Source organism: Magnolia sinica, chromosome 1, assembly GCF_029962835.1.
Source record: "Magnolia sinica isolate HGM2019 chromosome 1, MsV1, whole genome shotgun sequence".
Classification (NCBI taxonomy): domain Eukaryota; kingdom Viridiplantae; phylum Streptophyta; class Magnoliopsida; order Magnoliales; family Magnoliaceae; genus Magnolia; species Magnolia sinica.
Window position 1 is genome coordinate 129,600,598 of NC_080573.1, and position 144,179 is coordinate 129,744,776.

The window sequence follows — 144,179 nt, forward strand, 5'->3', positions numbered from 1 at the left end:
GGATGTAGGGTCTTATATGATGAGAGAATTTTAGCGTAGAGTCTAGTGAGAGAAATAAGTGATGGAGGCTTTAACTCTCTTTTCTCGGTGTCTTCTAGTCTTTCGATATCTTCTCTTCTATTTCAATTTCAAAATCAAAGTTTGTATTCTCAATGTATCCTTCTTTCAATTTGTATATTCCAACCCCACTTTTTTGAACACTTGAGGTAGTAGGATCTGCTCTAACATTGCCTCTCTTGAAGATTTTCTATATCGAAATATGTGACTTTGATGAACCGAAAACTTTGTGTTCCTTTTCTTTTCCGTACATCTATTGAAAAATCTTTTTTTCTACTGTTCCCATTTCATTTTTAGTTTATCTTTTTTATTGTAAACATCTAAATCTCAGTATTTTAGTGGAAGTTTCTTGAATCCCATTTGAAAATGTACATCCTGACAAAGTTGATATCGTGTTTCACACAAACAGTAAAAAAGTGTCTAACCTCTTCCTTTTCTGTAATGATGCCCTTACTCGGAACCCATGGCATGGATCAAATCAGGAGTCACTCGAGTAAGAGATTCTTTGATTTTCTCGATCTCAAAGCAACTATACAAAGTCTAGCCAATTGTAGATTATAGAGCCTTTATTTTAGCTAGTAATGACTCTAAAAAAATGCTGAGTTGAGTCATTCTATCAATCTTGTGAAAAGATAGTGTACAATCCAAAACCAAACTAGGTTATTACAGACCAAGTGCATAACCCCTTCGGCTCATTGCCTGAAGATACGAGCATATTGCATGAGGAGTTACGAGCGGTATAAGTATAACTATTAGGTTCTATTTTCAATCCTTCCATGAGGTTTAGGTTTGAAGGTCTTAGCTATGGGTTCTACTGGATATGAATATATTTTGGATATGAGCCTTCATGTGCTACTATCAGTATCAACCAATTACCTAAAATCACTAACCTTTCTTCTCATCCTTTTAGCGAGGTTCAGGTATGGAGGTCTTAGCTATGGGTTTCATCGGATCTGAACAAACTTCGGATCTGGGCCTTCACATGCCATTGCGCATATCAATTGATCATACAATATTCTAGTAATGGGAACATCACGCACACATGCACGACCCCATACGCACGTACGCAAGGAGGAAAAGGGCCCCACCATCGATCTGAATCGATGACGACGTCCATGGAGGGCTTCCTAGTTAGAGGACTGTGTTTTAGTTCCTTGGAGTGAACCCGATCGTCATATGAATCCCACCATGGGTTCTCATGATCGCGTCTCACTATTCCAAACGATCTAATACTTTGAGTTTTGGTTATTATTGTTATTAGGAATATCGTGGACAATTTAGATTACTTTGATTAGTTGTTATTTGTGGCTATTCCGTCTCTAAGTAATATGTTGCGCATATGACACGAGTTTTGGAGTATATGATTTTATTATAAATAGGCACCTCTTGTAGTCTTTTTTCTCATTGATGATTGGAATAAAATTTTTACGTTTTCCTGCTCCTCTTTGAGTTATAAAAACCTAATTGGGTGCGAAACCCTCCCTTCTTTGAAGGGCTACTACCGTGGTGCAAAGCCACACCCATCCTAATTCGCCCCCACCTTTTACCATTTATATTCCTCTTCTCCTACAATCATTTCACCTGCAAATCCATCGTTATTTTACAGTCGTTCATTCTCTACAACAGATTTCTATAATCTGACCCTGCAGGAGGGTTAAAATTTCGGCGGAGCACCACGCACGAACTGTACATCGGATCGAGCTAAAACTTGAGGGCAGCCCTTAGCGCACGTGAGTCAGGCGTGGCCTGTTGCCCACACGCACGAGCGGGCTTCAGGTTCACTCTCTCCTCTCTTACCTGATTTCTCTAATCCTAACCCTATATTATCTTAAACTCCCAATTTCTTTGCCCTTTTTTCAACCCTAGGGTTTCTTGAATTGAAACTTGTTAATCCCTTGGATTGGAGAAAATATTCTTGTGCATGTGTGACTGAATCTACTATTCTTTGAGCATTGTTTGGTCTATAATTTTAATTAATTCAACCCTAGCATGTGTAGACCTAGACCCGCATAGATTCCACTTATTGAGTGCTTGACTTTATGTGGGATGTGAAATTTTATATGATTGTTTCTGAACTAGTATGATGTAAAGCCTAGAATCTTGCATAACATGTTTAAATTTTCATGTCCTGCATCATCTAGCTAGGCTTACGAAATATGCATGCTCTGTAACTTGTTAGGTATCCAGATCATATCACATCAAAAATTCGAGTAAATTCTAATTTTATATTTATCACTTATATCTATCACCACACAGACACATATTAGATGATTTGACTCAAACACCTAATGGGAAGCCTAGGGGAAAGTTTCCCTGTGCGTTCATAATATTAAGATCATAATACACAAGAAAATGAAAAATTCATTTCTACCCCTGATATTGGGATGGCGGATTAATATGCAGGGACATGTGGGGACTTTTGACGAAGGCATATTGATAGGATGTAGATTGCCTATTGACATTGATAGTGGTAAGGTGGTTATTGGTCAATGCTCTACGAGCCCCACAAAGAGTGTTTTATGCACGACATCTATCCATTTTCCATGTCCTTTTAGGGCATGATCCAACAAATAAGGTAAATCCAAATTTTAGGTGGACCATACCACAAGAAGACACAGGTGATTGAACACCCGCTATTAAAAACTTCTTAAGGTGCATTTACTGCCCAACCTGTTGATTAGGTCACACAAACTTGATCAACATCATTAAGTTTTTAATGGTGGTGTTCAATCATCACTATTTTCTCTGATGTGGTCCACCACATGAGACTTGTATCTACCTGATTTTTTGACTCATGCCCTAAAATGAATTGGAAAAATGGAGTGAATAAAACATATACATCATGGTGGAGACCACTGAGCACCATTCAATAGCAACTAGCAATCTGCATCCATATTGGTAGGGCTGCTAATATGTTGGACCTAAGTTTGGCTTCAACATGAATTTTGAATTGTTTAGGCTAGGCTTATTTAAAATTTTGATTTTTCCAGGGCTTGGCCTGTCCATTAATGGCCATATATATTTAGGAGCTAAAATATAATTTCCACCTCACTAATATTTAGGCTAGGGTATGCCGATTCCAATGAGATGGATACCCTGGTGGCTAAAATCCTTGTGAGAACTAGGCCCTTTATATCTGACTGAAGTAAATGACCTAGGCACCTTTGTGGTAGGGTGGACTATCTATGGGTATGTATTAGAGTTGTACATAAATTGAGTTAGCTTGGTTAGCTCGCTCGACTCGACTCGAAAAAGCTCGATTCGACTTGGTTTGAAACTGAGTTTGAGCCGAGTCGAGCTGATTTATTGAGCTCAAAAAATTTTTGAGCCGAGTTCGAGCTTGCTCGAGCTCGAGCTCAACTCGACTCGGATCGAACCTCAACTCAAATTGAACTTGGATCAAACTAATTCGGTGACTCGATTATTTTGATATTGATGTTGCTCATCAAGTGTTTGATGAAATGACTCAATGAAGTGTCGGCTGGTAGCGAGGCAGGTATGCATATAAAACAAATACCCTTGTATCTTGATTTTTATGTTGCCTACTAAGTGTTTGATTAAATACCTATAAACCCATGCTGCTGCTTTATACTTTGTGAGAAATTGAAGGTGCACTCCATGTGTTTGAGAAAATGTCACGGAGGCTCGATCTTGGCTCGAACTCGGCTCGAACTGGCCGAGTTGCTGACCGAACCGAGCTAAGCTGGCCAATCAGGCTTGAGGACCGAGCCGAGCCAAGTTCGAGCTGGGGTCAACTAGTGCTCAAGCTAGTCTGAGCTTTACCAAGCTCGACTCAGTTCAACTCATGTACACCTCTAGAATGTATCATCCATTTAGTGTGATTTGCCAACTCATAAATGCGTGTACACTGGTGAATCCCAATGCAATTAAGTGCATGGAAAGGTTTACGTTCACTCATCCCACTGGATCATGGACGTGGTTTGGTTAGTGACCCAACACCAGCTAGTGAGCTGGTGTCAAAGCTCTATGGGCCTGCCATGATGTATGCGTTTTATATCCATGCCGTGTATCCATTTTTCCAGATTGTTTTAGGACTACTGACTGAATGTCCAACATTAAAAACTTCGTCCAACATTAAAAACTTCTCAGGGCGCATTGTAATGTTTATTTGCCATCCAACCTGCTGATATGGTCATAAAATCCTAGATGCAGGGAAAACAAAAATATTTCAATCCAAAACTTCCGTGGCCCTGAGAAAGTTTTCAATGGCAAGTGTTAGTCCTCACTGTTTAGTTTGGTGTGGGCCACCTGAGATTTGGATCCCCCTCATTTTGGGATCAAGCCATAAGCCCTAAAATAAACTGACAAACAGATGTACAGCCTGTATAAAACAGACACATCGTGATGGGGCCCACATAGCTTTGACACGAGCTAGCTAGTGTTGGGGTCATTGGCCAAACTACGTCCTTCATCATTTATCTTCCGTAAACTCCTTTTACTCAACAATCTCAATCTTTATATCCGACTTTTTTGAAAGTAGGCACGTAGGTTTCCCACTTATTGGAATAAAGGCCAAATATTTACCTACAGATTAATAGAAACGATCAAATACTGCGTTTGTATTGTAATAACTAATTTTTTATCTCCCAATATTTCTAATGCATAGAGTATCCAATCCGTTCAAATTTTGGGCCACACCGTAGTTAACCTGATATACAAATCGGGTGGATAACCTTCGATTGTGAGACAACATCACAGTCAATAGATGGCTAATGTATGGTTTATTGTACTGGCGTGGCCTACTCAATGAATGGATTAGGCTGATTTTTATACCAGATCATAATCATGGTGAGGCCCACCTTTTTTATGGATCAGATATCATAAAAATATAAAATTTTGGTGAAACAAAAGTGGCTGTTTGATAATTGATGATACACAGCGGCTGTAACTGGTCATTTTTCATTATTTAAGTGCCACGAGCTTCCTGCCTAGGGGGGCTTCTTCTGTGGGAATCACCTCCTGATCCATTTTTCACGCCTGTCCACTGAGAGAGATGGACGGTTGAGGGTGTTCTTTCATGCACACATGAAAAAAATGCCGCACGCGTGCTTAAGAATCGGGCCACTTGTCATAAAGGACCCGCTGTGACCCTGCGGACGGTCGGGAACTGCGGTGATTGAATACTCACCACTAAGAACTTCCTGGCGGCCGTTGGAATGTTTTTTTTTTTTTTTCATCCAAACTGTTGATAAGGTTAAAAAGACTTCGATGAAGGGATCACACAAATATCAGCTTGGTCTAAAACTTTCGTGGCCCACAGCAAGTTTTTAATGGTCAATCAGCACTGTTTCCTATGGTGTGGAACACTTCAAAATTTTATCGGCTTTATCTTTTGTTTCATGCCCCTAAAAAACGGATTGACGGTATGGATGTTTATCCAAATCCCAGCACAGGAAATACGCATGCATACAGTCGGAGTTTTGTATCCACCTGATTTTTAATTTCATGTCCTAAATTGATTTGGATTTCTAATAAACATGACAATGACCCAATTCTAACATCCCAGCACACAGGAAATACGCATGGATAGAGTCTGAGGGGGTTCCGGTCTTTACCGCTATAGGATTGGTAAATGCATGTATCTTACACCCATATCCATAGCTCAAGTGGCAGGCTGAGTGAAAGACACCTGGTTTCAACACTGGGGTCTCTGTATCGATTCCCTGGAGGGGGTGGCTAACAGTGAAGTGTGAACTGACAATAGGTGTACTAACAAGCTAACAAAAAAAAAATGCGTGTATCTTGATAAGTGGACCAGGCTAAACTTTTGAAGTGTATGTTCCAGGTGGCCCCCACCTAATTAAGGGCCCGTCACTCGTTCGTGTGTCAATAAACACGTAAGGCAGGTATGGTGATTGCCTTTGGCAGGAACTTCTAAGTGTGCCAACCTTGATGCTGGTGAGAAATCCATCTTGTTCATTGATTTTATTAGATTGTGTTAGCACGTGAGCCAAAGAGTGAAATAACCCAAAACTTGGGAGACAATATGCGAAAAAATTAGCACTGTAGATGAGTCCGTACAACGCCTTTTTTTTTCCTCCACTCGGAAACTTATTTGACTAAAGGCGATTTTTAAGGTACCGATATTGGTTTTTTGACGAAAATACTTCTACCTGTTATGGTAAGCAATGGAAAAAAATAAAGGCATTTTCGTCTTTCTAAGTTTGTTCATACGAATAATAGTATACTTTGATAATTAAGATTTTTTACGGGTCGCATAAAATAACGTGGGTAGTCCATCAGGGCTATCCTAAAAACGTACCCGACCATATGCTGAAAAATGTCCACCCTTAAATCTCTTGGATCTTTTTTTATGTTTATGTTCCATTCATAATGATGTGTACGTGCCATCCATTGGGCCCATCAACCATTCTTATTGAAATGAATGGAAGACAAAAAATATTAGCCTATGCAAAACTTTTCTAGCTCCATGGATGTTTCAACAGTGAAGGTTTAATCATTAATGTTTCTTATCCGGCAGCTAGGGGTGTACATTGAGTCGAACCGAGTTTAGCCGGCCTCAACTCGACTCAACTCAGCCACTAGTTGACCTCAGCTCGAACTCGGCTCGATCCTCAAGCTTGACTGGCCAACTCGGCTCAGTCCTCGAGCCTGATTAGCCAACTCAGCTCGATTCTATCAGCAGCTCGGGCCAGTTCGAGCCGAGTTCGCATGTGCAGCATTTTCACAAACACCTGGACTACACCTTCAAAATCTCACTGTATTTAAGATAACAACAATGGTTTTATAGGTATTTTATCAAACACCTTCTAAACAACATAAAAATTAAGAAAAAATGTTATTAGTTTCATATACATACGCTCCTTGTTACCAACCACACTTCGTTGGGTTATTTCATCAAACACTTGGCGAGCAACATCAATATCAAAGTAACCAAGTCACCGAACTAATTTGATTCGAGTTCGATTCGAGTTGGGTTCGATCCGAGTTGAGTCGAGATGGGGCAGCTTGAACTCATTTTCAAGCTCAAAAAATCAGCTCAACTCGGCTCGAACTCAGCTTCAAACCGAGTCGAATCAAGCTTTTTCGAGTTGAGTTGAGCGAGCTAACAAAAATAGATTGGTTTGTGTACACCTCTACCTGCGGCCCAATAGAGTTTTGAATTTATATTTTTGGGCTCATATTTATACATGATCATGTAAAACAATTAAACTAAATGGATTTCTCATAAGCATCGCGTAGAGCGTCACCTAGTTTAAAGTGAGATTTTGAAGCAGGTGGACGTAGATTAACTAGTGACAGGTTGAGGAGCGAAACTGGGTCCTTACTATTGCCTGGGTGGTAGACTCTCAGGAGTTTCAACTCCCAGTCAATGGTTCGAGTACCCATCGGTGGTGAAATTCCACCAGCGTGAGTGTGTGGGGGTGTGTGTCAATGTGTGCTTGTTTAAAAAAATAAAAATAAAAATAAAAGGCTGAGGAGCAAAACTTGATACTGAAGTGAAGTCACCAAGATACGTGGGTTCCACCATGACGTATGTTTTGTAACCACAGTCCATCCATTTGGAGAGATCAGTGTAGGGCATGATCCAAAGAATAAGGCAGATCCAACGCTTTATTGGACCTCACCATATAAATAGTGGAGAGATTGATGCCCACCGTTGAAACCTTCTTAAGGTCTACTATGATGTTTATTTGAGATCCAACCTGTTCATAAGTCAACACATACATTAAAAAAGGGAAAACACAAATATCAGTTTGATCGAAAACTTGTGGCACTTATAAGTTCTTAATGGTGGGAGTCACTCTCTTCACTTTTTTCTATGGTGGGGTCCACTAGAGATTTAGATCTAATTCATTCTTGGGATCATTCCCTAAAATGGTCTCCCTAAATGGATGGACGGTGTGGATACAAAACATACATCATGGTGGGACCCACCGAACTTGGTGACGTTACTTTAGTAGGTAGTCTCGCTCTTCGACTTGTCGGTAGCTAATCGGCGTCCGTCCTAGGTTCCCAGGCAATCGGTGGGTTCCCCTCCCGCAGTACGTGGATTACGGAAGCGAATTGCGTCTTACCCCCGCCGGATAATAATCCGTCCGGGCAGAGCTCTGAGGAGTTGACCGTGATATAAGGGTTTTATCCACGCCGTCCATCCATATTTAATGATTATTGTAGGGTGTGAACCCAAAAATTAGCTATAACCAAGGCTTAAGTAGACCACAAAGTGGGGATTGAACTTCCACCATTAAAAACTTCTAAGGAGCTGTAGAAGTTTCATATCAAGCTGATATTTGTGTTTTCACTTCATCAATGTCTAGATGACCTTATGAATAGGTTGGATGGTAAAAAAACATCACAGTGCACCTTACAAAGGTTTCAATGGTGAGTGTCATTGTCACCGCTGATTCCTTTGGTGTGGTCTACTGGAGCTCTGAACCTGCTTTTTTTACTACATTATGCCTTAAAATGATTTGATAATAGGGATTAACAGCGTGGATAAAACCCTTACATCACAGTAGACCCCACAGAGCTCTGCCCGGCCGGATTATCATCCGGGCGGGGGTAGGACGGAATCCGCTTCCGTGGATTACCTACTAAACGCGATAGCAGCGGCCAGCGGGTCTCGCTACTAAAGTCGCCTCATCACATCAGTGAGACTTACCATGATGTATGTGTATACTTTGAATCATTTTAGGGCATGATTCAAACAATGAGGTTGATTCAAATTTTAAGTGGACCCAACACAGAAAACAGGGGGATTGAATGCTACCGTTGAAAACTTCTTTGGGCTATAAAAGTTTTTGGTTAAGATGATATTTATGTCTTTCCTTATTCCATATATGTGTTAACTTATAAAAAAGTTGGATCCCAAATAAACCTCATGGTAGGCTTAAAAAGGTTTCAACTGTGGGCATAACTGTTCCCTTGTTTTCTGTTGTAGGTCCACTTGAATTTTGGATCTGACTCATTCATTGGCTCATGCCCTAAAATGATATAGATGGTGTGGATACAGCACATAAATAATGGTGGGGCCCAAAGAACATGGTGACGTGAATCCCCGCCTTCCCATCATGTTCTCCGCTAGCCAAAATTGCTTCTCTTGTGAAAGAGGAATTATACTGGTCTGCTCTGGTACCCATAATTATATAATCGGGCCATTGAAATGTTGCTTCCCATCCTCGATAAAACTAACAAAAAGTACTGTCTGTGGAACGATCCTTACCTCTAGATTTGTGGCCTATGGATAGACGGTTGAGAAGAGAAACTCAATTCTCAAGGAAGGTAGCTGGATTGTAGTCAAGAGTTTTAGACATGTCGCAATACGCCATATGACTCTCTCTTTTTTTTATATGGACAAATAACTCCCTCCTTTTTAGTATTAAAGGGAAGCTGATTGCTTGTGACCCTTGGCATTGAAATATTCTTGTGACCGGGACTGTGTGGGGTCCACAAAGATATTCATGACAAATTCATTCTGCCTATTTATTTTTCGAGAACATAATGAGATAATATTCTAAAAATTAAGCAAATTCAGAACTCATAGTGAGGATTAGATGCCTAGGTGTGGCATACGTTCTATTTCATAATGATATTTCTACCTACAATTTATCCGAGTGGTAATAACCCTATGAATGACTTAGATGGCATATAAACATTATACTATAAGCTTAGGATGATGTCAATGGTGGATGCTTCTATTCTGTTATTTTTATTTTTTTTCGGTGAGGCTTACCTGAGTTTTAGACATACGTAATTTTTATAATCCTATCCTTCTGTGTTATTGAAGAGCATATGGACAGTGGATATATCATATATATATTTGTGGAACCTAGGTAGCCCCAGGCATAAATACACGTTTGTGCCCAGGTCATGGGCAACCCACTTCTCCATCGAGGAGTTCTTTTTGTTTTTCACTATGGGTCATGAAATGGTGTTATCTTGTTTAAGTTAGAGTGGACCATTTAAACAAATTTACTATAACTATGACCTATAAAATTATGCTTTTGTTATTGACTTTATAAAAATAAAAAATTCACATTCTCCATTTATGCAAATAAGAAAATTTTATTTATAACATATAAATGATTTTGATTCATCTTTTAAATGGTATAAGCCAAGTGCTACAAATGGTTTATCATAAAATGATTCAGATCATGTAACCATATCAAAGCCCACAAAAAAAAAATTTAACTCAAAATTAAAATGTATCTCATATTTACAAAGTTAAAGACAAGAACATCATTTAATGTATTTGGCAATTAAATACAATAGTCAACTTTAAGTTAATCACAGGTTTTTATTATGTAATATAGAAAATATGAGCACTTATTGACAATTTAAAAAGGAGAGGAGTTTCTTGGTATATAGCAAAAAAGTAGAGTGCTTTCGTCAACTACTCTAATTAATCTTGTGAAATTATGAAAATAGACTCATGATTTATTTTCTTTTTAAAATATTCTGTCTTTTCGTTTCTCTATGGCCTGTTTGGATGCCTGTAAGTCCTATAAGTCACTTACGAGTGAAAGTCACTTACAGGTAACTTGTTTGAATATAAGTTGTAAGGCACTTACAAGTAAACTGTTTGGATATAAGTTGTAAGTCACTTATAAATATTCTATCTGAATATAAGTTTTACGTTATTTACAGGTAAGTTAGTTTTTTTATTTGAGTAACCTTTAAGTTACTTACTAGGAATTGCTTTAAAGTGTTATAATCATATAAGAATTAATAGGATCAAATATATCATTTTAGTAAGTCCACCGAGATAAATATTTGAGCTAATTATTAGGCAAAACTAATTTCAATGTAGGCCCATGAATTCAAAAAATATATAATATGAAGCAGTAACTTAATTTAAACGTCGAGAATAAACTTTAAAATGTTAATAGCAAATATAATAATCAAATTACATTATCAATGTCTTATTTAACAATAAAAAATACATTTTTTTCATCTAAATGTAGACCTTGAGCAATAAATTTAAGCATATCCGAACTCAAGTAAACCATATCACAGGAAAAAGTGAAAATACTAATTTTGACTGTTGAAACCTTTTTAGTGCACATAGTGATCTCTATTTATCATCCAACATGTTCATAAGATCACAAATACATAGATGAGGGGAAAAAAAATAAATCAACTTGATCCATAACTTCTGTGGCCCCCTAGAAAATTTCAACAGTATACACTCAATTCACACTATTTCATGTGGTGTGTTCCACTTGATCTTTGCATATATTTAATTTTTGGGATCAAGACTTAATTTTAAATATTAAAATGGATGGACAATATGGATCAAATACATATATTACGGTGGATCCCACAGAGTCTATGCATTACTCAGCACGCAACCCCTTTATGTGGAATACTCGGCCGCGCTCACCAGTTGGCAAGAGTTCTCTTGAGAACTTTTTGAGAACTCATCGGACGTGATTTGAGTTCAAAATCTGAACGGTCCACGTGATGCAGAATCCCATGATACTTGATCTAACTTTTACTTTGATCTAAAGCATTAGTGGGCCATGACAAAAGAAAACATTTTCCTATCTTGATTTGCATCTTTCTTTTCTATGGTCCACCGGAGTTTTAAATCAGGGCGAAAATTAGTCTTTGATGGTTTCATGGGATGATGCATCACATGTACCGTTCGGATTAGAGGCCCATGATACACGTGAAAAAATGGATAAAAAAAGGTTAATGAAACTACTCTCGTTTTGAAAGGATTAAAAAAGGTTGATGAAACCTACCGTTTTAGGAGCAGAAGAGACGGAAGGCGGTAACTGCAGAGAGAGATTGCAGAGAGGGAGAGCTATTTCGACTGGTTGATGAAAGACGAGGAAATGGTGCGTTTCTCCCTCTTCCCCTCTTTTTAAAAATCCGACCGTTGAGCCTGTAAGTGACTCATAAGGAAGTGACTTCTCACCCCCATCCTCCTGCAGTTTTTTGTTAGATTTGCCTGTAAGTGACTTACAGGTTGTAAGTTACATAGTGGTGATTTTTCTCTCCCAAACGCTACCTGTAAGTGACTTCCCCGTTAAGACACTTCCCACTTACCCGACGCACACGCATCCAAATAGGCCCTTGGTCTCTCTCTCTCTCTCTCCTAGGGTTTCTCTTCCCTTTTTTTTTTTTTTTCAGATCGACTGAAAAAATGGTGAGTTTCTACGCTTTCTATCTTTAACAGATATCGAATTGCTTATTTCTCATTTCAATCGGTTTCGATATGAGCTTTGTTCATCTTTCCGCCACTGAAATTCGAAAAAAATCGAAATTTATCGGTCGTTTTTTAGAATTTTCTGAGATTGTTTACATAAGATCTTTAAATTCTCTTCTGTACTCCGCTCGATGCTTTCGTTGATTTCGACGGCGTCAGATATCTCTCTGTCAGAAGGATTTCTGTGTTTCTAGGGTTTCCTTTCTTTAGCTGGTTTTGTTCTGTATGTGGTTTTTTGTGGAGATGGAAAATTCTTTCTTTCTGCTGTTTATTTGAATAAAATGAATATACGCTAATATCCGAACTAGCGGTACTTTTGATTTGTGGTCAGTGTACTGTTGCTGCTGGGGGTGGCCTTCTGTGATCCAAGTTGTTCGTTATGGTGGGTCCCACTGTAGAATAATCCTGGCCATGTGGGCTGAAGAATTTCTCCCTTGTGTATGGAAAACTGGATGTGTTTTACTTTCAACCATACATGGCATTCTTGGTTTGGGCCAGCGGGTCAGCTTCCTGTTCGTGAGGGTCCATCTTCCAGTGGTCCAAAATTTTCACCTGGCAGACTCACTGTGGATGGACGATGGGCCAGAAATCACCTCCATGGAATAATCCTAGCCAACTTTTTTTTTCAGTTGCATATGGACTGTTCTCTGTCTTTCATTTTTAACCATCATGGCATCCATTTGTGGGCTACAAACCATATATCTAGGGTTTTTCCAGAGGTGTCATCTACAGAACCATTCACCGCAGTGAGGCCCATCTGATATGGAGCATGGATCACTTGAAGATGGGCCCGATGCCGTATTTTGGAGCAGTGTTTTAAGTATCGATGATTTCGGCCGATATATCCCACGATATATCTTGTATACCACCCGTGCGATACGAAACACACAAGTAGTGGGATATATCCCACATGTTTGATCCGGTTAGCATTCTTGATTTTCGATCCCTTTTTTTTTTTTTTTTTTTGTAAATCATGTTAAATCAGTGTTAAATTATTACAAATCCATGATTTTTCATGTTTTATGAAAATCATGAATTGTGAGCTTTGAGTTCGAGATTTAGAGGGGATGTGACGAGTTGCGGAAAAAAAATTATCAAAATTTCTTACAAATCGGTTGCAATTTGTGTCCAAACATAAAATTAAACATGTAACCCGATCTAATGATTCTTCTTTTGCTTTTGAATGTATTGATTGTGTTTCTACACTGCTTCTTTCATTTATAAATTATATGAATAGACTTTGAATATATTTGCATCAATTCAGTTAGACAGTGCATAGATTAGGCCCCCATATAAAGAAAGCCTATTAGGTGCACTTGTTTTTTGTAATTTTTTGATTTATAAGTGTGTATTGATGTCTTTTTTTAAACAATAACTGAATTTTCTTTGAAAAATTCAACCAATTTCGCAATGTTTTCCCATGTCCGTTTCCCAAGGGTGCGATATGTAACGCGATACTGATATTTTGAACACTGTTCTGGAGTAAAACACCGCTGGTTTGGGTGTATCGATTTGGAAATCAACACATTTTGCCTAGCATATCACCATAAAGTAACTTGAGCTATTCTTTGTTCTAGAGTTAATTAGTGTTTGTATCTCACAGAGAGGGATAACTGATTTTGTAATATTTGGGTATCTGCAGGAAGGGAATCTAGATGCTTCCATAGAGTCCCTTTTGAATGTGGAGAAGCAAATGAGGCTTGCTGGTGATGTCGCTGGAACCAAGAATGCTGTTATTGAAATAGTGAAGCTTTGTTATGAAGCTCGTGCATGGAAGACTCTAAATGATCAAATCATTCTTCTATCAAAGAGAAGGGGTCAGCTTAAGCAGGTAAAGACATTGAGACTTGAGAGGTTAAAATTTTCATGAATGTTTCTAATCCTGAATTTGTGAAATCTATTTCCATCTTTGTGTCTTTCTGTGGTGGGTAAGCTGAAACCTGCTCATGGTCAAGTGGGTTTCTGATTCGAAATCTTATTATCTTGATATAACCGTATGAACCCTGATGTTGGTTTGGTCACACTTGCATACTAACTGTCAGCGCATGAGGCTTAATGCTGGAAACGTGAGGATATAAAAAAATGGTTGTCCATAGGCTAGCTTGAGGTCCATGTTTTGTTCTATTTTTCTGAACTTGTGTGGTTATACATGATGTAACTTTCGGCCAATTAGTCTCATCGGAGGGCCTTACAAAATTTTGACAAAGGTGCTAGTGGCTTGGTTGTGGAAAGTGATAGGGAGTGTCATTTATGACAATCAAAGTGCATTTGTGCGTGGTCGCCAAATTCTAGATTATGCCTTAATAGCTCAAGAGTGCCTTGATTCTAGGTACAAATGTGGAGAAAAAGGAATAGTGTGCAAGCTGAATATAGAGAAAGCCTATGATCATGTTGATTGGAGCTTTCTTGACTATATGTTGCTTTAGATGGGGTGTGGCATGAAGTGGAGGAAGTGGATCCGGGAGTGTGTAGGTTAGGCGTGCATCTCGGTTCTCCTTAATGGTTCCCCAAAAGGCTTTTTCAAAAGCGCTAGGAGTCTATGCCAAGGGGACCCTTTCTCCTTTTCTCTTCCTTATGGTAGTTGAGGCCTTGGGTAGAATGCTTGCTAAAGGATAGGAGGAGGGCTTCTTTTCAAGCCACAAGATGGAGGGAATGCCCACCCTCATCTCCCATTTGCAATTTGTTGATGACACCCTCTTATTTGTGATGCCAACCTTGAAATGGTGGATAATCCGTGAACTATTGTTCACTGTTTCAAAGTGGTGTTGGGTTTAAAAGTTGACATTGCTAAGAGCAAAGATGTTTGGGGTTTGGATGGAGGTGGTTGAAGTGGAGCAGTTGGCCATTTTTTTTTTTTTTGCTTGTGCGGTTGGGGCTTTTCTGACTATGTTTGTGGGTTTGCCTTTGTGCTTGGGTAATCCGGCCAAACACCTTTGGGATAAGGTGGTGGAGAGGTTTGAAAGGAAACTTGCTAGGTGGAAAAGCTTGTGCAGCTGGGTCTTTTCCGACTATGTTTGTGGGTTTGCCTTTGTGTTTGGGTAATTCGTCCAAACACCTTTGGGATAAGGTGGTGGAGAGGTTTGAGAGGAAGCTTGTTAGATAGAAAGTTAGATATCTATCTCTTGGTGGTGATATCACGCAATGAAAGTGGCTTTATCAAATCTCCCTCTTTATTTCATGTCACTTTTCAAATGTCCGACACCAGTGCTTTTAAGTCTTGAAAAGCTTAGATGAGATTTCCTATGGCAAGGGGTGGAGGAGAAAAAAATTCATCTAGTGAGTTGGGATGAGGTTTATAAAAGCCATGAAGAGGGGGGAATAGGTATTAAGGTTCTTAAGTCTATGAACATTACGTTGCTTGGGAAATGGCTTTGGAGGTTTGGGGAGGGTGCATGAGTGCTTTGGAAAGATGTTGCCAAAGGCACTATGGGTGCTTAGAAGGGGGTTGGTGGACAAGAGACTCATAAATCTATAGAGCATCGACTTTGTGGAAAGGTCTCTTTTGTGAAGTTGGCATTGGTCAATGCTTTTAAGGCTTGAAAAGCTTAGATGAGATTTCCTATGGCAAGGGGTGGAGGAGAAGATGAAATTTCATCTAGTGAGTTGGGATGAGTATAAAAGCTATGAAGAGGGGGGAGCAGGGATTAAGGATCTAAAGTCTATGAACATCTCGTTACTTGGGAAATGGCTTTAGAGGTTTGGGGAGGGTTAAGGAGTGCTTTGGAAAGATGTTGTCAAAAGCAAGTATGGGTGCTTAGAAGGGGGTTGGTGGACAAGAGGCTCATCAGTCTATAGAGTGCCGATTGTGGAAAGGCGTCTCTTCCATGAAGTCGTCATCGGAAGGGGTCAACTTTTCGCTGGGAAATTGTGAAAAAATCATATTTCGAGAGGATGTGTGGGTTGGGATATCCTCTTTAAAAGATGAGTTCCCTACCATTTTTCGTTTGGCTTCGCACTCTTCTGTTATGGTGGCGGGTTGTTTCTCTCGCATCGGTGGGGCGGTAGTTTGGGAACCTCCATATAGGAGATTTCTCTATGATGAGGAAGTTGATAAGTTTGTGGCTCTTCATGATTGTATCCATCTTTACGTACCGATTTCTGAATTAGATAAGTTGATGTGGAAGGCCAACAAGTCAGGTGTGTTCTCCGTCAAGCCTTATTCTCTTTTGCGAGGGGGAGATCGACATAGAGGAGTGCACACCAAGTTTGTTTGGCACTATAATGTCCCTCCCAGTGTTTGAAGTATTAGTATCATTGTAAGTTTCGTTGATCGGGGATACAAAAACAATATTGTTATTACTGATAATATTGCTGATTCTTTGAAATAACATTAGGGAAACATGGGGAAAATGGTGGAATTTTTAGTGAAACTTTAAGAGACACTGAAATATAAATATTTGTTTATTTAAGAATAAAATAATAGTGAAAAAGATGCATATTTGCATATTTAGTAATCAAATAGTAAGTTTCTTTTAATGAGGCCTACAAGCATGTATCGTTGACATAGGGAAACATTGGGGAAAATGGTGGATCCATCCAACCATCCATGCATGCATGCACATACGTACATACAAACACACATGATCGATCCATCCATCCATGCATGCATACACACATACACATCCATAAAACCATCCATGTATCTATCCATCTATGGATACATCCATCCATTCATCCATGCATGCATACATATACACACATACAGACATGCATTTCATCATACAACCATGTGCCCATAAAAAAATGATTTTTTTTAAAAAATAATTAGATTTTTAGCGATATCGATACATTGGCGATACATCAGTGATATTTTTGAAATATCACTGATACACTTGTAATACAAGTGACACCTGGAATTTACATAGTCGAAAATATTGGCAATATTGATACATCGGTGATACAAAAAACACTTGGAATTTACACAGTTGAAAATATTGGTGATGCACTTTGTTTGAAGTATCCTCGATATTATCAAAATATCCGTGATGTTATCCGTAGCTCTAGCTCGGCGATACCAATAACACTGGTAGTATCAGAAATTCCCGGCATCAATGATGTATCGCCAATGTATCAATGATTCAATATTGCCAATATTTTTTAGTGTGTAAATTCCAAGCGTTGCCTGTAATGCCAATGTATCGATATTGCTAATGTATTGCCAATATTTCTATTGTGTAAATTTTTTTTTTTTTTTGAAAGATGAGGATTTCATTAAAAGAAAAAACAGAAAACGGAAACAAGGAAGATCCACGGAGATAGTAGATCGAAACTAAAATCCTAGAAAAAGATTATCACTGTCTTTAAAAGAAGCAACATGGGCGGCCCATTCGATTAAGGCTCTTTTAGCCTTAGATAGCACAAAGTCAGCAGAATTAGCCATGTCTTGAAAACAACGATTGTTTCGCTCTTCCCACACGAACCACCAAACCGCGAGGAGCGCCATCCTCCAAAGCTTAGTTTTGGACTTGCCTATTTGCACACCATGCCACGATAAAAGCAGTGTCTCAGTCTTCTTCGGCAGACACCAACTAACGTGGAAAGAGTGAAGTAAAGCCGCCCAAACAGGTTGAATGAAAGGACAGTTGACAAGAAGGTGATCGACCGTTTCTACTTCCCGCATGCAACAAAGGCAAATATTCAGAATGATCATCCCTTTGCACCTGAGGTTGTCAATAGTGAGAATCTTCTTTCTTCCTGCAAGCCAGTCGAAAGCCACCATCCTAGGAGGAGCATCATCTTTCCACAAAAATGGGGCGTGTTTGGGTTGATGGATGTCAGAAAGCTATATAGAGATCTGACAGAGAAGGATCCTTTCTTGTTAGGGTTCCATCTCAAACTGTCAACAGTAGAAGAAGAAGGCAGGATGGCTGAAAGGCATTCCAATAATTCAGCGCATTCGGCAATTTCCCAGTCGTGGAGATTTCTTCTACAACCGATACTCCAAACAGGCTTTCCGCTTATAATCTCGTAGCAGTCAGAAACAGAGACTAATTTTTGTGAGGCGAGAGAGAAGATGGTTGGAAAGCGAACTCTTAAGGGAATTGTCCCCAATCCAATTATCTTCCCAGAAACAAATGTTTGCCCCCATTGCCAAGATCGAAGCCAATACCTCTTAACCACCTTCCTTTTCAACTTGAGGATGTCCTTCCAAATGGGGGACGCCTTGTAAGAGGATGACTCCTTAGTCCAACCACCATCAGATTCCCCATATTTGAGTTTGATAACAAAGTTCCAAAAGCTCCTTGATTCCGCTCCCAAACGCCAAATCCCCTTTCCCATCAACGCACGATTCATGTCTTTGAGCACTCTAATCCCAGCCCCCCATCAACCATGCGACAGCAGACCTCCTTCCACTTAAGCAAATAGAATTTCTGCATGACCTCCGTTGCGTGCCATAAGAAGTCACGCCTTAAGCTTTCTAACGAGGCTAACACCGCGCTCGGGCATTTGAGAAGAGACACGAAGTAGATTGGGAAGTTGGACAAGGAGGCTTTAATCAGGGTAATGCGCCCACCTAATGACAGATATTGACATTTCCATCTCGTCAACATCTTCTCGCATCTGGAAGTGACTTTCTCCCACATCCTTAAGGGGGGCCTACTAGCGCAGAGTGGGAGACCAACGAAGGAAGTAGGGAAAGCAGCCGCAGTGCAACCGACGATAGCCGCCATGCCCGCGATCTCGTTGCTGTCGATGTTGATACCGAATAGCTTGGATTTCACTAGATTGACTCGCAGCCCTGAAACAACTTTGAAGCATCGAATAACAGTCCGAAGATTTTCTACCTTATTGGTACTAGCATATAAAAAAATTAGGGAGTTGTCCACATATTGGATATGAGTGATCGGGTCACGCATGCCTGGGATAGAGATCCTGAGAAGGACGTCTTCGGCTTGACCTTGTTGCAACATTCTGGATAAGGACTCCATCACAATGAGAAAAAAAAATAAATGGGGATAACGGATCGCCTTGCCTAAGTCCCCTCGAGCTCTTGAAAAAACCTTTAGGGGATCCGTTAAGAAGAACAGAAAAATGAGCGGACTCGTTGCATTCCTCCATCCAGAGCCTCTTCACTTCTTGGCGAACCCTATTGGATTCAAAAGATACTGAAGAAAAGCCCAGTCCACGTGGTCATAAGCCTTTTCGATGTCCAACTTACAGATGATGTGCTTTTTTCTTGATATGGAGGTGGAGTCCAGGCACTCGTTAGCAATGAGGGCTGTGTCCACTATCTGCCAGCCAGCAATGAAGGCATTGTGGTTGCCAGATACAATGCTTCCGATCACTCTACTGAGACGATTAGTCGGCACTTTAGCTAAGATTTTGTAGGGGGCTCCCAGAAGACTGATCGGCCTAAACTCTTTGGGAGACTGCCCCTGACATCTTTGGAATGAGGGCGATGAAGGATGCCCCCAAGCTGTTGGATAACCTGCCTCTGTCATGAAACTCAGTGAAGAACTCCATCACGTCGCCTTGGACCACCTCCCAAAAATGTTGGAAGAAAAGGATGGGGAAGTCGTCCGGGCTAGGGGCCTTGTCCCCAGCCATAGAGGCTAGAGTGCGGCTGACTTCCTCAACAGAGAAAGGGGCCTCTTGAAGATCGGCATCAGCGTCCGAGAGCCTCTTAAAAAAGAGATTATCAAGAACTGGTTTGCGCCTTTCTTCACTTTTGAGGAGAGCCGCGAAATAACGAACAGATTCATTGGCTATTCTGGCTTTGTCTTCAATCCGGGTACCATTGACGAGGAGACTGCTGATCCAGTTGTTCCTGGCGTGCATACTAGTCACACTGTGGAAGAACCTGGTGTTACGATCCCCTTCCTTTAGCCAAGAAACTCTAGCCTTCTGCTTCCACGAAATTTCCTTTTGCAGCGCCCTACCTTCTAGGTCTTGAATAATCTGAATTCTTCTAGCCATAATGTCTGTAGACATGGGAGTCCCTTCAGCCTGAGAATCGATTCTTTGCAATTCAGCAAGCAGAGCATCGGCTTTCTGCTCTTTACCACAAAATTCATTGAAACTCCATTCCTTCAGTGCGGCCTTCAGATGTTTCAGTTTGGAGCTAAGCTTGAACCCTACATAACCTTCAACCAAGAATGTCGACCACCAATCCTTGACCATCTTCTTGAAGCCGTTTATCTTTAACCACGAGCAGTCGAACCGAAAAGGCTTAGGACCCCAGTTTTGATCCTCCACATCTAGGAGGATAGGGTAGTGATCCGGTGACTCTGGGAAGGGCGGATTGGGAGGAAGAGGGGTGCGAGTCGAGCCAAGCAGTAGATACGAGGAACCTGTCAAGTTTGGAAAGAGTTGGAGTGGCCTGGCCATTGGACCAGGTGAATCTAGCGCCAAGCAACGAGAGGTCCACCAGCTCGTGATTTTCAATCCACCGAGAGAAGGCAGCCTTCGCAGGAGTGACGCCATGGCCATGGGACTTTTCGTCCGGGTATCTGATGATATTGAAATCTCCCATGATGCAGCAGGGCCCTGAAAATCTGAGGATGGAATCGGACAACTCTTCCCTAGAACTGAGGCCTGCAGGAATCAAGATTCGGGCCATAGACAGAGGAGAGGAGACATAAGAAGCCTGAAGATGTGTGCTGAAGAATCACTGAGACTAAGAAGGACTAGTCCAACTGGTGAGGAGGGACCAAATGGAGGACTTCCAGGCAACAATTATACCTCTTGCGCTACTGATAGCATCCAGAGAGATCCACTTGATGTCTTTGCACTTCCATAGGGTACTCAGGAGCCGCTCGTTGCAACCAAAAACCTTTAACTCCCGAAAACAGACCATATCTGGATTGGAGCGATCGCAGATGTCCTTGATAAGGCATCGTTTCTGCTTGGATCCAACGCCTCTGACATTCCAAGAAAGCAACTTCATTAATCAAACAAACTTCCCCGGCTGCCCTGGCTCCTCCCCCTACCAGAGGAGACCTCTGAGTGTGAAAGACCATCCGCAAGACTTAGCAGCTCTCTCCTGCTCTCGGATCTGGTGCGGCGAGTTCTTGGAGACTTCGAGTTTGATAGAGGGCTACCACGGTTCTCAATGTAGTGAAGGAGAGCTAAAAAGTCTTCTGGGCAGTCTTCAAAAGAGAGACCTAGATACCTCCCAACATGCCGCATGACATCTCTGATTCACTTTTTCTAGTGAATGGTGTCAATGAGTGTAGCTCTAATCGGATTGTCTTCAATATGGTTGTCTGCAACCTGAGCAGATTCAGAAGTGACTTCGAGGCAGACCTGCAGAGGTTCTGCTTCAATAACGTCGGTGTCTGGTTGTTCTTGAAATAACGTTAGAAGGCTATGCTCGGTCCAGTTGCGGAGAGAAGATTCCGGGGAAGAGGGCATGAATGACGGGGAGGATGGGTTGTCTGACTGGTAAGAGCCTTGGTCGAGCTCCGAACATTCTAGTTACGGGGGATTCCTGGAAGAATGGGCGAACCGCAGAGGGGTGGAGGTGGACCGTGACTGCTGTCTGCTGCCATACTTAGAAGCTGATAACGGCCTGATATTTTGTTACATGTGATTCGACTGGTCAACAACTTGGATCATGGCTGGGGAAACCGAAGCGGAAGGGGGAAGATCAGACCTCTCTCTGGAAGATATACCTATCCTGCAATTAGCATTTGAATTTGTAAGAAGTGAAAGATTTAAATTGCACGGGTCCGGATTCGGAAGGCGTAGGACATGGGACCCGAGAAGGTCTGAAATGGACGGTTGATATGAAACATAAGATGCCTGATATTGGCCCTGACCCCCATCGATGAGGGGGAGTTGTGTTTGAATGGTATCCGATCAGCTCTGGAGTTGCCATGTGACCAAGGGGAGGGACCCCCTGAGAATGAATGACCAGAAGCAAAGTGATGGGAAGAAACTCTGCGAACACGTGGTTCCATCATCGGCAACTGGGCTACACACGTGGCCTTTGCTCCAGCAAGATCAGAAGAGGGACCACCATGTGTCGAGGGAAAGGCCTCGATCATGACAGGAGACCGGCTATTGCCGGTAGCGGGTCGATCAACTGGCCTCATCTTGGACGGAGAAATGCCACGTGGAAGAGTAGCATTGGTGTGATCCCGATGGGCCGCTGAGAAAGCGCCATGCGTCTGCCTGAGAACCTGCAGTCGTCATGATGAGGGCCTGCAGCCTCGGCAATGGGGAAAAGGCGCACTTGGATGGTTCACATTCGGTCGAAGGACGCGTGTCGAGACCTCCGAAACCCACACCCTATCAGGCGACGCAGGAGCGCCACGCATACTGAGCGACGTCTACTCTTTGACAGACGCAATAATGGCCGTAGGGAGAGCAGTAGAGTGGGTATCCGGTACTCCCCAGGAGTACTGAGGTCGTGATCCCGCGTCGTCTTCCTCCGCTCCCCTGGACGTGGCTGGATAGGGAAGAGAGTCCTGAGCTAGTCGCCCCACCTTGGAAGTGGGCCATCCTTCTCCTCCAGCTGCACTGGAAGAGGGATTTCTCTCCTTACTCCATGGACTTGGATGTGGGACGGAAGGGCCAAACCTTTCGTGCAGTGGATTCGCATTCTAGCCACCGCCATATCCTCGCCTAACTTGGTTTTGCTGTCGAGCTCGATCAATGTACCTAGGAGCTTGGCTACGGCGATGAAGAACTTGTTATCCCAGATGTCAAGGGGAATGCCCCAAATGAGGACCCAAATGTCCTATGGACCCAAACAGAGAAAATTCTTCCTAGCTCTGAACCTTTTGTGTAAATTCAATGTGTCACTTGTATTGTCCGTGTATCAGTGATATTTTGATAATATTGCCAAAATTTTGTTTATTAAAAAAATTCAGTTTAATTTTTTTATGGGCTCATGGTTGTATGCTATGCAATGTTCAATTTTTCGATGCTAATATCGTGATATTATCGTTATCACAACCAATGTTAAAATATTTTTATTGCGTAATGCATCGCACCCTTGGTATACAGATACATATCAGTTATCATATGGGATATATCGGTTGTATCGCGTAATGTATCACCATTGTTGGGAAACATGCGATCATTTTGTTGGGGGGGGGGGGGGGGCACTCCTACCTGAGAACCTGCAGCCGTCATGATGAGGGCCTGCATCCTCAGCAATGGGGAAAAGGTGCTCGCCACTTGGATGGCTCACGTCTGGTCGAAGGATGCGTGTCGAGACCTCCGAAACCCACACTCGATCAGGCGACGCAGGAGCGCCACGCGTACTGAGCGACGTCTGCTCTTTGACAGACGCGATAATGGCCGTAGGGAGAGCAGTAGAGTGGGTATCCCGTACTACCCGGGAGTACTGAGGTCGTGATCCCGCATCGTCTTCCGCCGCTCCCCTGGACGTGGCTGGAGAGGGAAGAGAGTCCTTAGCTAGTTGCCCCACCTTGGAAGTGGGCCATCCTTCTCCTCCAGTTGCACTGGAAGAGGGATCTCTCTCCCTACCGCATGGACTCGGATGTGGGACGGAAGGGCCAAACCTTTCGTACGGTGGATTCGCATTCTAGCCACTGCCATCTCCTCACCTAAGTTGGTTTTTCTGTCGAGCTCGATCAACGTACCCAGGAGCTTGGCTGCGGCGATGAAGAACTCGTCATCCCAGATGTCAAGGGGAATGCCCCAGATGAGGACCCAAATGTCCTCCGACCCAAACAGAGAAAATTCTTCCTAGCTCTGAACCTTTTGTGTAAATTCAACGTCACTTGTATTGTCCGTGTATCAGTGATATTTTGATAATATTGCCAAAATTTTGTTTATTAAAAAAATTCAGTTTAATTTTTTTATGGGCTCATGGTTGTATGCTACGCAGTGTTCATTTTTTCGATGCTAATATTGTGATATTATCGTTATCACAACCAATGTTTAAAATATTTTTATTGCGTAATGCATCTCACCCTTGGGATACAGATACATATCAGTTATCATATGGGATATATCGGTTGTATCGCGTAATGTATCACCGTTGTTGGGAAACATGCGATCATTGGGAAATTGGTCAAAATTTTTAATGAAACTTTAGGGATTATTGAAAAAGACATCAATACATACTTGGAAATCAAAACATTGCAAAAAAAATTACACATAATAGGGTTTTCCTTTGTATGATGTCCTAATATATGCGCTTTCCAACTGAACTGATGCGAGTATATTCAAAGGTATAATTTATAAACGTAAGAAGATATGTATGGAAACACAAATAATACATTCAAAAGCAAAAGAAGAATCACTAGATCAGGTTACATACATGTTTAATTTTGTGTTTGGATACAAAGATTGCAACTGATTTGCGAGAAATTGAGAAATTTTGATTTTTCTCAATTTTCCGTAACTTGACCCATCTCCCATAAATCTTGAAATCGAAGTTCCAAATCCATGATTTTTCATGGAAAATATGAAGAATCATAGATTTGTAACCGTTTAACATTGGTTTAACGTGATTTATAACAAAAACATGGATCAAAAATCGAAAATGCTCACTGGATCAAATAGGTGGGATATATCGGCACTACCTGTGTGTTTCGTATCGCATAGGTGGGATACAAGATATATCGTGGGACATATCGGCTGATATCGTTGATATTTAAAACACTGATCACAACATGCACGATATTGAGACGATTTAACATTGGTTTAATGTGATTTATAACAAAAACATGAATCAAAAATCGAAAATGCGCATTGGATCAAATAGGTGGGATATATCAATATCGCCGAGTTGGAGCTATGAATAATATCGGGGATACTCCGAACAATGGTCCCTCCTAAGATAACGGCTTTTGATTAGTTGGTGGATAGGAAGAAAGTCCTATCTATCGGTAACCTTCAAAAAAGAGCTATGATCATCTCTAATATTTGTATGCTATGTGTGCAAGATGAGGAATCAGTTGATCATCTCTTTGTGCGAATCAGTTGATCATCTCTTTGTGCATTGCCTTTTTCTGAATCCAATTTGGGCAGACATTCTGGGCCGCTTTAAGGTGATGTGGTCAGCTTTGGCTTTGGTGGATCTCCTCTTTAGTGCTTGGCATGGGGTAGGCCTTGGGAAGAGGAAGATAGCACTTTGGAGAATGGCTTTGCTTGCTATTTGGTGGGCTGTTTGGGAAGAAAGGAATGACAGATGCTTTAATAATGTTAGCAAGTCGGGGGAAGGCACATCCCAAAGGGTTGATTATATAATTGGCTTCTTGTTCCCCTTCTTTAAAGGATTGTAATTTGGATTTTCTTAGGTTGTAGTTCAGCTGCCTTCTCGGTGGCCCTCTTTTTTTTTTTTTCGTTTTCTTTTGTTTGTAATAAAAGTTCTGTCATAAAAAAAGGTGTAATGGTTATATGGAGCATTCAAGTTCTCAGTTGATTCACATTCACTGGGTTATTGATTTATTGGAATAAGATACTTTTTGCAAGTTGTTAGTGGACACTAACAGAAAATGTAGAGTTTGGAGTTTGGACATTATGAAGGGGCACAATTAAATGCTTGAACACTTGGCACGACCTCAGTTACTGTTTCTGTTCACGGAGTTGATAGTAAAGACAATTTCCTCTTTTAACTTTGCAGTTGGGCCAGGAGTAGTTGGGTCTTTACTGAAACATCACTTAATTGTGGGGGGAAGGGTGATGCTCTAGGTACTCAGAGGAAACTTTTAAATGGGAGTAGGGCCAGCATGGTGCTCACATTAATAACCTACAACCTACCTATCCCTTTTTTGAAAAATTTCAGGAAGGCCTTGCTGAAGAAGTTTGCTCATAGTGTGAGTGGAGACTCGAGCTTCAATTTATCCAAAATGGCTTCTTCTTTCGGTTTTATGTGGTTTGTGCCGGATAGGTTATACTTGTTGTCTGAGGGCTTCTTGTGATTCTTCCTGCTGCTCTATTGCTTCTCCCCATGCTTCTTTGGGATTGTCTAAAAATATTGGTGTAGGTGGCCCCACCAGTGTTCCCAAAGAATGTAAAAACAAATCACCTAATTTTACGAGTTAAGGCCAACTGCTACAATGGGTGCTTTATGCAAGATAATGATATCCTACATTGTCTGACAGTTGGCAGCTGATTGTCCTTTGCATTTTAACTCATTTATCAGACTTAGGCGTTGTCTTGTAGATGCCTAAAAACGTGTTCATCTCATTTTACTTAACAGTAATTATTTATTAGAGATCTTGATCTCTAGCGCATAACTACCGTTAACTAAAATGAGATGGAAGTCATTATGCATTAGAAATCAAGATCTATAATACTGCATAATTACTGTTGATTAAAACCAGACAAACTCTTTTTTGGGTGTCTACTAGACCGGGCGTATATTTTATTTATAGCTCTTGATATGCGATGCCCTTAAGGTCTCATATCTACCTAAACTTGGTTAACACTATTTGATTGTGTACATACGGACAATTCATCTTGGATTTTATGCTGGATTGTTTTGTTTTTTAATGACTTTGGTTGTCACTAATCACTGGTTCATTTGCTGCATGCAGGCAGTAACTGCAATGGTCCAACAAGCAATGCAATACATTGATGAGACCCCAGATATTGAAGCCCGTATAGAGCTAATCAAAACACTGAACACTGTCTCTGCTGGCAAGGTGATCCCTTTTGATGAGTTGGGAGATGGCTCCTATCTCGCTTGTACCTTTTTGCAGTTCTGGCTCTCATCCTTTTCTTTTCCATTTTAGGTGTTGTATTTGATTTATCCACACAACTGACCACAATTAGTTGCAATAAGGCTAAGATGATGATTTGATTTATCCACACACATTGCAGATATATGTGGAAATAGAAAGGGCACGGCTGATCAAGAAGCTTGCAAAGATTAAGGAAGAACAGGGCCTTATTGCTGAGGCAGCTGATTTGATGCAAGAAGTTGCTGTAAGTGTAGTCCAGGATCTTAATATCCTTCTAAAATTTTCAGCAATCAATCTGACTTTTAAGGCTGTTGATGGGCTTTAGCTTGGCCTAGCCAATGTGAAATTTGAATAGGCCTGCCTCGAACAGTTCAAAAAAATCTAGGCCTAAGATGACCCTAGGCCCACCCTGTTGACAGCCCTACTTATCCTGTAGATGAATGTTTGTTTTCTTTTAATTATACTTGGCTTTAAAGAGCAATTAGTGCTTGAGTTATGAAAGTTTGGTTTCTTCAGCAGCAGTAGGCATGTCAATGGGTCGGGTCAGGGTCAGCCTGAGCCACCTGGAAATACAAAGCCTGAGCTGACGTGGATCCAAAATGGCTAAAGTTTTTAGGTCCAAGCCTGATTTGATTGAAAATTGGTCAACTTTAAGCAATGTCTACTTGCATATTATCAGTATGAAAGACATAAATGTTCAAAAAATATGCATCAATTTTATTATCATAGCCCAGTCCCAACCTGACAAAACCGGGCAGACCTATGTCCATGACCTTGAGCCTAGCCCGATCAAGATTCGGAAATGAATTTCTAGACCTGACCCAATCCAACTGTTGGGCCTTCAAGTCTTGGTGCGAACCTGGTCTGCGACGGGCCAGGCCTAACTGATGGTCCGGCCCGATTTGTTGTCCCAATTTTCCTTAGCATTGCCTTCTATTGATACTGTGTTGCAGGTGGAAACATTTGGAGCAATGGCGAAAACAGAGAAGATAGCATTCATCCTTGAACAAGTATGACCATTATTTTACCGTTTGTTTCTTGCTGACCACTTGTGGGCTTTATTTATTAATGGATGATGCTTATAGCAGATGGATGCTAATGCTAGTTTGTGTCCTAACTGATCTAATGAATTTTTGAACTCTACAGGTTCGTTTGTGTTTGGACCGTCAAGATTATGTGCGAGCACAGATCCTGTCAAGGAAAATTAGTCCTCGAGTATTTGATGCAGATACTTCAAAAGAGAAGAAAAAGCCCAAGGAAGGTGATAATATCGTTGAAGAGGCTCCTGCAGATATACCTTCACTATTGGAGTTGAAAAGGATCTACTATGAATTAATGATCCGGTATGGTGACATTGGCTTCTTCATCCATTTTTTTTTTTTTATTTATAAAAATTTCCTTGGCTCAATTTAAACTGAAATATTGATGAAAAGAAGGAAAAAAGAAATTCTCAAATCAAACCCCTGCCATGTAAGGGAAACCTTTTCCTCTTTCGGTGTTCTATTTTCTTTAAAAACTTCTTGGCTCAATTTAAACTGAAATATTGATGAAAAAATGAAAAAATAAATTCTCACATCAAACCCTTGGCCATGTAAGGGAACCCTTTTCCTCTTTTCTTTCTGTTTTTTATTTTCTTTAAAAACTTCCATGTAGCTGATCTGATCGAAACCTTCAGTCTTTTCTTCTTGAACTTAATTTGAATGGGTATGCATATGAGTGCAGGAATCTGACACAGTGACATTGATGTGTGTTTGGATTCTTTGTACCCTGATAAACAGGCTGCATACACTTAGCTGTATATTTTAATTTTATTCAGTTCAGAAAACAAAATACAAGGTAGGTAGTTACTGCCAAACTGCATCTTAAGACAGGAGTGCTATTATTTTTTATATCATCTCCAAGATACTGTATATAGTTATTTATCTATGCCAGTATGATGTAGGGCGTGGCACAGATACAGTCCTAGCATGTTTGGACCAAAATATGGTGAATTGTAAATTGACCATAACTTTTGATCCAGGTATCGTTACGGGACGCACGACCTATCAATCTTTATTGTAACGGGCCATCCGGGGTGAATCGACCCACAATGTGGGCTGCGTCAGTTCGTTTCACAAGAAAACACAAGCTGCCGGTTCAAAAACGGGATTTTAGAAAAAATTACTAGTTTTAGTAATTTCGATTTTTGTCATGTTCCTTATTTTTAGAGTTTTTGGATTTTTTAAAAAAATAGAAATAGCTCCTAATCATGCTAGGACTCCTTTAGTAAGGTTTATCTAGATTTTCTATTTTGGCCATTTTGGGTAAATTTTATTTTAGTTGAATTAGGACTCTTAATTAGGGTTAGTAATTTGCTATTTTTGGTAATTATGAATTAGGGTTTATTTTTCTTAATTATTACTGATGTAATGGAGTAATCGAAGGCAATTTGCACATTATTTGAATAAAAAATTGATGTAGGACAATTAACCACTCGCTCTAAAAACTCGAACTGTTAGAGTATAGCAAATTAATCTTTATCTCATAGCCCAGGCCCCACATCGCATGGGTTAGGACCTCGGCCGAACCCCCTTCGTGGGCCCCAGATCACATGGACCACCCACCCTGAGTGTGTCCCCGTATCCCACGGGCTACCCCACTTGAGTCCGGTGTGAAATGCACATTAATCACCCCCGGTGAGGAGTCTCAAACACGAGACCTCCCCCGTGGGCCCCAAATCACATGGGTCACCCACCCCGAGTGTGTCCTTGCATCCCACAAGTGACCCCACTTGAGCCCGGTGTGAAAATGCCCCTGCATTAAAAATTATTTGAGTTTTATCAAATTTTTTTTTTTTTTTCTTGTGGATTCAAGAAAATATCCTTGTGGATTCAAGGTTTTTATCACTTGAGGAAGACGGTGATCTTTCTCATTATCCCTTCACAACCTTTCCTGCATCACAGTAGCTAGTATTATCAGGAGTAATTACAGTATAAAATACTGATAGGTCAGCTAGAGCACCTTTACAAATGCTATTATGATAATAGAAATAGAAACAGACCTGATACAATTGGGAAAATTTTAAAGTAAGAACTAATTGGATATGAATAGCTGGTTATGAATCGGAGACTTGCGTTTGTGTCTTGGATTTTGTTAAATGGAGAGTTGCATTCCCCTACCATGTTTGTGACTGTGAGTATCTGCATCTTGGTACCAGATTAAAGTAGCTAGGTTATTGTAACTAGTTAGTTTTATATGTGAATGAAACAATATTTCATACAATCTCTAGAAGAGTTACGTGTACCCAATTGTGTAGCATCTGCAGGTAGCACACGACCTTTTTTTTTTTTTTTTTTTAAAGGCTACATTATTACTTATTTAAAATCATTAGCTAGTTATGATCTTATATTTGTTTTACCTCCAAGAGTACTTTGAGTAGTTTGTAAATTAGTATGGATAGACAATAATTAGCTACCAGCTTTTACTCTATGGTGCACCCTGGGACATGGGCTTCCCATGCCGCTCATGAATTAGTATGAAAACATTTGAACATGTGATTTTTCTTCTGCACAGAAGAATCCGGTTATCATAGTTTTATTCCATTTTGTGACCTCATGTTGCTGATTTTGTTTGTTTGTCTTCCCAATCGTCTCCAGATTTAGACGTTCTATATGTTGCACTTTGAGAACTGATGCTAGTTATTCTATTTATTTGTTTCCTGTTGAATTGTGAGTGCATTTTGGTAACCGTGCAGGCTATATTTGTGTTCCATGAATCAATTTGGCTACGTGTTCCATTGGTTGGTCATTAGAGTTGACTCATGTCAATTTTGAGTGATCAAGCCAAGCTAAGGTTTTGATCTACCATGCTAGAATTTGGTAAAAAAGTCAGCAGATTTATAAAACAAGTAATCAAAGAGTTGACATGTTGAGAAATGAAGCATTAGATATCAACATGGAGGAATGTGATTTGCAGGTATTGTGTTGTGTAAAATTGGTGGGTTAGCCCTAACGATTAGAATTTAGGAACCTAAAAAACCCTTTAGTATGATCTTTCAGAAAAAAAACCTCTAGTATGTTTAAAGAAGCTGTCCAGGGGAAGTTGTTAGTTATTACCGCATGGAGGTAGGGTTACTCTTGCTAAGATATTGTGTTTGGTGGTAGAATTACCTATTTTGAGGTATTTGGGCATCATAGGCAACTGGCAGATGGTAAGCTTCACCACGTATTCCATGCATTACCCACATGTCATTTTTTTTAATTGCATTATATGGGAATCATAGTGCATGACTGTAAGATTTTCCTCCAAATCGGGGCTCAAATCAAACAGCAAAAAATGCTGAATGTCAAATATGAAAGGAGTTGCCACCGATTACTTTCAAGCAATGCTACTTGTGGTGAAATGGAAACCAAATTCAGAAAAATAGTCCAAATGGTCTGAATTTTCTGGTGATTCTAGGTAAGATCCTTGGTTACATAGAAAGGAAGGTGTGAGGCACCTTTCTCTGCCCGCAAATGCAGTCTCTAATTTTGACCGCGTAAAATTCAATGTAGAATAAATTTCTGCATGTTGCAGAATTTTCGGAAAATCAAAACAAAAGAAATGAAGGAAGAATGTTGGATATAAGAATCTTGTTTGAACTCCAGCTCGTGATCAGTTTCAAATAGAACTGCAGGGTCTTGATCTTCCTTGTGGCTGGATTTACAAAGGAAATGAAGGGCCTGTTTGGATTTGTTGAAATATAAATTGAGGAAAAGTCATTTTCGTGAAAATGGCGTTTCAATTGTTTGTTTTTGTAAATTTCTTAGAAATGCCGTTTCCATTTGCTCCCATTTCCCTAAAATGCCCTTTTCCGTTTCCTTGCCCAAACTTAAGAAACATCGTTTCAAAGAAATTAAGTGAAGTGAGAGAAAATAACCAATCTTTTTATAAAGTGCCCCATAGGCAAGCATATGTCACTGCCCATCTTCTAATTGCTACGTGCAACCATCCATCTTCAAGTACCCCACGTGTGCTAGTGTGCCCTATGTGCAGCATGTGCCACCATCCATCTTAAAGCACCTCACATGTGCTATTCTGCCACATGTGTAACTTAAGCTATCGTGTATCTTTTAGTGACTCATGTTTCAATGTGTGACACACCCCAATGTGCCACCCTCATCTTCAAAACACCCTACATGTGCCACGTGCTATCGAGCCACATTCAATATGGCCACCTTCCATATTTAAGTGCTTCATGTGTGCGATGTTCCAATATGCGACATGCAACGTGTGCCACCGAACACTTTCAAGTGCCCTACAGGATACATGTTCAAATGTCCTTTTATTTCCACATGTGCTAGAATCCGTCTTAAAGCACGATACGCGTGCCAATGTGCTATGTCCTCTTCAAGTGTGCCAATGTGCTGCACGCCCCAATGTTCCATATGTGCAACATTTGCCACCCTCATCTTCAAGCACCCCACATGTGCGAATGTACTAGATATGCTATTGTGCCTCATGCCGCCTTCCATATTTAAGCACCCAACATGCACCACGTGTCAACATGCCACGTGCCACCATCCATCTTCAAGCATTCCACACGTGCCAATGTTACACATGTCATAATTTGTATTTAGCACACGTGTCACCTTATCTTTGAGTAAAATTTTTATGGAAAATTCCCCTTCAAATTTGCAAATGAAGAGAAATATTTCAAGAAAATCTTGTTGAAAAGCAAGGTAAATGTGCTTTCATTTTTTGTTGTTTTCTAGAAATGGTGTTTCTACCATCTTCATCATTTTTTTTTTCAACGAATCTAAAACAGGCCCAAAGGAAATGAAATTTGAGATTTCCTAGCTCATGTTGGTGACCAAAACTGTCTCTGAGCCAAGAAAGATGAGTGCAGACATCCCACTTTGTGAAGGGCCTTGATTGTCGGATTTGATCAAAATGGAGGGTTTTGCTCAAATGTTGACTGAGATTTGGTGAAAATGTCCTTTAGTCCAGATTTGACCGAAATTGTACCCTAGACATTGTAAACTTTTTGTTAAAAGGTGATTTTTGTGGGACAGTTGTATTGGGCCCCACACATTGTTTTTGGGGCACTTCTCTTTCTGGTTGAGGAATTTCTTCCACTAGATTACATGATTTGTCTCAATTGGTGGGTATGGGTAGTTGGCAGAGAAATTCCTCCACTAGCATGTTTGCAAACTCCCTTTCTTGAGCCCCAATTTCTTCAATTTCTAAGCAAGGTATTCTGTATCGGTAACGGTGGCCGTAATGGTCACCGCCATTACTAATATGGGTATCGGCCGTAACGGGCGATATGGGAGCGTAAAGACCTTTACGGCCATTGTAACGGTTAAATTATTATTATTATTATTATTATTATTATTATTATTTTGGCCTGAAACTTTCTGAAAAAATATCTAGAAAATTCAAAATAATGTAAATATTCCAATTATGTATTCGGTTTTTATTTTGAACACGTTTATGGTAGTGTAATGGTCCACTCTTTGATGAGAGTGTTGCATTGGGTTGTCTGGTAAATTTATGAATATGGTTATATGTCTCTAATGTTTACAAATTACAATTAAGCGTTAGAACTAGAAATCGGAAAAAAGAGCATAAATACCACCTTTTCAATTATTTGAAAAAATAGTCCTTGAAGCTTCTATTCGCTCAAATCGCTTCAATATATGGTGTTAATCCTAAAAAGTACCGTAAGAGTGGTCAAAATTTGCTGTAAAATAATATAGGAGAGTTTTTGAAATGAGAATAGTAGAAAAATGGATTTAAATAAAAAGGAAGTTGCTGTTTTTCGACTATTATGGGGGTAATGGTCATTATGCCCTTTAACGGCCGATACGGCCTTCGTAATGGTAGATAGTCCCAAAAAACCAACTGCCCGTTTTACCCCGTATCGTGTTACAGACTTACAGTCACGACCATTACCTATATGCATTGGCCTTTACGGGCATATCATAATGGATATGGAACACCTTGTTTCTGAGGTTCATTTTACATCATTTGGGTCCATTTTATAGTGCTCTTTGTGAACTTTCTAATGACACCAAGATCACCTTGATATGATTTGTGCATGTCTGATGGTGGCCCCATAATTGGAGTGTTGCAAAATGTTGTTAGTCAACTGGTCTACGTTTCGTGTAAAGTCTAATTTTTGGTCACTAATTTCTCATGTTTTTGAGTCGTGTTTTGTGCAATCTTTGGGTGCTTTGAAGTACTTCAAACCAACTTTCTAATGCTACCAAAATCAGCCAATCCGATTCGTGTATATTTAGTGGTGAGCCCCACAATCAAATGGTTCGTCATGTTTCTCAGTTGGTTTCCATGCAAAAAATGACTATTTTGTCCCTCTTAAAATTAATTGGGTAACTGTTTTTCGCTCCAATTTTTGCTACTACTCTCAAATTAGCTTCCATACCAATTTAACTAACCACTTCGGTGAAATTTCAATTTTTTCCTTTTTGGGATACAGAATTCAATTTATGTGTTTGCCATTTAATCGATTGATTTGATTCCCTCTAGTCACATAGTCGCCACTTCAATTGTCTATAAATTGACCATTTCTCTTAGAGAGAAGGGTCTTGCTTTCCAGATTTTTCCGAGTCCCCGTTCTAAAAATTCAATTTTTCCAAGTTCCCGTTCTCAAAACTCTTTCCAATCAAAACATAGAAATTGTCTGCAATGCTAGCCAAATGGTACAACATTTTTACAGAAGTTCAAGAAGAAATGTCAAAGCTCAGAGGTTTTGAATGATTCCAACATGGAAATTCTGAGGATTTCGTCAACTACGGAGAGGGTTGAGAGGCTAAGGAGTATGCCTCGATGTAAGATTGTCCTCCAAATGGGACTTGAATCAAACAACAAAATTGCTAGGGAAGTCAAATCTGAAAGGTGTCACCAACGATTCTTTCAAATAGAAAATTGTTTGAGTTGAAATGGAACCAAAGTTTAGATAAACATATCCTAATGCTCTGAATTTTTTTGAGATTCCTTGCCAGAGCCTTGATTACGGAGAAAGGAAGGTGCTTGAAGGACTTCATGCCCATCAATCTCATTTGGGGGCCATATAAAACTCTAGCTAAAATATTGGCATGGTTTTATTTATGGTATCTTCATCGCCTAAAGCGCATTTATTGCTGGGGGCAAATCTTGGACAACACGCCGATAGCCCATAAATGTATTGACACGAGGCATAGGGAAAGTAAAATAGGACTTGTTTGCAAGCTCGATATTAAGAAGGCTTACGATCGCATTGATTGAGATTTCCTCGACTACATGTTGGGTGGCTGGGGTGCGGGCAAAAGTGGATGTTAGGTTGCGTTTGATCTGCTAGGTTTTTTGTGTTTGTTAATAGCGGTTTGGAAGGTTTCTTTAAAGCCCCAAGAGGCCTTCATTAGGGCAACCCATGCGCTACTGTTCATGGTGGTGGTAGAGGCTTTTAGCAAGATGTTGGACAAAGGGAGATTCGTGGGTGTTATCAGTGGCCTTAGATTGGTGAATGTCGAGCTTGAGATCTCTCATCTCTAGCTCGCTGATGATACTATTCTCTTTTTCGATGTCGATGAGATGATGATGGACAATTTGATGAAGTTTATGACATGTTTTGAGGTCATTTCGTGATTGAAGTTCAACATCCTTAGGAATGAGTTATTGGGGGGTCTATATGCCCAAGGAGGCAGTGGCTATATACGTTGAGGTGTTTAGATGCCACACAAGCTCTTTTCCTTCTACATATCTTGGTCTTCCTTTCTGTGTTGGCAAGTGGATAAATCATTTGTGGGATAAGGTTGTTGAAAGGATGGAAAGGAAGTTCTTGAGATGGAAGAGCTGTCACTTTTCTTGGGATGTTGGTTAACTCTCATCAAAGTTGCATGTCTTTTTAAATGCCCGAAGTCTATTTTTGGGGGAGGGAGAAATTGAGATGGGACTTTCTATGACAAGGATCTGAGGAAAATCGTAAGTTTCATCTGCGTAGTTGGGATAAGGTGTGCAAACCTTTCGAGGGAGGGGGAGCAGGAGTCAAGAAACTAGAGCATATGAATCTTGCGTTGCTTGGCAAGTGGTTGTGGAGGTTTGGATTTGAAGGCGGCGGGTTATGGGGAGCAGTAATTGCTTCGAAATATGGGGTTAAGGAGGGAAACTAGTTGGACTAAAGAGTTTTCTCTTTATGGGCAAGGTATTTTGCAACTGTAACGGAGGCCATAATGGCCGCCATTTTTACCTTTACGATACGGGCCATAATGGTAGTTACAGTTTTTTTTTTTTTTAATTTTAATTATTGAAAAAAAAAATGAAAAACTTGTATCGGCCTCGTGATGGATTGTTACGAGCCATTTTTTCTGCAACGGTCGTTGCGACCCCGTAACGTGGAACGGTTTCCCATGTTTTAAATATTGACGATATCGATCGATATATCCCATGATATATCTTGTATCCCACCTGTGCGATACGAAACGCATAGGTAGCGTCGATATACCCTGCATGTTCGATCTGGTGAAAATTTTCAATTTCCAATCCCTTTTTTTTTTTGTTGAAATTATGTTCAATCAGTGTTAAATGCTTTTAAATACATTGGTTCTTCATGTTTTGCTTGAAAAATCATGGAGTTGGAGCTTTGATTTTGACATCCATTGGTTCTTCATGTTCTTAATGTTTTTTTTTTTTTCAAAAATTTCCTTCAACTAACTATCAATTGAGTCTAATTTCGCAGTATTTAAAGTATTTGATGAAATGATTATCACATACACTAATTTAGAAATTTGAGTGTAGGCGGTCCAATTTGGGAGAATTTCAAAATTTCCCCAATTTCTCCCAAATTGCTTGCAATGTTGCACTCCAAGCATGAAATCAAGCATGTATGAGGGATGATCTACTGATTTGTTAAATCCTTGTCAATTTTCTAAAAATTAAAATCGTTTTAATTAAAAATTAATAAAATATATATATATTTAAAATTTTTCCTTTAACCAGTTGTCAATTATGACTAATTTTGAAGTATTTAGGAGTGTTTGATGAAATGATCATCACGTAAACTCTAAATGTTATGTTTTCAATTTGAATGTAGTTGCAATATTTCAGTCAAATAATGCATAGCTTAGGACCCTATACAAAGAAAACCCATTATGTACACTTCTTTTTTAAGATGTTATAATTTAAAAGTGTGTATTAAGGTATTTTTTTTTTTTTTAACAATCCCTGAAGTTTCATTGAAAAATTCAACCATTTCCCCAATGTTTTCCTGTGTTTCCCAAAAAGTGCGATAAATTACCTGATACAAATGATATATCTTGTGCGATAACCGATACATATCTATATCCCAAGGATGCGATATGTAACGCAATACTGATATTTCGAACACCGACGGTTTCTACCGTTACCTTTACGTAACAGCCTTTATTGTCTCGTAACGGCCATCACAACACGATGTTTATAGGGCCTCTGCAGTGTGGGAAGGGATTGCTGGTTGGGCTTGCAAGTTTGAGGATGACATCGAATTCTGTCTAGTAGGATCCAGTTTTGGGAAGATAGTTGGACCGGTGAAAGGGCGGTTTGTGTGGAGTTCCTGACATTAGCCAAATTATGTTCAGAAAAAGAATATTCTCGTTGCTCGATTTGCATGATCCAGCGTAAATGTTGTTTGGTCTCCCTTGTGTCGAAGAAACTTGTCAGATGAAGAAGCCGAGGAGTACAGCTTGCTATTGACGCATCTTCTCCATCTCTAGGAGGTTGCGATACTTTGGTGTGTCAGCGTCAGGAAGGTTCTCAGTCTGGTTCTTCTACTGGCTTATTATCAGATATCCCTTTGGGAATCAAGGTGCTCACGCTTCTCTCCTATGGCACTATCGGGCTCCTCCTAAGGTGGCGGCTTTCAATTGGTTGGTAGGCAAAAAGAAGGTGCTCACTATTGATAACCTTTAAAAGAGGAGAATGGTGATCCCAAACATTTGTGTAGTGCATGCTTGATGCGGAATTCGATTTACCATCTCTTCATCCATTGCCTGTTCACTAGAGGGTGGGGGTGTTCTTTCTCAAAGCCTTCCAAATGTCATGGGTTTTGTCGGGTTCAGTTGAGTCTTCTTGTAGCGTGGGATGGGGGAGGGTGAGGTGTGAGGGAAAAAATGGAGGGCATTTCGGAGGCTTGCCCTTTTGGCTGGTTTTCGGGCACTGTGGGGGTAGAGGAATAGTTGGTGTTTTCAAAATAGGAGTGGGACAGAGTTGGATGTCTTTTGTGGGGCCAAGTTTAATATTTTGAGCTGCTTATCATGTTTTGACTTTTGAGGCCCTTCTAGTGTCTCCTTTGTCCTTTCTGGCTTAGCTGTTGCAGTTTTATTCTTTTGGCTTTGAGTTTCATTTTGGCTTTATAATAAAATTCATCATTTTTCAGAGGTGGGGACACCCTGTGTCTTCAAAAAAAATAAAATAAAATAAAAATCATCATTTTTCAAAAAAGTTTGGATCAAATTTCAGCACATTGTTGCAGGATTTTGAGGGAGCAAGGATGATAATTTGCAGAAAATGGCGCATAAACAGAGTGAGGGAGGAAAGATTTGGAAGTCTGTCCATTACAAACTGGGGACCAGTACGGCTCTGTCCCCAGTCAACTCCATGCAACATTGTAGTCAAGGGCTCTGGGTTGTCACTGAGGCTACAACTGCCTGTGTACATAGAGCGTAGTCAGTTGCCCAAAGGTCCTATATAATTGTGCAGGCATTGCCTGACACCGGAAAACTGCTCATGAACCTGCACCTAGCTTAACCATGTCATTGCTCGAGGTTTAATATGTGATTTTTATGCATAAACTATCAACGAGAATTGGAAAGATAAGACTGTGAAAATGCTGCCTTTGCCATGTAATTTCTACAATTGTTTATCTGTTCTTTTTTTTTTTTTTCCCTGATGCAGGTATCACTCACATAGCAACGACTACCTGGAAATTTGTCGTAGCTACAAGTCAATATATGAGATCCCATCTGTGAAAGATGATCCTTCACAGTGGATTCCGGTAATTGCAGCTATCCTCTTTTTTTTTCCTTCTTCTTTTTTCTTTCTTTTTTTCCCCTCCCTCAGGCTTTTGAAATTCTCATTTGAGATTCTTAACTTGTAGCTCCTAAGGAAAATTTGCTGGTATTTAGTGCTGTCGCCATATGATCCGATGCAATCAAGCCTTCTGAACTCTACACTGGAAGATAAAAATCTTTCCGAAATTCCAAATTTCCGGTATGATTTTAATGGACTGATTTACTGCCTCTTCTTGAATGCATTCCTGCTTTTATGTCATGAAATTATCCAGATGTCATCCATCAAATATCTTCTGATGCATGCCTGTCCGTCCTGTTGTTGGATGGATGCACCACCTCAGCGTGCTATTAAAGAAGCTGATTACAATGGAGGTGATCCAGTGGACGGCTCTTTGGGAGACATATAAGGATGAGTTTGAGAATGAGAAGAATATGCTTGGAGGTTCTTTATGTGACAAGGCAGCAGAAGATCTTCGACAAAGAATAATTGAACATGTAAATCAGCTTATCTGATCCCTTCCCAACCCCACCCCCCCCCCCCCCCCACACACACACACACACACACCCTCTTTTCTTTCTTCTGGAAGCCTTTCCTCTATTAATGTCTGGTTTCTATTTTTCAGAACATCCTGGTTGTGTCAAAATATTATTCAAGGATTACATTGAAAAGGCTTGCAGAGCTGTTGTGCCTAAGCTTACAGGTCTGTTACCTTCACTTTGTTGGAAATGATCTTTTATGTGTATATTTCTTTCCATTGTGTTAATTATTCATATATCCTCACAATGTAGCCATCCACATATGCATGTGTACGTGCACATTATTTCAGCTATGCTATGATAATATAATCTTTGTCATAGAGAGAGAGAGACAGATTTGGGTACAATTTGATGAGCAGTTATGTTGAGAGATTCGTCATGCAGTTATTAGATGCAAGACAAATGAAGCTTTTTATTTGTTTTATTGGCAAAATAAATCCGTATACAAGTATTATAAATGGCTATCCTAGAGCTTGGCATTCTACAATGTATCCGATCTCTCTCCATATATACTCCACCGATGCAGCTGTAAAATTCAAATCAAACCTGTGAGAGCTCCAATTTCTGTAATTGGGAATTTGTGAGGGATATGATTGTTGGGAATTTGTCAGGGATATGATTGTCAGGAATATGGGACATTGTCGGTTTTCTGGGTTTTGGAGATGTGCTGCATGCTTAACAAAATTCAAAGTGGGTTTCCCGTAGGATTGTCCATTGAATTCCATTATTTGTATGTAATAAGATCTTTCAGGAATGCAAGGAAGTGGCTTCACTTATCTCAATTGATGATAGAGTAGTTTGGCAACGGTTAAAATTTACGCATGTTTTGAGCCCATGTCTATCTGCTTTTTATCTCAGGAAGCAGAGAAACACCTCTCAGAGATGGTCGTCTCGAAGTCTTTGGTAGCAAAGATCGACAGGCCAATGGGGATAGTATGCTTTCAGGTAGCCAAGGACAGCAATGACGTCCTCAACTCTTGGGCGATGAACTTGGAGAAGCTACTTGACCTTGTTGAGAAGAGCTGCCATCAGATACACAAGGAAACCATGGTTCATAAGGCTGCCCTCAAAGTCTAGTTGCCAATTTCAAAATCCCAAGGTAACTGGAAAAAAAGAGGAAGCCGCTTTCACTAGACCTTAGGATCAAGATAATGATGATTTGGTTCTTAGTTTTGCAGGTCGATTCTAGTGCGCACGTTATTTCCTATTTGTTTTGGTTGGGATGTGTCATTTTATTTTATTTTTTAATATTTCTTTGTTTCCTTTTCTTTTCTTAAATTTTAAATCATCAATGTCCGAGGATGCAAAAACCTTATGGATCAGCAAGAAGGGACGTTGAATCTTAAATGGCTCTTCCTAGTCAGACAGATGCAGATGAACCTACGAATGTTGTATACAAACACTGAGGTTTTGCCACTGTATTGGTGAAATTGGAATTCGATTTACTTGAGATGGAGAGTCATCTTTCAGGTTTATTTAGTTGCTGTTATGATATTCTCGGTCTAATTTTTTCTCCAAAATAAAAGAGATGTTATATCTCACGAGGTATTATACAATGCTCTGGTGGAAAGTTTGTATTGTGTTATTGTATTTCAGTTTGTGCTGGGGCTATGATTCATCATACGGGCAATCAATGACTTGATATTATTGGCCCATTTGATGGCTCATGAACCAAAGATCCTGACTTGTGCCAACAAACAAGCAGTTACTAAAGTGATTTCCAAAAGAGTAAAAAAGAAACAAAGAAAGAAAAGAAGCATCAGATTTTTGGTAGCTAGGTTCTTTCGATCTTGGGCTTGGTAGGTTCGACAATTGATTACAATTAGAAAAAAAAAAAGTTCAATAATTGATCTAAACTGGCATCATCCAGGGCAAACCTTTGATTGTGTCTCTCAGCAATCGCTTTGGTTGGGTGATCCTGACTATGCGATTGGGTGAGCAATTGATGGTTAAAAATAAAGGGATGATCCTTATCCATTATACAAATAACATCTGGCCATTCAGATGGACCAACTATTGGACCGGGCGCCAAGAACTGCTACGGCATGTTTGGTAGTTCGGAAATGCTTATTTAGGACACTGACTCCATCCTGCCTCCATGATGTATGTGCTTCATTCGTGCAAATCATTCCAGCAGACCACACAGTGGGTATTAAATGGCTGCCATTAAAATCTGTTTGAGATCTGTAGAAGTTTTTATCTGATATTTGTGTTTTCCCTTCATCCACGTCTATGTGACCTTATGAACGGGTTGGATGAAACACTGCTACCCTGGATGATTTATCCAGTTCTATTGGGTCTACTGTAATGTGTGGGTTTTATCCACGCCGTCTTATCCTTTTTTCTTTATCATTTTAGGGTACAAGTCCAGGATGGGGGCAGATCCAAAGGTCAAGTGGACCATGCCATAGGAAGCAGCAGTGATAATTACACCCACCCTTGAAACTTTCCTAGAGGTCACTGTAATGTTTATTTGCCATCTAAGCTGTTTATAGGGTCATGTAGGCCTAGATGAAGGGAAAACATAAATATAAGCTTCATACAAAACTAAATTTCTGCAGCTCCCAATAAGTTTTCAATCCCCAATTGTTAAACCTTTCCCTGCTCATCACTACTATAGCATCACCTCATCCTATTGATGCCGACCGAATCACATGTTAATGTGCCACTAGTTCACTGTTCATCTTTAGGCACCCTAAATGGACCATACCCTCAGCTATAGATATCATTCATGTGCCAACCTCTCCATATTCAACACTGTAAATCTTACAGTGCCGAACATGGAGTGGTTGACCATAAGAAAATGGTACCCATCTATGATTTACAACTTAAAAAGAGTGGTTGCTATGCAAAGATGGATGGGCAAAATCCTTGGAAGCAGATTACTCCTGTGGATTGCTGTGATTTGCATAGCAATTAGATGAAGAGTGGAGTGGACAGTCGGTCCAGATAGGTGATGTGGATACTAAACTGTCCAAATGCAATTAGGTGCATAGCAATTAGATCAACTTTAATCCAAAAGTAGCTATGTATGATATATTTATGGGGGTTTGAATTTAATTACTAAATCAATTTTAATATCTCTAATTAGTGAGATATGTAATTTTTGACACAATGGTTATGATAAGGTGGCTGAAATGTAAGCTTTGCCTGAAAATGATGAAATTCCAAGTCTTGGATGGGCCACAAACACAAGATCATGTCTGAGTGACTAACCAACAATTTTTAACCGTTGATTTACATGGACAGTGTTTGGACGGTGCTGTTTTACATGGACAATATTTGGACGGTGCTGATCATCATTAGTGGGCCATGTGCCCAATAGAATGATAGTATAGCTACACCTACAACTATTGAAATGATTTTAGGTGTAATCCAAGCTCTCCCATTGATTTCGAACCCCCCATATTTAAAACTCCCAGTTACTTTACGCTGCGAAATAATCAGGGAATTTGAAAATCCACAGTGCCTAATACCCTTAATAATCACTTTTGATGTGAACATTCTAACCATTCGATCATGATCACTTGATCAATGGTTCCGAAAATGGACTGTCCAAATATCTGTTTGTTTTGGACCGTTCCATCATGTGGGCCCCGCCTCTGATTGCTCAGGACACTTTATAATCACTTTGTTGTGGCTATTCTAACCATTCGATCAGTGGCTAGAAAATGTGGATGTTCCCCACCGATCGCGCTGGAAAACAACAAGGTTTTATGATATTCGAGGGAGGATTTACCTATTGTGCTTGGGTCTCCGTGCTTATATCTGGACCCATGTCTTAGTGATCCATACCATTGGTCTATTGGACCCAACCATGGATAGACTACGTTCCCAAAGATCTGAACGATAAAATCCTAACCTTTCCATTTGTGTCCTACAAATGGACGGTTGATAATAGAAATACAGAGGTAGTGGACGTTGAAGCAGAAAAAATGCCATACAAGATTATTACATTCTGGGATAGTTTTGTGCCTCAGTCCATCGAAGTTGGGACACAGAAGACCAATGGTCTCGATCACTGAATCATGGGCCCCGCTTATCAGAACTGAGAACCCGAGTATACTGTGCAGATATATCCTCAGGTCACGAGTCATATTACTCCTTAAGATACTGAGAAAAGAAGAAGACGAGGAAGAAAATGTCGAGAGAAAGGGAAGAGAAGCCATCTCCAACCAAGAAAAGAAAGTAATCAGGAGAGAGAGAGAGAGAGAGAGAGAGAGAGAGAGAGAGATGATGCCTCCGAAAGCTCTCATCCTCCTCATGCTTGTAGCTGGCATAATTTTTCTCGCATTCTGTCTCTCTCACCGGGTATTTTGTTTTTTCCATCTTCCACTGATTTATTATTATTATTTTTCCGTCTCCTTTTATCTCATTCTGGCTAGTCGTGTACTCGTACGGAGAGCCCAATTAATGCAGCGAATGCTTATTTTTATTGCATCAATGAACGCTCGGTAGGATTTCTTATGTAGGTACGTGTTTGTTCTTTTCAATGGATATGATAGAGAATTGGGATTTTTCATTGGATTGATTGGAGATCAGAAAATATAAAGAAATGGGTGTTGGTCGTTGTCTGTCGGATAGAATGGGAATGATAGGGAATTGGGATTATTTCTTCTCTGATCTAAGGTTTTTCGGTCTGATTGACCCACGCTGTCGTTTGTTCAAGAGGCCAAACATGGTAAAGAATCGGGTCATTGGCTGAAGGGAATTGTTTGAGAGAAAGGGAATGGTAAGCAATTTGGTTTTGAGAATTTTGGGTTTTCTTGAAGTAAGTAGTTTGTTTGGGAGAATGGAAATGGAAAAATGATAGACAGATGGGGGTTTGTTGAGTTGATAAAAGGTTTCTTGGTTTTCTTGATGTGGGCAGTCATCTATTTGAGAGAACGGAAAATGGTAGCAAATAGATGTTTATTGAACTGGAAATTTGCTAACTGTACATGCCTGCGAACTGCTGAACATCAGCAAGCAAGCACACATGCCAATGGGGCACATGCGCGATAGATCTGAGCATTCTATCATGTGGGCCACACTGTCCCCATCTCCTGGCCTAGAAGTCAGGCCGTTTCACTCAGGTGGGTCACAATGTATAAAAAACGAATGGATGGCTAGAAAAAAAAACTCCATTTGTTTAGTATGCACTATGGCCACCTGATATATGTGTAAGATCTAAACAGTGTGGCCCACCTGACACAATGTTCCTGTCTCTTTCACATGTGCAAGTGGCATGTGGGCTGATGGGTTGGGCTTCACATGCATGTGGCCTTAGCAGACTTCTATTGAATTGAAATGATTAAAAGTTTTTGTGTTATCGTGAAGTGGGTACTCGTTTGTTTGAGAGAGAATGGGTATTTATTGATTTATATGAGAATGTGGGGTTATCTTCATGTGGTTAGTCGTTCATTTGACGGAATGGAAGTGTTGGATGCATGACTGAATTGATCGAAGATTTATGGTTTACTTGATGTGGGTAGCTGTTTATTTGAGAAAACTGAAATGGTAGATAAATGGGTGTTCATTGAAGCAATCAAAGTTTTGTGTTTGGTGTGGTAGTTTGTTTGAGAGTACAGAGATGATAAACATATGGGCATGTATCAAGTCAATTCACCAATTTGGGGGTTTCTTGGTGTTGATAGTTGTTTGTTAGAGATAAAAGAAATGTCATAAATGGGAGGATTACAAAACAATGGGTATTTATTGTATTCATTGGAAAATATTTGGTTTTCTTGATGTTTGTTCGAGAATGGAAATGCTAACAAAATCTTTGAAATATATATATATATATATTTTTTAAAAAGGAAAAGAGAAAAGCTAATGCTAACTAAATTTGGTTTTATTTCACAATCATAGATTTTTGGCTTTTCTTGATGTGGGTAGCTGTTTTCTTCAACTGAGAAAAATAAAGAATTTGATTTTATTGCAGCAATCAAAACTTTTGGGAGCCTTTCAGCAGATCTTTGTCTTGGATAAGCCAAAGTGATTGGGCAGATAGGTTTCTGTTTGATGCATTGTTTTCCTGGTTTTATTGATGTGTGGATTTGTTTGTTTGGATGGATTTGATTGGAAAAGATTATCGATTCAAATTTAAAAGTGAAATAATTCTCTTCAAACCCCCTATTCCCCCTATTTGTGTGTCTTATCTTGTTTTGTTACATTTTTGTTTCTAGCTTTCTTTTTCTTTCCCATGGCTTCTCAACTGATGCAAGAACTAAGTTCTTCCTGCTACATTGGTTTGACTGTTTTCTTGGAATACTTCAGTGCTTATTGAATATCTGGTGCTTTTATTGATTAAAAAGATTAGAACTTTAGGGTCTTTTGCTATGGTTTCATCAACTTCATTAAACACGCATAATGGTTTTTAGATTTGGTGACCACAGCAATATTGCTTTCTGTGTGCTAGCTTTCCTGCTGCCAACATTTGAATAGTAATCAACTTTCACACAAAAGACTTCATTGTATCCTTGGTGAATTTGCTCAAATTTCTAATGGAGTCTAGATTAAAGTTCTTGCTTGAAGAGCAACTCTAGTCTGATAAGAAGAGCGGAAGTTGGCAACGCAGGGTGTTCCTTTGCTCATGAAAACTTGTCCACTCTTTCTGTTTGTTACAAAATATGCAAAAAACGTACTGTCAAAATAATAATAATAATAATAATTATTGTTATTTGTTTTTTTTTTTTTTTTTTTTGGGGGATTGGAAACTGATCTGACCATGGGAAAACTGTGTTAGCAACGAGTTCTTGCCCATTACTTTCCGTCATGTTTTATATTGCTTGTGTTTTATGTTTGATAAGCAGCATTTTGTGCATTGCCTTGAAATGTCTTAACCTTGGTCTTATGATTTTGATCATTAGGATGAAAATGAGGTGGAAATGGTGCCGGAAATTACTCATAGAGTCTTCTTAGATGTTGATATAGATGGACAGCATGCAGGTACAAAATGTTCGATATAAGTAGTATTGTAATAAGTGCCTAGATGAACTGAATTTCATTTTTTTATGCAGAAATTTCTTATGATATTCTTGCATGACTATGAGAGATTTTCTGCAGGGTGACCTACTCCATCTTTGCTCATATATTTTCACTAGCATGTCTATTGGGTATCTTCTGTCATGGCATTATCTTGCAAGTGTTTGATGATGTCATGCATTTGTAATCAGGATTCTGGTTATTTGCCTTATGGAAGCTTAGATGTAAGATTTCTGTTGCATATTTTTTATTGGAGAAGTAGTGCAACTTTATTAAGAGAGTAAAGAAGGGCAAAGACAAGAAATCAATGCCCGGAAATACAAAAAGGAAGACCCAGAATAGTCAAAGGATGAAAAAGAAACACTAGCAAATGGCTTAAGAAATGCTGCGCAATGGCATCCATCTTTGCCTTCCTAAACACCTCATAGGCAGGGGTCGACGATTGTGGAAATATATTTCATTATGTTCTATCTAAATTGCCCACACACCTGTAAGAAGAGAGAGGCGCTACATGATTCTCCCTTTATGCCCAACTCAACCCCTGTGCCATGCTTAGAAGAGAGACCCGGTTGAATTCAACATCACCTAAGATCACTGAAAAATATCCAAAAATCTTCTCTAAGCAACTCTAGACAAAAGATAAAATGCATTTATAGTGAAGATACAGTCATGGGACCTTTTTGAGGGAAGCTTGGGGAGTTTCTTGCCCTTTGTGTATTTGATGATGCCTTGTCATCCTTCTGTTTAGTTTTAGTAAAAGTTTGTTACCCTTTAGAAAAAAAAAGCACGAATAAGTGATCAATCGCCTCGGCATTGTGAAAGCACAGAATGCACACTTTCGGGATAAACATGTGCCTTTTCTAAAGGTTGTCAATGGTAAGAACTCTACTTTTGCCTAACAACCAACTGAATGCAATAACCTGGGGGCGAACCCCCATATAAATCCAATGAACTCTGTTGGTTTTCAGAACTCCTGGGTGCAAGGAGGTTGAATCACCACATAAAAGGATCGATTGAATAAGCTACTGGATCTCTCCAGCATACACACATGCACATCCCACTCTAGAGTTGTGGGATATTGATGCAACATCATATTAACTAAGCTCACCATATCCTCCAATGCCTCATTTGGTAGATTACTACATCGTAGGAGCCAAAACCACTTGCCTACCGAGAATGAGAAGCAGTTTGACTCTCCCTCTTATGATCAACCCACACCAATCTTGGAACAATAAAGGACAATGGCCTAACAACACACCAAACATCTTCTCAAAAGCAAATGTGGTAGCCTTCTCCCACCGAATACACTATTTTCTTCTTGAAAAGGTTGATAATTCTTACTATGGCCTTCCATGCTCGGATGCTTTATATATAGATAAGTTTCTTGTAAACCAACCTCTTGCTTCGACACCGTACTTGCTAATAATACCCGTTTCCAAAGGCCATTGTCTTCCATCCCGAATCTCCATAGCTATTTTTTCAAGGAGAGCTTGGATCATAGCTTTAAGATCCCTAATACTTGCATCTCCTTCTTGACGGGTTTACATACATGGGTCCATTGCAAGGGATGTAATTTGTGCTTATCTAATATCGATGATATCGGCTGATATATCCCCCGATATATCTTGTATCTCACTTGTGCGATACGAAACACATGTAGTGTCAATATATCCCACATGTTCGATTTGGTGAGCATTTTTAATTTTCGATCAATTTTTTGTTGAAATTATGTTAAATCAGTGTCAAATGGTTATAAATCCATTGGCTCTTTATGTTTTGCATGAAAAATTATTGAGTTGGAGCTTTGATTTTGATATCCATTGGTTCTTCATGATCTCTTTTTTTTTTTTTTTTTCAAAAATTTCCTTCAACCAACTGTCAATTGAGACTAATTTCGAAGTATTTAGGAGTATTTGATGACATGATTATCACATACACTCTAATTTCGAAATTCGAGCATAGGTGGTCCTATTTGAGGAAATTCTAAATTTCCTCAATTTCTTCCAAATTGCTTGCAATGTAGTACTCCAAACATGAAATCCTTGCAATGTATGAGGGTTGATCTACTGATATGTTACGTCCTTGTCAATTTTTATTTTTAATTTTAAAATTTAATTAACAATTATTAAAATATTATTATTATTATTTCGAAATTTCCCTTCAACTAGCTGTCAATTGAGACTAATTTCAAAGTATTTAGGAGTGTTTGATGAAATGATCATCACATATACTCTAAATGTTATACATTTAATTTCTATATAGTTGCATTAATTCAGTCAGATAGTGCATAGCTTAGGACCCTATACAAAGTAGACCTATTATGTGCATTAAGGTGTGTATTAAGGTCTTTTTTGAGATCTTATGATTTAAAAGTGTGTATTAAGGTCTTTTTTAACAATCCCCAAAGTTTCATTGAAAAATTGAACCATTTTCCCAATGCTTCCCCATGTTTCCCAAAAAGTGCGATAATTACCCAATACAAACAATATATCCTGTGCGATAACTGATACGTATCTGTATCCCAATGATGCGATATGTAACGCGATACCGATATTTCGAACACTGATCCTCTGAACCTCTCCACAGGAAGTCTCTCCAAATTCACTCTCCCAATTCTTTCCAATATGCTAAGGACACTAGCTCGACAATGAAAACGCAACATATAATGCAGAGGCATTTTTGACATTGCGGCCTTAGTCAATGTATTTCTATTCATAAGCAGAAGTACTTGTTATTCCATCTAGATAGCCCCTTTTCAATCATCCACAAATTCTTGGCAAGCTTGCTAATGCACAAAGATAGCGCCAAATAAGTACATGAGAGGCTTCTAGAGTTGCAATTGAAGAGTCCTTCCAATCTCACAACTTCTTCTGTTGCTAGCTTTATTCCCAATATCTCGTTCTTATGAATATTAATCTTAAGACTTGAATACACTTCAAAACATTGAATGATATTTTTTTGCAAATTGTCAACTTAGGAAGCCTCAACATCATATGGCACAAAAGTGTGTTGTCTACAAGCTAAAGGTGAGAACTAAAAGAAGCATTTTCCACCTCAAAACACATGAACTAAGCCAATTGAAGCTGTTTTCTCCAACATCCTGTTAAGAGCTTCAGACACCACTATAGAAAGGAATCGGGATAAACCTTGTCGAAGACCTCTTAATTCCTTGAAGAAACCTTCGGGCAGGGCCATTCATCAAGATAGAATATCCGGTCAACAGCACTCATTCCCAAATCTATATTCTCCATCTCATGCCTTAGGGTGGCAATGGGCCTGGTAGCCTGCTCCATCTAACGTGCCCAACTCGACTTTTGGCCGGCCTTGGGCCTTGCATGCATGACCCGATCAATTTCATGGTCAGCCTTGGGCTTAGGATGATGCTGGGTGTATGCATCATGGTCTAGTTGAGGCTCACATGATTTAACATGGAATCCACATGTTTACTTAGGAAATATTTGTGGATTGATTTATGGTTTGGACTGTCCATTAAGTGTTTTCTAAGCGGGCCACCATATCTAGTATTTTCTAATGATTGACTAAGATTCTTCAACCATTGAAATTCAATTTTAACTGTCAATTTATTTTAAATCAAACTTGATGGACATCTAATGGTTAAGATATGTTGATCCATCCTTTGGACTTGCATGGGACATTGGGCTAGGGATGGCGGCTATGAGAGTGGAAGGAGTAAGGTTAATATGAGTACATTGATAGGTAGGATCACATCCTTTAGATGAAGTATGCTAAAGTCTGCAGGCTGGAGGGGCACCATACTTGGTGTCTCTCCCTAAAACCCTAACTCTTCCCTGTGTGATCCTATCCTAGAGAAGGGTGAGAAAGCCTTTGACGTCCCTACACCTTGGAGTTGGATGTACCTTAGAGAGGGGGGAGATGAAGCAAAGAAGAAAGAGAGATGAGAAGAGAGGAGGAGATTCTTCTCCTCGTCCCTTTCATTCATCAACACAACTACATGTGTGGGGTCCTAGTGGACGGCTCTTATTGTACGCTTCTAGCCCTGTTGCAGGGGTGTGCGGGAGGTTTTTTGTACTTTTTATTTGGGATAGGTCGGGGAGAGACTTCCTCTTTGGGAGATCAGCGTCGGGCATCGGTCTTTGGTTTTTCAGTGGCATTGATCAAGATATATATGCATGCATGGTTTATATTTATAGTGTTGGATTTGATTACATCTAGATGTGGATCCATTAATCTAATTGAGAATCTTTGTTGTTGTTGTTTTTTTTTTTTTTTAATTTTTTATTTAAATTCTCCACTTCCGTTGTCTTTTAAAACCCTAATAGATTGTATTGGTCACTTACCATACATCCAATACTTCTTGTTTAAATGATAGATCTGGATATGAAATGATTTTTTCCATGAAAAAATGAGGACATGAAACATGTGGAGTCAATATCTTTTTTCTTTGCTCTCTCTCTCTCTCTCTCTCTCTCTCTCTCTCTCGTAAATACCGTGAAGTGTTTTGGGAATAAAAGGATGATACTTTTTTTTTTCCCCGACCCCTATTGATTTACTATCCAATTTCATTTTTCAGAAATTTGCATGGTTCTTTGAACATGGCTCACTTGGGTGCCATTTATCTCATTGGAATTTTCTAACACACTACACATATTGGTCTCAATACTTAAGTTTGGCCAATAGGGGAATTCACTAACTACATGGATATTATCAGTTGGGCTCTAGCTCTTCTTCATTTGCAGAAAAAAAAGATTATCTGCTCTATTGCTATCCTCATTGTTGGGGTAGCAATAGTGCTAGCATCATCAAGGGACACTACCTGCTTGATCTTGCTACTAGTCATATGCTAGTCTCGAAGATTAATCCTTGCATGTTTAAGTACAAAATAATTCAGATGGTGTGTTCAGGGGGCTTATGTGGCACTGCATATTCTAAGGAGCAATGTGAGGCTTGGCCATATGGCCATGTGAGTATCATTGGGTTGCCTACTATTTGTGCAGCCAACTACTCGCACATGACCATTGATGTGTGGGTGTTTTGTGCTTTGGGGTTTGCCTGGCAACTACCCCTATGTGGCATTGCATATTCTATGGAGCAATGTGAGGCTTGGCCATATGGCCATGTGAGTATCATTGGGTTGCCTACTATTTGTGCAGCCAACTGCTCACACATGACCATTGATATGTCCGGGTGTTTTATGCTTTGGGGTTTGCCTGGCAACTACCCCTCCATGACCATACTTTGCTTGGTCACCCTATGCCCTTCAAGTGTGCATGTAATAGTGGAGTAGGAAGTGAGTACTGTGTGGTACAGTGCTAACATGGGAGTGGTGTCAATGTGAGTCACCGTATATTGGCAGTTCCAAGAACCTGGGTAAATGATGAAGGTTGATGTTGGGTGGGGCAGCCCAAATTGCTGGGGAAAGGCTAAGATGATGATGATGATGGACATCATGAGTCATAGTACCCTTTGGAGCCAAATATGCAAGCTATTATGAAGCTATGATTATCACATTCCAGAAATCATAGTACGAGATAACTTTCCACCATCCCATTGCTGAAAGACAATGCCTGCTCCCTTGAAGATTGTTGGATCCCATGCAGTGTCTGGCCTCTATTTCATCAGCCAATCAAAGGCTGTAAAAAAGGCAACAAGGATATTCCTTATGGCCATTCTACAAGGCGTCTATAATTTATTTTTTATTTTTATTTTTAAGAAGGGCCACAAAAAGGAAATGCAAATAAAAATCACAAACAAAATGGCAGTTTAAGGGGTGACAAGGACGCCTTTGATGCTCCCTCCTAATCAAGGGAGTCGGCAATGTTGCTAGCTTCCCCATTAGTCTGATAAAGAATAGATCTCAAGTTGAAAGTATATCAAGGAAAGCCAATGCTAGGGCTCTCAGTTTTTGCTTGATCATATTGTGTTTGTGATTTTTGTGGATCTCACCTGAGCTCAGTAAAGGACTGTTGTTTGTACGTGTTTGGTTTCCTACCATTGGATAGTTACCGACTATGAGCTTTTTTTTTCTTTCCTTTTTTTTTTTTTTTTTGTCTCATTTTATGTAAATATTCTAGCGTCTTGTATGCACCTTTGACTTGGGAAAACTTGCATCTGAATTTTATACAGGTAGAATTGTTATTGGATTGTACGGCCAGGTGGTACCAAAAACAGTCGGTATGCTTGGATATTTCTGCAATTAACCTTTTTTTTTCTCCAAAACTTGTATGATTTCTAATGACTGACTTTGGTTTTGCAGACAATTTTAGGGCTCTTTGCACAGGTATGAAACTATGATTACATTGTTTGGAGCATGTCTTACATTATGCCATGGATCATCTTTCACATCAATCAAGAGAACTGGATTTTTTTTTTTGTTTGGTTTACGAAAAAGGCAGGACCTACCTTTTGGTGGACCCACCAATTGATCTGGTGTGTCCTATCACAGGCTAGACATGCCTTAACATCTCCCTTATCAGATGATACTAGCTGTCGAATGGAAATAGAAAATTATAGCAGAACGCTCCACATTTGACAGGGCCAAGTTGGATGGTTCTGATCATTTGATGGGGGTTAGAATTGGGTGTTATCTGCTGTCCACAATATGGTCAACCATATGAATGATTTGGATCACTAGCAGGTGGGCCACACATTTACAGTTTGTTGGGCCAAACAAAAAGCATGATGAGCATTATATAACTGCAGGCAGTCTTGTAACTTAGAAGACTGTTATAAGTGGAAAACTAACTTAGAATTGTCTTTATTCAAGATCCTATGAATATGTCATTTTCCAATTACAGGTGAAATGGGCAAGGGTGTCAGTGGAAAAAGTCTACACTATAAAGGGACACCGTTTCATCGTATAATTTCTGGGTTCGTGATCCAAGGTGGAGATACTGTTCATGGGGATGGGAGGGGAAGTGAATCCATTTATGGTGGCACCTTTCCTGATGAGAATTTCAAGATAAAACACTCACATGCAGGTCCTCTTATATAATCCTCTCTTGCTTCTGGAATTTTCTCCTCTCCTTTTGTTGGAATGTGCTATACTGCATTTCTTTTTTCATTGAGTGCTTGAATTAAGTCAACAAAGTTCAAGTTTTTGCTAGAAAGTTGATAATATCAAAATATTTGTTCAACATCAATAAACTTGAAAAGAAGGTTTTGTTTAAGTAAAACAAGAACAATGATACTTGAACATAGGGCGTAGAAAATATGGAATTTATGTGCTATGTTCACTCTTGATTTACCCAATAGTCATAGTCACTCACATGCAGGTCCTCTTATATAATTCTCTCTCTCTCTCTCTCTCTCTCTCTCTCTCTCTCTCTCTCTCTCTCTGCGTCTCTTGCTTCTGGAATTTTCTCCTCTCCTTTTGTTGGAATGTGCTATACTGCATCTCTTGCCTCTGGAATTTTCTCCTCTCCTTTTGTTGGAATGTGCTATACTGCATTTATTTTTTCATTGAGTGCTTGAAATAAGTCAACAAAGTTCAAGTTTTCGCTAGAAAGTTGATAATATCAAAAGATTTGTTCAACATCAATAAACTTGAAAAGAAGGTTTTGTTTAAGTAAAACAAGAACAATGATACTTGAACATAGGGCGTAGAAAATATGGAATTTATGTGCTATGTTCACTCTTGATTAACCCAATAGTCATAGTTCATAATAAATAGTGAAGGACAATTATACGGACACCCAAAAGGGGTGACGGTTTTCAAAATCCAGGACATGGATACAATTATACGGACACCCAAAAGGGTCCCACTCCCATTTAAAATGTTCTTATTACTTGTAAGGTTTTTACTTGAAACATTTGACCTTTTTATGTTATTTTAATTTTTTAAAGTGGGCTCTTGTTTCAGTCTTTCTAGCATGCTACAAAAAAGAAAAAAAGAAAAGAAGAAAACAAATTGTTCAGATGGAGACTGTCCGTAATTATCAGTCATGAGCATATGCTCACTGTTGTCAAAAGGTTGGATCTTTGGATAATACTGCCAATGTTTGCTGCAACGAAAATCATGCCCGCCATTGAGTCCATACGTGGCCCATCCTGAGTGCTTCACCACCTTCTTTCATTCACAAAGACCCATTATTTATTATTTATGCATGCAATATGGAAACCATCATCCTTTATGATGTACATGGCTCTTGTCCGTATTTTTGTCATCCACCAATTATGTTATCCTTTCAGGAATGGATGCACATTCAGGATTGTACAGCAATTTGAAATTTCACCCATCATAATATCTAAGCCTTATTCCAACGGGAGTGGATTAGGTGCTGCCCTTGGCCTCACCCAAGATGGTGTGGCCCTCGCTGTGGGGCCTACCTGGATGTATGTTTCTACATCCATGCCATCCATTTTTCCAGATCATTTTAGGGCATGAGCCCAAAAAATGAAGCAGATCCAAAACTCAGGTGGATCATACCATAGGAAACAGTGATGATTGGACGCCCTACCAGTAAAAACTTCCTAGGGCCCACCGTAATGTTTCCATATTGTTTATTTGTCATCCAACCTGTTGATAAGGTCACATAACACTGGATGAAGGGAAAAAACAAATATCTGCTTGATCCAAAACTTTTGCGGCCCATTAATGGACAATCACCACTATTTCCCAGGTTATGGTCCATCTGAGAACTGAATCTGCTTCATTTTTGGGTTCATGTTCTAAAATAATCTGAAAAAAACGGATGGATGGCTTGGAAATAGAATACATACATCATGGTGGGCCCCAAGGTAAGGGCCACACTGTCTTGGAAAGAAGCATGGGAGAAGGAGAGATTTGTGAGCAGTTTGGCTATCAACAGATTGAAAAGCCGAAACCTCGTGAGGCCGGGTTTGCACCTAATCTGCTCCGTATCCCAACTAATTGGAGTCAGCTGCTTGAATCCTTTCTAGCCATTTCACTCTGTTAAGGGCCATAACTTCAGTTGGACTATAAGTCATCAAGTCTTTTTTTTTTTTTCGCTACCTCCATCCCACATCCTTTCATGCCTTCCCCTTGCTCTTTTAGAGCCTTTCACTTGTACCAAATCACTCCTAACCGGTGCAGTTCTTGGTCTCTTCTGCACATGACCAGACCATTTAAGAAGAAGAAGATTCCCTGCTTACCACTAATCTTTTTATATTTCTGTGCATATTTTAGTTTCGTATTTTGCTGCATGCAAGTCAGGGAAAATCCCTACTCACCACTTGTCTTTTTTATTTGGCCGTACATATTTTACTTTCCAGATATTTATGCATATCCATGTCCCATCTTTTCTGTGATCTTGTATCATCTGATAAACTTTTATGCTTCCTATCTCCCTATCTTTGCATGTTGTTTATGGTATCATTATCGAGTTTTAATTGGATGATACATCTTTAAAGATGTGAAAGCATTTAGGTTTTCAGGGTGGCCCATGTTTGATTTTTGTTTTTCCATACCACACAAACATGACTTCTAAGTTGGGCAGTTCTTTTATTCAGGGATTTTTGTAGCTCATGACTTGTTCTGTTGTTATTTTTTCTTGGTTGGTACCCTGGTTTAAAAGCCAAAACTCAATTTGGGTTTGATGATTCATAGTCTACTTGGATTTTGCCCTAGTTTTTTCAAGTTTAAGAAGCTGGTTTAATATGATTTTATTTATTTATTTATTTTTTTTCGGTTGAGTTTTCTAAATATTTCAAGTGATTTTTTAGTACTTGGCCCCATCTTGGTGGTGTTTGAGCCAACTTTGGTTAGCTTTTGTGAAGTACTGGATTGAATTGCCAAATGCTGTTTGGCATGCATTTGTGCGAAACTGACCAACCCATTATCAGATGAAACCATGGACTTAAACCAAACTCGTCATATCAGCATGAGGTGTATTTACCGCATACCCATTTTGCTATGTTCCTGCTTGAAGCTGCATCTTCGTTTCACAAACCCTGCTGCAGAGATCCACATGAAGGGGATTGGGGAGGATCTCAGCAGCTAGGCACCTGTATCAGGTTGTGGGCCATTCATCAGGTGGGCCACATGTTACCTTGATTATAAACCTTGGGCCACTTTCTTTTCAAGCCATCCTTTTTTCAAGTGGACATGGACTTTTTTTTTTTTAATGGGTGATGCACCACCTGATGAATAGCCCAGATGTTACACTTGTGCCATGTTGGTGAGTGCGCCATGGAGATCCACTTCTCACGTTTCTCCTTCCCCTTTCTCTTGTTTGTGTTGAGGCACTCCACGAATCATTGAGCTGTACTAGTTTTCATGCTTTCAGGGACTGTTTCCATGGTAAACTCAGGACCCAACTCCAATGGATCGCAGTTTTTCATAACCACTGTCAAGGCTAGCTGGTAAGCTTAACATCTTAAAACATATGAAGCCAATTAAACCAAAGAAATGTACCCTTTTTCAATTCTCCTACAAAATGCAATTTTGTTTAGGCTGGATAGGGAGCATGTCGTCTTCGGCAAGGTCATTCAAGGCATGGACACTGTCTATGCAATAGAGGGAGGAGCCGGGACCTACAACGGAAAGCCCAGGAAAAAGGTCATCATCTTCGACTCAGGTGAGATACCCATGAACAAATGGGATGAAGAGAGCTGATTGCATTGCCAACGACCTCTCCGGAATGCCAAATACTGTTGCGACTGAGTAGAACCAAGGTGGATGAGATAGATGATCACGGTTTCCATTATTTTGTATCAATGCCCAATGAGATTAATTTAAGTCGAATGCAGTGTTTGGGATGATTCTTGCTTGGGGCTTCGTTGAAAAAGAAAAACTCCGATCCAACGGTTTTTTCATCCCTCGGCTGTTGTAAGATATCTGTTCTAATGTTACTTGAATATTTATGCTGTGTTGGTTTTAATGGTTTTGCCCATCCGCTGATTGATACTGATTTTAATCTTGCATGAACATGCCAATCTGATCAAGTAAATACAAGTATTTGACCATTCAAAGTCATGCTGATAAAGATTATACATGTGGCATTTAAGTCTACTTCAATCCAGACCGTCCAAATACAGATCCAGTCCGGTTAGTGAATAATTGTTTGTTGAATTTGGACCGTTGGCTGCTTTGTCCGGTACTAGCCATACGGACTGTTGATAGGTGCATGTGGTGATAGATCCAGACCGTTCAAGTATTGAGCTACTCATGGCACGATACGAAGCATAGAAAGTAGAAACCATGCTGCTTGAAGGTTCATAACTATCCTATCTATCACCTGTTATCCAACGGTCAGAGAAAGTTCAACTAAAGTCTGCATATTAGAATGGTTAAAGAAGTCGATTCTTATGCTGTTTGAGCCCTGGCCAATGAGAAAACTTTTTTTTATACTCTGGCAGACTGATGATCCGCAGGCATGCATACACGGGCACATACGTGTCCCTTAGGGGAAAAGCATCCAAATCAAGTGTCTCGCTGTAGATTGGTTGTGACCCAAAATCACACAAAGAAGTCTGATCCTAGCTGGCCAATCGGGTGTGGACATCTAGTGGACGGTTGAAGTGAAAATTGTCAATTGATCAGGAGTCGGGATGTCTATCAATTTGATTTTGTCGTGGGTTCCTTTATTCTAGGAACCATCTTATGCCACGTGAAGATTGTCTGAGTGCATGCGTATGGTCCCAAAACCGTATTGGTTGGGGAATCCTAACCTCTGGTTCGTGGACACTTGTTTGTTGAAATGGAACCGTAAGATGTTTTTTCATTTTTAATCGTTCAATAAATGTCTACCAATCTAATTGTCAGATTAACAAATAAGCTCAATTAAATTTGGACAGTTTGGTAGTTAGTTGGATGCTACCTATGCAATTTCTGAGTAATTCATAAATGCCTGAGTATCATCCATCCCAGTGCCAGAGTATCAAAGTTTTTCTCAATAAATATGCTTTTTTTTTTCTCCGTTGATATTCGCCCCGTCTGTATTTTAATTCGGCCAAGTTGTAGTGAAATGGGCTGAGCTGGACAGGCCCATTACACTGGCACAGATATGCATGGGCCGAATTGCAAGCTCGATTACCGATCATGGTGAACTTCGACCTTTTTGGATGGAATGGTTTGGCCCCCCTTGGCCTGTTTAACTTCATCAGGCTGTCTAACTTGGCTAGTAGGCTTATCTTGGACTGCTTTCTTAAATGGCACCACAGCGAGCCAGGATTTTATCTGGAGAGATCTGAGGAACGGTGCTAAAGATAGTAACTACAGAAAAATGAGTGGTTCAGATGGGCTGGCCCATTTGTGAAGGTCCAGTCAAAGGTGGCCGCCTTGGCCTTTTTAAAATGTTCCCCACATATAATTCCCATTTTTCATGGGCGCGGCTTCGGTGGATCCCGGAACCACCACCGATGTGGGTGGATTCCTGACCGTGGGGCGCACCTTGATGTATGTGCCTTACATCACACGCCATCCAATTTTCGCGGCTCGTTTTAGGGCATGGTCCAAAAAATGAAACAGATCCAAATCTCAGGTGGACCACACCACAGGAAACAGTAGTGATTGACCATTAAAAACTTCTTGTGGGCCACGAAAGTTTTGGATCAATTTGATATTTGTGTGGTCCCTTCATCCAGATCTATTGTTTCCAGTGGTGTGGTCCACCTGATATATGAATCTGCTTGTTCTTTAGATCATGCCCCAAAACGAGCTTTCAAAACGGATGGACGGCGTGGATGTAAGACGAATATATCAAGGTGGGCCCCACTGTCAGGGATCCACCACCTTGGTAGATCCGGGGATCCACTGAAACCGCGCGCCCATTCTGGTAAAGAGGAATTACAGGTACTTGGTCCATCATAACCTGAACACTGTCCTGATGGGCCACCTGTTTATATAGGACCAATCCAGACCGTTGATTGGAAGAAACTCAGACTGGGTGGGTGATGCATACAAAATCTCCCGGGTTGGATCATTCTAATGGGTGCCCAACAAATAGACGGTTAGGAAAAACCATTGAAATGGTCCTAAACGACAGTCTATCCATTAGATGCTCCTTATGTTAGGCCTATATCCCCAGTCCATGCCGATCCATACCCCAGGAGGGCCCCACAACATGGAACAATGGAGAGGATGATTCTCACCATGGAAACTTCCATATAGAATGTTGGGTACACCATATTGAATACATGCCATCCAACCCATTCATCAGGTGCAACCCACCAGGATGAAGAGAAGGACCAAAAACTAGGCCATTTCAAGAATTAGGTGGGCCACACGACGTGAATATTTATATAGGTTTTAGTCATCATTATACACTGCTCCCTGTGGTGTATGCCACCTGAGTTTTGGATGGACGGTGAACATGAGATGTTCCACTAAATTCACAGTTTGGACACTACACGCACGCACATCACTGGTGGACCTCACACAGATGGAACATATGGTAATTACCATACGTTCGTATGTGACCCTTCCCCGCCATGCAGCGGTTGCATTACAGCGTTCCTTGTGTACAGATGGATACCTGACACGTACACCAGGTGTCTGACACGTAATTGGCCCTTTACGGGAAGGGCCATCATCGTTCCTTAAGAGAGAGAAAGTGCGGGTGTGGGCCCATCTCTGAAGCAGCACGTGCCACGTCAGATCACTACGATGTTGTATATGTCCATCAGATCAGGTGAGAACCCTTGTGTGTTCACCGTTCATAAAGGGGATCAAGTCAAATGGGCCACATTGATGGGATCAATGCAAAAGTTCCCCCTAAAGCCTCTAAGTTCTTGCATTGCGACCCACCTGAGTTTTGGATTGGGATGATTTTTGTATCTTCTCTTTATCTTTATAAGTCACACCTTATGAATGCCATGGTGACCCTACACACAAATCTATTATTGTTGGCATGACATCTCCATTCCCATGGTGTGGCCCACGTGAGCTGCAGATATTCATATAGCTGATTTTTCGTCCCAGGACTTAGCGCACCTGGTGGATAGAGTAGATGTCACACAAAAGACATAATGAGCCCACAGATCTTGGGTGATTTAGATGCACTAAAACAGGTGTTGTAGATGAGAATGGATTATGTATGCCACGTCCTCACCCAAGATGGAGATGTATGCATTCTGTATATCCATGCCGTCTATCCATTTTGCCAGATCATTTTTAGATTTAGAGTGATTTAGGTGCACTGCGTAAAACAGGTGTGGTAGATGGGAGTGGATTGGGTGTGCAACGTCCTCACCCAAGATGATGGTACAACCCTTACCACATGGCCCACCTTGATGTATATATTCCATGACTTCCATTCATTCTTCTCATTTTAGGGCATGAGCCTAAAAAATGAAGCAGATAAAAAATAATGGTGATCGAACGTTCCACCATTAGAAACTTCTTACATCCCACCCTAATGTTTGCTTGCCATCCTAGTAATAAGATCGTATGAATGCAAAACGGATGCACCTAATCTGCCCAGTTGTAGATGAATTTTATTTTATTTTTTGTTTTTTGCTTCTTTTTTTTTTTTTCGTTTTCTTTCTTTCTTTATAAAGAAAGACACACCACGTGATCACTCGAACCCATGACCTCATTGTTAAAATGCACAATCTACCACTGGACGATGAGTAAGGACACGTTGCTGATGATTCCGATAACCTTTAAAGATGTAATTTTAAGAGGTGAATGAGAGGGTCGACATTGAAGCAAATGGGCACCAAAACCAATACATATCAAACCATATGTATGGCTTAAGGTTTCTTCAAACCTTGGTTTGTACATGCACATCAAGTTCAAGCTATGTGGGGCTCAACGTGATTTGTGAGCTCCATCCAGGCTGACAATTAGATGTAGGACACGTTATGCCTACATCCCAAATCAAGATATACGTGTGCCCGGGGCTGTGTGGGGCCTACGGAGATTTCATGACAAGTCTGCTCCGTACATCTGTTTTGAAAGACCTGATAGGACAGGTCTGTAAAAATAGGTTGATCCAAAACTCAAGTGGGGCACACCAAACGAAACAGTGGGAATGGAATCGTCCACGGGTTATTACCACTCAAGATAAACTTCATGCACAAATATCATCCTGATTCAAAACTTCTGTCACCCCGTACGTGTACAATCCTTACTGTTTCGTGTGGTATGGCCCATGGATCTACCTGATTTTGACTTCTGTCCTATTGTCATCTTTGTGGTTTTGTCACATGCATCCATGTGGCCCACACAGCCCCGGCACAGGAATATCTCTCTGATAGGCTGTCAATGAGCTGGGCCTGGTGTAGGTCTCGACCCGGTTTTTGAACTGTTTCGGGCTGGGAGGTCGGGCGTGCCGATTAAAAATTCCGATTTTTCAAGCCCGAACCCGGCCCATTGATACCCCTGCAAAGGGGTGAGGGGGGACCCACCCGAATGGAACGTGGGTTACGGACGCAGATTAGCCACTGACTGGTTGAGCAGCAATCTCGCTCCTGAAGTGACGTCACCAGGTTATTTAGGCCCACCATGATGTATATGTTGTATGCACACCGTCCATCCATTTCGAGAGACCATTTTAGAGCATGAACAAAAGATCGCGCCAGATCCAAAGATCAAGTGGACCCACCACAGAAAACAGTGGGGATTTAAGGCTTACCATTAAAAACTTCTTGGGAGCCACAAAAGTTCTCGTTCAGGCTGGTATTTGTGTTTTCCCTTCATCCATGTCTGTGTTGACTCACAAACAGACTTAATATCAAATAAACATCATTGTGGGCCTAGGAATAAATCAACGGTGGGCGTCACTATCTCTACTGTTTTCTATGGTGGGGTTCACTTGAGATATGGATCTGCTTCTATTTTTAGCTCCTGCTCTAAAATGATCTCTCCAAATGGATGGACGGTGTTGATACAACACATACATCATCGTGGGGCCTACAAAACCTGGTGACGTCACTTCAGTAGTGAGATTCGCTACTGAACCAGTCAGCATCTAATCCCCGTCCCGTGGATTACAACGGTGCTGCGTACTTAAGCGGACTGCGTACTAAGAAAATTCTTTGGGGGCATACTATGATATGTCTTTCATCCACGCCATCCATCCGTTTTATCAGATCATTTTCGTGCATGAATCCAAAATTGAAGAAATTACACGTCTCAAATGGATCACACCATAGGGAATAGTATGAACTGAATGCCTACTGTTGAAAACTACCTGGAGGACAGAAGTTTTGGATCAATCTGATATTAGTGTTTTGGCTTCATCCATGTGTGTGACATTATCAACAGTTTGGATGACAAATAAACATCACCGTGGGCCCTAGTAAGTTTTCAACGCTGGATATAATTCTTCCCACTGTTTCCGGTGGCGTGGTCCACTTGAGCTTTAGATATGCTTCAAGTTTCGGCTTATAACCTTAAAATGATCTTGAAAAACAGATGGACGGCATAGATAAGACACATACATCCTTGGTGGGCCCCACAGAGTTTCCTCAGTACGCAATCCGATTCGGCTGAGTATACGCATGCCATCAACCTAATCATCAGCGACCCCACATGGCAAAAGGGACATACAAACCCTCAGCTTAACCAAACCACGTGAACACAAACGTTTTGGGGGAATTATGGATTGCTCCTTGTGGTGTGTCCCACCTGAGCTTTGAATCGAGATATTTCTTGGAATGTACGTTGAACATAAGGATGCTCACCACATGCACGCATGGATAATACGTACACATCATGGGTGGGCCCCACACAGCTAGAATGTACGCTAATTAACGTTTGCACGCTGAACTAACCGTTACATTTAAGACGTAAAACTCACGTAAAATCACAATAATGGACGATTAAACAGCTTCATTTATTAGATGCATGTTTTTGGTTAATCAGAGATTCAGAGCACTCTACTTAAAAGCTCAATCTGTCATGGGTAGACTGAAATGAGAAATGCTACAATCGCTACAATTACCCGCATGGTAAGTCTGTCTGAGGATCCGAGCCGTTCATTACGTGGGCCTTCTATGAATCAGGCCGACTGGGTCATTGGGTAGGCCACACATGTACGAACAACATGGACCGTTAGAAAGGACTAGCCAACCGTCTACATGCATTAATAGAATGACTATCGGATCAAGGTCCATCCACGGTGGGGTCAACCTGTTGAACGACCCGGATCCCGCATTCACATGTGAAGAAAGTAGGGCTTTCTAGTTTGAGAGTCTTACCAGCGGAGGAAAAGAAGTGATTTGAATAGTGGAACTGCACTCAAACCATGAAAAAAGAAATTAAGAAATCTGAATAATTCTGATAAAATCTACCTCTGATCGTTGGATGGCCCACCAACATATCCAACGTACAACACACTGGCTTTATCATGGAGGAAGAGTTGGAGGGCGAGAGATCATGCATGGGCGGTCAGGATCAATTTCGTTTACACGGCAGAGATCTTGGTGTAGGAAGCCTCAAGCAGTCGACCGAATCAAGAATGTTAGTACACTCATGTTGAGGCCTCTCCCCAATCCCAGAAATGCAATTCGTTGAGAAATCAAACCCCAAATTCTTGGAAGGCAATTTCTTACATCCCTGAGTAATCTCATAAAAGAAATTGAAAGAAACGGTGAGATTTGTAAGGAATTTCAAAGAACAGAAGAGGTCTGGGATGACCCCACATAGCCGATTATGACCCAAATTCAGAACTTCAATCCTTGAAAGGCAAGAGATCGAAGCTGGCAATTGGCCACTCAATGCATTGTGGCTCACATCAAACACCTCCAACTGTGTAAGAAACCCAATCTCCTCAGGAATCCTGCCTGTCAGCTTGTTATTCATGAGCAGAATCTGATGGATCCCAGAGCTGACTGTGTAGCCAAAGGTAGATGGGATGCGCCCAGTTAGCTTGTTGTTGGCCAATGTGATGACAGAAGCCGTTGAATAGCCTATACTATCAGGGATATGGTCATCAAACATGTTGTCGTTGAGGAAGATTGCATCAAGGCCCTTGGTGAAGAGGAACTCTGGGATAGGTCCCACGAAGTTATTGAATCTGAGGTCTAAGTAGTTGAGGTTTGGTATGAGGAGTGTGGCTGATGGGAATGGGCCTGAGAGATTGTTGTTGCTGAGATCTAGCTCTGAGAGGGATTGGAGGTCTTTGAAGCTATCTGGGACTGTTCCTATAAACTTGTTGCTGTTGAGATGAAAGAAGGAGATGTCTGATAGGAGTGAGAGTTCTTTGGGTATAGTACCTTCAAGAGAGGCATCTTTGAGATCTATGCCTGCTACAGCCACTGTAAACGTGCCTGGGAGCTTAGAACAGAAGACTCCCTTGTAATCACAGACATTGGGGCCCACCCATGTATCCAGAATCTTGGATGGGTCTGATGTGATCGAGGATTTCCAGGCTTGGAGGGCTGTGTGGGCATTGTAGAGTTTGGAATTTGAGAAATCTAATGGGGATTGAGTGATGATGTGTTCATCTCTACAGATCTTTGAAACTGCTTCAATTAGGTTTGAGGAAGGTTGTGTGAAGAGGGTATGGAGGAGGAGGCATAAAAACCATCGATTCTGCATCTCTTGATGGAGGGATGAAATGGGTTCGCTGGATTTTGGTTTTGAGGTTGTGTAGATTTTTCTGAGGATTGCTGAAAGAGAGTGGTTGATGTGTTTTGAATGTGAATGTGGCTTCTCTCTCTCTCTCTCTCAAGAACTTCCGTCCCGTTCTGCCAGTGTAATAATCCACGGGGATTAGCTACTCGCAGGTTGAGTAGCGAGACTCGCTACTGAAGTGACGTCACCAAGTTCTATGGGACCACCATGATGTATGTGTTGTATCCACACCGTTCATCTATTTGGAGATATCATTTTAGGGCATGGGAGAAAGAATGAGTCAGATCCAAATCTGGGGTGGACCCCACAACATAAAACAGTGGGGAGAGTGACACTCACCCTTGAAACCTTCCTTAGGTACACTGTGATGTTTATCTGTGATCCAACCTGTTCATAAGTTAACACAGACATGAAAGAAGGCAAAACACAAATTTCAGCTTGATCGAAAACTTTAGTGGCCCTTAGAATTTTTTAATGGTGGCCCTCACTCTCTCCACTGTTTTCCGTGGTGGGGTCCACTAGAGCTTTGGATCTAACTCATTCTTTCGATCATGCCCTAAAATGATCTCTCCAAATGGATGGACGGTGTGGATACAAAACATACATCATAGTGGGACCCACAGACATTGGTGACGTCACTTCAGTAGCGAGTCTCGCTACTAAACCTGTCAGTAGCTAATCCGCGTCCCACCAAAAAGATTATTAGTTATCACTGGCCATGGAATGGACGATTACAATTGAAGGTAGAAAAATAAGTTCCCATTAATCAGAGAACATGATATACTAGTCAATCCGATTTTGAAGTTATAACCATTCTAGAGAGGTCCATCTATTTAGACGGTTGAGATTAACGTACATGGTTTACACTTTACGACAGATGAGTTGATGTGTATTTCTCTCGTACTCTGCCAGCGTATGAAATAACTCCTCTTTCTTGTACGCCACGTGTTCTGCTGTTATTGGATCTGTTCTTCCTACCAGCAGGCGCGAACCAGGAAGCACGATGACAGATGGGAGGGACGTACGTTGCATCCCTTCCCGGTTTCTCGGTGGAGGGACAATTTCGTAAATAAAAGAAGTTGATTTGGTAGTGAGAAGGGAAACTCCAGAGTCCAGATGCCCCTATCTACAAGCGCCAAAAACAAACCCATCGCACGTGCCAAAATAACACATATCTTTGAGATCCATACGTTCATTTGACAGTTCCCACAGTTTGTGCATCCCCTCCTAAAATCATTCTGGTCCACTCATCACGTAAGGGACATGAATGTTGTATTTAGACCGTTGGTTATCATTTTTCTAGCAATCTCTTTATTTGTACATGTATGGAACACATGATAAATTGACTACACGGGGCGTTTGAGATAAGGAGGATTTACAGCAGGGACCACCAGATGAACGTCAGGGATGCTACGTACCACTTTGGCACGTGTCGGGAGTTTGTTTTGGCTCTTGAAGATGAGGAAGCTAGCATTATTTTGAATCGTAAATGGACCCACGGATTTTGACCAATCTGATCATATGATCATAACCCTCTAATTTTGGAAGTTGGGATCGTCCTATTTGTGCCTGGCCACATTGCATGATCGATTCCGATCACGAAGATTGAGGAAGACCGGCTCAAAAAAACCTCGCGAGCTATCATGTCCTCTCGACCTTTTTTCGCCTTAATTTTTTGGGTTGACCGGTCCACTCTTAGGACCCGTTTGGACGCAAATCCCGCCAAATAGCTTTATTTTTTTATAGACGTTTTCATGGTCTTTTTAGCGCCCATTTCGTTGGGCAGCTTTGAAAAATACGATTTCGTTGGGCTTCCAAACAGGCCTCCATCGGAAACGAAGGGTTTCCTCTACTAACGATCGTCAATGGTACGTGCAAATGGGCCCTTAAACTGACCATGATGAAGGGAAATTAAAATAATAATAATAATAATCAAACATAGGGAGAACCAAAAGTCAAGTGGGCCACACCACAGGAAACTCTCACTGTTGAATCTTGCCTGGGCCGACCGTGATATTCATATGCCATTGAAACCGTTCATAAGGTGCTTCCCACCTGGATGAAGGGAAATCAAAAACCTCAACCAAATATCAGACTAATACAAAGCTTCTGTAGCCCCTAAGGTTTCAATGGTGGGCGTTCAATCCCCAGTTTTTATTGCGGTGTAGCCCGCTTGAGTTTTGGATCTCCTTCGTATTTGGGCTTATGTCCTTGCCGTGTTGCCGGTAAAATGGATGAACGGACTGGATGTAGCACAAACATCCCCATAGGCCTGTGCGGACTCTTACACATCCACATGCAGGCACACGTGGAAATTTTGAAACACATGCATGTGATTGAGCTTTCCATAATGTTGTAAATGGCGCTTACATATTTTTCCTAAGAAATCAGAAATTTTACTGTTTAAGTGGGCCACATTTGTTGAATATCAATGGTTTTTTAAAATAATAAAAATGAAAATTCAAATTTTTCAACATTTCGGGATTTTCCCTCCAAAACACTTTTTGAATTTTTTGAATTAAAAAGTGCGGTGTGTGTGCTTTGTCCCACATCGAAAATGAGAAGAAAACTTTTGTAGTTTATATGTGGACTTATGAAGAGTATTCTTACTTGGAGTTTTTGGAGGAGATGAAACACGAGTTGCGTGTTCCAGTGCTACGCACGCGCTTGGGCTCAGGGGCTCGAGCATGGGCGAGGGTGTGGGCAGTGAGGTAGTGTGACTGTAGTGACGCTAGATGACGCACTTTGCACTTCGCACTTGCACATTGTGTCGCAGAGTGGTCGCTCCCTCGAAACGGTGTGACCTCGGTGCGATGGGTCTAGTACGATGGGTCTGGTCAGAGCCTTAGGGCGGTGTGGATCTGAAAATCTGAAATGAGCCTGAGTTTTATAGGTGATTGAGAACAGTTGGATCTTAAATCCGAAACATCCAGCCGTTTCAAAAAAAACGGATAGTTAACTTGAAAGCCACAACGGTCGAAAAACGGACGGGCTAGGATGATCCAACGGTCAAATCTTCTGATCTGACGACTAGAAACGTCTGGGATTAATGGACAACCGCTAGAAACGTTTTTCAAACGTTCTAGACCATTGAATACCACACAACAACGGTGTTATACCTGATGCCTATATAAACTGGACCATTCCAGTCTGATTTAATCATCTCAACACACCATCTCTCCCATCAAATCAGATACGATCCATAGCTTCATTCTAAAATACTTAGAACATCTCCACCGAGTTTACCAGAAGAAATCTGCTATGTTAAAATTGTTCCACAGTGGACCTATCGTGATTGTAGATCCAGATAAGGCTTGTCTTATCCTGGAAACAATTTGCCTGTAACCCATTAGCAGTTGATAAGGGGGCGAATCACGCTTTAAGGACAACATATTTTATACGTGATTCAGCTTAATGAAATATTTTATTTCGATTTATTTTGATATTTTTAGGTGTATCCAAACATCTATTCTTAACAACATTTTCAATGTAAATTGCTGTAGAAGTTTTCAATGGCCATTCATGCGTTTTCACTGTACACTATCATTCTATTGGGCATATGGCCCACTGACGATGATCAACACCGTCCAAACATTGTTCATGTAGATCAACACTGTCCAAATATTGTCCAGCACCGTCCAAACATTGTCCATATCAATCAACAATTAAAAATCGTTGGTTAGTCACTCAGACATGATCTTGTGCTTGCCGTCCATCTAAGACTTAGAATTTCATCACTTTTAGACAAAACATATATTTTAGCGGGCTTATCACAACCATAGTGTCAAAAATTATATATCTCACTAATTGGGGATATTAAAGTTGATTTAGTAATTAAATTCAAACCCCCGGGAATATACCATGTATAGGTATTTTTGAATTAAAGTTGATTCACACTCAAGGGTACCAAACACACCCAGAGGATTGCCAATCCAGGGGGTTTCCAATCCTGGGGGTTGTGAATCCAGGGGGTTCCAAATCCACGCTCCCAAACAGGCCCTTAAGGTTGGAAGTTTCTGTAGCGGAAGCTACATGGGGCCCAGTGCCATTTATGAGAGAATCCGTCCCGTTAATCCGTTTTGCCAGTTCACGTTACAACATTAGCCAAAAAATGTGGCAGATCAAATAACTCTAAGTGGACCACGTGAGAGGAAACAGTGGGGAATGAATGCCCACCATTGAAACATTCATGGGGCCGGATAAGGTACATTCAATTATTTCATACGTTGTGGCCCACATGATAAATCAATCAGCCAGAATTTTGCATCAGGTGTTATTCATGGAGGGTCCAAGATTTTGAACGGTGTGGATCACACTTGGCACGTGGACACTTACGCATTGGTTGGACAATAACTTAATCGTCTAGCTAGTTAAGTGTACAACTAATCTTTCTCATACACGTCCCAAACAAGTGCTAGATCGGAACCGATCATTTAGGGCCCACATCTGATGGGTGACAAGAGCCCAATCCTATAATTGGAGGACTTTCTGGGAGAAAATAGACGGTCCAAGAAATAGCTAGCCATTTGCTAATTAGCTCGAGTACATTTGGTAGCTTCGCTACATAATTCGCTGGTGGAACCAAGGCACATTGCGGAATAGATCAGAGCCGTTCATTGTTCTGAACCTACTGCGTAGATGCCTTAACCAAAAAACTCAATTCGTTTTGGTCATCATGTGGGCCACACATATAAAAAGCATATAAACGGCTGAGAGAAATTGGCTAACGGTCCAAATTTTTCTTCCCTCACAATAATCAGGTCAGCCTTAATTTTAAGGGATGGCATCTGCCCAACTGTATAATCAGTGGATACGAGAATCGACGGGAGTGGGTTTCACGCCGGTAATCCGAAGCTCCATGGGGCCACCATGGTATTTGTGTTATATACACTCCGTCCATCCATTTCGTCGGCTCAATTTACGGCATGAACCCATCCATAATGATCCTTATATAATTTCAAGGAGAAACCATTTTCATAGATGGAGTAGAAATGGTCAGACATTTTTTTTTACCATTTCTTATTGTAAATGATGGTTCATAATAAAAATGATTTAGTTTTTAGTGGGCCTAGTTAAAATAAAAGAGAAACAGTATAGCTGCAGAGGTAGAAAAGTTCTCGAATTTTATGTCTATACCGGTCGCATACTCAATTATTATCTTTAAGTAGGTTAGTAAACCAAAAAAAGAAGAGAAAAATCCGTTAGAGTTTTCTTTACTTGGTTGTAATTTCTTTTCATTGGGCGAAAAAGACTAGCTAATGATACTTATATAATTTCAAGGAGAAACCATTTTCATAGATGGAGTGGCGATGGTCATCCAAACAGAGAAACTTCGTTTTCTACAAGTGAGACAATGTATGAATCATCCAAACCGTTGATATGGTGTGCACCAATTTGGATGGTCCATCAAAAAGATTCTCCATATTGGAAGGTCCTAACCAATGAATCATTTTAATTTTTTTACTTGATTATAGACCATTGCTTTATTTTCTTTCTTACCCATCTATTCGCTGCCCATAAAAAATGAAGGGTTAGAATGTTTTAACTGGGGGTGCACGTGTGCAGCCTGCAGTGGGGAAGAATTGTAAAGCCATCTATCTACATTACACGTGTACACTAATCTGAACTGTCCAGCTAGTGGGCCTCATTTTGGATGGACGATGTTTGATGTTTTGAAAATCATACACATCAGGAGACGATAGCCGTCACCTATCTTAACTTTCCAGTACTTAAATGGTGACTGTTAACCGTTTTTCCTTTGCGCCTAGATTTCACGGCCACTGTTTAGATGGCTAGGATCTAGTCCATATACTGCATCGATTTTCATCCAAAATGGACAATCCTGATTGAAAGATAGCCTTGCGATGGGTAACATTTTTTATTTTTTTTACACACGCACACACACCCCACACACTCACGAAGTAGTGGGCTTTCACCACCTATTGATACTCGAACCCTTGACCGGGTTCGAGTAACATAGCAACATGGATCTGCTCTATTTTGTTCTTGGGCTCTACCATCTCATCTCGAGGGAATGGGAATGGGTCAGGCTCACGTTGGTGTCAGCCCCGGTCTTTCTTTCTTTCTTTTTTTTTTACTCCAACTAGGGATCGATACCAAGACCTCAAGTGTTGAAATTGGTATCTCCACTCAGTCCTCAGCCCCAGATCGACCAATTTACTAAACAGGCTAAAAATTCCCACTTTACAGCCTATTGATAAGCTATATAGATGGGTTGGGTTGGGTTGGGTTGGGTGATGTTCAAAATGAGCCTGACCTATTTACTTAAACAGAACTCTCTTCTAATCCAAGCCTTGCCTACCACCCATTTAGCTTGGCCCAAGACTGCCTAAAAGCAGGTTGGGCTAGTTGACCCAAAGGCCGATCTGGTCCATTACCACCCTTAAATTCATCTCCCTACCACATCATACAATGCTGGACCCGAGAACATGTTCCATTTGTTCGGGTTGTGAGTTGGAACCTTGGATTATATTAGCAATCCATACCATCCTTATGATGGCCCCAATTTTTACTGTCCATGAACCAAAAAAATCTCTCAGATGGGAAGATCCTAGCCTTTCATTTGGTTGTCAGCTGATAAGTTAATAATTCTCAATCAAGTAAGTCAAAATAAATAAATGAATAATTAATAAAAGAAGATTACTCCATATCTAGAAAACATCATGGACACGCCCCCCACTGCACAACCATAGCACCCACAACGTTAGTTATCACGTATGGACGTCTAACCCACTATCTCTATGGTGTATGTATGACATCCAACCCGTTCATCAAGGTTGTCCTGCTGTGAACATGGAACTCCCCACCAATCAGGTGGATCTAACCATCAGGTAGCCCGTGCCATTGAAATAAATGGAAAACTGCCTTAAAACCTCCCAATTTCATAGGGTGGCCCAACTGTTAGTTGTATATTTTGGATATTCATTCCTCAGGTTAGGAAACCTTCTAGACGGATTGTCTTTTCATACACATACCAGGGTCGGCCTGACAGCCTAATTAGTTGTACTTACAATTAGTTGCGTGTAGGACGTTCTCAGTTCCTACGGTAAGTCATGGACTTTTTTGTTATACTCTGGCAGAGTGTGATGGTTGATACTTAGTCACTCAGAAAATTGTACACGTGCAATGTAACTAAATAAACCACTAAAAGTGCAGGATGCATTGTCGATAGGTGATTATCTAAAATTCATGTAGATTCAACGATTCTAACCTCTGATTAATGGGAATATGTTTGATGAACACAAACCATTGACTATTTTTCATCTTGACCGTCTGTTAAATGGTCAGCTTTCAGTCATGTAACTTTTGGTTCACTAGCCATCTAAATCGTGATCCACGGTTTGGATGGTGTAGTTTTAAGTTACCTTTGTGCCATGTTTGCGGTTTTTTAGTGGCTGTATATCAATGATCACGTTCGGCCAGAGTATCAGACTTTTTCTCACTCCATTAGAAATATTTTCCTTATAAAATTAAGAAGGCTTTAGGGTATAGCTCATTCCGTTCTAATCAAGACGTCAGGGTGCGCTGACCATTTGAGTTTGGGTTGGGTCCCACCTACTACCGTCCACCGACTATATATTAGATTGCTACCACGTGCGCAATAGCTGGTAGGATGCTCGGGTTTTCATTTTAGTAGAAGTAGGGTCCATGGTTCATGGATCCAGACAATTGGACTGTTGGGCCACCATGGATGGACCATGGCCCAGGAATCTGCTTGATAGAACGATCCTACCCTTCCAAATGAAAAAGGGCTAATGTCTGGATCCCAAAACCATTAGGGACATTCACCTATGAAAGGCCAAAGATTGGATGGCTAGGATTTTTCCATCTGGGAGGATAATGATCACATACGTTCAAGCACTGTGTACGTGGAATCTTATGTGAACCTTAATCTTCAGCAGCTGATCCAAAGCTCATGTGGGACACACCACTGGATGATGTACAAGCACACCTAAAACCTATATATAGATAGGCCTTTTCTGGTCCGACTACATTTTGGAATGTCTTCACTATCGTTGGGTCCCTTCATCATGGTGGATTACAAAGGATGATTGGATTGGATTACATATATATACAACATGGTGGACCCCACATTCTATGTGGAAATGTCAATGATGGGCGTCACAATCCCAATGTCTCTTATTGTTCCTTTGCTGGGCTTTGGGAACTAGCCCATCTAATGGACGGCTTGTATGGCACTCATACATCACGGTGGGCCCCACACAAGCTCCCATAAGTCCTAATGCATGTTATCATTCTCACAAAACGACATACAATATCTTCCTCGCGATCCCTAATTAGCTTACGGGCTGGACTGGGCCTGCTCTTGGGTACTTTGGTCATGGGCTGGATTCAAACATGGGCTGAATTAGCTCACGGGCCTGCTCACAGCAGTGCTATTCTTTCAAGCAGATGGACACAAACGGTCGGAGAGTTTTATGATACTCGGGCAGCGTATATGCTTGATACGCAGGAACTCGAAATTGTCACGTGGAATGTGTTAAATTAAATGGACTAGACCATGGGACCCACTATAGCAAAGTCGCACTCCCGCAATCGGTCTCGTTTAGTAATTCTAAACACTGAGTCGTGGACACTGGTTGGTTGAAGTAGGACCATTGGATATTGTTTATTTTTAACCGTCGAATAATTTTCTATAAATCCGTTAGTAAGATAATCAAATAAACTTACTTTTAGGTTCATGGTACATCCATACTAGGAAACATACTTTGAGGAGTCTAATTTGACGTACATATACGCCACATACGCAATTTCTAAGTGCATGCGTATCATCCATCATACTCTGCCAGAGTAGCGCATCGGGGCAATACCTTAGACACCGGGACCTTACAATCCTCATGCTGGCCACGAGGACCCTCTATTTGTCGATGCGCGTGTGAGAGAGAGGGGCCATTCATTACTCATTAGGCAAGCACATTATGAGCTTGCCGTGGACCGAAAATCAGGCCCACCCGCTCCTCATCCGCCACACTTGCACGTTGAATAGAGGCCACTAATCTTCTTTTTTCTTTTTTTTCCAACCGTCCATTTTTGTACAACAAATATGGGCCGTCTGATTAGTACATTCTTTGGGGTGATGATCCAACCACCCACCTAGAAAGTCCCACCATAACAACCTCAATGAAGGACCTCACTGATGACCATATCTAGGTCGATCAAGACACTTATGAAGAGGGCGCCTTTCAATGGGCCGCACTGGCATGACTACTTTCGAACGGCCTTGCTATGCAATACCAGGCCTGATTGCCTGGGCCCGACTCAAATTTAGTCCGTATTAATAAGGCTGGGCACAGGCTGTATCTAAGAGCCCATTAGCCTGGCAAGGCCCACCTAATGAACAGCTCAGATGTTGCACAAAAAGTGGTTGGACAGACAACGGATCGGGCTGTATATGGTCATTAGGGGGTGGGCTAGCTCCAACCTGTTTGTTTCAGCCTGACATGGATCCAGAACAGGCTACCATGCAGTTGGGCTCAGATATACCAAGACCCGGTCCATTTAGAGCCTTACTAAAGAATGTGGATGGATCATCAGGTGGGCCTACTCCTGAATTGATTTCCCTATTGATATTTGACACATTATTCTTTTATTTTTATTTGCTCGACAGTTTTGGAACTGACCTATTTTTAACAAGCTACGACATCTAAGAGGATCTGATTGTTGTGATTTTATTGCGAAATATGCCCCACTCAATTAACGGTCCTGATGACTTTGGACATGTGCCATGTTCACAGAAGTGATGAAATTGACGGAGCCAGCCGCCTTCCTGAGAGAGAGAGAGAGAGAGAGAGAGAGAGAGAGAGAGAGTATCAAATGCCCACGTATCTCTTTCATCAGTCCATCCATTTATCGTTATCCTACAATCATCGATGACTCGTTCGAGTCAACTCGGACTCTGTTGAGTCCGATCCCAGCACCAAGCGTCAGCATTGAAGATAGAGCTCTGCGCATGGGATGACTTGACTCGGAAAACCCGACTCGTCTGATTCATACAGACCAGACTCGATCTGAACTGACTGGGTGAGTCAATCTAAACCAAGTAGACTTCGTCCAATCCGAACTCAAATTGAGTCGAGTTTGGGTCACCCAGTTATTTAACTTGACTCGACTCATATATATATATATATATTTATCATTTCAGATATGAGCTGTGTAGCTGATGGAGAGGTTGCAATTCTGTCAAGTACACTTAGGTTTTGAGTTATAATTTCAGCCTGTGGATACCCGCTACACTTAACCCAACTCCGTACTTGTGACTGGGTCAGACTCCATCTGGATTAGTCCAGGCCAGACCCGGCTCAAATGGGGTTAGGCATGCTGGGGGTTGAGTTCGGGTTAGGCCTATTTCAGAACCGGATCAAGTTGAATCAGCCCTAACTCGGTCCAACTCTACTCAATGCCCAACTCTAATTGAAAATATAGATGACTCGTCCGATTCTACCAAGTCACCTGTGACTCGGCCGAGTCACTGCTTGACTGAGGACCGAGTCAAGTGGAGTCGCCGAGTCTTAAAACCGCATTAATGCCGCATCTTCTTATGATCAATCCATTCCAATCAATCTAGAAAGAGGAAATCAATCCTCATTTCAAGGGACATGTAGCTGTCCTAGATCAAATTTTCATCTGACCTCTTATCTGGTTGGCCACACGTTTACAAACGAAGTGTACGTAAGGAATTAAAACTGACCTACTATCTGCGTTCAAGGTGCGCGCATGTCCCACTGATGAACGGAGCAGCTTGATTGAGGCCATGCACTTACAGAATGGAGAACGTCTAACCATCATCCTGGATCTTGCACACGTGCGTTAACAACGAGACCTATAACATGGGACACGTACGACTACTCCCAGTTCTCAAACTACTGTAGCCCACATCACAACGACACTTTAACCCATGTAACTTACAGTGAAGACCCTCTATATGTAATAATGGGGCATGGCAGGTGCAACGCGGGTGGAGAAGAGGTACCAGTTTGCAAAATGTAGGAGTGCTAAAGTTGTAAAAAGGCAAAGTGTGAGGGTAGATGCTCGGGCATTTTGATATCCTACACATGGCATATATTAGTTCAATCATATTATTCTAGTTTTAGGAATATGATATAGAGCAGGTGCAGACACCTTCACGACAAAGATGGACCAAGAAGGTCTGATCAGAGACGAAAACAATCCGGATTGTCGGAACTTTAAATCAGTCATATCTCGTAAATCGGGAGAACCTACTTAAGCCAACCAACCTGTTGCGCCGGGTTGCCTACGCTGGATTTACGAGATTCCATCGGATCAACGTTCAAAAGTCACATTTAGTTTTATTTTTATTATAAATAGTAAGTTTTAGTTCGAGTATAACTTTTGATCATTTGAGTTAAGAGAATAACATGGTTAGGCCAAATTAGAAACTTAATATTTTTGGCCAAAAAACCACGAAGTCTGAAGTCTAGTAGGAATAGATTTTGTCTATAAATATTAAGTTTACTATTTATTGTAAGTCACATTTTTAGGGTGTTTGAGTTGGATTCTAAGTCTTAAACTATGTCTTAATTAGTTTGAATACCTTATTTAAAGAGTTGTAATTTCATTTTTATAAAATCATCAATCAAATTATTTCAAATTTATTAGGAATCACATTAGATATACTTGTTTTCAAATTTCACATTGATTTAAAAATTTTAAGCTTTGATTAATAAGCATTTATTTGTTGAATTAGAATTATTGACTGATCTTAATTAAATATTTGCCAATTATTCATTTAGAAAATCAAATAAATATTTCTTGATTATATTCCATCTGAATTTAAATCAACAAGTTTCACTAATCAATTTCATTTCATTAGTTTCCATGTGTATAATATCTTAGTGCCCGAGTATCAGTCACTCATCTTATCCTCCTCCCTTACATGATAATGTAATATGCTTCCCTCTCTTTCTTGGTTTTGCAGATGAAATCTTCTCCTTATTTGAGAAATTCATTCCAAATACCCAAAGACAAGAAACCAACGTCTGTTACCAAATGCTAACTTTGAGCAAATGATACTTTTATTACTATCTTCATTTACAGATTAATATAAGGACAAAACTACCCTCTCACAAATCTACTGTACATGTGGTATTCATATACCTCTACCCTTGCGTGAATCTATTGTACATGTGGCATGAGAATACCTCAATCCAACTACTTCAAATCGCGAGCCCTACCATACATGGTAAAGAGCTCCAAAAATCACATCGGTTGCTTCATTCTAACCACTGATCAGTAGACATTTGTGTGCCAAATGAAAAAGGGTATTTTTGTCATTTGGTACAGAATCCTCTCATGCGTCCTAAGATAGAGTAACAGTAGGGAGGTATTGGCAACATTAGAAAATTTTGAGGAGGTGTATCTAATTCTGATATAATATATGTGAGGTAGATGAAAATTGCCAAGAAAGTAACAAAAAGAAGTGAGAGGTTATAAGAAGGAGAGAATCAAGAGAAAAGAAGGGTCCATGTTCTGATATTCCCACACCCACTACCCAATTCCCCTTGCAACTTCTTTATGGGACCAAATCTGCATTTGGGAAGGCCAAACAGCATTGCTATAACTCAATGGAATCCCTTTGGAAAGCATCTGAAATCTTCCCATAAAAGCGAAAGAGATTGAATTTCAGCTTTTCATGAGCTGAACAAGACACTGCACCCTTTTCCATTTGCATGTGGAAAGAGACACCCCTCACATTCTGTTCCATTCTTCTCTCTCTCTCTCTCTCTCTCTCTCTCTCTCTCTCTCTCTCTCTCTCTCTCTCTCATAGGTGAATTATCTTGATTTGAGTCAAAAATATCAAACCAAAGGCATCTTCTCACAGCTCAGTGTTAAGATTCTCCACGACTTTGATAAAATGAGCAAAATCTCCAGAACCAACATGATCCCATTACTTGTAATATTCCTCATGCCCTATATATGTAATCTAGATCATCCATCTCCACCAAAAAACAAAAGGATTATTGCCAAAAATGAGTTGATCAGGTCTGTCCAATTGTCCATTTCATTGGACAGCTTCTGGTGGGCCATCCAAAAATATTGCAATGATCAGACGATCCTAACTTTCTGATCAATAGGTTGTTGTGATTGACCATCTAAAAGCAACATTTACAATTGTAGTTATTTAAAAATGACTACTTAGTCATTTTAAGATATGAAAGGTTATTCTCTGCTCTTTATTCCTTACAAGAAACTACAATGAAGGTGCATGCCCATGGAGTAAGATACCAAAACCCCATGATAGCTTCCTTTCATGCACGTCCATTAAAAGAAAAGCTAGGGCTAACAGGCCATGCACTGCACGTTACTCTCTCTCTCTCTCTCTAAAGACTGTTAGAAGTGGGCCATCCTTACTGAAAAAGCTGGGTTTTAGAATAGAATAAAGTAACAAAGAGCCACCCTTTTCCGAGTAACAGAAGCCAAAGTGAGTGCCTTAGAATGTGATTTCTGTTATTATAAGAAGAGAAATGCTACAGTGCTCTCAGAGCACCTTAAGTTATAGTGCTCCTAGTTGTATTCTTTCACTCGGATAGTACAATTGATCGATCTGAACTGTCTATTCACTTCAGAGCACATTTCTTGGACTATCATGAAAAAATTAGCATTGATCAGATGATCTAATCTATCTTCTATTTGTATTTTTTTTTTATAGCCATCCCTTTTCAAAGACGTGGATGGGATGGTATGATTGCCCAGCAAAAGAGGTCTTTTTTTTTTGAAGGAATGGTTAATATTTTTCATATTTCGGTGATCTACTCATGGTAGTACATGAAATGCATGTTTGACATAATGAACGGTCTGGATCAATGTTTCAGACCGTCCAAGTGTCCCATCTCAACTAGCAGCACTATAACTTGCAGTGCTGCGAGTGAATTTCTCCGAGAAGAATCGGTTAGCTTTCTTTTTCCAAAAGAGTTCGTTTTTCCTCTGTTCGCGACTAAGAGTCCACCGTGTGTCGCTGCCCACTGGGGCCTACATGATCCGTTTTCACACGATCGGAACCGTCCATGGTGGGGAATATATTCCACAAAGGACATCACCATAAAATTAATCTGAAGTAATGATTGAGACGATCGCTATCTGTTGACGAATATAAGACAATGGAAAGAAAGTTATTGATGGGTCATATTCACCTCTAACAATCGAAGGATAGGTTCCTGATTCAAGCATTGTTATGGTATGATAGCTTAGTTATCGTATTAAAGAAAAACGGACGGTTCCAATCAACGCACCTATCAAAGCATATGTGGCCCAGTGGGAGGCAATGCATGTTGTATATGTGTCGCCACAGAAGCAAAACTAAGTCATTCGAAAAGGAGCTGAGGAATTGTACGGGTCGAAGGACATGCATATATTCCGTTGATATCGGTCCGTACAAGTGGGATACATGGTTTGATGATCCAGACCGCTCATCTGATAGGATCTGTCCTGATTGAACTATTTTTCAGAAATGTTGCAGACAATCTCAACCCTTGAATCAATTTCCGGGAAACATACCGTTAATGATAAAATAAAACCACATTCAACGGAAACGGCTACGGCCTTCGAATGCGGTAGAACTTTTCGGACATGGTCCATCTGTACTGGAGCCGAAAGAATGGGCCCCACATGTACCAACTCAAAAGCTAATGATACCATACATATCCACGGGCCGAGGATAATACACTTCTTTCCACACAATACATGGGTTTTCAGCTATGACAAGTGAGACCAATGGTTATGCAATCCAGGCCGTTCGTCTGTTGTCTCCCACTGCAGATGGACCATGCCCCTAAGTTTTAGTTAAATCCGGACCATTGATCTATCTCTTTTTAACCGTCTTTTTTTAGGCCATAAATTGAAAGACTTTCGTCGTACTTCTATGAAGGAGAGTCCTATGGTTAACAAAAAGTGGGACCTTCTGTATATGGAAATTGATTCAAGATATGCATGGATTGGATCATCCTAACCATCCAAGCAATAGACTTTAAATCTACAATGGCCAGGAAAAACATTAATGGTCAACATTAAGGGCTGAAAAGTAAAAATAAGTGATGACTATGGTCTTCTTGTAAATGTGATTCTCTTAACATCATCCATCCATAACATGGACCATTCGTTGGACAGTTCAGATTGATGGACATCACTTCCAATTCTTATATAGAAAGATGGCTCTACCATATATCAATTTATCTATCTCCACAGAACCCACTCTTGATAAACTAAAAACCCACGTATTCTCTGCCTAGAGGGTTGCATTTCACGTAATTTCTGCCTCATGAGTTTCTTATGAGATGGGAAACGTCAACGTATTTTTTTCATGGAATCATGATACAATAGGCCCTCTGGTAAGAGAGCAGAAACGAGTCAAACACAGAGAATACAGCATATGTGTCAGTGATCCAAACCATTCATCAGATAGTGCACACTTTTAAAATGTTGTGTACCAAAAATCAGGTAGAACACTTGTAAGTTGAAGGTGAACTAGCAGACCTTTTACTTTTGACTGTCCATTTTTCTCGTAACAGCTAGATAAACGTTCGTAATCAGGAAACTAAAATTATTTTTGTCCATGGCACAATAGCAGCATAAACTACCAGATGAATGGACAGGATATATTCTCCCAATTGTGCCTCTGTGATATATTTTGAGATGCGAGAACACAAAGGGCCGATTGCTGGAATGAGGGAAATCAACATGTTCTCACATGTGGTGATTATCGCATTCTACATCAACATCAGCCTTTGCTTTTGTCTCCTGCCTACAAAAATTTCAACACAATGTGGAAATTTAGCCGGCATTTTTATTGCTACACGACAAACACGCACTCCACTGTTGTGTCTATACCCATATGTTAGTCCTGAACCACTGTTGTGTCTATACCCATATGTTAGTCCTGCACCATTTAAAAAATGATAGCTACTCTTCTTCATGTGCGGCACTGATGCACAGCCATCCAGACCATCTAAATTCTGGTGTTATTGTAGATGGGTCATGTATACAAGGGATTGTTTGATTTTCAATTTTCCTATGAAATGCCAAGTAAATGGAGAGTTTAATACATTTGCAAAGGAAGTTGGTAAAGTCATGATCATTATATTTTTATGTTATACATTTATTATTTTGCATTGATTTTGAAACAAACAATACAATAAAATCATCATTGCAGTCAAATATAAATGATGTAACTATACAATTATAAGACTAAATAATTATTCGTTGGGTGCCATGAAAGCAAACTTCGAATCTAATTACACACATGAAAGATAAACACAACAAAGTAGCACAGAAAACATATGAATTTATGTGGAAAACTCTCACGGAAAAAAATCATGACACAAAGCGACAAGCAAATCCAATGTGAAAATGAATTATAAAAAATTAAAAGAAACTTACATACAAAAACTCTGTCTCTATGGATAAATTCCTTCAAAACCCTAAACTAACAATCCTCCAATCACTTAAAATTGCTTAATCATACCCTAAGCTGGTATTATACTCATATATATAGTGTTACACTTAAAATATGAAACAAATCGTGCAATTATGCAGAAGCATGTGCGCCGTCAATCTAAGATTCAATCGATCGACATTAATCGAGCAACCCTCGATCGATCAAGTCTGCATGTTTGATCAATCGAACATACTCAAAAGTATTCAGAGAGTTTACTTGATTTTTTCGAATTATCTTGATCAATTGATCCTCCAAGTTGGATTAATCGAAATCAAACTTGTCCAAAACTGTACAGAGATGAATCTATTTAATCCGGGGTTCTATCGATTAATTGAGCAGTCTGTTTGATCGATCGCAACCCCCCTGATTATTCACAAATTAAAGACATTCAATTAACAATCTCCACCATGGCTTCAATCATCATGATCCACAACTCCAAGCTCCATCCTCAATCGTATTCATCATAGTATCAACATCGTCGTCACTTTTTGTGCACAATTCGTCTTCATTCATCCATCCATCAAGCCTAAAAAAGTTGAGCAAAACCTAAACTTATCTGTCGAAACAACTTTTGTAAACATATCGCCAGATCAATCCACGCTTGTGTGGATCTTAATACTGCCCTCCTCAAGCACATGCTAGATAAAATGATAATTAATGAACATTAATATGTTTAGTACAAGAATGATATATCGAGTTCTTTACTAAATTGATCGCACTTTCGTTGTCACAATTGACTGGTACGGGCTCCTATTAAAGCCGAAGTACGTTCATCATTCTTCTCAACCAAAGACCTTCCTTAAATGCCTTCGTCATTACCATAAATTCAACTTTTGTTGTAAAATAGCAACCATATACTGAAGCTTCAACATTCAAATGATCGCTCCACCTGCTAGCACAAACGAATATTCGAAAGTCGACTTTATATTGTTCATGTTTCCTGCATAATTGTCATTCGCATAACCTACTAGTTTCTCCTCAGATATCTCAAATGTCAAGACGTTGTCCGTTGTACCTAGTATGTAACGAAGTAGCCATTTCACTATCTCCCAATATTGTTTGTTGGGGTTTGACATGTATATGCTCACAACACCTACTACATGACACTATGACATATATCAAATTGCCAACTACTCTTAAGTAGGGCACACGAGACAAATTGTTTTTCTCCATCCGTCGTAGGACATTGCTATGAAGAAAGCTAAAAGTAAGCAGCATGAGGTATACTAACTATTTTAACCTTGTCCATCCCAAACTTTATCAATACCTTCCCAAGGTATTCTGCTTAAGACATTGTAGCCTACTCATCTCTCTATCTTTGTGTATGTGTGTGTATCAATGTCAAAAATCATCTTTATATCACATAGATCTTTCATCTCAAATGTCCTTGATAACTGAACCTTCAATATGTTGATCTTAGATATGTTATGGTTAGTGATAAGCATATCATTAATAAACAATACCAGGACAATGAATTCTCCATCACCTTGTGCCTTGAAATAGACACAATGATCATTTTTACTTTTGGTAAATTGTTGGCACACCATGAAAGCATATAATTTCTTATACCAATGCATAGGTGATTGTTTTAAGCCGTACAACTACATCTTCAACCTTCAAACATTTTTCTCAAATCTCTATATCTCGAACCATTCTGTTGCTTCATGTAAATCTACTCTTTCAAATCCCCATGTAGGAAAGCAATCTTCATATCCATTTATTCTGGTTTCAGATTGTATTAGGAAATTAGCGTCAATACAAATCTGATAGATACTTTCTTGACCACAGCTGTAAAAATCTCGTTGAAAACAACACCCTCCTTCTGTGCATAACTCTTCACTACCAGTTTAGCATTATACCTATCTTGTTTCTTTCAATAAATATAATTATATCTTATCACTTTATGCCTAATGGGAATTAAGCTCCACCAGCTTCCATCTTTCATCTCTCATTCTTTTACAGAGAGTCTATTTTGTCCTGCATCGCTACTATCCACTTCTCAGCATTTTTATCTTCCAATGCTTCGTGAATGGTAGATGGATCCCTCTCATCTATAATGAGAGTGAATGCAATAGTCGAGTTATTTATATATCTCACCAGCAATCTGCGATCTCTTAGTGGATTTTTCCTCACAGATGGCTATTTCACATGCTCTTGTACATTTTCTTGTGGCTTAGCATTTACCTATCTCTTAAAATTTTAATTTCAACATTAATCACTATTGACTTCTCTGCTTCCTTGTATTTATCTTGTATTTATCCTTATGGAACAAGGAATCCTCATCAAATTTGACGTCACGGCTCATTGTGATTTTTCGTGTGACCCGATCATACAACTTGTATATCTTCACACCATTACCATAGCCAACAAATGTATACTTTAAAAAAGGTCACGGCCCTACATCCTTGATGAGATGAGAAAACAATGTATAAAGCAGACTTTCAGGTGGGCTTCACACAAAAAACTAGGCCTCACCTATCATATCAAAGAAACGGGAAAAAAAAACAAAAAAGGAGACAGGGAAACATAAACAGCCTAAGGAAACAGGGGAACACAATCAACCTCACCAACCACCAGAGTAGGAAAATCCAAACCAAAAGGTAGGGTCAAAACAACCAAAAGAAGCTGGACAATGAAGCTCCACAGACGAGAGGTAGTAATGATCAAAACTCATGCCGCAGAAGACAACTCAGAAACCAACTTATCCAATCCCCTTTTTTGAATTTCTGGTTCGACGAAGAGACTCGATACCTGCACTATCCAAAGTGAGAAGGCCCCTGATTTTCCTAGGAAGATCTAAATAATTAGAATAAATCTTGTTCAGGCATCCATCGCTAGCCCTCTTAGTTAAAGCATCAGCCACTGAATTATCCCCCTACAAAGTATGTGAAAAAGAGAGGCGGAGGGGCTCTTACTTGTCAATAATAGGACCCATATACTGCTAGATGTTTTAGGGGCATTTATCATAATCAGAGGATGCCACATCTGCAATGATACACGAATCAATTTCTACTGTAATGTTATGTAGGCCCAATTCATAACAGATAAGAATACCATTGAGCATGGCCCTTGCTTCAGCCACAGTGTTGGAGGCTCCCTCATAGAAGTTGTGAAACGCAAAGATAAGGTGACCTCAATGGTCCCCGCACACCCTCCACCCCCGCCTGATCCCGGATTTCCTCTCAAGGAGCCATCCACATTAAGCTTCAAGTTGTCGAACCTTGGTCTCCTCCATTTAATTATTTGTACATGTTCTAACGAAGGAGAACAAATGGGAGAAAGGCCCAGGGTCTTTAGACCTATTAGCTCTGACGTTGAATTCCTATCGAGTATTGGCATGACATTCCCTACTTCGTAAAGCCATGTATGAAACTTCGAAATAATATGAGAAGAGTTTAAGGGTACGCCTTCATATCGGGTTGCATTGCAGCCCAGCCATGTCTCCCTTTAGTTTACTTTATCTCTTTCAATGGACGATACATGAGATTATGCATCACAACCAAAACTCGCAGGCTTGAGTAGTGTACATCATGACTACTCTACACTTCTTTTGAAATTTTACAATATATGACTATATATGGGTACCGATTCACTAAATAACAAGCTGTATTGATGGCCTTAGTTAATAGCTCCTTTCTCATTGCATTATTACTCAACATGCTTTGAGCTCTCTCCAAGAGAGTCTGATTCATTTTGTTTTTACACACCATTCTACTCTGGAGTATTCATAATGCAGCATTACTCAACATGCTGCAGGATCTCTCCAAGATAGTCTGATTCATTCGTTCTTACACATCATTATACTCTGGTGTATGCCTTATTGTATTATGCCTCATTATCCCATCATCTTTGTAAAACTGATTGAATTTCCTAAGAGTGAATTCTCTACCGTTGTTTGTCTTCAACACTTTCAACTTTCATCCTGACTATTTTTCTACCATTGCCTTCCACATCTTAAAGGTAACATAAACATCAAATTTATTTTTCAGAAAATATGCTCACACATTTATGGGGAAATCATAATGGATGTAATAAAAAATGATGACCCCCTTCAAAAACAATGGGTGACAGCACCCATACATACGAATGTATATAATCGAGCACACCTTTAGTCACATGTTTTTTAGACCTAAAAGACAACAGTGATTGTTTACCATATATACAATACTCACATACATTAAACTTAACACTTTAAAATGCAAAAATCAAAAAACGATCAGAAAGTATATTTCTACCGTACTCGCTCATTTGGCCTAGGCGCACATGCCACAAATGTACCGATGCGGACTCTACTACAGTCGTTATAGCTCCACCCGATATAGTATTCCGATCAACTTATAAAGGTTATTATTCCACTATGCTTTAATAACGATGAGTGTCCCCTTAAAAACCTTCAGAACACAATCAAATTCGTTTAACTTGTATCCAAGTGCCTAGAGAGCCTCTAGAGATATCAGATCTTCCTTAGATTAGAAACGTGTCTCGCATCCTTCAAGATATGCTCAATCTCATTAACCTTCTGATACCAACCACCTTACAGGCAATGTCATTACCCATAAACACCTAGCCATCATTGTACTCGCTGTAACATGTGAATCACTTTCGAAGAGAGATCATGAGGTATGAAGCCCCTGAATTCAAAATCCACTCATTGATAAGATACCCAGATTTGGATGCGATCAATACGTCATAACCACCTACTTCCTCACTGGATTCTACTACATTAGCCTCTCTTAGCAAATCATCTTATTTATCTCCCTTTTGAGTTTTAGGGTTCCGATAATCCTTCCCTTCTTCATATGCCCCCAACTTTCCACAACTTCAGCACTTCAACTTTCCTTCACTCTTTGACTCGAACCTCATTCATGATTTCCCTTTCTCTTATTCAAACATTCTTCCCCCAGTAACCAGTGCTCTTGTAGATGTACATTCACCACCGTTCCTCCTTCTCAATTGCTTCGAAATAAGCGATGGGATAACAATGTCGAGGTCCAAGGTATCTTTACCATGACACAAAGTATCCACAAATTTCTCATAGGAATCCGGAAGGGACGTCAACATGACAAGGGCTTTATCGTCTTCGTTGATCTTCGCCTCTATGCTCGTCAGTTTGCAAATTAATTTACTTAAGGTGCTAATGTGCTCATCGCGATCTGACCCCTCCACCATATTCAGATCACATATTTGCATTTTCAATTATAAACAATTTGATAGAGATTTCGTCATGTATAAACTCTCTAACTTCGTCCATAGCCCTATGATGGTCGTCTGATCAAGGACATTATAGAAGACATCATTGGCAAACAAGCAAAATGGAATCGATGATATCACCCTCAGATCAAGTTCTTCCCATTCTTCATCGTTCATAGATTCAAAACGCTTCGCTCTCCCAAAGAGTGTGTGTTGTAATCCTTGTTGAACTAAAATGCTTCTCATCTTCGCCTTCCATTGTTCAAAGTTATTTTTTCCAGTGAATTTCTTTATCTCATACTTCACTTTAGATTCTTATATCGTCATATTTCAGATTCAAAGTCAAATCCCAATGTAAGCTCTGATACCACTTGTTGGGTATCGGGAAAGCAAACCCCAAAATTGAATCACGTAAACGAAAGATAAACACAACAAAGCACCATAAAGAACACATGAATTTACATGAAAAACTATTGCGAAAAGACCATGACAAAAAGATAAGCAAATTCACTATGAAAATGAATTACAATAAATTAGAAGTAACTAACATGCAAAAATCTTGTCTCACCAGATAAATCCCTTCACTAGCCTCTTTCTAGAACAAGCTTCCAATCACTTAAGATTACTTAATTATATCTTAACCCCGCATTACAACCATATATATATATATAGTGTTACATCCGGAATAGGAAACAAATCACGCAATTATGCATAATTACACGTGTCGTCGATCTAAGCTTCGATCAATCGACATCAATCGAGCAACCCTCGATTGATCGAGCCTCCATGTTCGATCAATCTAACATGCTCAAAAGTGTCCAAAGAGTTAACTTAATTTTTTCAAATTATCTCAAACAATCAATCCTCTAAGTTGATTAATCGAACATGTCTAAAACTATCTAGAGACCAATCTGTTTAATCCAAGGTTCTCTCGATTGATCGAGCAGTCTATTTGATCGACCAAAATCCCATGTTTATGCACAGATTGAAGACATCCAATGAATATCATTTACCCATTTACAACCATTTACCCTTATAATTGGAAAACTAAATAGGCCCTACCATAACACAACTCAAGCATTTACAAGCACCCAGTTCGTGACTATGTAAATGAAACTAATCAAGCAATCCTAAGCATATAGTTAGCAACTATCAAATGAATGGTAGAAAGTAAAATAGTCAGTAGTCCAAATTCAAAAGGATGATACATTTTGTTAGCATTTTCTTCTCAATGCAATTCCTTGATGGCGCCCCATTCCCACTTGGTTCAGGGATTTAGACAACTTGTAAAACTATAGAGAAATTAAAGGGGCCTACTATCTTCGGAACAATGAAAATAAAATAGGAAAAAAGGAGTTTAAAATGCATCTAAAAAAGAAAACTGATCACCTGCAGGCTGCCTACATCGCAGGAGTGACAATGTATTTTTTGGTGCGTCGCATTAGGTGGGATTAGGTGCTATGGAATTGCATGTGGTCCCATGCAAATTCCATCCTGCATTTGGAAATGATAGAAATGACTGGATTAATTCTGGTATTATATCATCCCGAGCCAATAATAAATATTGCAGGATTTGTGGTAGTTTTGAAATTCACTACATCTATGGGCCCCACATTGATGCTTGTGTTTTATTCATGTTGTCCATTCATATGTGCCTTTTACACATGACATTCAAGTTGCATGTGTGCACCAGTGACTAGCATAGTTGTGAAATGTGGTCCATTGATTACAATTCAATGGTCCACCAAATGCAGGCTTCACTTAATACCGGGTATTTTTCGAGGGAAGAATTTAATCCCAAACGTGGGATTGGACAGTCAAGATACCATGGTATTCCCAGACATATAATGATTGCACGATAATGGTGTTAATTCCATCTAATGTAATTTCATATCATTTAATTCTACGATTCAAATAGGCCACAAAAGTATTTTAAAAAAATCTGGACTTTTTGCGGCTGAAAGTGCACGGTATCAGTATGCAGGCTGCAGGTGATCATTTTTCTGTGACAAAACCGAAAAATAGATGACAGAATGGTAATTGTTATACTTCAATTGCTGAATCATAGCCAAAAGTTCCATTTCTCAAAATGGAGAAGGAAATAAACCGACATTCATATCAATGAAACCCTAAAAATCGCACCCTTTAAAAACAGAAGCAACACATACACCCAGCTGGAGGGTCTAGTTGGTTAGTGATACCCGCCTCTGGCGAGGCATGACCTGGGTTCGAGTAATTTCCTGCGGCTTTTCGGCAAAAAGTTCAGGAGAAGAAAAAGCAGCAGTAGCAGCTACAACAACACCTATTACTTTTGAACAAACCCTTTGGTTTATGTGTTTGAAGTTTGAACACAAAGGAAAGATAATACACATGGTAAAGAAATTTAAAAAATAAAATAATAATAATAATAATAATAATAATAATAATATATGGTGGCGATTAAGATACGGTAATGATGGTAGTCATGATTTCCATGCATGTCTGATAGGTTTTCTAGCCCTTTGGCCTTCTCTATTGTCAGCACCATCAGCTTTTCTTTTCTTTTCTTTTTCTTTCTTTCTTTTTTTTTTTCCTTCTTCCTTCTCTTCTTTTGGTCTTTTTCTATCTTTCCAAGTTGGATTATTCTACAGTTAGTTTAGTTGAACCACCAGACCTTATCCAAAGGAAGAAAAAAGAGGAAGCCGTAGATGGGTCTTTAGCTTCTTCTCTTGAAAAAGAGCTGCTAGATAATTTCAAGTACTGATGATGATGATATATGTTAGAGTTTTTTTCCTTCTTTTTTTTTCTTTTTTCTTTTTTCCTTTTTGTGGTTGGGCTAATGTGCTCCTACCCATGATGATCTGGGTTGTCAGGGTCAGTCCAGAAGGTGTACTTCAGCCATTCTGTCTCTTGAGGGTTTGTCATTGATGAGTCCTGCAACACCAACACCAATACATGTGCATGCATGAAAGAATTAGGGTTTTTTTTTTTTTCAATGAATATGTTGCTGAAAATTAAATAATAATAATAATAATAATAATAAACTAGGGTGTTTTAGAATGTGGGTCCTGGTTCCCACCGTACAATGGCACATGTGGGGCCGATCTAAGCCATTCATTAAGTAACTCGTACTGTGAGCCATTCATTAAGTGAGCTAAACGTAAGTTGAATTTGAGCCTTTTGGACATTTTTCCTAAGCTTCTTCCTTTCTTTTTTTTTTTGTTCTTTTTTTTTTTGGGTCATAAACAAGTGGGATCGATCTAACCAACCAACCAATATAATTTCAGATCCAAGGCAAGTTCACAGTGTACACTACTTGATGGATGGTCTGGATCTCTGGAAAGCAAGCCATCCAAAGGTGGGACCCATGCCCCACATGGTAGACGTGATGCAGCCTGTAAAACCCACTAAACTATACATTGATAAAGAGCTCACAGTGTACACTAGCTGATGGATGGCCTGGATCTCTGGAAAGTGAGCCATCCAAAGGTGGGACCCATGGCCCACATGGTAGACGTGATGCAGCCTATAAAACCCACTAAACTATACATTGATAAAGAACTCCCTTTTGAGAGGTCCTGTCTAGTAGGTGAATTTGTAATCCACCGATTAGGCCATGCGCACTGGCATGGTCAACCATTCAAGAGGTAGAACACACCATCATGAATTGACCACGGGTGAAGTATGGTCACAACAGACAATCTCAGCCATTCGATCCATTGACAGTTAAAATGAAGAATGTTTGACAATTTAGATTTCAAGTTTTTTTTTTGGATGGTAAGGATCGTTTGTACAGAGAAAAGGACCATCAATGGCCTATACAGTGTGGGACCTAACTGTTTGAAGTGGGTACGAATTCATTTCGGTAGTCCACAGACTACGTGCCTTTTCCTCTTTATTTATTTATTTTTAGGAGTTGTTCCGTACAGTCACTCTACATGAAATAAATATACCTCAAGCCATCCAAATGGTGGGTCCCACTGCACTTGGGGGTATAGATAAGGAATCAGATTGATCAGATAATCCATACCATGGTCACCAATTGGACGGTTACAAATAGATCTATTTGCTATTATATTTGAAGGTCTGGATTGACATAAACATGCCACGTGTAAAGTGACCTAGTGCATGCATATGGATCATCATAGTCTGCCAGAGCATCGAGTACTTGTTCCTTCTTTTAGGTTTTGTTTTTCCGTCTTGGTCGAGTAGGATTTCTAGTTTTTGTTAGGAGCTGCTCATGAAAGAGATGATGGGGAATGAATGTTTTCTTGCATGCTTATTGCAACAAAACCATGCATGGAAAAGGTCCTCTCTCTCTCTCTCTCTCTTTATTTCTTTTTCTTTTTGAAAATCAAGATAGGCTCATGTTTTTTGTAAGGCCTAGTCCATAAAGGAAACCCACCCCATGAGAAAAAACAAAAGCTTCAGGTTTTCACTTTTTTGTTGTTTCTAAAGAAAATAAAGGAAGGTTCTGTTGTTATCTTATTTCAAAGAATACTTCTTTCTTTCTTTCTTTATTTTTTAAAGATTTTTCCTTTCATGGCTACTAGTTTTGTGATGTACTGGAAAACACAATCCTAGAAAGAAATTAGGCTCAAAAAACAAAGTTTTTTTCTATTATTTTAAATTAGAAAAGGCCCATTTTCTGTTTTCTAATCAACCATGAGAATCATGCCTTTGCCTATAGCCAGCCTACAGAATACCCACCAAGAAAATCTCCTTTATTTCAAATTCTAAGCTCTCTCTCTGTCTCTCTCAACAAAATTGCTATGGCTGTTTGAAGTTGATGCTCTGTAGAAAATGATAATCCATACACATGTACATGGCCAATGTACATGTGGCATATGTGTGCCCCGATCCAAACCGTCCAATTGTGGGCACTTGCTGTAGGGTGCAAACCCAAGATCAGATTTGTAGGAAAAACCTAGCCTGGAGGTTTACTAATTCCATGCACGTGTCGAGCTGTGCACATCCATACGTGGGCACATGTGCAAATGTGAAACACGTGCATGAGATCTGAGCTTTCAATGAGGTTGAAAATAATATTTCTGCCTTATAAATTGGGTAGTTTTACTCTTAATATGGGCCACATCATACAAAGGAAATTAACAGTCTTTTTTTTTTTTTTCTAGCCATTCATTCCCTTGGATATGCGGCGGTCCACCTGAGATTGGAAATCGCCTGATTGTTATGCCAGAAAATCGAAACATTTATGTGTGGATTATGACACGTGTGCAATGTGTGGATGTGTACTGCTCCCACTCCCATATGGGATTAGCAAACCTCAACAAACCTATGATGAAGAGACATTTTTTTGTTGAATCTGGAGCGTTGATGCTTTTATTTTTATCCACCACCAAATTCGTTTGCAGCCAACCAAGCAGTTAGAATCATTCATTCAGTTGGACTTTTGTATTGGTTAATCCACGAAAGGGCCCATGATTCGGTCGGTCTGGATTGGGATACATGCATGTCACACGTATACAGTGGCTGTGTGAAGGCGTATTAATATCCATACTCCAATATGAGGTTTTCTAGCCCCACACGTACCACACATGTGGGTGCACGTGTGTAGGACAACCTAGCCGTGTGTCAGGTGGGTGGATTATGCCAAAATGTCAATCTGGTCAGCTGTCATGTATGCCTCAGGTGTTAGGGAACAATGGATTGCCCCATGCAAACTTGCAAGTCTTTTTAGACCGTCCAACTTTGTCAAAGACATACGGCCTACCTGATAGCTGACCACCTCGACTTTCTTGGGGGGAAGATCCAGGTGGGCCCACCATCTGAATTACGGCTTAGATGAGCTACATTAGTACCAGGTTGGCACGTGTGTCTGCAAGTAGAGGTGCGTGTGGGGTTAGCACGACTCTTCGAACTTATACTTGTGTAAGTGGAACTGTTGAGTAATGATCCTGACCGTTGGTCTGTTGCGCCCCACTGGGATGCACCATGGTGCAAAAGTATCTCATGGAAGATGCTAACCAGCAATCTCGGTCTTTCTTTTTTCAAATGAACGACGACCAATGCAGTTTCTCTTCTGGACCGCCTATTTACAGGTTACAAAATCAAATAATATGGTTTTTCTATAAAGAAAAAAATTGATTCAAGGTCCATCCATGTTGGGTACCAACAAAACAACGGTCCGGATCAGTTATCCATGGGCCCTAGTCTCACAAACCGAAACCGGAGTATACTGGAAAAATTCCTCCATACCATGTAAAAAACCCTGCCTAAAGATGAAAAGGAATTCTGATAGTCTCTTCCCGTCTCATTCGATAATATATAAAACGGCAAGACTCTCATGTCAGTTTATCACCATTTAAGAAATGGAGGTGAGTAACCAACCGTACACATGCAACAGTTGTACATCAATCTAGACCATCAGAATCACTGATTGTAGATGGATCATCACCCAAAATTTACATTATGAAGCAAACAATAACTATTTAACTTTTCCCTTGGATTTTGAACCGCACATTATCTTACTTCTCACCATCCATTTAAAAACTTCATTGGATGGTTAGAATTACTTGGTCAGTATGATTTTAGACATATGGTACATCCAGAAATAACCCACAATTTGGATGGTCTGGATATGTGTAAATCAGTGCCATTTTTTACGAGGATGAGTCACACACAGCTCCCAGAAAGGTAGTGAAACTATCACGGGAGTCTGGCCCATTATAAAAAAGAAAAGCTAGGGTTGTATTTGTCTTTTCTATTTAAAGGTGCTGTTGTTTGTCTGATGTGAGGGGATGTTGTTGGGAGGAATGCAATGCAAGGCAAGCAACATGGAATTCAGGGATATAAAAGTAGGGGAGCTTAAACAACATACCTCTTTCATGCCAGCAGCTGAAGTGCAACCCATTATTAGTTCTTCCAGCCCAGATGAACCAGATCTTTCTGCCAGTTTCTGATGTTGTTGTTGCTGGTGCTGCTGCATTTTGTTAAATAAAAAACTTAGATTGTAAAAGGTAAACACCCCAGCTGAGAAATGGACCAGCCCCACCACCTAGGCTCTATGGTTCGTTTATCCTAACCATAGTTTAAAAACTCAACCAAATTTGATCAGGCCTTAAGAAAAAACAAAAAAACAAACAATCTAGTCATGACTCAGTCAAAACACGAGAAAACCCCAACTCGACTCAAAAAAGATCAATAAAACCTAACTCAGCTTGGTGCAACTCAACATTATTTACATATTGTTAGAGCTAAAAATATTTAATACTGAAAAAAAAAAAAAAAAAAAGTTCATACGAGTTTATGAGAAACTCGGCTGAGTTTTCGAGTTGAGTCATGCTTTAGACTTTTAGACTGAATTTGCATCATTTGCTTGTCAAAAGCAGAAAAATCCAGCTTGTTGCAATTTACCTGGACCACATCATCACACACTGTATTTAATGAAGCAATGCCGACAACATCAATGATGATGTGGACCAATTAAATTGCAACAATCAGGGATTTCCTGCTTGTAGCAAGCAGGGGATCTGTATTCAGAATTTTAGACTATGATCCAGAACATTGCCCTAATGGGCCCTATGCTTGATGGACATTTCCTATAAATAAGTCAGACTAGGTACTCATATAACCCTTTAGGGGTCATTTGGCGCATGGTATTAGAGGGAATTAGGTGGAATAGAATTGCATTTGGTTCCGTGCAATTCCATCCAGCATTTGGAGAGGATGGGAAAGGTTGGGATTAGGTGGGATGGAATTGCATTTGGGCCCATGCGGGATTTCAATAAATTTTGAAATACACTACACATGTGAGCCCCACATTGATGCATGTATTTATCCACACTGTCCATCCATATACACAGTTTACATATGACATTCTGCTTATATATGTGTACAAGTGAATGACATCCGTTTTGAATTTGGTCCATTGATTACAATTCCATGGTCCACCAAACATGACTTTGCTTAATCCAGTGTTTTCCCTTAGCAAAAAATTTATCCCATACATGAAATTGGATGGCTACAATATCATGGTATTTCCAGATTTGCAATCATTGTGCAATAATGATGTTAATCCCATTTAATACAGTTCAATTCCATGGACCAATCACACCCTTAATCAGGTTAACAAAATATGCAGCCACTTTCCATAATAATAATAAATAAACAAATAAGACCAAAGATTTGATTGTTAGGATCTTCTAATCTGGAAGAGTTGTTTTGGGGTCATCCCCTATCTTCCGCTTACGCCATGAGATCGAGGAACCATGGGTCCACTTGTGGGAAATGGACTATAATTTCTCACACCATGATTCAGTAGATGTAGTCCATTATCCACCGTCCATTTCCAAGAGGATCTCTGATATGATGTGTAATATTGTCCTGGGGTTGGGAACTAGATCTTCACTCACTAGGGAATGGATACAGACTATACCCCCCACAAAACACAAGGCGGCTTTGTGTTCGTCGCAGCAAACCCGCATTGATTCGTTGCAACTCAGTGCCATAGACATGGCCGTCTTTCGTGAATCCAGAACGTCCATATGATCGACGGTATAGAAAATATGTACCATTGATACACCTTGTTTTCAATGAAGGTGGACCACCGCTGATTCAGTTTTGCCGTTACCGTTGAGTCAAAGATTAATGATTGGGCGCCCAGCGTTAATTTCTGTCTTCCTTCTAAAATGGGCCATCTACAGAATTATCGATGGACAAGATGGACGGTCGGGATACACTGACCATACAACCACGTGTACGGTGGTGAATTGCAATGAAGGAAGCCGTTAATCCACATACCTGGAATTTGTCATCTTGGAGGAGGATCCTGGGGACATGGTGATAGGGATCAGCAAGCACAATGGAGGTTTGGTGGAGGGGAGGAGATATGATGGTAGAGATGGGGTTTGAAGGCCTGCTGACGTGGAAGGCTGCTGTTGCAACTGGCTGGTGGGGCTGCTCATGGGTCATGTGATGTCTCTGGTGCTCGTGCTCCTCATGCTCCTCGCACGTGCGAGATGAGGCCTCCCTTGCCTTTGAAGCATCCCCCATTCCCACCTGTCCAAAATATTCACCAGAATTACAAAAAATAAATAAATAAATAAAAAGATAAAGATAAAACAGCTGGGAATAATCTTCTTTCACACTATTCTTGCATTGTTGGTGGAGAAAGATCCGTGGTGTGTATGGAATGCAATACAGTCCACTAAGAAGAATGGAAGTCTACAAGTGAGGCCAGATTATGATGATCCAAGCCATTCATTCATCATCAGCTCCAAAAATGGGCCATAGGACCAAAAATCACAATGATCGAGTCTACTTAAAACCATTGATCCAAACCGTTCCTTTTGCTTATGAAGTAAATGGCTGATGTGGGTTTGCTTTCTTTTGTGTATTTGATTCAATGGGGGGTGTGTTATCAGATGCTTGAGTGTACACAAAAGCACAGACATCAGAGCTTTTTCTTTTTATTTTTTCCTGATTTCTCAAGCTTTTGTGGCATCAAGAAAAATAAATTAAAATGAGAAGAATTTTACTGACGTGGCATGATTTCTTTGAATAAAATAAGTGGGTAGAATCACTTCTGTTGAAAAGTACAGCCAACTTTCCAAAACCTTCTTTTGTATGGTTTGTTGGAATTTGGAGCTAAAACTGGTTAAAAATCATATGGTTCCCTGTCCAATTTCCTGAGATATATTGACGGAGGTTTGCTCGTGTACATCCTGATGCATTGAAATACTGTACATCGAGATTTTAGCCTTGAATTTGGTTCATCCTCCAATGATCCAAACCGTTTACACGACAAGTATCACTTTGTATGGTGGAAAAAAGAAACAGCACTCAATTGGATTATTTTAACCATTCAATCAATTGGCTCATTTTCTTTGAATATGAACGGTCACCGTAATCTTTGTATGATCTAAGGGTTAAAATATTCTATTTCATTTTATTTTTTTTCCATTATCCATCATCCAAGGGGAACCCAACATATCTTATTACAACACATCCGGATGAATTTGACCAAATCTCATCTTGACGCGTTGATGCTTGTAAGGATGATCACGAACGGAAAAATAAAAATAAAAAATGACATCTTTTTATGTAGGTTTGATCATCCACCGTCCATAGCTGAAAGGACCTAAAGATCTAAGACAGTCTACCATCTCAAAATCTTTCCCAAATGGACGGTGGATGATTGAGTATGGATACAATTAATGGTTTCCTGATGGTTCCTCCAAAGGTATACGCATGTATATGCCGGTAAATAACTACTACGTATATGTACGTAATGTGGGTAGATTATTAGGTTCGCAGACACTGAAAATGTATAGTTTATTTAGTAATCAATTCCAACATGTGGGCCAGGGGTTTGGTGATCCAGACAGTTGATCTAACCAATCCTATCCTTGTCCCATTTTCCGCTGAAGGTGGGGCCCAGTGCTTTTTTTTTTTTGGTTAGCAGTCCATTTCCTGGCCAGGTTATCAAAGGGTTAGGATTTCCAGTCTGGTGGAACTTTGGGGGCATGAATAGTGCATTGTGGGGCCCAGAAGATCAAGAAGCTGGATTGCAGAAAGCATGGACCCCACAAGAGAAAATACATGGAATGTAGTTTCAAAATCCTTACCTCATCAAAGCTCTTTCTGAATGGTGCAAAGCTGAAATTATCAGACTTCATTTGCTGAATATCCATAGTACTGTAGCCAGAAATCCCATGACCAGTACCACCTAATTCATCTAGAGGACTAATAACGTCTTTGGAAGAAGAGACCCCACTCCCACTCTCCCTTCTATGGTCAGATCCTTCTCCTGGCCCACTTTTATCAGACCAGTTGCATTGCCTGGGTTGGGTCTGGTAGAAGATCTTGGAAACTACAAGTTCACCTTCTTTCTCTTCTTCAGACTGGCCAAGGTGGTATTGGTGCATGACCCAGTTAGTCTTTTCAGGTTTCCTATGCTTGCCAAAGTTGGTGTACAAGACCAAGATCTTCTTGCAGCCTTTTTTCTTGCCATTGACCATCACAGGTCTTGTCTTGCCTGTCTTGTGCCACCTGGTCTCACCCCCTTGTAAGTCACATTCTGTTTGTATTTTCCTTCTCTTCCTTGTTCCTGTGGTGTAGGCTTTTGATGGCCTGTGGAAGAAGTGCCTGCTCAGACCATCTTTTGTGACACCTGAGAAAGAGAGAGAATAACAGACATTGGAAAATCAAATGGGGTGGTGGGTTGTAATATAAACAGATGGAAAGATGTCTACAAATGGACTAGCTAGAGAGAGAGAGGCATTAGAAAATTGAATGGGGTGGTGAGCATAATGTCACAACATGGAAAGAGATCTACAAATGGCCCGGTTGAGTGAGTTTGTTTGTGTGTGTGTGTGTGTGTGTGTGTGTGTGTGTGTGTGTATGAGAGAGAGAGAGAGAGAGAGAGAGAGAGAGAGAGAGAGAATAATAGGCATTGGAAATCAAATGGGGGGGAGGGGTGTTACGTAACAAGATGGAAAGATGTCTGCAAATGGCCTAGCTGCGTGTTTGTGTGTGTGTGTGTGTGTGTGTGTGTGTGTGTGTGTGTGTGTGTGTGTGTGTCAGAGAGAGAGAGAGAGAGAGAGAGAGAGTACAGTGACTGGAAATGGGTAAAAGACAGAGAGAAGAAAGGCATTAGAAATCAAATGTGGTGGACGGGTGTAATGTAACAAGATGGAAAAATGTCTACAAATGGCCCAGTTGAGAGAGGAAGAGAGAGGAAGAGAGAGAGAGTGGAAATGGGTAAAAGACAGCGAGCTCCATCTGTAAATCACCATGCATGGGACCCTAATATATATAACATGTATGGAGAGAGAGAGAGAGAGAGAGAGAGAGAGAGAGAGAGAGAGATGGTTTCTGACCTGGAAGTTTCTCCGGATGGGTGTAGCAAATCCCATCTTCTCCTTCGATGGTAGGGATGAATTCATCAATCAGAGGGTGAGATTTCGACTGCTCAGATTCAACCTTCGCTTCTAGATGTTCTATCAGTTCCTGGTCTGTTGGATCAAATTTCACTCCCGCTGGAAGCCCTAACCAATCCTGCAATTCCAAAACCTTCTCTCATCTTCATCATTATTCAAAAGCTAAGCTAAAACAACTGAATTCAAACAAACACAATGAAAATATATTTTTTTTAAGAAAAACAAAAAACAAAAAAACATCGATATTTTAATTTCCTTTTGCAATCTTCATGCACGAAAAAATAAATTAATTAAATTTAAATCTAATTTCCATACCGGTCTCCGTTCGAGCTTGTGTCCACATCCCGGGCACTGCTTGGATCCACACATCTGATGTTCTTCTAGCTTTGCGTCGATGAGATCAGAACTGCTAATTGAACCTATATTGCTCTTATTCATGGCTAATTCATGTGAACTAGATGTCTGTTTTCATCATTTTAATGAATTTCTTCTCTTTTCCGCATCAATCCCCTCCTCCTTCCCTTCTAATTCAGCACTCTACGTCCGAATTTCCTCGAGCATGTTGACTGAAAATGAAATTCAAAGAAAACCCATCAAAATAATCCAATTCTTATCAACTCCAATCTTGTTCAAATCGAGTTTTGAAAAAGACCTATATTATTTTTATTAAACTACTGTTTCAATATTATATGAAACTAGAAAGCTTATAAAAAAACGAAATCGATAGATACATAAAAATAAATTAAAAGCCCGTGAACCGCGGACCTTGCTCAAACCGAAATCAGATCTAAACTAGGAAATTCGACACCGGACATCAATTGAAAAAAGACGAAAAGCAGTAGAATTAGAGAAGATGAAAATCGCCCTCTTGAGAATAGGCGATGGGTCAAGTAAGAAAAGAAAATTGGGACGAGAGAGAGAGAGAGAGAGAGAGAGAGAGAGGAGAAAAGAATAAACTGTCACGGTGAGATTGAGCTATAAACCTGCTTTCGCCATGGAAAACACCAGAATTCCCTCCACCTTTAACTGAAGCCAATGAGAAAAAGGAAAAGGTGCCTCAAAACCTACACCTTTAATAACCCTACTCTAATTTAAGTAGTGCATGAAGGCTGTTGTGTGTGTATGAGAGAGAGAGATAACTTAAATAGAGAGAGAGAGAGAGAGAGAGAGAGAGAGAGAGAGATTACACTAGTGAGAAAAAACCCATTTGGATTTAAGTCTCTCTCTCTCTAACCTTTGTTTTTTTTTTTTTTTTGGGCGTTGGCTACTAAAGCAAAAGGGAAGAAACGGCCTTAACAGCTGTTACTAAGGCAAAAATTCAAAAGCAGACCACATATAGTTATATAATGATAATACTGATATTAATTAGTATTATTAAGATAATTATGATTCCGTTTCTATAAAAAGGCCCACTTCAAATGAGTAGTGTCAAACAGAAATGAATCAACATCCTCTTTTCCTTTTTTTCAAATCAGAAACATAACAGTTCATGTATTTCAAAAACAGACGACCGTTGAGATTTCGTTTCTATATATATAAACGAAAGAACATATCATTTGAGATAGAAAGATAGAAAGAGATTAGTATTCGGAATTAGAAAGGGAATGGGATTTTTGTAATTTTTTAGAAATAAAAAGTATAGATGAAAATAGAAAAGGGAGTGAATTGATAAGAACTCACATGAGTTTTGAGCTGGTATGCTGAAAATCATGATCCCTTTGCCATGAGGGTTGCGGGGAGAGAGAGATGCAGTTCAAAGGTTGCTTGATATGCAAGGCAAATGAGCAGTAGTACTTGGTGGGACCCAACGAAAAAATATATAAATTTAATAAAAAAATTACAAAACTTCTCCAACAAGCAGCGAGATCGGATTTCGTACTGACCAACCGAGTATGTTTTATTTTACTGTGTAAACTATGCGGGGCCCACCTTGAATTGTTTTGGTTTATCCACGCCGTCCATCAGTTTTTCCGGATCATTTTAGGTGTTAATACTAAATTTTAAATATATTTAATGATCAAATAGACCGCACAATAGGAAACAGTGGGAATAATGATTTCCACACCATTGAAACCTTCCTAAGGCCCACAGTGATGTTTATTTGTAATCCAAACTGTTAATAAGATCACACAGACATGGATGAAGGGAAAAAACAGTATCATCTTGATCCAAAACTTCTATGGCCCCTATGAATTTTTCAACGGTAGATGTACAATTCACACTGATTTTGTGGTGTGGTCCACTTGATATATGCTTCATTTTTTTCCTAAAGTGGTAAAATTATCTGTTAAGATGGATGGATGGAATGGATGAAATATATAAATCACGGTGGGCCCCACGGTTTACTCAGTACGCAGTCCGCTTTCATATGCGGCAAATGATGGTGGCCTTAAAATTGGGTTTTTGTTTGTTTTTTTTTTTTTTTTAAATGGGCTTTTCAGTATTTTGTTTTTTGTGTTTTGTGTGTATGAGAAGTGAAAAAAAAAAAAAAAAAAAGTAGATACACCAAATAAAGGGTTTATACACTTGCCTTTTACTTTCTTTACATTTCTTGAAACAGATTTCAATTGGACGTGTTTGGGTGGCCTGCCTATACTTAACGTATCCGCCTATGTAATATTTTAAGCGATCTGTTCCTCTCCATCTTTTGTAAAATAATTTTATTCTACTACAAAGCTGCGAGGCCCACCTTTATATGGGGACACTCCGTTCATCATGTGAGCTCTTGGGGCCTTAAATATCAGTCTGATCAACACTTAGGTGGGCCACAACATGTAAAATCATGCCCAAACCTCTAAATATTATATGGTGTGGCCCTCCTGATATTTGGAATGGTATGACTTTTTTTATTCGTTCCTTATCCATTAACCTGGTGGGTGACCAGATTGGATGACAAATACTAAATATTGTGGGCCCCACACACTATCTGTAAGGCTTTGGGGACCCACATTGATCCCAACCTTTCGCTGTAGTGTGACCCACATATGTTTTAGGTTGGCCTGATTTTTTGGATACCAGCTGAACTTGAAGGGGCACAGCTTATGGACGGTTTGGATGTGATCCGTACTACATCATGGTGTGCCCCCACGTACATGGTTGTAGAATAAGCCATTGGATGAAAGTGGGGCTCATACTATAATTATCAACGGTGTTAGGATCACTAAAAGTGGCCCCACCTTTGCAAAATGAAACTGTCGTTTTAGAAGTAGAAGGATAGAGAAACGGGAGATGATATGGTAGAGCCCTAAGAACCATGTATAGTAAAGCAATGTTGCTGCATTACATGTGGCAGGGTTATCTTTCAATCAGGATCATCCATCCAGTGGGACTCACTATGGATTGAAACTGATTCAAGATAATCATAGATCGGATGATCCTAGCCATCTAACTAGTGGCCTTCAAATCGATGGTCGGAAATAAAAACAATTAGTGGTCAACATGAAGGGTTTGAAAGTAAATATAAGCGATGGCTATGGTCTCTTCTTATAAGTAAGATTTTTGAAATATCGTCCATCAATGATGAGGCCCACTAGTTGGACCGCTCAGATTGATGAATTATCCAACCACTTATGATGTAGATAGATGGATCTACCATATCGCGGGCATCTACAGAAATAAGCTTGGATTTTATTTTTTCTTGCTTTCATTCCATTCATTTTGAAACCGTCGACAGTACACAAACTTCGGATTTTATGGGATACTCTCACGGCATGGAGGAATTACAGGAACTTGCACCCGATGATACATGCACGTGAATATTCGGGTTGTGAGTTTGTACAATCGCGGGCTATCGTTCAGTCATCCAGACCGTCGGTACGCTGATCCCCACCGTCGAAGGACCATACCCTAAAAATTATCTTAGCAAAGAGGCTTTTGGGTAATTGTCCATCCATTGTGGGGCCCAACAGTACAATGCTTTAGCGCAGTGTACTGTGAAAACTCTGTGGGGTCCACCGTGATGTATGTGTCTTATCCATGCTGTTCATGTGTCTTATCATCTCCTTTCCGGACATTAGTTCAAAATTAAAGTATATCTGGAGTCCAAGTGGAACACACCAACGGAACCGTGTGAATTGAAGGCCCACCGTTGAAAATGTCTTAAACTAATGTCCTGAAATAAGCTGGCAAAACGGATGGACAGCTTGGGTTACACTCAGTCTGCTGGGTAAGACACGTACATCCACGCAATCTGCTTCCTTCTAGGGCACGGATCGTGTCATGCGGACACAATCGGTATGGCAGGGGCCTATATGGGGCTGCCAGGGATATATGTGTTTTATGTGTGTGATAATCCATTTTGAAAGATTATTTTAGGTAATAAGCTTAAAAAGGAGGTGGACCCAAGGCTCAAGTGGGCCACATCATAGGAAATAGTGATGAGGATGATAATTACCATTGAAACTTTTCTAGAGCCCACTGTAACGTTTATTTGTCATCCAACTAATTTATAAGGTCACATGGATACTAACAAAATTTTAATGATGGCCTTTCAATTTCCAACTCATGGTCCACTTGAACCTTGGACTTGCTTGAATCTTAGGGTCATATTTTATAATGATCTAAAAAAAGGATGGGCAACATGGAAATAAACACATGTATTATGGTAGGCCTGTTAGAGTCCTTGATTGGAAGGTACACAATCGACATGGAGTGGATACTCACTGAGAAACTGTGGGGGCCACCATGATGAATGTGTATTATCCAAGTTGTTCATCCATTTATTGTATCATTTTAGGGCATGAATATTCCAAAATTAAATTGCACTCAAAACTCAACTGAACCACACCACACTAAATAATGGGTATGAGTACATCCATAAAACGGGCATCAATATCCTGCTAAAGCCTTTCTCAAGAAGCTCATGCACGGGAAGCCTAGGAGGGGCTACACGATGTTGGTGAGAAATTCACTCTACTTATAGAATATAAGGCCAAAATTGAGTCAATTCAATAGTTAAGTGGGTTGAAAATGTGAAGATTAAGTGTCCACGGTTGAAATATTCACGAGGCCATGGAAGTTTTGAATTAGGATAATATTTGTGTTTTCAGTTCACCCATTGTCACGAATGATACCAATAACATGTAAACATGATTGTCAACTCACTAGAAGGCTTCAACAGTTAGAATTTCCTTACCCACATTTTCTTTTAGCACGGTTCACCTGAGTCTCTGATCATGCTCACTTTTGGGCTCACATGTCTTAAAATAAGCTCACAAAATGAATAGATGAATATCACAGTGGCCCCACCTAAGTTTCCAATGCAATAACTTTCTGGTAAAGCCTTTCGCAAAAACTCCACGTCCCCATAAAACCTTCATGAGGGTGGGTCATAATAATGTTTATTTGTCAAACGGACGAATCAAATATGAGCTTAATCCAAAACTCCCATGGGCCCTGATTTTTAAAGGTAAGCTTTTTATTTCGTGTAATGTGGCCCACTTGAGTTTGTCTATATTTTAATTTCCAGCTCATGACCCGTTACGAGGGATAAAACGGATGTACATCAAGGTGGCCCCATAGACTTTACTCATTACGCGATAGCGTATGAGTTACTCAATACACAATCAGCCTCCAACCGCGTAAAATGCTTGCAACTGCAAAAACGTTGGCCCCCACTTCTACAAACAAAGAACCTAGGGAGACTATCCAGACCTCGGACCACATCACTCGGAAAATGACATTTCCACCCCAATACTGATAGTTCTACACACAAGGGTAATTTCGTCACTACAGTGAACCGTTTACAAAAAAAAACCAACTTGTTGGAAATAAAATTACGCATGTAAGGGTGAAATATCAATTTTATGGGTTGGAATATCAACTTTATGGGGGAATAACATCTCACAAATATTAATCATCAGCTGTAACGTGTTAACCGCTAATTGTATACACTAAAACTCGGTGTATAAACCATTCTAACGGCCCGAATTTGCGCATCTGCTGTCTGTCCACAATGTGAAACCGACCGATGCTATGTATGGCCCACCCAGGATGTGGATCTCAGTTAGAGGCATGATGCACCAGTGGGCACGTGCGCCAATTGTACGGTCCAGGTGGGTTATACATAGAGTTTCCGTGTACTAATAAGGGAACCGCGCGACGCGCCGCGCGGGCAATTTGCGTGCACTGCGGGATGGGGTCGTGTGCGTTGGGCCACACGTGTTGTACAACACCCAAGCCCTTTGGGGCCCACCTTTATGGATGTGTGAAATCCAATCCGTCCATCAAGTTAGGAACTTTGCATTCACCATGTGCAAAAAATAACCGCATCCAAACTCACTTGAGCCTCATACACAAACGTACGCTCAGCTTCCTATTCCTATTGTTCCATGTTTTGTGGGCCATCAACGTTGTTTATCTATCAAGTTTTTTGATTCATTACGCAATAGAAAAGGGCTTACCTGATGGACGGAGTGGATTACATACAAAGACAAAATGGGCCCCACAGATATCAAATGTTGGTAGTGCTGTGCATGGGAACGTTACCCCCGCCAGTGCATCACGCCCCATCGTCAAAAAGTGCAAAACCAAACTTAGAAAAGAAATAAGAAAAATTACATAGAAGGGAAGAAAAATTAAATATTTATTATAGATTAGAGTATGTAGACGAGAGGTTTACTACAATACATGGCCTTCGTATTGCTTGTTATTATGTCGGCATCTCTGACGTTGGATCTATGTCATGTCTCAATGATCAAAACCGTTATATGATGAGACTCTATCGATGGGGAACAGAAAATAAGAATTGGAAGATTTCAACCTTTTGATCATTTTAACTGTTTTTCTTTGAATATAGACCGTTTACTTTAGTCTTTGCAATGTGAGCAGTAATAGTATTTTGAAATGTAAAGGTTCTTTCGAGTATATCCCATCTAAGGTGAGGTCCATCATATGAACGGTTTGGATCATTACAAATGGTCCCAGATCAACGGCTACAGTCACAGCCTAAAATTTTGTGGTGACAAAGTGTAGCAAAGCTCGCGGCGATGATTCCAATATCTTACGGTCTGATAGGAGAAATTACGGGATCTTGACCGATGATATGTTAGGCCCTATCATGGATGGATCATGCCCCCAATAACTATCTTCAATAAGAAAATCGCAACCGTTAATATGTGGTCCGCAAAATGAAGGTTAATGAGAGAAGAACGTCAACGGCCTATCTTCAACTAATAAAAGTCCCGAGATTGGTGACTAGGATCTTCCATTCTGGGGTTTTTACTTGAGGCATTGTCTGTCCCGGTGGAAATCAAGATACCAACGGTCTAGATTACCAAACCATGGCCTCACTTTGCCTGAATTAACCTGCATATACCCTGGGGATCATATTCATGTACAGTAAGATATTTTTTAGGAGAATGTTTGCATACAAACGTTGTATGTGAACTTGCAGATACTAAGCTTTGTTTCCCGTGCAGCGTATCACTTGTATAGAAAATCCGAGTCGTACAAAATGTGTGACGTACCATAAAGATCATCTGTAGAGAAAATCAAAATGTTTTATTTAGCATGCAGGCTACAAAATGCAAAGCAACGGATAAACGAAGATCTGACTCAGTGTATGTGTCTGGCCCACCTAATATCTGGATCGATCCATTCCTTCCCTAACCTATGGTTCTGTCCATCTTACACGTTTTCGATGTACTACACGAATGACGCTTTGATAGAAAAAGAAGGCATTGCATATGTAGGATTCACACATACAGCGTTGCATGTTAACATTTCTCTAGTTATTCGACATACATGTATCCAGGTACAAAACAATAGGAAGAAAACAGTCCGACGTCCGTATGCGCAGGAGTAAAGTAAACAAACATGAGTATCTATCAAGTATACAAGCACGTGGGGCCCACCAATAACCTTTAATGTGCTGTACTGCCAACCACTTGCAGAAATTGTAGACCGTGTGCTCTGGACACAAGACCTACCCTCGGTGACTGAAATCATTCATCCAGTGGGACCCACCTATGGATGTCCCAGAGTGCAACTGCACCAGTTGGACGGTTCTGATTTGCCAAATCATGTACTTCAGGTTGCTGAATATCTCAGTATGCTTAGTAAATTCTGTGGGGCCCATTGTAGATGTATGTGCCTTATCCACACCGTCCATCCGTTTTTCCACTTCATCTTATGGAATTAGAAAAATTTTGAAGTATATCCAAAACTCAAGTGAACCACACCATGGGAAACAGTGGGATAATAACGTCCACCGTCGAAACCGATGTTTTTTTCTCATCCAACCTACTCATAAGGTAAAACAAACATACATGAACCGAAAACGCAAATATCAGCTTGATCCAAAACTTTTGTGGCCCCCAGTAAGTTTTCAACGGTAGGCATTCAATTCATATTGTTTCCTCTGGTGTGGTGCACTTGAGCTTCGCATATACTTCAAATTTGGGTATTTGCCCGAAAATGATCTGGTAAAACGGATGGACGGCGTGGATAAGACAAATACAACACGGTGGGCCCCACGGTGTTTACTCTACCGTACTGAGTTGCTCGGTACGCAATCCGCGTCCCAACAAATAACAATTGGCCTTTTTATTACAGCCATCCATTATAGTCCGCAAAGGCCCAATTTGGGTTTGTTTTTATTGCACTGTGGGGCCCATCCAGATGGACCCCACTAAATGAAAGGTTCTGATTGTCACTATGTAATGGGGATACTCACTCCGAGTCCCTGTCTCTTTCGGATATATGAAAGAATGTGTTGTGGGAATAAAATAGAAAAGGGTATCCTTGATTTTTGTTAAAGGGCAAAGCGAAAAGGGCAAAAAAGTAAATAAATAAATAAAGGAAAAGAAAAAACTGCGAAAATAGAGGAAATTCCGCTATTTTAAGAGGGGAATTATAGCTTGTGGGGCCCACTAATGTGCATGGCAGGTAGAGTGTTTCAAGGGTTAGCTTGTATTTGTCTTGCGTTGGGTGTGAAGAGAGGGGAAGGAAGATAAAAGTTAGGTCCATCTAATTTTAGCTTCCCTTGTCCCGTACTCCATTCACATCACATGCATGAAAATATCACCACCTTTTTTTAATTGATGGTTCATCCACCGTACACGTGGCATTATCGTGTGGAGATCCAGAATGTCCAAATTGTGGGTTTCACCGTAGATAGAGTACAGGCCATATATGGCACTGATTGGACGATCTTAACTATCTGATCACGCCAATTAAATTTGAATCACTGACTATATTTTTTAGATGGTTAGGATCATCCAATCAGTGTTTTTTTGTTGTTGTGTTCCAACGACAGTGGGTCCTACTATTTGGACGGTTACGATTTACCTGCGGGCGTACCATGCATGGACGCGGATTTCCTGCGAAAGCCTTTCGCAATAAGTTCCTGCGCAAGGATGCTGGGTGGGGCCCACCTCCATTGTTGTGGGAAACCTACTCCGTTCATCCGTCTTTAGAGCTCATTTTACGACGTTCAACCAAAAATGAGTTGGATCAAAAACTCAAGCGGTCCACACGAGAGGAAACAGTGGGGATTCAGTGAGAACCGTTGAAACATTCTTATGGCCGCAAAAGCTTTGTTTCAGGTTAAATTTTTTGTATTTTCACTTCATCCAAGTGGTAATGACCTTATAGACGGTTTTGATGGCATATAAACATCAAAGTGGATCCAGGAAGGTTTCAACGGTGTATATTTCTTTTCCTAATTTTCCCTCTCGTGTGGCCCACTTGAATATTATATCCATCTCATTTTTGGTATTTTTTTTAAAATGAGCTCGCCAAACGGATGAACGGGGTAGATTTACCACAAACATGGCGGCGGGCCCTACCCAGCATCCTTCGCAGGATCTTCCTGCGAAAGGCTTTCGTCCGCGTCCACCATCCATACAGTAGGCGAGTCACCACCGTTTAAAAGTTGTGGTAACTCCACGTAGGATTCTTGCTCGCTGGTTAGTGGTTAGTGATTCTGAACCGTTGATCTGACGAGGCTCACCATGCGGTCAGTGGGCCTCAAATTCGTGCGTCCGGCATGTTGTATCCATGACGAACCCACGAATCAACGGTCTGGATTCTGTAAATGAGCCATTGCACCATTTTAAGAAACTCAGTCAGGCATCCTTGGGCGGAGGATCACATAAATCCTCTCCGAATGATGCTGTTCACTGTTCAGTGTGCAAGGGGAATGTTTTGTGAATAAAGCGTGGAAAATGATTGTGGGGCCCACCTCAACCAAGAAAGAAGCACCCTGACTGGCTACGCGAACTTGGGCCCACCAAATTACCAAAATAGCTGTGGCCATAACTGGTAACCCCACTGTACGGCACTAATCAGGGAACTTATTTTATTATCCTTTCTTGGAAACTCCTACAATCGTATGGATGTGGACAATGACTAATCGATGGTGGAGTAACGTGTTGAACGATCTGGATCAAGGCTCATCTTGTCGAAATGGGCCTATCAAAATTTTTGATACTACGGCATGGTGTGATGGATGATACACAGACACTCAGAAATTGCTTAGAAGTCGCATACAGATAATTTGAATCAAACCGTTCAGATTATCATTTCAAGTTTAAATGTATCATGATAGAAAAATTACGGTTATTTGATAATCTTACTATTGCATTGGCGGACATCTATTGGACGGTTAGAAATGAAAAACACCCAATGATCCTATTTCAACAAACGAGTGTCTAAGAATCATAGGTTAGGATTCCTCAACCAATCTGAATCTGGGACTGTGGCTTATCATCATCGCTTTAATTTAGTCAATGTACGGGATGTCTACAATTTCTTAGCGCCTGCATATCAAGCGTCGTACGTGCTAGAGTATCAATTCACTCTCCTTGACAAAAGATCTTCCAAACGAGAAATTGAAATGTCGGTTGTTTTAAACGTTACCATATCTCGCGAGCAGAACCAAATGGTCAGTCGCGAGGGGAGGCAACCGAAAATCCTAGTCTCTACTGCGGTACGTTTGCGGGAGCCACCCGTTCATCAGGTGGGCCCCACCTGTTACGTGTTGTGGGCAAAAATCATGACTTTTGGATCGTCTGGTAGCCTCCCCTATTTTGTGTCAGTAATGGATGCGGATTGGTTAACGAAAAGGGACTCTGAGAGGTCGCTGTACATTCATTTTATCCTTTTTTAATTTTAAGGATACAATTTTTAAAATAAGGTAATTCCAAGGCTCAGGTGGATGATTAAATACCTACCATTGAAAATATTTTAAGAGCCACATAAATCTATGTGATCTTATGAACAATTTGGAAAATGGTTAACCATTAGCGTTAAAAAGGTTTCAACGGTGGGTGTCATTATCACCACTATTTTTGATGATGTGGTCCACTCAAATATTAAGATTGCATATTTTTTAGTACGTAGCCTAAAATAATATAGCAAAATGAATAATTGATATGAATACAACACAACACATATATCATGGTTGCTCCTCTAAGCCCCTATCTGTTCCCTTGCGTGGCGTTTAGAAGTTATATATCTGTCCTTTTCTTCATATGTATTGGTACAGGTAAGCAAATCCTTAGCTGGGAACCAATAATAGGCCACAAGGGATTACTTAGATGTATGGGTTTTATATGACATAATTCATCCACTTTTGCCATATCACTTTAAAATAAAAGCTAAAAATTGAGACAGATTCATAGCTAAAATAGGCTTGACTAGGAAGTGGCTTTGCTTTGAACACTTGTGGTTGAAACCCTACTACTACCATGATGATTAATTGCCATCCAACCTGTTTATAAGGTCAAACGGTCAGTGTTTAGTCCCTATTGTATGGTTTGCTTAAGCCTTAGAATTACCTTAGTTTTTGCCTCGTACCCTAAAATGATATGGCAAAATGGATATACTATGCCATCAAACGCATACATCATTGGCACTGCATGACCCATTTCCGTTCCCGAGAGCAGATTAGGTGAGACCCAAGCCTTAATGTATGTATTATGTATCTATGTCATCCATGTTTTTTCATATCATTTTAAGGCATTATCTCAAAAATGAAGTAGATCTAATTATCAGGTAGACTATTTCTTAAGAAATGGTGGTGATTGACCATCCTATCATTAGAGACTTCTTAGGGCGCAACTTAATGTTTTGGTAGGATTTATTTACCGGCTAAACTGTGGAGGGAAGGAAAAGATGAAAAACAAATATATATATATATATATATATAGGAAAAGGTACTATGCACTCGACCTCACGAGTCCGTCCCATGAGGTCGAGCTGTGTGGGCCCCACCGTGATGCGTTTTGAACATCTACCCCATCAGTCAGATGCACCATTCCATCGTGGGCCTAGGTCTTAAAAATCAAGTCAATCCATGACTTGTGTAGGCCACAGCACATACAGAAGTGGAGAGGGGCCATGCACCATTAAAACATTCATAATCATTTTTTATGCCCACCGAGATGTGGTTTGCAAATCCAGCCCATCCATTATGTGTGTCCCACTTGGATGAGGGATCAGACCAAGTTTCAGACGCATGGAAATTTCAGGTGGGCCCCACCAAGTGCTTTTATATGTTTTAATGGTGTCTTCACATGATTTTAGATAGTATGGCCCACCTGAGTTCCGTATATGGATGATTTTTGGGATATCCCATAATTTAAAGGGAACCCATTAAATGCACGGTGTTGATGGTCGACACGCATCACGGTGGGGCCCACACAGCTCAACCTCACGGGAGCTTATCGTGAGGTCGAGTGCATAGTACCTTTTCCCTATATATATATATATATATATATATATATATATATATATATATATATATATATATAGAGAGAGAGAGAGAGAGAGAGAGAGAGAGAGAGAGAGAGAGAGAGAGAGAGAGAGAGAGAGAGAGAGAGTCATGCTCCCCTGCCACCTATCCACGTGTGCACCTTTGTACACGTGAAAATCAATATGAGATGTCTAATGGCCAACAGTCCATGGATGCGAATGCACCATTCAAACATCTGCGTTTTTTGATGATAAACACCGTCCATCATGTGTATCCTACTTGGATGTAATTTTAGACCAATTTTCAGGTAGTATCCACATCTCAGGTGGGCCCCACCAAGTGATTTTACATGTTTTCGCGTCTATACTTATGTTTTCAGAAGGTATGGCCCACCTGAGTTCCTTGGACGGTCGATTTCAAGCCGTGTGGGTCCCACTTGGAGAGGTACATCTGGTGGACGGTGTGGATGTTCGAACGGCATCACGGTAGGGTCCACCCCAGCTCGACCGCATGGAGACCGCTTTACGCTCGAGCGCATAGTACCTTTTCCCATATATATATATATATATATATATATCAGTTTGATCCAAAATTTTTGTGGCCCATTAATGGTCAATCACCAATGTTTCTTATAATATGGTCCAACTGATAATTGGATCTGCTTTGTTTTTAAAATAATACATAAAATCGATCGGGAAAAACAGATGGACGGCCTCGATCCATAATACATACATCAATGTGGGACCCACAGTAAGGGCCACACCACACCGTCTTGGTTGAGGCCGGAGTCTCACAGAATCCTCTCTCTCCGTTCCTTGCTAGAGTAGTGCCCAATCAGCCTCTCTTTTTATATACCATTTATTTCGTACGTGTTGCCCACGTGAGGAAGGTTCTCCATCGTACAAACACGACGGGCCCCACCAGATGAACGAGACCCTATCTTGCAACCGAATGCCAGGCTACTTTCTCCGAGTGAAGTGGTTCGAAGAAGCCAACTTCCACCTAGGGTCCCCCTAGTGTGTATGGACCATCAATGAGTCACACTGATCAAGCGATCCAAGCCATCCGTTCATTGCCTTGAAAATTGACTTCAGAAACAAATATGATCGCTTACGTACATTCAGTTAGGAAATGTCGTTAAAAGTGACGGCTAGGATCATCTGCTTACTGTTTTAAAATCTTGGGTCATCCACAAGTGGAGCCGGTAAGGAAATAGACGATCCTCATTCACCATCCACCTTTCCACGTGGGACGTGAATTTCCTGTAACCCCGGCCTGCAGTGAGCGTAAGCTATGTGGGGCCCACCACAATGTAGAGATGTTCGTTGTACATCCACTCCGTCCATCAGTTTAGACAGCCCATGTTAGTACATGACTCCAAGATTGAGGCAGATCCAAAACTCAACCAGGCCACGATATAGGAAACAATGGGGATTGAATGCCCACCATTGAAACCTTCTTACCTCACAGAAGTTTTGAACTGGGCTATTTCTGTTTTCCGTTCATCCTGTGGGAATAACCTTATGAAGGGTTTAAATGGAGGTTTCAACGGCTCGTGTTACCATCCCCACTATTTCCTGTGCTGTGGCTCACGTCCTAACATGAGCATGAACTGACCGGATGCAACACGGACATCGCGGTGGGTCCCACATGCTCACGCCAACAGGGCTTCCTGTAAGCAGGGGTAACTGGAAAAAATTTGCAACCTTCCACGTGTACGGTGGAAAGTGGTTGCATTGAAACTCAATCGAGATCACTTTCCACTGCATTATTCCCTCACTGTTGAGAATACTACCTTAATTAGGTGAACCAATCATCTCGTGCGCGGATTGCTTTTCTCAAGCGCTGGAGCGGACAGCACTGACCATTCCTTCTCTGATTACTCACTAACCAATCTACCGTTTCCATCTCAGCATATGTCGCATGCGTATATAGGATCTGGACCGTTCAATTGCTGGGTCTCTTGGCATGGATGGAAGATACCCCAACACGATCTAGCCCATTTATGATACGGCCCAATGGAAGAAGGGTCTGGATCTCACAATTTGCAGCTTTTCATGGAAACAAAGTGCTCCACAACGATTAATATACCCTTGGGATGCACAGTTGAGCTGGGAAAGGTCAAAACATTTCAAGGCCCAACCCATGATCTAAGAACCCGAGTCCATGAGCAGCCCATGATCTAACCACTACCTATTGGTCATGCGACTCATGCCATGGGAAAGGAAATTGCAAGCGAGCAGAATTCAAGCTAGGCCCCTTGTAACTAAACAAGCTGGGCCTGCTCATTCCGGTAGATTGAACCTTTTAGAAACTCAAGCTAGGCCCAGCTCAATTAACTACCAGGCCCGAAGAGGTCAATCCTGCAGTTTCTAAGCTCCAATTCCCTCACAAAGAGGCTTGTTGGTGTTGCTTAAAGAAGTGGTTTTTCGGGAAGTTTTAATTCTCATAACCATTTAATTGACTAAATACATGTAGATAACCTTTAATTGCATATCAAAAAGCAATCAATGAAAACTTTTTCAATATCCGTCTACCACGAGCACTTGTTAAAATTGTGACACCAAAATCGCTACGAGTTTATTCACTTTTATTAACCCATAAGACCCATGTTTCACCTGCTAACAAGGCCTTGAACTCTTGAAGGGATATTTTTTTACATTTACCTCCTAAAAGGTGGCTTTCAGGGAAGGTTATGTTAGGATTAAGAGAGTCGGAGTTTTTTTTTTTTTTTTTTTTTTTTTATTTATTTATTTATTTATTTAAAGCCTCCAAGGTAAAAGAGGTAGGATTTTTTCTGTAAGTTTTCACCATCTCTATAATTTTCTCTGAATAGTAAATTATTCGTTGTTTTATATTGTGTTTTTGTCCTGCAGTGATTTTTCACGTGTTCTCTATGTGTGGTTAATTGAATTTTTCATTTTCTCTTGTTTATTTCAATAAAAATTAAGATGCTTGAACAGGGTTGATTCTCCAACAGCCCTCATGTGAGTGGGGTAACACATGTCAGATATTATGAACCCCCATGTGAGGGGATGGAACACATGTAGATGTACATGTCAGATATTGGTACATATGACACAAGTACCAGATATTGGGGCCATTCACATGTAGAGTGTACTATGAACACACCATATACCAACATAGCAACATGGTCATCAAGTGAGCCCCATGCCTCCAATACGACTGTTAGACTTTTTTACTAAACGCTCCCATTTTTCAAATACAAGTTTGACTTGCCTTATCAATGAACCGACATCATTTGGGTCCATGGCATGCTTGCAACCTATCCTACCTGATGAATAACCAAGATCTCTAACACATGTGCCCTCGTCTTCGTTTGCTTGTTGAATGACTATCCTATCAACCACGAAAAAATGGCACACATGGCATACATCAACTCAAATTAAACTAACCAAATTGCGAAATCCATTATCACTAGGTCCCACTGCTCTTAAAATCAAATTGATTGAACAATCCCGACCGTTGATTGGTAGACACTTGTTGAGATAGGGTTGCTGGATAATTTTCCTTTTTAAACACCCAATAAATGTCCACCAATCCACAGATCTAGTAATCAAAAAAAAGTAATTTTCGGTCCATGATACATCTATAGACACTGGGAAACATAATTTGGACAGATTAATTTTGATTACTTGCATGGTCCTTGCATTCATTCATTCCCTCTAGAATTTTCCAAATCCATTTTCAATGCAAAACGACAAAACTTTTTCCAATTATCAATAAACAATTTCAGAAAATTGATTGTTGTTAATCGATTTTGGAATTACGACAAGTCCAAACGGGCACAATATCTATTTGCTTAGGAGATGTGGGTAATTTGGTCATTTAAGGAATAAAGAAATCTCCACGTCAGCACAACATAAGTTGCTAATTTGCATGTGGAGAGCACAATCTTATCATGCACCCAGCAAGTTGAACCAGGCCAAGCGAAGACGACTCAGTTCAGTGCGTATGTTAGTGTTGTCACTGTTGGTTTCGAGCAATTGGAAGGGTGGCGTAACAAAAAAGCATGGGATTTTGTTAAGGGGTGCATTATTGCTACTTTATGCCGGATGCGCAGAGTACCAGGACTTGGGTTACATGGCATTTCCTAATGCGAATATGTGTCGTCTTTCTATTATTTGATGGAGAAAGGAACTTCTCATGCAAAACGAAAGGTTTGAATGCAGGGACGTCTGACCACTTCCGAATAAGGAATTTCAACCGTTACGTTACAATGAATCTCCATCCTCCCATATCAGCTCATGTGTCAATTCCAACCTAAAATTTAAATAAATAAATAAAAAGGAGAGTTGTGATAGGCTAGGGTTCATGGTTAGTTTAGCACCATTAAAAAAATGGTGGTGACTGTTGAACCATACACATTGCATACCTGTACAACATCCAACCCAGCAAATCGCTAATCCACCTGATAAGATCATATTAACCATCTGATTTTGCCTTCTTTTGGAATTTGGAAAACTCTAGCTTTCAAACATCCATTTGGTAGCCATTAGCTTGTTAGGATTGCTTGATCGGTGTTATTTTAGAGATTTGCTCCATCCACAATAGGATTCACATTTTGGATGGTCTGGATAGCTGTAAATCAGTACCACATGTGAGGAGGATGTGTCATCACCATTTCAAAATGATGCTAACCTAACATAGGAGTGTAGCATATGGAGAGTAGTCTTGTTCAGATAACACATATACCAAATCCCAATGCATAACCATGTGGACTAGGTTGAAATGCCACATAACTTGGATGTAGTTTGTAAAGCTTGAATTTTCACTTTAGCAGGGCCCATTTGTTTGGTTACTCATACCCTTGTTATGAAAGGGCCAGTTGAATGCCCCATGCAACAAAAAACCTCCCAGATCAGAAAATCCTAGCCAATGATTGCAACCATTCATCCAGTGGGCCCCACTTAACAATTTGATCAAATCATTCTGTCCTGTGATGGAAGCCAAAATGGCCATCATTAGATCCAAATTGATACAGTTTACTCACAAAAAACCCCCCTTTTGATGAAATATTTGCAAGCTTATCTAGTTTATTCCTGCCCTACCACCAGCAAATGAACCGCTGAGCTTTTTAAAAATATATATATATATATGTTAATATAAGTAATAGAAAACAGCACACCAACTGACAACATAGCTCCCCCATCCTCTCTTTTTTCTTCTTCTTTAAACAGCAGTTTCACAGCATGTAACTCAGTTCGAGTCACGTTGAGTCAACCGAGTCCTGGAATCAACTTGTTCCGTCTTACCCAAGTCAATGTTGAGTTGGTTCAAGTACCAAGTTTCATTGTGACTCTGCTCAAAATCTCACAACAGAGTAGAGTTGACTCGGCTAAGTTTGGGTCGAGTGAGTGAGTTTTAAAACTATGTTTTATATTTGACAGCTGATCACCTACAGGCAAGGTAGCACTACTTGTGGTAGCGTACCATCTTTCTCGACTAGTTGCCAGTTGTGTGGGACATCGGTACTATGACAATGCTAGGCCACACCAAGAGGATCACCTGCCACAAAAATAAGGCTGATCTGATCATTAGATGGGCAACTGACAGTCTGACCCAGCATATAGGTGTAGCCCAACCAGTGAGCATCAGGTAGTTTTCAAGAAAGATGATGTTCATGGCGGGGCCCATATAGATGTTCTATGTAAGTGGGCAAGTTGGCAGGAGAGACGGCTGTGGTGCTGTTGCCTGTAGGTGATAGTTCTCTTTATACCATTCCTATCATATGCATTATCCATCTTTACCAGTAAATGCAATGAGAGATTCAAAATGATTTGTGACAAATGCACAAAAACAATCTAATTGAAATCCACTGGATCTACTCTTGATTTATGAGAAATATTACATTCTCAAAAGTAGATAACGAGAGAGATAAGAATGGAGACTTTCTTCTTTTTTCTTTTTTCTTTTTTTGAAGGCAAGACTATCCAATTATACATTTAAGTTAATTCTAGCCACCCAATTGAGGCCATCCGTGGCCAACTTGATACTAGTTGTGCTTCGATTAGTTTACATTTTATAATGCTATAGTGGAATCATAAATCAAGCCAAACAACTCACAGAAACAAAGGAAAGCCCCATGCATGATACATCTCCCTTGGGTTTGAGCTCTCGAGCAGGCAGCATCATGAGTTCCTAACCAAGAACATGAAAAGGACAAATTTAGTAGTTCATAAAATCTATCGAAACAGTAGATATGTAATAAGGAACACTAAGCCCCAATTGCCCCATACATGCCAACAGATGTGAGATCCAAGCTGTTGATAAGGTGGACCTCAGGTTTAATGTGCCCTAGCTCAAAATTAGGCCAGCAAGCTCATTAGGTGGGCTATACATAAGGTATTCAAAAACAGTTGTGTAACGACTATAACGGTAACAGTGGTCTCCGTTATGAGATACGAGGCCATAACACCTGATTTGAAGAAGAAGAAGAAGGCCCGTAAGCGGTCTATGGCCCGTACTGATATGGGCCGATATGGGCCCGATACATTTTTTCTTCTAAAAAAACCGCCTGTTACAGGACCATAAGGGGTACAGGTGCCATAACACCCCCATAACAGCCATTATGGCCCATATCATAATGGCCATAAGGCTGGCCGCTACAACCCACATTACCATTATTGAAAACCTTGCTATACATGCATATTGCATGTTGGCCAATTATTTAGGTTTTGTCCACATGCATTCAAACGCACGTTAAGCTACCATGTGTTCAAGCTATGTGGGTCTCACTGTGATATGTAATATGAAACTGTGAATCTTTGTGCCCAGCCATGGTAGTCCTAGTTCCAAAATCGAGACTGATAAATAACTCATGGTGTATTTTATGCTCTTGCTTCTCAGAGAATGCAAGAAATTGTGTACCTTAAAGCTCATCACAAATCCCATCATTTCGAACACCACCACAAATCCCATCAGTATTTGGTGTGTTCTTTGCTCTCCAAATTGCTTCAACTTCGTCAGTTCGGAACCTCTGGGTGAATGTTGCTTCCTCTAGTGGGGTCGTCACGCCCTGGGCATAGGCAAGAAGGCCAGTATATGCTATCATCGCTCCATTGTCGATGCAGTACCTATCGTCCGTCGCAAACAACCGGCCACCCCTCTCTGAGCACATTATCCTCATCATATCTTGCAACCGCTCATTGCATCCAACACCACCAACAATGAGAACATCTTTCTTGTCGCAATGTGCCATTGCACGCTCTGTGATTTCAACGAGCATTGCAAAAACCGTTTCCTGTATCGTAAATGAAAACAGTATTATAAGAAATGTATTGGGAGTTATCAAAGGTACAGAGTACGAACTAAACATTATTCTATATGACATTTACAGTCTGCCAGAGGAAATCAGTGGGCCCACTGGCTGTAGGTAGGTACACATAGGGACCATCCAAGCAGGTGATACTTCAATCAGGTTCTAGGGCCCACTTATCGATGTCCGCTTTTCACGAATCAACTATATGTTATATCTTGCTCAAGTACATTAAAGCCATTAAAACTTAAATTTCCTACAACCACTTGCAACTAGTTTTAATATGTGCTTTTAACAGAGAAAAACTTAAAAAGTACATCTAACCTGCAAGGAGTAGCACAAATCTGCAGGGGTGCACTCGTTGTTCTTGAGCTTCTCAACAGCAGTAGCTTCGATGTAGCTCAGGATCCCACTAAAAGAAACATCCATTCCTTTGACGACATAAGGAAGATCTAGAAATTGCTCTCCTTTCTTTGCAAGCTAGAATAAAATAAGCAGCAAAAAAACAAAGGACGGTGAAATCAAAATTGAGAGATGAAACAGGGAGGGGTCTCCTGTTTCAAGCTTAGAAGCTCAAGGTGGTTCTAGAAAATCCCAATATAAGAAGGGCACTAAATACATGAAAGAAGATGGCTGCATATTGCAGTAATAGTTTCAAAATGAAAACCCTATTAGTACATTTGTTGAAAATTCAGTCATGTTATGATGCAGAAACCTAGTTTATGTTGTGACTTCTCTCTTTTGCTATTGGTAATTGATGAGTGGAGAATCCTCAATCCTCAATCCTTATAACAAATCTCTAATACAAACAATCAAGTTCTAAACTCCACTGAAGTAATGGCTTCGCATTCCCAAGGGAAAACCTCAAACACAAGCAAAAGAGTGTTATCGTCATGGCATGCCAACTGACATTACATAACAGTAACAGTGGTAACCATTACATGTTACGGAGCTAAAACGGCCGTTACAACCCGTATCGTAACGGTAACGGCGATGGCGGTTACGGCCACTGTCAATTTTATGGAAAACCTTGATTATCATATTAGTCTCTTAATAAAAGTTTAAGATAAGATACACATAATTACAAGTTATGTAGAGCTTTCACACTTAAATTTGAAATATAGACAAGGATACATTTCCCATTTTTGAAGTATCGGAGTACCATAGATGTCAGGTTCATCACGATGCTCTAAACAACTCAAGGATAGACCATTTGACAAAACAGCATGAAGAGGTATTTGGCACAAAGCATAGTTTTAAATATTGATTTCAAAGTAAAAATCAATTTGCTACCAAAACACTTATGACTCTTGACCTTAGCTCAGTCAGAATCAATGGGGGCAAGTGGTTCCACTCTCGACCATTACAAAGTAGATTTAGTATAGGACAATAACCATGCCACAAAGTTAACCAAGATCAGACTTATTAAAGAACTATAATTCTTAAGTCCAATGCTTGCTATTTTCTCTTAGCACACAAGGTAGACATCATGGTATTCCATAATGGTAATGGTGGCTTATGGCCTTCTTTTCCTTTCTTAAACAAATAAAAAATAAAATAAAATAAACCCTGTGTCAACCCCGCAAAGCAACCCTTATTTTAAGAACATAGAAAACAGAGAAAATTTTACTTTTCTTCTCTCTTTTTTGCAAGTCAAAACAAAATAACACCAGTACCATACATTCAAACCAACAAGTACACAGCAGCAATAATATACAAGGTCCATTGAGGCATATGTGGGCAATAGGCATAGTTCTAACAGGATCTGGAAGAAGGCCCTTGATAGATAAGTATAAAGAGGACTAAAGCTCTAGAGCCATGGCCAACCACGTAAGGGTCCAGTTGTTGCATTTGAAATGCCTCAGGGAGAAGCAAAGCATGTCAATGCGAACCATTCCATCAAAACCAACTAAGCATGAATTCGTCCTTGTGCTGACATCAAAATATATCACAAGGCAGCCCCCTAAAATCAGGAATCGGCTAGAGGAGTGGTCAATTTAACCTCCTAGAAGCAGCAGAGTTAGGCCAGACCCCCTCTGGAACACGCAAATGAATGCCATGATGACCAAAGTGGTTGTAAAGATCCATACTACATTATCACCATGCTTCCCATCTGCAGGTATCTTCTTACATGGATTTTTTTGGAATTAAAGATGGTTTATCAAGGATCTCTGACCACTGGCACCCAAAAGAGTCAGATATAAGTCTTATATCTATCTCAATAATCAGCATGGTCAGAATGGAGCCAGGAAGTGAGCACATGGTTCTTCTCAACGTGCAATGGTTTACAACCTTGAGGTTCATGTTTGATACTTTGATCCCAACTTACCTAGAAAAGAAAAAACATTCAAACGTGTATGCGTTGAGACCATCTCATCTTCTGAAACACGGAGCGGATATTTCCTGATGGCACGCAGCTGATGATGAAAAAGATGGTCACACATGGAAAGTTTCTTTCCCACCAACCTTGAAAAAGAGACAGGCATAATCACCCGTGCATGTGTGTGTGTGTGTGTGTGTGAGAGAGAGAGAGAGAGAGGTGTAATCACTGTCGGATTTCGGACAAGATCAAGATTCAAGACAGGTTCTCACCATGGCTCAGTTTGGCTGTTCAATCAATCAACTCAAATTGAAATCATTCAGTGTGCGAGGGTAAATGGTCGAAGTGGGGTGATGCAGGACATGAAAAATTAAATATGATATGCAAGATTGCAGGCTTAGATCACACCAATTCAGAAACAATCACACAAATTCCAAATCCCACATGAAAATCCAAACATTCAATTAAAGGGGAATCTATGCGGGTCCAAGCCGACACAGGCTAGGACTGGACCAATAAAATTATAAACCAAACAATATCAAAGGGAAATAAAATCAACTACTCATGCATAAAAATCAGTCCCTAATCCAAGGGATTCCCTAATTTCAATTCAAGGAACCCTAAGGTGATAAAAAGGGGCAAATCAATTAGGGATCATGTAATATAGGGTTAGGATTCATGAAAAAAAACGGCTATGAGAGGATAAAAGAAGATAAAAACCTGAACCAAAAGATGATCCCGCGTGTGGACAGCAACAATGGTCCAGATGGACGTGTGTGTGATCCCGGCCGCACGTGTGTGGGGCCCACTATTCAGAAAAAGGCCACCTTGGCCCTGGTCGGCCAGGGATGGACTCCAAAACCTCCAAATTTCAGCTCGATCCGATGTACGGTTTGTGCGTAGTGCTCCGCCGAAGTTTCAGCTCGCCTGCGGGCTGAAATCTGAAAACCTGCTTCAATGAAGAAATCTGATGCAACAAAAGGACAAATTTGACATATGGATGGTGGGGGAAGATGGAAAAAAAAGATGATGGAAGATGGGGGTGAATTGGGATCGATGTGGCTTCGCACCACTTTTGAATTCTTCCACAACTCTCGAAGAGAGCAGAAAAATAAAGCAGGAATTTTTTTATTAACTTCAATGAATGAAAAGAACTACAAAGGGTGCCTATTTATAGGGAGAACCCTATACCCAAGAACTCGCACCATGTGCGACACCTATTACTTGGCGATGAAGTAAACTAAAATAAAAACCAAACAAGAAAATCTAAAGCGTTCACGATGTTCTAAATAATAACAATAAGCAAAACTTAAAATATAAAACCAATCCGACGAGTGGGCCACGATCATGAGATCTCATGGTGGGCTTTTCTTGACTATCGGGCCACTTTTCTGAACCAAAACTTGTCTTCTAGCTAGGAGGCCCTCCCTGGACGTCGTCATCGAGCCAGATCGATGGTGGGGTCCTCCTTCTGCGTATGTACGTGCGTAGGGGTGGTGGTGTGCGGGCGTGCGTGTGCACGATGTCCTCATCAACTCTCCCCGGCTGCGAAGATTTCGCCACTGGCGAAATAAAACTCCTGAACCGCTCTAGGATGTCGGGATCAAGTCTCTGAAGCTCCTCCTCAGTGAGCCACGCGCTGTCCGAAGCTGGGCGTGACTTCCATTTAACTAGGTATTTCTGAAATCCGCCATCCGACGTGGAAATTATCTCATGGTCCAGGATATCCTCTATTTCCTCTCTGGGTATGTGAAGGCTAGGTATGGGAGGCAGAGGCAGGGATAAAAGGTCGGGAAGAGGCCATGGATCAAAGGGTAAGGTTGGGACATCAGGATGGGTAGGCGAAGGGCCGGACAAAGTATCAGTGGGTCCTTGAAAAGCAACTAGATCCTCTACGTTGAATGTGGAACTAATTCTAATGGAAGGTGGAAGATCTACCTCATACACATTGAGACCATTTCGCTTTATAATTTTGAAGGGCCGAGCGCTACGTGCGTGTAACTTACGAACGGCCCCTGAAGGGTACCGCTCGGGCCTGATACGGACCATCACAGAGTTCCCAATATTGAACTCTTTGAAACGTCTATGTAGGTCTACAAAAAATTTGTAATGCTCATTACTGGTAGTGATCTTTCGCCTGATTTCTTGATGCAATGAATGTATGTGATGCGCAAAAGACTCTACAAACTCTGATGACCTATGGGACAATAACATGAGGATAAGATCAATAGGTTTCCTAGGCTTATAACCGAACGACTTCAAAAGGACTTAGACTGGTGGACCTATTGACAAAATTATTGTATGCAAACTCGGCTATGGGTAGTACGGCGTCCCATGTCCCGGTATGCTCCCCACTAAACATCGAAGTAAACTCCCTAGGCTCTTATTAACCAGTCTAGCCATCGGTCCGAGGGTGGTAGGCATAAGAAAATCGGAGCCTAGTATTCATCATGTGCCATAGTGTCTTCCAAAAGTAACTCATAAATCTCACGTCACGGTCAGACACTATGGTTTTTGGTAACCCATGCAGTTTGACAACCTCACTAAAGAATAGCTTGGCAACATGAGAGGCGTCGGAGGTCTTAGAACAAGGAATGAAGTGGGCCATTTTAGAGAAACGGTCCACGACAACGAATATGGAGTCATGCTTTCGAATAGTCTTTGGAAGTCCAAGCATGAAGTCCATACTGATGTCCTGCCAAGGGATGAATGGGACTGGCAAAGGTGTATATAATCCTGTATTCTGTTTCCTTTGCTTTGCCAGTTGACAAGTACGACATTGCCCTATAATTTTGGCCACGTCCCGCTTGAGGCTTGGCCAATGAAATCTATCCTCCACTAGGGCAATGGTCTTGTCACGACCGAAATGACCTGCAACCCCCCCTGAATGTAACTCCCAGACAAGAAAATCGCGAAGGGAGGTGCGTGGTATGCACAAGCGGTCACTCCTAAACAAATATTCGTCCAAAATCAAATACTCACTGTTAGCTCCTGATGGACTCTCTAATAAAGACGTATACACAACTTCAAAATCTGGACACTCAGAATACTCTTCTTTGATGCGCTCAAGGCCCGTAACTTCAACGTTCATGGAGTTGAGTAATGCGACTCGACGACTCAACGTGTCGGCAAGTTTATTCTCTACACCGGCCTTGTGCTTAAGCACAAAAGTATACTCTTGAAGGAATTGAACCCACTTAGCGTGCCTGGGGCTTAATTTCTTTTGAGAGTTTAAGTATTTTAAGGCCTCATGATCTGAGAATAAGACGAATTCTTGCGGCAATAGGTAATGACACCAATGGCGCAGTGATTGCACTACCGCATAGAATTCCTTATCATAGGTGAAATATCTTTGTTTCGCCTTATTCAGTTTCTCACTGAAAAAGGCGACAGGGTGTCCCTCCTGACTAAGTACTCCTCCTATGCCAACTCCTGACACGTCACATACGACTTCAAAAGCTTTTGAAAAATCTTGAAGTCGCGTGGCTGGAGCTTCGGTCATCTTGACCTTTATCTCCTTGAAGGCCTTCGAGGCTGCTTTTGTCCATTGAAACTCTCCTTTTTTTATGCAATCCGTGATGGGAACCATAATGGAACCGAAACCACGAATGAACCGCTTATAAAAGGTGGTTAAGCTGTGAAAGTTGCGCACCTCATGAATATTGTGGGGTTCAAGCCAATTGACGATGGCCTTGATCTTCTTGGGATCCGCCAATACACCCTCAGCTAACACAATAAAACCTAAGAAGATCACACTACTAGACAAGAACGCGCATTTCTTTAGGTTGGCATACAACTTCTCCGCCCTAAGGATCCCACAAACCTGCCTCAAATGGTTGAGGTGTTGCTCCTTAGTCATGCTATGAATCAAGATATCATCAAAGTATACGACCAGGAACTTCCCCATGAAGGGTCTCAACACTTGGGTCATCACACGCATGAAAGTGCTTGGGGCATTAGTTAACCCAAAAGGTATAACTAGCCACTCATATAGCCCATCCTTCGTCTTGAAGGCCGTCTTCCACTCATCACCAGGGCATATACTGATTTGGTGATACCCACTTTTGAGGTCGATTTTTGAAAAGATAGTAGCATTAGCCATCATATCTAGCATGTCATCAAGACACGGTATGGGAAATCGATACTTGATTGTAATTTTGTTGATGGCCCTACTATCAACACACATCCTCCATGTGCCATCCTTCTTAGGTGTAAGAAGGGCGGGCACGGCACACAGACTCATGCTCTCTCGAATGAAACCCTTCTCTAGGAGTTCATCAATCTGCCTCTTCAACTCAGCGTGCTCCTTCGGGTTCATTCTGTAATGTGGGAGGTTTGGTAGAGTTGCCCCAGGGATTAAATCAATGGCATGCTGTATATCCCTCATAGGGGGAAGCTCATTCGGTAAATCATCAGGAAAAACATCATGAAACTCATGTACTACCTGAATGGCCTCAATGGGTAACTCTACGCTAGTATCTGGTACACTCTTCCTAGCCACAAGGGCGTATATCATCGAGTTCGCCTCCGTCTCTCGCTCAAAGTCTTTGGCATTCAAAATATGGAGCGGTTTGGACTTGGACTTCGACTCCTTCACTTCTTTTGGACCGCTCACACCACTCTGTGTGGTGAACTCTTTTCCAGTTGTATTCTTGGGTGGTAGAGGATTTAGCTTGACCTTCTTGCCCTCAAACCAGAATGTACACACATTTGAACGACCAAATATGGTAACATCCCTGTCATAGAGCCACGGCCTACCCAGAATGACATGGCCCACATCTATAGGAACAACATCACACCAAATTGTGTCTTTATAAGATCCGAACTGAATAGGGACAAGACAGCGGTGCGAGACTGGAATGGATGTTTCATCAACCCAGGAGACTCTATAGGGCTGAGGATGGGCTTCCAGCTTCAAGCCCAAACGACTCACAGTGCTAGTCGATGCCACGTTGGCACAACTACCACTATCCACGATCATCTTACAGCTCTTTTCCCCACATTTTGCATAAGTGTAGAAGATCGTGTTGCAGCACCAGTCATCAGTGTTCTTGACTTGAGCCAGGGCGCAACGCACAATTGCGAGGGTCAAAGACTCTTGTGCTCCCTCTTCCTCATCACTAGGGGTTCCGACTGACTCATATTCCTCCTCACCATCACTCTCTGGGGGCACTACTTCTACTTGCCCATCAATAAGGAGTACTTTGGTGCCCTCTCTCGTGCCGCACTGGTGAGCAAAGTGACCAAACCCCTGACACCTAAAACACCTAGTGGCCCCACTTCCACGTGAACTAGACCCGACAATCTCTTTACCCTTATCATCCTTAGGTCTGGGCGGAACATTAGGGGAAGGTTTGTTTTGGAATCCCGTGTTAGGTCTAGCCCCAGAGGGGTTGGCCTTGGTACCGGATTCGCGAAAGTCAAACCGTCTTCCCACAGATGCTTTAAGGTATTGCTCGACATCTAACACTACTTGGTACAACTGTTCGATAGTGTTTATGTCTTTGGCGAGCAATTCTCTCCTAATGTCAGGACGGGGGCCCGGGTCCTCATCAACCTCACAGTGGGTCGAGTACTCTTCGAATTTCTCAATATAGTCAGCAACACTCATGGAACCCTGTCGAAGAGACTGCCACTCCTCAATCAACCGCATGCGATAAGAGAAAGGGAGGTACTTCTCTTTCAACGTTTCTTTCATTTCTCCCCAATGGACTATTGGAAGTTCCCTCGCTCTTTCTTTTTTTCGCTCAACCGTCGCCCAAAACCTCTTTGCTTGACCCACAAGCTTCATCTTGGCGAATCGGACTCGTCAAGCATCTGACATATCATACCACTCAAAATAGTGGTCCATATCCGCCAACCAATCTAAAAAAGCTTTAGGGTCCAAGTGGCCATCAAAAGTAGGGGCATCTACCCTAACTCCCTTGAAGAGTTGTGCATCTGGGTCATATTGATCATGATGTCCCTCACGGGGTGGGTGCACAGGTACGCGCCCATGACCAGCTCCTTGGCCGCCTCCATTCCTTGGTCTAACCTCCTGACCAACTGCCTGAGATTGGGCATCCTCCCCAGTGGTGGGGTTTGCCCTGAAGGAGGCCTCTATTTCTTCAAGGCGTTTATCTATGCGTTGTTCCAAGTGCTTATTCAAGGACTCAACCTGCTGGGCTAACTTGGCCACTGTTTCTTGCAATTGCTCCATGTTTAGTGTGGGGTGCAAGCCGAAACCACGACCCGTACGTGTGGGCATACACTGACTTGCTCAACCTAAGGACCTGCTATGGCAACTATATGCGTCTAAAAACTAAATGACCGTATGAGACTCTATATGAAGGAGACTACACCGTTACTAAAATTCAGCTATATATGATGGACTGAATGCATGAAGGACTCAAACAAACTAACCCTAAATATTTTGTGAATTCCCCTACAAGAACCCTAGGCTCTGATACCAAATTTGATGCAGGACATGAAATTTAAATATGATATGCAAGAATTCAAGCTTAGATCACACCAATTCCGAAACAATCACACAAATTCCACATCCCACATGAAAATCCAAACATTCAATTAAAAAGGGGAATATATGCGGGTCCAAGCCGACATAGACTGGACCAATAAAAATTATAAACCAAACGATGTCAAAGGGAAATAAAATCAACTACTCATGCATAAAAATCAGTCCCTAATCAAAGGGATTCCCTAATTTCAATTCAAGGAACCCTAAGGTGATAAAAAGGGGCAAATCAATTAGAGATCATGTAATCTATGGTTAGGATTCATGAAAAATGGCTATGAGAGGATAAAAGAGGATAAAAACCTGAGCCAAAAGATGATCCCGCATGTAGACAGCAACAATGGCCCAGATGGACGTGTGTGTGATCCTGACCACACGTGTGTGGGGCCCACTATTCAGAAAAAGGGTACCTTAACCCTGGTCGGCCAAGGATGGACTCCAAAACCTCCAAATCTCAGCTCGATCCAATGTACGGTTTGTGCGTGATGCTCCGCTGAAATTTCAGCTTGCCTGCGGGCCGAAATCTAGAAACCTATTGTAATGAAGAAATCTGATGCAACAAAAGGATAATTTTGAAGTACGGATGGTAGGGGAAGATGGAAAAAAATAATGGAAGATGGGAGTGAATTGGGATCAGTGCAGCTTCGCACCACGATAGTGAGCCCTTCGAAAAGGGAGGGTTTCGCACCCACTTTTGAATTCTTCCACAACTCTCGAAGAGAGCAGAAAAATAAAGCAGGAATTTTTTTATTAACTTCAATGAATGAAAAGAACTACAAAGGGTGCCTATTTATAGGGAGAACCCTATACCCAAGAACTCGCACCATGTGCGACACCTATTACTTGGCGATGAAGTAAACTAAAATAAAAACCAAACAAGAAAATCTAAAGCGTTCACGATGTTCTAAATAATAACAATAAGCAAAACTTAAAATATAAAACCAATCCGACGAGTGGGCCACGATCATGAGATCTCATGGTGGGCTTTTCTTGACTATCGGGCCACTTTTCTGAACCAAAACTTGTCTTCTAGCTAGGAGGCCCTCCCTGGACGTCGTCATCGAGCCAGATCGATGGTGGGGTCCTCCTTCTGCGTATGTACGTGCGTAGGGGTGGTGGTGTGCGGGCGTGCGTGTGCACGATGTCCTCATCATGGGGTTACCACCATAAGGCATGTACTGGCAGGAGATCACGCTTGTATCTCAGGAAATCCTTCAATCAATCTTGCTTCAAAGACACGGATCCGTCATTGATTGTGACGTTACACTTACACCTTCTTATGTTGCGTTGTTAAGACACCAAATCATCATCTAACACGTGGTTCAAACCACCACTTCATTCAACGAAGCGCCATGCCTCATTGAGAAGGTGAGAATACAACTGCGGCAGAGATTGCATCATGTAAGATAATCGGTCGTTAAGCTGCCTCGTGGCAATCGATTACTGAGCCGCATTGATGAGGCTTTACCTCTTGAAGGCCTATAAATACCCTTCAAAGGCAAGGTATTCGCCAAGCATCTGGTTATACCATCTTTCCGCAATGCCTTTCCCCTTCATTTTTAAAGACTAGGACATCTTCCCAGAGACGTTCAACAACTTTGCAGCATCAGAAGAGATCTTAAACGTCCGAAGATCGGACCGAATGGGTCTAATTCAAACCAAAACCACCGACCCTTGGCATTGAGATAGAGCAGATCTTGGTTGAGATCGTGAATGGCCATCTATTCAGCCAACTATCAAGTGCACCTCAGGCAATTTGTGGATGTTGTGGATACTCCTCCAATGAGTTCTTTTTTGCATTGGAAATCAAGGACTTTCAAAGGTATAGCAATTGCGTGGGTGAGTGAGAATAAGTCGAAAGATGGATTCGGAAAATCGAGAGCTTACCACTAAATAGAGATCACCAACCTAGCTTAGATCAGTAGGGTGCTTCGTGGAGCAGCATACTGATGAGTGAGGACTAACTAATGCCAGAGTTACAAGGAATTACAACTACTGGCTACCACTAAGTCGGTCTGACGTAATCACATCGACGAATAGAGCTACTGATAAGCTAGGGTTTCCATGGCTGCTAAGCAGTGGGGAGAACTAAACTAAGTGTCTCGAATGACTAAATAAATAGTGTTGGGCTGGAGCTAATTTGCATGGGTTTGTTTGATTGATCATGGATACCTCTCTCTGAGCTTTCCTCTGCTATTTATAGAGTTCTCAATGCAGCCATGAGAGTAATCGTCGTCTACATGGTGATTTCTCATATTGTCAGTTGTGAAGTAGCGGGTTACCTTCATTTGATCGTGCTTCCTTTTGTCGAATGCATTCATATCTCGTCAAGAGCCTTCTGTACGCTCTCATGTTGACATAGCCTTAACGGTTACAAGCCCTTATCCCTAAGTCACATGCTCGACACGCCTCTTCGGAGATTTGTTGGACAATGAGTTGTCTTCCATATATCCAACCCATCTTGTGAAGATATCCACATGCCACATGGCCATATTTACACCATTCATCTGGAAATACCAAATCTCGTTCAAACAGCGTGGATAGAGGAAACAAGACATGAATAAAGCTCCATGTAGATATCTCAATGCTTGATTCATGCTCCATGGCCCTACCTTTCAAATAAAGGTTTAGGCTTCTGTGGACGTTGGATTGCGGACGGATCGTGCTCACGTGTGCCTTTTTGGGGGCGTGTGTGCTCGGTTTGAAGTATGGGGGAACATATTTGACTGGAATCGCCACTAGCCAATTACTCTGATTCCACGGTCGGCTAGACCCCGTAGAAACGTTAGAAGAGAGAATTCGAAGGTTCTCTGTCCTAAGATGACTTCTTGATCTGTGACCGAAGATTCAGGGTAAGGGACCACGGTTACAAAGAGGAAAGGTGTTAGATATCCTCTCTACCCATACAACTGTATGGTCTCCACTTCACAAGATTAAACGAACTATTAGGGGATTGGGATTAGTTCCTACGCACAGACGATGCGAAGGTATGTGTAATGTTGTGTTAATGCAACATCGCTAACAAGCAGTAACCCGGGTTAGATAAATCTACCCTGACTAATCTACTTGCCGAAGAGGTTGAATAATCGGTCAACTTGACTTTTTGATGGGGCGAGATCCGATATTTCGATGGGCCGCAGAGCATACACTCGAGTCGACTAGGCGTGTAAATGAGATATATGCAATGCAATCCAAATGAATGAAGCAAGCAGGGGGGTTGGGAAGGGAGTAGATGTTGCACGATATTAATGCAAAGTTTGAATGGAACTGATCAAAGTGGGGCGATTGGGTGGACGGGTTTGTCGCAATGGTAGACTTGAGTGGCTAGATCTGTTTTAGTGGCTCATATGACTGAAGGCTAGGCTTGGCTAAGTGGACCTGGGCTGGAACTCCTTTCCTACTACTCTTCTTCTCCTTGGTGGAGGGATGGAAGGGGAGATGTGGAAGATGGTGTGTAGATGATTACTAGAGTAGATGGGATTGATGGAAATGAGAAGGCATAGGGTATTTATAGGGTCTGGAGCTAGTTTACTAGCAATTTTTTGGGAAGTCTAGGGGTGAAAAGGCTCTAAGGGCTTAGATCTGAGATTGCCACATGGCAGAATGTAAGCGGTTGGATAGATGGCAGAGATTGTAATTTCGGCCAAAGGAGAGGATTGTGCGGTCTTTTCCCCTTGCCACACACTTATGGCTTAACTAAAGAAACACCACATGTTGTGCACCCTCTCTTGCCAAAGCAAGGGAGCTGCCACATGGCAGGTGGCACCCTAGGTGTCACCCGACACATAGATCCCCTCCATATTTCGCAAAGGTGACGTCATCGCCCCACCTAACCTCCCTGTGAAATTTGACAAAATTCCACGTGGCAAGTGGCACACTGGGTGCTACCCACCACATGGATCGGCCCCAAATTTTGCAAGGGAGCTCTTAAGGTGGTGTATTCCTCCTGGTTCACTCGGTTTTGCTTTATTGTGATCCTAAGTATCAATGGGCCTCAATTTGGGCTTGAACTGGGCTTGGATTTGGGCCTAAGGTTAGGTTAGGTTTTTAGCTGATTGGGTTGATTGAATTGAGTTGGTTAGGTCCGGTTGGGTTGAGTGGGTTGGACAGGGTGCTCTAATCACCTCATCGGCTCTTGGGTGGGGTGTCTATAGCTGTAATCCCATCCCTCCATAATTGGACCGTTCACTATTTCTTAATTTGTTTATGACTCTTTGAGTGCAGTCATGTGACATTGTCAATAGCTAATAAGAAGCTTTTGTCGGCTTCATTTTTTCACCCCTTTGCAGCTTTGTTGACACATCACTGGCAGGTTAGGGAAACAATGCACATTTTCAAAAGAGGGTGTATATTAAAAAGTAAAAGGATTTACAGCACCAGCGGGACTCCTGGAACAATGCACCTTATTGAGCCTCAAGATGCTTGGATGACATCTAGCCATGTATTAATGCAAAGACTCCATTCCAACAAACTAATTCAACTCTAAAAATCTTATATTACATGAGAACCATTACACTCCTATCCTCCGCTTGCAGAATATAGACATCATTCCACCAACATTGGGGGGCTTCAATTTCCAAGACAACAACCATACATAATTGAATAAAGTTCCACCTTTTAAAAAAAAAAAAATTTTTTTTTTTTTTTTTTGAGAAATAACGAGATTTGTATTAAAAGAGAAACAGAAAAAAGACAAAAGAGGGGAGAAGGGCCGCTGAGAGGGCGGACCACTTAAACTCCCAAAAAGAGAAAATTGCATCCCCTTAGGGAATCTACATAGTAACTCATTCAGTCAAAAGCTTTTTAACTTTGCTTGCGACGATTGCAACCGAGTTGGATTCATTTCCGAAGCATCTACCATTCCTTTCTTCCCAAACAGACCACCAGATGGCTAGCAGGGCAATTCTCCATAAAGGGGTCCGAAGTTTGCTAAGACCGACCCCATGCCAAGACTTTAAGAGACTATCTAAAGAGTCCGGAAGGCACCAAGAAATACCGAAGGAGTTTAAGAAAAGGGGCCAGATCTGGGAGATGAAATGACAATGAAGGAACAACTGATTGACCGATTCTTCAGTAGACATGCAGCAGAGGCAGATGTTGGGGAGGATCATATCTTTTCTTTTCAAATTATCTATTGTTAGCACCTTTCTGGGAGATAAAAAATTGCTTTTTTTTAGCAGTGATGATTATGAGGTTCTGGCCAAAGCAAAAGAGGTTGGCGATGCTGGAAACCAATTGTACTATGACAAAAGGCAGTTCAACCAAGAGGGAAGTTTCCCAAATTATGCGACTAAAGCAGATAGGATGATAGTTCGACAGCTGGTTACCTACTACATGCTACTAGCTGGCGTACTTTACTAGCAATCATTTGAAAGGAGACTTATATTGTCTAGATAAAGAAGAAGCTTTGCATGCCATTCATTCGCTCCACTCGGGGGGGTCAACAGCCAGATGCTCACTAAAAAGATCATTCAAACAAACAAGGATATGTGATGCAGACAATTAACCACTTGGTCTAAAAGCTCCAACTGTTAGAGCATGGCGAATTAATCCCTTTATCTCATAGCTCAAGCCCCACATCTCATGGGTTAGGACCTTGGCCGAACCCCCCTCGTGGGCCCCAAATCACATGGGTACCGCCTCACAAGGGTCGCCCTCCCCGAGTGTGTCCCCGCATCCCACAGGCTACCCCACTCAAGCCCGGTGTGAAATGCACATTAATCACCCCCGGTGAGGAGTTTCGAACACGAGACCTCCCCCGTGAGCCCCGCCCACCCCGAGTGTGTCCCTGCATCCCACAGGCGACCTCACTCAAGCCCGGTGTGAAAATGCCCCTACATTAATATGATAGATCAAGATTGTCAGAAATTCGTCGGGGGATGCATGAAGTGTGTTTTTGGAAAATAGCAATCCCCATCTGCAAGCAAATTCATAGTGTAATTTCCACACATACATCTACCTCAGTCAACTTCCATAGCATGGCATCCCTAGTCCATTGGTGTTTGATGCTTGTGATCAACAAAAACCTGGCTTCGGTGCAAAATGTATCAGGGCATAGCCAGATACATGCATTTACCAATACGTAGACATGCATGTAGATGCATATGTGCATACGAGCAAGTGGAGCCTATGTGCCACTTCCAAACATAGGCAAAGCATAAAGATTCTGCAACTCACTGAACTTCATATATTAATGTAGGAGGAACTATTGGATCCATGACCTGAGGCTTTGCACAGTACTTGGGTTTTCATTTCTGATGAGTGTAGTTCATGGTTGTGCGATCTAGACCACAAGCTTGTTGCATCCCACATTGGAAGGACCATGCCCAAAGGTCTGGGACAGTCATAACCTTTCAATTAAGAGAAATACAGCAATGGCACAGATTCAACTGGAAAAAAAAAAAAAAAAGTCCCAAGATCAGAGACTAGAATCTTGGGATATCTGCGGTGCGTACTCCACCAATGGTGGATGCAATAGATCAATTGTCTAGATTACCAAATCACAGGCCTCACTTGTCAAAATTGAGAACCTGAATATACAGTGCAAGGCCTGGGATTAAAAAATCCTAATAATTCCTCAGTGATAACTGATATGTACAAAGTATGAACATTATCATACAACAACTTCACGTGTATAAAATACATGAATAAGGGGAATTATGGGGTGTTGAGCATTATAACACAACTACGGTAAAGAGGGTGCCTCCCTAGTATCCATGTGCATGTACCTCAAATTTGAACCGTCCAGAGTCCAAATACTAGGATAACCTAAATATTACACTGAAAGTATGATCCTAAAGCCAATACTTGGACATCTGATGGATGGTAAATTTCCAAATTCTACAAAGAAAAAGGTCTACCAATCAGAGGTCAGGATGGTCTAACCAATCTGATTTTTGGGATATGACCAATCTATAGTAGGTCTCACCTTTTGGTGGTTTGGTTATGAGGTATATGGTCATGTATACAATAGCCAATAGGCGAGTCCCTAGTGGCATAATCATGGTATAACGCCATCACCACAGCATAATATCCAATCAAAGCAAATGAGAAACAACAGTTTTGTTCCAGTTGCTGTGTGAAGCATAGACAAGTGATTATATACAAGCAGTGTATGGGAACTTCCACATATAACCCTGACTTTTCTGCCAATGTGTCATGTGCAAGCACATCTGGGGTGTGCAATGGATGAGCTACACCATGACAATAGCATGCTGCTAAAATCAGGCCGATCCACTCATTCGGTGGGCCACAGCTGTATGAATCAGACCATCAGATGTCAATTGATTTCAACAGTTGGCCCACCCAAGTCAGTTGACCAGCCTGATTTTCTCCCATGGTGATCTTTATGGAATGTCCACCTGTTGCACGGCTCGGATATTCTAACAAGTGACACATTGACAGGAAAGATACAATGGATGTATGTGAATATTCTTAAAGTATATATTCAGCTAAAAAGATAAATTACTGTACCAAAATCATCTAACAAATCAATTCCTATCTTGACATCGCTCAGACTAAGAACATTCCATGCAATTCATACTTACAGGGGCAATCAAACTATATAACGAGGAAATGATGATGGTGGCATTTGTGTAATTTCCAAGAAAATTCAATGAAATTAAATAAATATAAAAATTGAGTAGCAGGATGTGAATTTCTACCTGCTCGATGTTGTACCCAGGGCTCGGGTCATTTGACAACGTCAGGACCCTTGCAAACCGATCCAAGCAATTCCCAACAGCAATATCGATCGTCTCCCCGAAGATCCGGTACCGCCCCTCACTGTATGCAATGACCTGAGTGTTGCCGCCGCTCACGTACAGCACGACGGGATCGTCGGCCCCAGTCACGACCCGGCCCATCTCGATGTGGGCGACGCAGTGATTGACGGCCACGATAGGCTTGTTCCAAAGCTGGGAGAGGACGCGGACGGCGACGGCGGCGACCTGGAGTGGGGCGCCCATGCCAGGGCCCTTGGTGTAGCAGAGGCAGTCGATGGCATCGGGCGTAATTTGGGCGGTTTCGAGGGCGGATTTGATGAGGGGGAGGATATGGTTGAGATGGTGGTGAGCCGTCTCGCGTGGGAGGAAGCCGTGGCCCGGTGGTGTGATGTATGTATGGCGCGGATTGGACAGGATATTGCCATCTAGGGTCACCACGCCCACCCCGATCTTGTTGGCCGACCCCTCGAATCCAAGGGCTATCATTTTTTTCATTTTTCTGGATTTATTTTTTATTTTCGTCTCTCTCTCTCTCTCTTTGAGAAGAAGGGTTTTAGAGATTGAAGTGAAGGAGACGAGAGGCGGGAAGGGTTTTGCGTTGACAGAAGACGGGAGAGATTTTTATCTCTAAATCTTAAAAGCGGTTCGTGTCACACGTGCGCAAGATAACGGACTCATCAGGTGAGCCGCGGATTGGGTACTGCCACAGCAAGGACCTAGCTAGAGACGGACGGTACTGACAGGGCCTCTGTAGGCCCACGGTGATGTATGTGTCTTATGAACTCCGAGCCTATTTTTCCAGGTTATTTTAGTACATGAACCCATAGAGTAGACCTATTCATCAAGGGCCACCGTAAGTTTATTTTCCATCCAACCTATTCGTAAGGTCACGCAGACTTAAATGAAGGAAAGACATAAACAGCATTTTGATTAAAAACTTGTGTGCCCTCGAGAGGTTTACAGTAGTAAGCATTAATTATGACTGTTTAATGTGGTGTGGTCTTCTTTTAGCCTGCAACTTTTTTCTTTTTTCTTTTGTTTTTTACTAATTTATTTTCCATCCAACTTGTTTGTAATGTGTCACGTAGACATGAATAAAGGAAAAACATAAATATCATCTTCGTCGAGAACTTTTGTGGCCTCACGTGTTTTTGGCTTATGACACAATCCTCACTGTGTAGTGTGGTGTGATCTACATTAGTCTCTCTCTCTCTTTTATTTTTTAGTTTGGGCACTAAAATGATTTATCAAAATAGATGCACAAAAATGGATTAAAAAAACATACATTTAGGTGGGCCCCACAAAGATGACCCAGCATTATGGCTCTGCACATTTTACATGTTTTATCATGCCATCGTTCATTTTTCCATATCATTTTAGGACATGAATTTGAATATTGAAGCCCTTTCATAGTTCGTGTAGAACCCTCTCGGTAAAACAGTGCAACAAAGGTAAGAATTCAATCCTCACCCTTTTCTATGATGTGATTAAGTTGAGCTTTATATCTACTTAATTTTCGGGCTTATACCCTGAAATGAGCCGAAAGCATGAATGAATGCTGTGAATAATTACATATATTGTGGTGGGTTTACATAGCATCGACACCAGCTAGCTGGCTTGGCTGATGCAAAACGAGCAATTGCCTGCAGGTACAATACCTGTTACGGACAGGGCTTGGCTAGTGGACTCGGATTGCGTCCTACCGTCTGGGGAGGGCTCTGTGAGGCCCACTGTGATGTAAGTGTTTTATCCAAGCCGTTAATCACTTTTCTCAAATCATTTTAATTTATGAGCCAAACACTGACCAAGTTATAGGCCTTAATGGACCACAAAGTGGGGATTTAATGTCTACCATTAAAAACTTCTTGGGAGGTGGAGAAGTTTCGGATCAAGCTAATATTTGTTTTTTCACTTCATCTACGTCTACATGACCTTACTAATAGATTGGATGATAAAAAATAAAAATAATAAAATAATAAAAAATTCAGTGGCCCTTAGAAGGGTTTCAACGGTGGGTGTCATTATCACTGCAGCTGCCTCTGGTGTAGTCCACTGGAGCTGTGGACCTGCTTCAATTTTACAAACATATCTTAAAAAGATCTGAGAAAAGTGATGAATGGCATGGATAAAACGCTTACATCACAGTGGACCCCACAATCCATGTCCTTGGCTAGTGACGCTATGAGTAGCCACCTGGCTACTAGTTGGTGCCATGTGGTCCATTGATTGCTTGCCTCCAAGTGCAGAGGTTCGTAAGTAGTATCCCGTGAATACAGGGTCGATCCCACAGGGAGATATATTATGAGAAAAATAAAATAATCAAATGCAAAACAAACTAAGTAATAAAAATTAATCTGATGATTTGATTTTGAGATTTTTGAATGGATGTAATTCAACTGAATAAAATAACACCCAAGCTTCAAAGTTCCACACATAGGTTAATGTTCCAAAATCATGATGACTTGGATAACACAACTAGGATTTGAGCACTATGGTTAGCCTAATCGAAAAATAAAACAGTTTAAATATTTAATAGATGATATAAAAGATTAGAAAATAATGGATTTGCACCATTGACATATATTCTCAAGCGCCAGTGATTTTAAGTATTCAATATCTATAGGATAATGAATATCAAATAAATATAACAGGTTGAGAACATCTCCTATTTAGGAAATCTTATTGATCTAGGGTAAGCCTATCCATCAATGTGGATCTCATATGATGTAAACATATGGATCTTACAAGAGGATAAAAAACAAAATCTAAATAATATATAACATGCATATACCATTCTTCTCATCATTAAAACAATCAATCATCATAATCTTAAAGAAATAATAAACCCATGTGCTTCCCTTCTAGCTTGGGCTAGAGGGAACTTAGAAAAACATAATTAAATTACAGAAATAAAAAGCAACAAGAAAAAAAGAAAAAAAAATGCAAATAAAAAAGACAACTTATAAAGCTTTAATAAAACTAAAGAACTCTTTGAAAACCCTAAATATTGCTCTTGAATGCTTCTAATGATGTTTAAGAATGCCCTAGGAAGCCCTATTTATAAGTACGGAACTCCAATTTTCGTACAAAGTTGAAAACCCTAGAAAACACCTCAAATATACGTATTTTTTCAAAATAGACTTTTCGCTGCATAGTTCGTTTAAAACAGACTTTCTGCTGCGCAGTTTTTCAAAATAAACTTCACAGCTTCATAATACACTTTTTCAGGACGATTTTAGGATTCTTCACTTTAAATCTTCGATTCTCTTCATTCCTCGCTTGGTTTTCTTGGATCTTTGGCATGTGAATTCTTCAATTTTGATCTCCTAAGATCCATCCCTTGCCTTGGTGATTTTTTAGCATCAAATTCTTACTTTTTAGCATCATTTTTCAATCCAAGCTCTTAAATTCACCTTGTAACACATACATGAGTAAAATAGAATATTAAGATGATTTATGTTCATAAAACCAAGATATAAATGGAAAAATTATGCAATATTTGAGTCTCAACACACCCCCTAACCAGCATTTTGCTAGTCCCGAGGAAAATAAGCGAAGAAAATTAAAAATAAGAATAAAAATTAATTTTAAAAATAAAATTAAAATGAAAAAAATTCTAACTACACCACTTTCGCAGGTAATCTCGATTGCATTTAGCATATGCAACAAGCCTTTAAACCCCTAGGTTTCCCCTAGTGGACGATTTATAGTCTCGCGAAGATTTTCAGAAATGTTACCCACAAACATTGAAAATAAGAAAAATATTTCAACACTAAAAAATTTATACAATTATGCCTCCATTCATCATATGAATTCCAAAACAAAACAATACTTAACCTAAGTCTGAAGTTAGTTAGAATCTCAATTTTTTAATCCATTACATCCTTGAGTTCAGAGACCTAATCAAAATTTAGAATAGTTATAACCCAATATCCTTAGGTGCTTCATGACATTAGTCTAACTTTGAGAAATATGCATGTTCTCTATCCTAACTCCTTTCAATCATCCCAAGAATATGAAATCTCTAGTTATCTCATTTTTTTCATGACATTTCTTCTTTTATCATCATATCCTCATTATTATAGACCACCCTTAAATGAAGATTCTCACTGGGTTTGCTTCATAACCTAAGGTATCGTACTTGTAATGGTAACAATAATGGATACTTAGGTATCCTTACTCCGGATTACGAACACGATTGTTATGGTCATTGCATTCATGCTCTATAATTAGAATTTCTTTTTTTCATCACTCTTTTTTTTCCTTCAATATTCTCTCTTTTAAACATATATCAATAATACTAATTCATTCAACCTTGTTTGAATCAAAAGTTGTTATTCTAGTTCACATATCATATTCCTCACTTAGTTAGCTAGGGTGTATTGTGAATTCAGTACATCAAATTACAACTCACTTTAAACTAGTAATTAGATAATTGAACTCAAGTTTATAATTTTCAGTTGTCAGATTTCTGACTACTATTAACCTAGACTAAGTATTGAATTTGCCTTTGGAATTCGTAAAATATCATGTTCACATTCTTGTATATAAAAATATTATTTTGAAAATGTTGAAAATTTTATTTCCCATAAACTTTAAAAAAAAAAAAAAAAACTGAAACCTAACTGAAACCTAAAAATAATAAAAATAATAATAAAATAAACTGAAACCCCCAAAAAAAAAAAACTTTAACATGAATGACTATCCACACCCCTCAACCTAAAATCTACATTGTCCCCAATGTAATGATAATGTAATGCAGAGAACAATAAAAATAAAAGAAAGGGTAGATAGTACCTGCCATGAAAAACTCACCTGCTATGTGACACTAAAAAAATTGAATATGATATAAATCATACACAAATGCTCCGTCAGACCAGGAGCATCAATCTGAATATTCTGGCTGAAGGAAGGACTCCTCTCCCACATGAAAGTTTTCCACATAAGGCTTCAATTTCTGACCATTAACCTTGTACACATTGCCATTACGTGGATTCTCAATTTCAATAGCCCCATGAGTATAAACATTCTTCACAATGAAGGGGCATGTCCATCTTGATCTTAACTTTTTCGGAAAGAACTGGTGACGAGAATTGTACAATAGGACCTTTTGATGAGGTTCAAAATTCTTCATCAGGATATTTTTGTCATGAAAAGCTTTAGTCTTCTCTTTATAGATTTTAGAATTTTCATAGGAGTCTCTCCTCAACTCCTCTAATTCATTTAACTCTAATTTTCCCTGTCCACTTGCTTGATCCATATCAAAGTTTAATTTCTTTATTGCCCAGTAGGCTCTATGTTCCAATTCTACAGGCAAGTGGCAAGCCTTCCCATACACCAATCTGTATGGAGACATTCCAATCGGGGTCTTATAAGCAATCCTATAAGCCCATAAAGCGTCGAATAGTCTGAGGGACCAATCCTTCCTATCTGGCCTTATAGTTTTTTCTAAAATGTGTTTGATTTTCCAATTAGAAATCTCAGCTTGCCCACTCATTTGTGGGTGGTATGGGGTGCTCACTTTATGCTTGATGCCATATTTCTTCATCAAAACCTCAAATGTTCTATTGCAAAAGTGAGACCCGCCATCACTAATGATGGCCTTTGGAGTTCCAAATCTAGCAAAAATATCTTCCTTGAGGAATCGTATGACCACTTTGTTGCCATTGGTCCTACTTGGAGCTGCCTTAATTCACTTTGAAACATAGTCCACACCAACCAATATATAAAGAAATCCAAAAGAAGATGGAAATGGACCCATAAAATCAATACCCCAACAATAAAAAATCTCCAATCGTAAAATTGGGGATAAAGGCATCATGTTGCGCCGGGACACTCTTCCCAACCTTTAACATCTATCACAAGTAACACGGAAAGCATGGGTGTCTTTAAACATGGTGGGCCAGTAAAAACCACACTACAGGATTTTTGCAGTGGTTTTCTTAGCAGAAAAATGGCCACCACATGCTTCCATGTGATAAAAAAAATAACACTTCGAACTTCATCCTCTGGGACACAACGTCTAAAAATTTGATCAGTCTCATATTTATATAAATACGGGTCATCCAAGAAGAAGTTCCTAACCTCGGTTTTAAAACGCTTCCTATCTTGTGACTTCCAATGATATGACATTTTTTCCGTTACAAGATAGTTCACTATATCCGCATACCAAGGCAATTTGGAGATTACAAATAATTGTTCATCAGGGAAAGTGTCCTGGATATGCATCTCCTCAGTGGAATCATCTAACACCAATCTAGAAAGGTGATCAGCCACTACGTTTTCTACTCCTTTCTTATCTTTTATCTCTAATTCAAATTCTTGAAGTAGGAGGATCCATCTCAAAAGTCTCGGCTTTGCATCCTTCTTAGATAACAAATATTTCAAAGAAGAGTGGTCCGTGAAAATGACCACTTTGGATCTCAATAAGTAGGACCTAAACTTATCCAAAGCAAAAACTACTACAAATAACTCTTTTTCAGTTGTTAAGTAGTTCACTTGGACCGAGTTTAGAGTTTTACTCGCATAGTGAATAACGTAGGGCCGTTTATCTTTTCCTTTGGCCCAAAACAGCCCCTATGGCATAATCACTTGCATCGTACATTAGTTTAAAAGGAAGTGTCCAATCTGGTGGACGCATGATAGGTGCAGTGGTAAGGGATGATTTAATTTTATTAAAGGCACTTGCACACTTATCTGTCCACTTAAATGGAACATCCTTTTGAAGAAGATTAGTCAAGAGTCTAGTAATGGCACTAAAGTCCTTGATGAATCTTCTATAAAAACCAGCATGCCCTATAAGTGATCTAATATTTATAACAGTTCGGGGGATAGGTAGATTAGTTATAATATCAAGTTTTGAGCGATCTACCTCGATTCCATTTTTTGAGATAACATGGCCCAAAAGAATTCCCTTTTGAACCATGAAATGACATTTCTCCCAATTTAAGATAAGGTGTTTCTCTTCACACTTAGACAAGACAAGAGATAAATTGTTGAGGCATTCCTCAAAACTACTCCCAAATACAGAGAAGTCGTCCATGAAAACCTCAAGAAACTTCTCAACCATATTTGAAAAAATACTTAACATACACCATTGAAAAGTTGCTCGGGCGTTACACAATCCAAATGGCATCCGTTTGAAAGTAAACGTGCCAAATGGACAAGTGAACGTGGTTTTCTCTTGGTCTTCCAGGGCTATCGCTATTTGGTTATATACAGAATATCCATCAAGAAAACCATAAAAGGAGTGACCTGCTACCCTCTCTAGAACATGATCAATGAATGGTAGAGGGAAATGGTCTTTCTTTGTTACTTGGTTCAATTTTCTATAGTCAGTGCAAACACGCCAACCAGTGGTGACACGTGTTGGTATGAGTTCATTATTAGAATTCTGCACAATAGTTATTCCAGATTTCTTTAGGACTACTTGAGTTGGACTCACCTAAACACTATCAGATATTGGGTAGATAATTTTCACATCCAATAATTTGATCACCTCATTTTTTACAACTTCCATCATGTTTGGATTGAGACGCCTTTGAGGTTGTCTACTTGGTTTGGCGTTATCATCGAGGTGGATCCGATGGGTGCATATGGAAGGGCTTATACCTTTAATGTCAGAAATGGTCCAGCCCAAGGCTCCTTTGTGGTCTCTTAGAACTTTCAACAATTTAATCTCTTGATCCTTCTCTAAAAATGAAGAGATCACTACAGGATAAATTTTATTTTCACCTAAGTATATATACTTAAGCTCATTTGATAGTGGTTTTAAATCAAGCTTTGGATCATTGGTTGGTGATGACAAAGGTCGCAAGTCCTCGATAGATAGGATTTGAGTGCGCGGTCTCCATTGGTACATACCATGTCCTGGTGGTAGTGCTCTCATTATCATCAGAAATTTCAGCAAGCACTTTTTCTAAATTATAATTTTTCAAGTCTCCAATGACTTGAATTAATTCCTCGGTCAGACTAGGTTCTAATTCCTCTTCTTCTATCAAGCAGTCTATGAAATTTAACTCATGGATCTCATTATTATCAATGGACTGCTTACATAGATTGAAAATATTTAGCTCTAGAATCATGTTACTAAAAGACAAGTTCATCATTCCATTCCTACAATTTATGATTGCATTTGAAGTTACTAGGAATGGGCGGCTTAAAATGATGAGAACTTGAGCACTAGCATTTACACATGGTTCAGTATCTAGTACAATAAAATCCACAGGGAAGTAGAATTTCTCCACTTGGACTAGCACGTCCTCTAAAAATTTCCTTGATACCTTAATAGAACGGTCAGTGAGTTAGAGTGTAATCGTGGTTGGTTTAAGCTCGCCTAACCCCATTTGTTTGTAAATTGAATAAGGTACTAAGTTGACACTTGCACCCAAATCTAGCAAAGCATACTTAATTTGAAAATTCCCAATAATACAAGAAATAGTAGGACTTCCCGGGTCTTTGTATTTGGATACAACCCTTTGTTGAATGATAGCGCTCACTTTCTCAGTAAGAAAGATCTTTTTGTGCACATTTAATTTCCTCTTTACAGTGCACAAGTTCTTGAGATATTTAGCATATGATGGAATTTGTTTAATGGCATCAAGCAGAGGAATATTGACAGTAACCTTTTAGAGCACATCCAACACCTCTTGATATTTCATGGGGACAGTTGGATTCCGAAGTCTAGATGGGAACGGAACTGGAGACTCATATGACTTAGTCTCTTTATCCTTTTGCTGTTGCGGCTCTTGAACCATAGCCGGTTCATCATTTTCTTGAGACAGTGGCTCATCCTCCGGTATTTCTACCGGTTGCATTATCTTGTTATCGACCTCTTTTCCACTTCTCAAGGTAATGATGGCTTAACTTGTTCATGATGTAGCTCACTTGGATTTGAGTCTCCAATGAAATGTGTGTTTCTAGAGTTTGACACAGGTTGAGAAGGAAGGGTGTCTTTTTCCCTAGCATTTAGTTGAGTCTCAATCCTAGCCACAGCTGTCTTTAATTCTTGATTTGATTGGATTAGAGACTGATTCATTTGAGCTTGATAGTTCATGAATGTGGTTAATGCATCCTCTACAGATGATCGCTTTGGTGGGGGCACATATGGTGCATTGTCAGGTGCCCCAAAGAAGTTATTTTGTGGAGGTATTTGAGGTGCATTGGGCACATTAATTTGTGGTTCATTCTTCCAACTAAGATTAGGATGGTTACGCCAATTTGGATTGTACGTGTTTCCCAATGGTTGC

General features: G+C 40.4%; 5 protein-coding genes across 13 annotated transcripts; 2 read left to right on the forward strand and 3 right to left on the reverse strand.

Moving 5' to 3' along the window:
• Positions 1-11,767: 11,767 nt before the first annotated feature.
• LOC131258380 (26S proteasome non-ATPase regulatory subunit 12 homolog A-like) lies at positions 11,768-40,857 on the forward strand. 5 transcript variants are annotated; one of them, XM_058259688.1, is made up of 12 exons: positions 11,768-11,885; positions 13,899-14,087; positions 26,719-26,826; positions 27,005-27,109; positions 27,819-27,875; positions 28,012-28,208; positions 38,755-38,854; positions 38,957-39,069; positions 39,212-39,365; positions 39,494-39,571; positions 40,266-40,506; positions 40,586-40,857. In XM_058259688.1, exons 1-11 carry the CDS (start codon positions 11,868-11,870, stop codon positions 40,482-40,484), a joined length of 1,338 nt encoding a protein of 445 aa, XP_058115671.1. In that variant the 5' UTR covers positions 11,768-11,867; the 3' UTR covers positions 40,485-40,506; positions 40,586-40,857. The 5 variants fall into 5 exon arrangements, with proteins under 5 accessions (XP_058115671.1, XP_058115660.1, XP_058115688.1 ...); XM_058259677.1 differs by having other exon boundaries at positions 40,266-40,857; XM_058259705.1 differs by lacking the exon at positions 11,768-11,885 and adding an exon at positions 12,115-12,196 and having other exon boundaries at positions 40,266-40,857.
• A 2,667-nt stretch (positions 40,858-43,524) lies between these two features.
• On the forward strand, positions 43,525-57,193 carry LOC131258405 (peptidyl-prolyl cis-trans isomerase CYP21-1). The gene is made up of 7 exons (XM_058259722.1): positions 43,525-43,718; positions 46,259-46,337; positions 52,479-52,526; positions 52,609-52,632; positions 53,150-53,332; positions 56,600-56,675; positions 56,766-57,193. The coding sequence occupies exons 1-7, from the start codon at positions 43,641-43,643 to the stop codon at positions 56,926-56,928; spliced, it is 651 nt and encodes a 216-aa protein (XP_058115705.1). The 5' UTR covers positions 43,525-43,640; the 3' UTR covers positions 56,929-57,193.
• A 6,364-nt stretch (positions 57,194-63,557) lies between these two features.
• Positions 63,558-64,888, reverse strand: LOC131219341 (leucine-rich repeat extensin-like protein 4). The gene has a single exon (XM_058214453.1). The coding sequence runs from the start codon at positions 64,798-64,800 to the stop codon at positions 63,655-63,657; it is 1,146 nt and encodes a 381-aa protein (XP_058070436.1). The 5' UTR covers positions 64,801-64,888; the 3' UTR covers positions 63,558-63,654.
• A 15,497-nt stretch (positions 64,889-80,385) lies between these two features.
• On the reverse strand, positions 80,386-100,101 carry LOC131216856 (NAC domain-containing protein 75). Of its 5 annotated transcripts, none has more exons than XM_058211465.1 (8): positions 100,078-100,101; positions 98,713-98,963; positions 98,338-98,515; positions 97,084-97,628; positions 95,258-95,515; positions 93,336-93,437; positions 89,346-89,428; positions 80,386-80,632 (listed from the first exon to the last, which is right to left on the reverse strand). In XM_058211465.1, the coding sequence occupies exons 2-8, from the start codon at positions 98,833-98,835 to the stop codon at positions 80,575-80,577; spliced, it is 1,347 nt and encodes a 448-aa protein (XP_058067448.1). In that variant the 5' UTR covers positions 98,836-98,963; positions 100,078-100,101; the 3' UTR covers positions 80,386-80,574. The 5 variants fall into 5 exon arrangements, with proteins under 5 accessions (XP_058067448.1, XP_058067430.1, XP_058067440.1 ...); XM_058211447.1 differs by lacking the exon at positions 100,078-100,101 and adding an exon at positions 99,381-99,539; XM_058211457.1 differs by lacking the exon at positions 100,078-100,101 and adding an exon at positions 99,163-99,324.
• A 16,819-nt stretch (positions 100,102-116,920) lies between these two features.
• On the reverse strand, positions 116,921-135,528 carry LOC131216880 (uncharacterized). The gene is made up of 4 exons (XM_058211481.1): positions 134,872-135,528; positions 118,698-118,853; positions 117,986-118,358; positions 116,921-117,256 (listed from the first exon to the last, which is right to left on the reverse strand). The coding sequence occupies exons 1-3, from the start codon at positions 135,424-135,426 to the stop codon at positions 117,987-117,989; spliced, it is 1,083 nt and encodes a 360-aa protein (XP_058067464.1). The 5' UTR covers positions 135,427-135,528; the 3' UTR covers positions 116,921-117,256; position 117,986.
• Positions 135,529-144,179: the final 8,651 nt, after the last annotated feature.

Bases quoted from the DNA above. Each gene is read 5' to 3' on its own strand.
- LOC131258380 (XM_058259677.1), top strand. The intron at 14,088-26,718 runs GTAAAGACATTG...TGCTGCATGCAG, and splicing joins GAAGGGGTCAGCTTAAGCAG to GCAGTAACTGCAATGGTCCA. The intron at 27,876-28,011 runs GTATGACCATTA...TGAACTCTACAG, and splicing joins TAGCATTCATCCTTGAACAA to GTTCGTTTGTGTTTGGACCG.
- LOC131258405 (XM_058259722.1), top strand. From the start codon at position 43,641: ATGATGCCTCCGAAAGCTCTCATCCTCCTCATGCTTGTAGCTGGCATA. The intron at 43,719-46,258 runs GTATTTTGTTTT...TTTGATCATTAG, and splicing joins CATTCTGTCTCTCTCACCGG to GATGAAAATGAGGTGGAAAT. The intron at 46,338-52,478 runs GTACAAAATGTT...AATTTTATACAG, and splicing joins TATAGATGGACAGCATGCAG to GTAGAATTGTTATTGGATTG.
- LOC131219341 (XM_058214453.1), bottom strand. From the start codon at position 64,800: ATGCAGAATCGATGGTTTTTATGCCTCCTCCTCCATACCCTCTTCACA.
- LOC131216856 (XM_058211465.1), bottom strand. From the start codon at position 98,835: ATGAATAAGAGCAATATAGGTTCAATTAGCAGTTCTGATCTCATCGAC. The intron at 95,516-97,083 runs GTAAGGATTTTG...TATTTTGGACAG, and splicing joins TCAGAAAGAGCTTTGATGAG to GTGGGAATGGGGGATGCTTC. The intron at 89,429-93,335 runs GTATGTTGTTTA...TTGGTGTTGCAG, and splicing joins CAGCTGCTGGCATGAAAGAG to GACTCATCAATGACAAACCC.
- LOC131216880 (XM_058211481.1), bottom strand. From the start codon at position 135,426: ATGAAAAAAATGATAGCCCTTGGATTCGAGGGGTCGGCCAACAAGATC. The intron at 118,854-134,871 runs GTAGAAATTCAC...ATTTTATTCTAG, and splicing joins CTGGGTACAACATCGAGCAG to CTTGCAAAGAAAGGAGAGCA. The intron at 118,359-118,697 runs GTTAGATGTACT...TTTACGATACAG, and splicing joins ATTTGTGCTACTCCTTGCAG to GAAACGGTTTTTGCAATGCT.